Here is a 144,179-nt window from a genome sequence, read left to right as displayed (position 1 = left end):
CCCCAGTGCAGACCCCCATCAGTATAGACACCTCCCTCAGTGCAGACCCCCCAATCAGTATAGACACTGATCTTACTGCAGACTCCCCAATCAGTATAGATACCCCCCCTCAGTGCAGACCCCCCCAATCAGTATAGACACCCCCTCAGTGCAGACCCCCCCATCAGTATAGACACCCCCTTAGTGCAGACCCCCATCAGTAGAGACCACCCCAATCAGTGCAGACCCCCCATCAGTATAGACCCCCCCTCTCCCCTCCCATAGCACGCCTCTGCACATGTTCATCTACATATAGTAAAGTGTACAGACCTCAGAACAGCGCAGACAGATACACACATCGGTGTGTGTCTCTCGGCCTCCTGTGTGGATGTAAACAGAGAAGGTTGCTTCAGTTCCATTCCGCTGAGGGACACAGCCGTGAGACTCGAGAGGCGCAGATCAGTGTAGGGCACCCCTCTGGCGGGTGTCACCTGGGAGGGCCACACCCCCCACCCCCACCTAGCGACGCCACTGCTCACCCCCGTCCCGCTGACCAGGAGCACGGCGATCTCCCATTCTGAGCCCTGCTATAGCCGCCTCATGGGTCCGGGGCTTAGAAATCCCCCCGGCATTCACGCATCTTCTTCCACGCTGACAGGCCGGGCTAGACCCCCCTCAGTGCAGACCTACCATTGTTATAGAGCTCCCTCAGTGCAGACCCCCCATCAGTATAGACCCCCCATCAGTATAGATACCCCCCTCAGTGCAGACCCCCCATCAGTATAGACCCCCCATCAGTATAGACACCCCCCCTCAGTGCAGACCCCCATCAGTATAGACCCCCCATAGTGCAGACCCCCATCAGTATAGACACCCCCTCAGTGCAGACCCCCATCAGTATAGACACCCCCCTCAGTGCAGATCCCCCAACCAGTATAGACACCCCCCTCAGTGCAGACCCCCAATCAGTATAGACATCCCCTCAGAGCAAACCCCCCAATCAGTGCAGACCCCCCTCAGTGCAGACCCCCCCATCAATAGAGACCCCCCATGAGTATAGGCCCCCTCAGTGCAGACCCGCCAATCAGTATAGACCCCCCTCAGTGCAGACCCCCCATCAGTATAGACACCCCCCTCAGTGCAGACCCCCTCAGTATAGACACCCCTCCATCAGTATAGACACCCCCCTCAGTATAGGGACCCCCCTCAGTATAGACACACCCCTCCACCAGTATAGACCTGCGCTCAGTGCAGACGCCCTCAATCTGTATAGAACCCCCTCTCCCCTCCCATAGCGCCCCCCCTGCACATGCCCATCTACATATAGTAAAGTGTACAGACCTCAGAACAGTGCGAACGAATAAAAACAGCGGTGTATGTCTCCCGGGTCCTCCTCCTGTGTGGATGTAAACAGAGAGGGGTGGCGGCTTCAGTCCACTTTCCACTGAGGGACACAGCCGTGAGACCCAAGAGGCACAGATCAGTGTAGGGCAGCGGGCGGTGTTAGCAGTGCCGCTACCCACGGGTGTCACCCCTCTGGTGGGTGTCACCCGTTGCAGGCCACACCCCCTGCCCCTCCCAGTGAAACCACTGCTCACCCCCTGTCCCGCTGACCAGTAGCAGAGCGATCTCCCATTCTGGGCCCTGCTATAGCCGTGTCACGGGTCGTGCCACCCATGTGATGGCCAGAACAATTAGAATGCTCCGAAATGTCCCTCCTGATGGGGTACGTTTTGGAGATTCAGCTGTGCGGATTTCTAAGGCCCAGACCCCTGACGCGGCTATACCGGGGCTCAGAATGGGAGATTACCGTCATCCAGGTCAGTGGGGCTGGGGGGAAGGTGAGGAGGGGGTCATGTGTAAATTCACCTTACAGATTCTTCTGTAAAGGTGAAATTACTCTTTAACCACTTGCTGACCAGCCGCCGTCATTATACTGGTCATTAAGGGGCAAAAGCGGTTAAGTAAGCTTTGACCAAAAAAACCTTGAAGCTGACTGGTTTCTATGCAGAGCTGCACCAGATTTTACATTCCCCAGCTTTGGTAAATCAACCCCAATGTGTACAGTGTTGCAGCATGCATATGCAGCACACCCCACATAGAAGCTGCAGAGTTAGGATTCCCCACTGCTACACAGCCAGGCACACAGCATTTTCTTAATGCATTCCGACACAGAAAACAGTCCTTGTATCACGTACCTGGTAGGTGGAGCCTGGAATGCAGAGAATGGCATCTCGTATGCCTCCGACTTAAGAACCCCTGAAAGTGTGAACAGGGACTCGAAAGTACAGAGGGGCACAAGTGCCAGACTGGAACACTGAATTAGAAGGCAGGATCCTGTAGTCAGCAGGGAGGTGCACTGTAGTCCTGTAGCAGGTTGCAGACAGCAGGGAGGTGCACTGTAGTACTGTAGCAGGGTTCAGGTAACAGGGAGGTGCACTGTAGTCCCGTAGCCGGATGAAGACAGCAGGGAGGTGCACTGTAGTCCTGTAGCAGGTTGCAGACAGCAGGGAGGTGCACTGTAATACTGTAGCAGGATGCGGATAGCAAGGAGGTGCACTGTAGTCCTGTAGCAGGTTGCAGACAGCAGGGAGGTGCACTGTAGTACTGTAGCAGGATGCGGATAGCAGGGAGGTGCACTGTAGTCCTGTAGCAGGTTGCAGACAGCAGGGAGGTGCACTGTAGTCCTGTAGCAGGTTGCAGACAGCAGGGAGGTGCAGACAAGCCGGATCAAGGTACTGGCGGGCAGATCAGGTACAGAAGGGCAAACCAAGAGAATAGTCAGAGTCCAAGCCAAGATCAGGGCGGGCAGCAAGCAGGTAAGTCAGGAACAAGCCAAGTACTGGATACAGGAAAACTGGTAACAAGGTAGCAGGGGTCTCAGGAAACTCTGTAGACCGGACAGCAAGGCAGCATTGGAACAGTCTTCTTTAAATAGCCTATCTTTGGCGCCAAGTGGCGCTATTGCGCATGCCCGTTAGTGCTATTAGCGCTATTGCACATGCGCGTACGTTTGTTAGCGCCATTAGCACTATTGGCGGACGGCGCTTCTATGCACAGGCATTCGTTTAACCCTCAATCTGCTGGGATAACTTCAAGAGGACTTTTCCTGACACCTTGGCTTGTTTTTGATGTTTCATTATGGGGTTAATAACTTGGATGGGGTAAGTAATTATGGGATGCCCAACTCGAACAATGTCCAGAACTATGAGCAAAGGGGATAATTTCCTCCCTAATTACACAAAATACACTTCTTCCTTCCTCCTGCACAAACTTGGTTCACATGTACAGCTCCTGCTGATCCCTCCAGGGGAACTAACAGTCTTTAGTGTTAATTCAGCAACTGCCCATTACAGGCTGGGAACATCCTGTCCCTTTGTGGATAAAAAAGTACAATATGGAGTGAACAGCATCTCCTTCTGACTTCCTGTAGACCCTGAGCCCAGTTCTACTGCTGCAGAAGATACCAGCCCACCTGGCTGCTTGTTTCCCCAGTCCCCTTGACTGGCACACACTTCCATGGAGACTCCCCAGGGCAAGGATGAAGACTTAAGCATACTGCTGTCAGAAAGCACTGCTACACATGACTTTCTCTTCCCCTTGTGTTTTCCCTGCACTGTGCTGATATTACTCACTCTCTCTGCTTGCTCTTTCCCGCTGCCTTTTCTGACATGCCAGCTGATCCAGGCCAGCTATCCTGAGCTCCAGCCTAAGGTAAAACCCCTGGCTGGCAGGGGTCCCTCAAGGGCCACCGACAGCCTCTCCTCAGCACTCCATCTCCATCTTCCACCCAACTCTCCTGCTGGCATGGCCCATGAATATTTATGGAAATTTTATAGTGTCCCGCCAGCCCACTCCTAGGGATTGGCTGAGGTCCCATAAATATTCATAGCAGCCCCTCCTAGTCTCCGCCCACTAGTTGTAGAACATTCTCCAATGTCCCAGAAACAGAGGGAAGCACCAAAGTGCTGCCAGGATTCATCGAGCCATGGCTTCTAATAACCCTGACCCAATTAGTTGACTCAGGTTTAACCCTAGAGCCAGGGTATGCTTTTACCTGCACTACACTACTAATAGCACACACTAGAGGGTGCTACACATATTTTTATCTATAAGAAGATAAAAGATAAACTATATACACAGGAACCTATTTGTTATTTTTTTCAGTTTTTTATAGTACCTGACTTGTTCACATTTCTTTAACAGCTTGCCGACTGCATCACTTAGTAGTACGGCGGCGAGCGGCTCTTCTGTGCCAAATCACATACCTAGTACGTGATCTGGCACTTCCAGGTAGGGTCGCTCGTGTGCGCACTGCCGACAACCGGTGCTGGGATTAGACACAGCACAAGCTGATCAGCGGTGCTGGCCAATGGATCTCCATCAGCGAGGAGAGAGACAGGACAGGGCTCTGCCTATGTAAACAAGGCAGAGCTCTATTCTGTCACTAGGGAAGTGATAGATTTTGATTTCCTGCAAAGCAGGGAATAAAATCCACCACATCCCTTAGTAAAACCACATCATAGTACACACAAAAACACATGTTAGGCACATGGTTAACCCTTTGATCACCCTAGATGTTTAAACCCTTCCCAGCCAGTGTCATTAGTACAGTGACAGTGCATATTTTTAATACTAATCGCTGAATTAGTATCACTGGCTCCCACAAAGTGTCAGCTAGTGTCAGAATGTCCGCCGCAATATCGCAGTCCCGCTATAAGTCACTGATCGCCACCATTACAAGTATAAAAAAATAAATAATAAATAAACATTTCAGTACAGTGCCTTGAAAAAAGTATTCATACCCCTTGAAATCTTCCACATGGATGGAAGGAAAATGATAAATGGTTTTCAATTTGTTTTACAAATAAATATTTGAAAAGTGTGGCGTGCATTTGTATTCAGACCACTTTACTCTGATACCCCTAACTAAAATCGAGTGGAACCAATTGCCTTCAGAAGTCACATAATTAGTAAATGGAGTCCACTAGTGTGTAATTTAATCTAAGTATAAATACAGCTGTTCTGTGAACCCCTCTGAAATTTGTTAGAGAACCTTAGTGAAAAAACAGCATCATGAAGGCCAAGGAACACACCAGACAGGTCAGGGATAACATTGTGGAGAAGTTTAAAGCAGGGTTAGGTTATAAAAAAACAAAGAACTTTGAACATCTCACGGAGCACTGTTCAATCCATCATCCGAAAAGGGAAAGAGTATGGCACAGCTGCAAACCTACCAAGACTTGGCCATCCACTTAAACTGACAGGCCGGGCAAGGAGAGCATTAATCAAAGAAGCAGCCAAGAGGCCCATGGTAACTCTGGAGGAGCTGCAGAGATCCACAGTTCAGGTGGGAGAATCTGTCCACATGACAACTATTAGTCGTGCACTTCACAAATCTGGCCTTTATGGAAGAGTGACAAGAAGAAAGCCAAAAGGCAAAACGCTACATGTGGCGGTAAACTAACACTGTGCATCACCCTGAACATGCAATTCCCACTGTGAAACATGGTGGTGGCGACATCATGTTGTGGAGGTGCTTTTCTTCAGCAGGGACAGGGAAGCTGGTCAGAGTTGATGGGAAGATGGTTGGAGCCAAATACAGGGCAATCTTAGAATAAAACCTGTTAGAGTCTGCAAAAGACTTGAGACTGGGGCCGAGGTTCACCTTCCAGCAGGACAACGACCCTAAACATACAGCCAGAGCTACAATGGAATGGTTTAGATCAAAGCATATTTATGTGTTAGAATGGCCCAGTCATAATCCAGACCTAAATCCAACTGAGAATCTGTGGCAAGACTTAAAAATTGCTGTTCACAGACGCTCTCCATCCAATCTGACAGAGCTGGAGCTTCTTCGCAAAGAATAATGGGCAAAATTTTCACTCTCTAGATCTGCAAAGCTGGTAGAGACATCCCCAAAAAGACTTGCAGCTGTAATTGCAGGGAAAGATGCTTCTACAAAGTATTGAGGGGGGCTGAATACAAATGCACGCCACACTTTTCACATATTTATTTGTAAAATATTTAGAAAGCCATTTATCATTTTCCTTCCATTTCAAACTGATGTGCCACTTTGTGTTGGTATATCACATAAAATCTCAATAAAATCAATTTATGTCTTTTGGTTGTAATGCCCTGTACACACGGTCGGACATTGATCGGACATTCCGACAACAAAATCCATGGATTTTTTCAGACGGATGTTGGCTCAAACTTGTTTTGCATACACACGGTCACAGAAAGTTGTCGGAAAATCCGATCGTTCTGAACGCGGTGACGTAAAACACATACGCCGGGACTATAAACGGGGCAGTAGCCAATAGTTTTCGTCTCTTAATTTATTCTGAGCATGCATGGCACTTTGTGCGTCGGATTTGTGTACACACGATCGGAATTTCCGACAACGGATTTTGTTGTCGGAAAATTTTATAGCAAGCTCTCAAACTTTGTGTGTCGGAAATTCCGATGGAAAATGTGTGATGAAGCCCACACACGGTCGGAATTTCCGACAACAAGGTCCTATCACACATTTTCCGTTGGAAAATCCGACCGTGTGTACAGGGCATAACATGATAAAATGTGGAAAATTTCAAGGGGTATAAATACTTTTTCAAGGCACTGTATATATCCCATAGTTTGTAGATGCTATAACTTTTGCGTAAACCAATCAATATACACCTATTGGAATTTTTTTACCAAAAGTATGTAGCAGAATACATATTAGCCTAAATTTATGAAGAAATGTAATTGCTTTATCTTTTTAATGGATATGTTTTATAGTAGAAAGTAAAAAATATTTTTTATTTTTTCAAAATTGTCGGTATTTGTTTGTTTATAGCGCAAAAAATAAAAAATGCAGTGGTGATCAATTACCACCAAGAAAGCTCTATCTGTGCTACAGTCTTGCATGACCAGTTAAAGTAATACTGTGTTGTATTATTGGTTATTATTAGTAGTTCCAATGCTTTAAAACATATATGGAGCATAGTTTTAAACTTCAAATATTATATTCACTAATAATTAGCTGACCTACGAATGTGTATATTTATAGTTTAACTAAAAGGCAAAACTTTTTTTATCATGGAAAGTGAAAGTAAAGGAATAATCCCTTATTTTGGGTTGTCCCCGGAAAAGTAATAGAGGGGAAATCTTCCAATGGGGACACTAGTTCTGGTGACCTGGCGGTCCCTAAGGGAATTCCTTTAATTTACAGGGATTTTCTCTCATTTCCTGTTTGGCTAGAGGACAGGAAGTGAAGGGAAACCTCCTCAATGACACTGACAGGGCTTATAACCCTCCCTTGCTCTATTCAAAATGAGAAGAACAGTTTTGCTTATAATTCTACTTTAAGTTTTTTTGTAGTACAGTTTTAGCCGCACCTGTATCTGTATCTGTTCAAACCATTTGTTACAGCCATATTTTGCAGAATTTTGAAAATATTTAACAGTGGTACTGAGTTATCTGATGTAAATATTACAGAATGTCAGATTTGCTGCACATTTTCTGAACTTTTGCCCTTTTGACGTTTATCAGAAATGACAATCCCAAGTGACGTTTCAAATTTTTAGAGGTGTACTAATTAGAAGAACTGGCTATCTGGTACTGAGTTATGAACACTTATTATATCCCATAAATTCAGTGAAAATGTTGCTAGTCTGCTCATTGTGTGTGAGGTTCAGCAATTAACTGACATGTTTGCAGATAAAATCAGAATGGAGGTGTCTGACGGCAGAGGTCATTTTAGGTTTTCATCTCTTTAAAAGAGAAGTAAAGGTTTTTTTTCACAATCATACTTACCTCGGTGGATGCAGCTGTCCCCCGGCACCTCTGCACTGAGACCCAAATGATCGAACACCGCCGACTGCTCGGTTTTCAGAGCTTCATGAGCAGAGAGCTGCAGACTGTCAGTCACAGCTCTCTGCACTTCTCCCTCCTTGCTCACTGGTGCGCTGAGCTGTGGAGGGGTGGGAGCGGCCGTCTCAGGCTCTCAGCAGCTCGCTGAGAGGCTGAGACGGGTGTCAGTCCAGGCACCTGGCAGATGCGAATTACGTGGTTGTGATGACGCATTGCCTGGATTGACATCGGTGACGTCAGCAGAGAGCAGACATCAGCCCACTCTGTGCTGAAAATTGGTCTCTGGAGTGCAAAACGAATTTCACTCCTGTGATCCATAGGAGAAGTCCAGCCAAACAAGCTTTGGCTGGACTTCTCCTTTAAGGTAAGACACCTTCATCTAAATAAAACTAGCACTTAGGCTGGGTTCACACTTATGCAAATTGGATGTGGGTTTCCCCACACCCAATTTGCATGACATGAGATTGTGCCTGGCTCGCAATGGAGCCAGTTCACACAGCTCTGGGCGGCTGCAGTCCGCATTTGAAAAGGGTCGTGTGCGTCTTTGGTCCCGAATCAGGTGCGAATTCAGGCAAAAATTTGGACCTGATTCGGACCTTAAATGGTGTACAGGGACACACCGGACCCTCTGCATATGGCATATGATACCCACTGGCACGTTATAAATGTAAACTTTGTTCTGTCTCAAGGAGCAGATAGCTAAATCTGCTTATCCCAATAACTGTAGATACCATATTTCTTTGATCTCAGTTTTATTAGAACAAGCCAGTTGAAACTACAAAATTACAGAAATAGACCTCAATAAATATAATATTGCATACAATACAGCATACATTGCATAAACAACGATATACGGTATAAGATGGGATAGTAAAAAACTTACTTTTTAAGTTCTATAAGGGGTGATGGCGATAGATAGAGAAATACATGTGTTGTTTCCTGAATGTCTTTTCACAGAATGGTGGCTGTTTCACTTCCTGTGAAGATTCTACCCAGAATTCCCTGCTTGCTGACAACTTCCTTAATTACACATACATTAAAAGAAATAAGCAAAACTGCAGCAATACCAAAAAGGAACGCTAGATGGAGCCTGCACACCACATATGATTGTCTTAAGTAAATTACGCATTTTGCGCGTAAATTTAACAACACGGGTACAAATAACCAGTATAAAACATCTGGTGGACGGAACACTCCTCACCTGACATGAAGTGATGTCACTAACAGAGTCCTCCGTAGAAAGCAACAGAATAAGTTTGGTCACTGGTCTCAAGAATACTTTGTCACATTCTGTTGAAAGATCTTGACCTCGACCTTATGGACACAATTATCCTTGCTTGGCAGTACTTTGGTGATCAAACCTAAAGGCCACATATTCCTTAGTGTCTGGCAATCTTTCATCAGCACAACATCACCAGGTTTAAGATTAGGCTTTTCAGTGTGCCACTTTCTCCTTACTTGTAGAGTAGATATATATTGTTCTCTCCCCTGGTTCCAGAAGGTATTGGCAAGGGTTTGTACTTGTCTCCATTGACGTTTACAAAGGTCCTTCTCACAAAACTCTCCAGCTAGAGCACCGCCAAGACCAGTCTTTTGCGTGAGCAACATAGCAGGTGTGAGGACCACTGTATCTCCAGAGTCGTTTGAAATTGATGTCAAAGGTCTGGCGTTAATGATAGCTGTAACCTCTGCCATAAATGTCACCAAACATTTGTGAGTAAGCCTTGCAGTTCCTACTTGTAGGAAGATAGAGTCAACGATTCTGCGGGCTATCATCCTCTCCCAAACACCTCCCATGTGAGAAGAGTGAGGTGGGTTGAAGATCCACTTGCAGTTTTGCTTTTCCAGCCTGGGTATGGTGTGTTTGAGAAGTGGTGCAAGTTTTGCTTTCCTCATTACAAACCCTATGTGGCATTGTCCTTTAGTGTCTATGGTTTTCAGGTAAGCTACAGCAGCAATTGCTTTAACAGAAGCATATGAAAACACACAAAGTCTTTGCATCTGAACGTCAGCAGATGACAGAGGAGCATAAGGTCGTGGATTTTTAAGGTTGGATAGAGCTGTTAGTGAGTCCTTCCACTCTAGCCATAGGTTCTTCTTGTCGATGGGGAGAGGGTGGTCCCAATCTAGCGACTCACAGGTTAAGTCTCTAAGTAATGCTTTACCCTGGATGGTGACAGGTGTTGCAAAGCCTAAGGGATCATACAGGCTGTTTATGGTAGACAGGACACCTCTACGGGTTAAATGGTTTTTCTTCTGTGTTTACTTGGAAAGTAAACGTGTGAGATCCTAAGTCCCAAAGCAAACCAAGACTGCGTTGCATGGGAAGTGAGTCTGTGCCTAGATCTAAGTCCTTTAACTCGTTAGAATGATCTTTGACAGAAAAGGCTTCTAAAACTTCTCTACTGTTGGAATCTTGTGGAGTTTTAAGTTGGAACACGCAAGCATAGCTTGAGTTCTTTTGAGACTGATTGCAGCTTCATTTGTGGGTAGTAGGGATGAGCCGAACACCCCCCTGTTCGGTTCGCACCAGAACATGCGAACAGGAAAAAAGTTCGCTCGAACAAGCGAACACCGTTAAAGTCTATGGGACACGAACATGAATAATCAAAAGTGCTAATTTTAAAGGCTTATATGCAAGTTATTGTCATAAAAACTGTTTGGGGACCCGGGTCCTGCCCCAGGGGACATGGATCAATGCAAAAAAAAGTTTTAAAAACGGCCATTTTTTCAGGAGCAGTGATTTTAATAATGCTTAAAGTCAAACAATAAAAGTGTAATATCCCTTTAAATTTCGTACCTGGGGGGTGTCTATAGTATGCCTGTAAAGGGGCGCATGAGTTCGACTCGAACTCGAAGCTCATCCCTAGTGGGTTGTGATTTCAAGCAATCGTCTACATAGAAATCCTTGTCCACAAACTGTCTGACATCTGACCCATACGCTGACTCTCCCTCTTTAGCAGAGTGTCTGAGGCCATATATAGCAACTGCAGGGGAAGGACTGTTGCCAAATATGTGCACCCTCATGCGGTATTCTGTAATGTCTCCAGAGGGGTTGTTGTCCCTGAACCAGAGAAACCTCAGAAAGTTTCGGTGTTCTTCTTTAACAAGAAAGCAAGAGAACATTTGCTGTATGTCTGCCATGAATGCAACTGAATTTTTGCGAAAGCGAAGAAGTACTCCTAACAGTCTGTTGTTAAGATCAGGGCCAGAGAGGAGGACATAATTTAGAGAGACACCCTCATGTCTGGCGCTGGAATCAAACACCACTCTAATCTGCCCTGGCTTCTTAAGGTGATAGACCCCAAATATGTGTTAATACCAACATTCCTCTGAGTCTTTGAGGTTTGGAGCTATCTCAGCATGACCATTCTGGAATATTTTCTCTATGAAGGAAAAGAAATGTTCTTTCATCCCTGGTTTCCTTTGAAGATTGTGTCGTAGCCTCCCTGGCGGTTTTCCCGAGTGTGGCTCGGGGTTAAAATTCAGTACCATTAGCGGTAACCCCGAGCCACACTCGGGATCGCATTGCAGGATCCTGGTGTGGCTTTACTTACCTTGTCCCCGGGATTCTGCGATGTCCCCCGCAGTGTCCGAGGGCTCCGTCCTCCTCCGAAGCCTCTCCGTGCCAGGCTCCGTTCCCTGCGAGCGGCGCGACGCACGGGGGCGGAGCCTGGCGGCAAATTCAAAAAACTGTCAAAATCATAACACATACAGTACTGTAATCTTACAGATTACAGTACTGTATGAAATGATTTCACATCCCTTTTGTCCCCAGTGCTTTGGCCCATGCCCTGCATGCAGTTTTACATGATATACACTGTTCTTTCTGCCTGGAAACTGGAGATTGTCCATAGCAACCAAAAAGTGTCCCTTTACGTCAAAAGTGGCTTTAGACCAGCTAGAAAACAGCGATAATAAATTAGAACACTTGCAGAATTGAGCGATAGTGAATTGTGGGGAAATTTATTTTATTACTATTTTTTTTAATTTTTTTAAATTATTTATTTTTATTTATTATATTATAATTTATGTTTTTGTGTTTCAAACTTTATCATACCCGGGATATCTACTAGACTCTGGTTTGGACAGATTTAAGTGTGTTATTGTTAAGATTTACAGACCTACAATATAAATGCCAAATTTCCATGCAAAATAATGGTACCGCTTTCAGCACCTAAAATCCGAAATAATCATACCGCCAGGGAGGTTAAGGAAGTGAGACGTTTATATGCTAGTTCTCTGTTGTTAGGCAAACGTCGTCTTTGTGGTCTAAAGGGAAGAGGAGCAACCCATCTATTAGTCCCGTCTTTCTCCATACTCTTTTCCATAACTTCTAGGAAGAGCCTATCCTCAATAGACATTGCTACCTGGTTATCTTCCTTTGTTCTCTGGAACACTGTGCTTCCTAAGTCGCTTTGGTCATTGTCATAGGTATTGCTGTCACAGAGGGGACTTAGGAAGGGAAGAGGTACAGGGTTGTTGTGTGGTAGCTCCTTTATGAGGATGTGATTTTGACAGGGTTGGAAAAGAGTAGGACGACCATACTAGTGAGCAGGTTATTAACAGATGCAGGTTTGTGTGCACCTCCCAGGCAAACATCACCTATAATGACCCACCCGAGATCCAGTTTTTGGGCATATGGGGCATTTTTAGGACCATTGATCAGTTTTCTTACTTTGTGGACTTGCAAGATATCCCTCCCTAGGAGTAAGATTATCTGAGCCTGATCATCTAGTCTGGTATGAGATGTGCTATGTGATTCAAGTGAGTCTGGTGCGCTGCTGCGTCTGGCGTGGGAATCTCTGATCTGTTGTCTGGCATCTGGTTGCACTCTATTATGGTCGGTAAGGGTAGGCTTGTGTTACCATCCATAGATTCAATTTGTAGGCCGTCAGCTCTTCTTCCCGCCATTTCCACTGTACCTGCACAAGTCCTAAGGGAGTAAGGGCTGCTGGGGCCTTTAAGGTTTAGAATGTCAAAAAACCGTAGATCTAGCTAGTGACTTGTTACTCTGATCATCCAAGCTGACGTAGAGCTTGACTGCTTTGTCTCTGTGTCCTTTTTGGGTAAACTCTCACAAGACAGATTTTAGAGCAGGACCTGCCACCTGTACTTCCTTTGCAAACTTCAGTACACTGTGAAGTGATTGCTATGGCGTCTGTACTAGAGTACAGACTCTAGAGTTTGGTCTCCCCGCCTTGCTCCTTGTCCCTATGAACAGGTGGAAAAGTTCTTGGAGTAGGCCTTGGGTGTAGATCTGTGTTGTGCTCTGTGCTGTCACATTCTGTACATGTGACACTGACCTTACAGTCCTTGGTGAAATGTGTGGACGAAGAGCAGCACTTGTAACAGATGTTGTTCTCTTTGAGGAAAGCTTTGCGATCCTGGATGGTCTTTGTCCTGAAGGCTCTGCATTTCAGAAGAGGATGCGGCTATCTTATGTAGAGAGCAGAACTTAGTAGGGTCGCTGTCTTGATCCTCTGGGTGAGACACTGCAAATCTGTGGGAAGAAATGTTAGTTTTGTGCACTGCTACTGGAGCTCTGAGTTGTTTAGGGCCAGAAGAAGTGGTATAAGACACTGGAAAAATGAAGCTGGGGTCATCTTTCATTCCTGCGTGTCTGTCTATAAAGTCCATAAACTCACTAAAGGGTGGAAAAGGCACATTGTGTTTTCGTTTGTAGTTACAGCCATGAGTAATCCATCTTTCATGTAACTAAGGAAGTTTTTGTGCTAAGGAGTTAATACCTCTAGCAGAGTCAAGATAAGAAAGGCCAGGTAAGTCTCCTTCTGCTTTAGCAACTTGTAACTCCATACACAGGTCACTGAATTCTCTGAGTCTTTGGTAACCTCTGCTAGGTATTTTTGAGAAGTCTTCTATCCTTTTAAACAGTGTACTCTCTATAGCCTCTGGTGAGCCATAACATCTATCCAGTCTGTTCCAGATGTTTGTAAGACCTATCTCAGGGTGGTTTATATTAATGTCTCTGATCCTTTTGGCATGTTGAGCAGAATCATTGCCAAGCCACTTTACAAGGAGTTCTATCTGTTCCCTGCAGGATAGATCTAGACCTTGAATGACACTCTGAAAAGCGGATCGCCATGCCCTGTAGTGGTGAGGTCGATCACTAAATTTGACAAGTCCTTGGGTAACTAACTCTCTTTTGGCCAGGAACTTGGCAAAGTCTACAGTAGCCTGATTGGCATTGGGGTAGGCTGCTGGTGTATTGTGGTGCGGTGTAAAGGCATACCTGGTAAAAGTCTCTTCTTTAGGCGAGCTGGGTTCAAACTTGCTTAAGGTTGGCAGTTCATACCTGCTCGTTGCATACACCTTTGGAGTGAAGACTGGTATTTGATGCTTGTATGAAGGCTGGGTACCTTGTGGAGTAGAAGGTTTGGTTGGAACTGGAAAGTCTGGAATTATTATTTGATGTGACTCACTGATGTTATGTTTGATTTCTTGTTGTGGGATGCTGCTTGGATCCCAGTGCTGGTAAACATAATCTGACGTGCGTTGTGAAGAATCTTGTTGGTCCTCTTCTAGACCCGGTATGCTGTTGCCTAGTCTTGGCTCATCGTAGACGGCTGCTTCTAAAGCTTTTACTTCTGCAATGGCGGCGGCAGTGTCTCTTTCTACTGCCAGCTTCTCCATGTTAGCTTCTAAGATAGCTTGCTGCAATTTCAGAGATGCTTCCTGCTGGGCTAGCTCTTCCTCCAGGCGTATTCTTTCCCTCTCTCTCTCTTGCTCCATGTGTACTCTTTCCTTCTCTCTTGCTCCAAGCGTACTCCTACCTTCTCTCTCTTGTGCTCCTGTCTCACCTTTTCTGCATCAAGAGGGGCCTTTTCTTTTTTCATCTGCAACTCTTGGTTTGCAAATGCAGCCCTGACTTTTGCTGCTTCGGCTTTTGAACGGGCGATAGCTGCTGCATTTGCGACAGATGACTTAGATGAGCTTGCTCCTGAACGTGTTTTGTAAGAAGATGTCCCACTGTGAGACATGGCTGCGGGGAAGAAGCTGTCTTGCTGTATAGAGACCGTTCTAGTGTCGTTGCTGCTTGACAGAGCGCATCTCTGTGTAGCATGGCTACACTTGCTTCGCCTGCTGCAGGCCTGTTTCTTTAAGGCTTCTGACTGTATGGATACTGCGTAGCCCCAGGCTGTACAGACTTCCGAAAACAGCTTATCTTCCCTTCAGAGGTCAGCTTAAAAATTTCACTGTTCTGTCTCAAGGAGCACATAGCTAAACCTTTTTATCCCAATCAGGGGCGGATCCAGAACCTAGTCTCGGGAGGGGCAAAAAGCAAAAATATGTTTTTTTGGGGGCAATTTGTCAGGGAAACGGCTGGTGTTGGCGCTTCAATCAACCCGGCACTATGGTTGATATGGTGTCAGGATGATTGAAGCGCATTATTTCTATTATTACATTGTTATACAAAATAAAATAGTTCAACTCACCATAATGCAGAATCAGTGGGAGCCCTGAGCGTGTCACTTGCCACCGTCGCCTGCCACCAGATGCAGATTGTCACTTGCCACATCACCTGCCACACGTTGAGGATTGTCACTTTCCACGTCACCTGTCACCAGATGTGGATTGTCACTTGCCATGTCGCCTGTCACCAGATGCAGATTGTCACTTGCCATGTTGCCTGTCACCAGATGCGGATTGTCACTTGCCACGTCACCTGTCACCAGATGCAGATTGACACTTGCCATGTTGCCTGTCACCAGATGCGGATTGTCACTTGCCACGTCACCTGTCACCAGATGTGGATTGGCACTTGCCACGTCGCCTGTCACCAGATGTAGATTGTCACTTGCCATGTTGCCTGTCACCAGATGCGGATTGTCACTTGCCACGTCATGGATTGTCACTTGCCACGTCACCTGCCACACATTGAGGATTGTCGCTTGCCACGTCACCTGTCACCAGATGCAGATCATCACATTCCACGTCACCTGCCAGTGGTTACGGATTGTCACTTGCTACGTCACGGATTGTCACTTGCCACGTCACCTAACACATGTTGTGGATTGTCACTTGCTGTGTCACTTTCCTGTGTCCCAGAGTCAGGCAGCAGATTATCAGTCAGGCAGCAGAGAGATGATGTCATCTCTCTGCTTCCCGTAGCTGCCTGCACAGTGAGGGCTGAACTGTACTGCAGGGATTCAGGGCGGGCGCTGGGCAGTGAGAGATGTCATCTCTCTGCTCCCCCACCCAAGGCTCCCTCATTGGCCAGCCGTCTGCTCACCAACGAGCCGCCCAGCTGTTTGCCTGCTCTCCCTCCTACCGAGCCGCCTGACAGCCTGTGGAGCCCCTGCTCTCTAACCTGCAGAGCCACCCGGGAAGCCGCCCGCTCTGTCACCTGTGGAGCCATCCGCAGAGCCGCCCAGGAAGCCGCCCGCTCTCTAACACGGGAAGCCGCCCGCTCTGTCACCTGTGGAGCCATCCGCAGAGCCGCCCGGGAAGCCGCCCACTCTCTAACACGCGGAGCCGCCCAGGAAGCCGCCCGCTCTGTCACCTGTGGAGCCATCCGCAGAGCTGCCCGGGAAGCCGCCCACTCTCTCACCTGCATTCTCGGGGGGAGCAATTGCCACGTTGCCCCCCCCTGGATCCGCCCCTGATCCCAATAACTGTAGATACCATATTTCTTTGATCTCAGTTTTATTAGAACAAGCCAGGGGAAACTATAATATAACAGAAATAGACCTCAATAAGTATAATATTGCATACAATACAGCATACATTGCATAAACACTGATATACAGTACAAGATGGGATAGTAAAAACCGTACTTTTTAAGCTCTCTAAGGGGTGATAGCGATAGATAGAGAAATACATGTGTTGTTTCCTGAATGTCTTCTCACAGAATGGTGGCTGTTTCACTTCCTATGAAGATTCTACCCAGAATTCCCTGCTTGCTGACAACTTCCTTAATTACACATACATTAAAAGAAATAAACAGAACTGCAGCAATGCCAAAAAGGAACGTTAGATGGAGCCTGCACACCACATATGATTGTCTTAAGTAAATTACACATTCTGCATGTAAATTTAACAGCTCAGGTACAAATAACCAGTATAAAACATCTGGTGGACAGAACAAACTTGTCTTTTACAAGATATTTTCAGGTATCAATTTTCAGTAATCTACATTATGACCCCTTTCACGCTGAAGGCGTTTTTCAGGCACTTTAGCACTAAAAATAGCACCTGTAAAGCGCCTGAAAAAAGCCTCAGCTGCAAACCCAGTGTGAAAGCCAGAGTGCTTTCACACTGGGGCGCTGCACTGGCAGGGCGTCACAAAAAGTCCTGCAAGCAGCTTCCTTGCAGAGGTATAGGCAGCGCCACCGTACTGCCGGCAAACCGCTGCTGCAGCAGCGTTTTGTGGGCGGTATTAACCCTTTTTCGGCTGCTAGCGGGGGTTAAGACCGCCCTGCTAGCGGCGGAATAGCATCTCTAAAATGACGTAATAGTGGCACTAAAAATAGAGCCGCTATACCGCCGACGCCCGGGCGCTTTCAGTGTTTATCTAGGAGTTGCAAAAAATATATATATTTGCCAATCTTAACAAACATACATAATTTGATAAGCATTTTCCAGGTTAAGGCCCGGTTCATACTAGTGAAATTTCAGATGTGCCTTGAGTCACACAGAATTGCATGACAAGGGATATCTCATTGTTTTCAGTCGTGTCTGTTTACATCCAACCCAGCACAAAGCGATTTAAGAGAAGGTTTCTGTACTACTTTGATGCAATCCCAATGTGATTTTGGCCCCATAGCATGTACAAACTTTATCAAAGTTGCATCCAAAATGCATCCAAGTAGCACTACATAATGGCACTGAAAGTCAGATCAAAATTGTATCGCAGCAGTGTGAACCTAGCCTAAACCTTCAACAAATAAGATGAATGCTGGTGGCCAATGACAGCAAATGAGCAGCAATCCTGGCTGAAGGAGGTGCCTGGAATTACTGGAGAATCCTGGTTAAAGTGATAGCAAAGACATGTTTTTTTTTTTTTTAAAGTAACAAACATGTTATACTTACCTGCTCTGTGCTGTGGTTTTAGCACAGAGCAGCCTGGATCCTCTTCTTCTTGGGTCCCATGCAGACACTTCACACACGGAACCGGGCTTGGCCCTCCATCTACTGATTGGCTCACTGGCTGTGATTGACAGCAGTGGGAGCCAATTGCTCCTGCTGCTACAAAATACCAATCCAGAGTGCACATTCCCAGAGAGGCAAGGCTCCCGTGGACATAGCTGGATCTAGAGGGGGCTCAGGTAAGTATTGGGGGGCTGGGGGGCTGATTCACACAGAAGGTTTTTACCTTCATGCATAGAATGCATAAGGGTGAAAAACCTGGTGCCTTTACACAGGGCCAGTGCTAGACTATTTTGCACCATGGGCAAGACCAGCTACTTGCGCCCCCCCCCCCTCCAATCCAGCAAAGAGACATCCAAATCCAAGTGTAATAGGTGGGGGAGAGTGTGGCAGTGGCAGGTGGGGGGGGTGACAGGTGGGGGGCAGTGTGACAGGTGGGGGGGCAGTTTGACAGGTGGTGGTGGGAGGCCAGTGTGACAGGTGGGGGGCCAGTGTGACAGGTGGGAGGGCAGTCTGACAGGTGGTGATGGGGGGCCAGTGTGACAGGTGGTGGGGGGGGCCAGTGTGACAGGTGGAGGGGGGCAGTTTGACAGGTGGTGGGGGGGCCAGTGTGACAGGTGGTGGTGGGGGGCCAGTGTGAGAGGTGGAGGGGGGCCAGTGTGACAGGTGCAAGAACTTCACTCACTGTGTTGGCTGTTGGCCGTCAGAGCAGCCAATCATGGAGTCGTATGCTTGTGGATCCACTGCCAATTGATAGCAGGGGTGGGCATTCCGTGTGGTGGTGGGCGTGGCCAATGGCTACCAGTGTGTTGTTCTGTCCCAGGGCTCAAGTGGGCGTCAAGTAGAGGCAGGAGGGCGGCGTACGTATGGCCACCTGTCAAGTGGTCCTGCCCCGGGGTGGGACGGCCTCCCCCATTATTGGGAAGGGATTCCCACAATTACCTCGCTCCTCCCTTTCAGTAAACAGTGAGAAACGGCCCGGGAAGTGAAGGTAGACTGGGGCAGAGCGCAGCGCCCACGAACATGCCACTCTCTGTGTGTGTGAGTGGAGCTAAGGGTGGCCGGCCGTGCCAGTGTGCTGTCACTGTGCGCGCCCTCCGCATGCTGGACTACGGAGAACGAGGCACTGACAAGTTCCCAGCGGAAAGTAGGGAAACCAGCGGTCCTGGCTGCGCCCTAGGCAGTTGCCTAGTCCGCCTAGTGGTAGCACCGGCCCTGCCTTTACAACCACTTTAAAGGCTGTGCCTGGAGTCACTAGAGAATCCTGACTGAATGAGATGCCTGGAAACGCTGGAGAATCTGGACTGAACGAGGTGTCTGGAATCAATGGTTGAAGGGGGCAAGAGTAATCAATGAAGAATCCAGGCTGAAGGAGTTGCCTGGAATTTCAGGAGGATCCTGGCTGAAAGAGGTGCCTAGAATCACTGGATAATCCAGGCTAAAGGAGGTCCCTGGACCACTGGAGGATTGAGGCTGAAGGAGGTGCCTGGAAGCGCTAGTGAACCTGGGCTGCAGGGAGGTGCCACCACTGGAAAAATCTGGGCTGAAGTAGGTGTTTTAAATCACTGGAAATCCGAGCTGAAGGAGGTGCCTAAAATAACTTGAGAATCTGGGCCAAAGGAAATGACTGGAGTCACTGAAGAATTCTGGAAGAAGAAGGTACCTAGAACCACTAGAGAATCCTTGGCTGAAGGAAATTCATGAAATCACTCAACCAGGAGTCAATGGAGAATCCATGCTGAAGGAGGTGTCTGGAATCATTAGAGGAGGTGCTGGGAATCTCTGGAAATTTTTAAATGTGATATCCAATTACTGCATTAGATAACATCACCTAGGGTTGCCACCTCATCCCTTTAAACCCAAACACATATGAATTATACAGGTTCTGAGACTAATTTAGTGAAAATAAGGCACCAAGTGAGTTTAATTATCACCTTAATCAGCCACAGAACCTGTGTAATCAATATGTGTTCGATTTTAAAGGGATGAGGTGGCAACTCTAACATCACCTGCTCAAAAGATGCTTATAAAGATAACAAAATTTGTATCCATTGGAACTATTAGTGTAAGGCCCCTTTCACACTGGGGCGGTAGGGGGTGTCGGCGGTAAAACAGCGCTATTTTTAGCGCTGTTTTACCGCGGTATTCGGCCGCTAGCGATGCAATTTTAACCCCCCGCTGACGGCCGAAAAAGGGTTAAAACCACTCGTATAGCGCAGCTATAGTCGCGGTATTGCCGCGGTATAGCCACGCTGTCCCATTGATTTCAATGGGCAGGAGCGGTTTAGGAGCGGTGAATACACCGCTCCAAAGATGCGGCTGACAGGAGATTTTTTCTTCTCCTGCCAGCGCACTGCTTCAGTGTGAAAGCCCTCGGGCTTTCACACTGAACAAACAGCGGAGGCTGTTTTGGGTCGGTTTGCAGGCGGTATTTTTAGCGCAATAACGCCTGCAAACCGCCCCAGTGTGAAAGGGGCCTAAAGGTGGGTGAAGTAATTTCAGATAAATTGATTTAACAGTAAAATAATTTATGAAGCCATCAATTACATTTTGCCAAAGTGGAAAGAAACAATTTCTCTACTTGACCTGCTTAGGTGAATTTTGCTTTAGAAGAAAAAAAAATGTTTTTCCTATGTGCTTTTCCCTTTAATTGTATGCATTTGAGAGTTATTTGTGTACAGTTGCTTAAATGTATTTAACCTTTTTCCCATGTCTGCCTTTTCTTTCTGTGAAAAAAATGTTAAACAATGAGGCTAATAATTAGCGTGACACTAGAAAAGTTTCAGCATAGTTAGAAGTAGATTCTATAACCCTTGTGACAGAGGGAGGCTCTGCCATTGTAAGAATACAGGAAAATGTGACACAAGATTTGCATTAAAGGGTAATGCGGGTTTCAGAACTATCATTTCTGAGTGGAAAAAGCTGTGTTTTTGTTTTTTTTCAGATCCTGTAGTTCTGGATCAGAACATTTGCTAAACGCCTACAACCTGGCTGACTACACAGGTGTGCAGGGTCATTATATACTCAGGGCAGCTCAGAGCTCCCAGTTTGGCCCCTTTCACATGGGCTGTCCAATTAGGTCCACCTGTTAGTTTTTCAGGTGGACCTGATCAGAGGCTCCATTCAGCCCTATGGAGCGATGGATGTCAGCGGTGACATGTCCACTGACACCCGCTACTATCTGATCCGATCCTGTCCACCAAATGCAGACAGATGGAGACCCTATTTTCCAATCCGTCTGGAGGATCGGATGGGATCAGATAAAAAGGGACAGGCGGTCTATTCATCCGATCTCCCCATAGAGGAGAGCAGGGATCTGACTCAGCATAGTGAGCATAGTGAGCGGAAACGGACCTGTCATCTGCCTGCTCAGCGGGGATCAGCGGATCTATCCCCTGCTGAGCAAAGTGGAGTCCATCGGGTGGACCGCCCATATGTAAGGGCCCTTTGGAGACAGCTCCCAGTTTGGAGAGAGCTTCCAGTTTGGAGATCGCTCCCAGTGTAGGAGGTGAAAGGTCTCATCCAGGGTCAGGGGGCCCCATTCAGAAGCCAAGAGACAGAGGTCTCATCCAGGGGTCCGAGGACCCAGACAGAAGCCAGGAGACAGCAGGTCCCAGTTCCAGGAGTCAGGTCGGCTCCTATTGGAGTGTCAGGAGAACCCCAATCAATAGGCCAGAGATGGGCCATACAACAAGGAACTGTGACTAAAGGCTAGAGAGCCAAGTGTTCCAGGAGAGCTGGACAACACAATCAAAGAGACTGGTAAGAGGAGCAGCAGCGCTGCTAACAAGTGAGCCAGGTGGCTCGGTATTTTCATTTGTGCACATTGTGTGGAAGAAACCCGCTGTGTGGGCAACTGATGTATACATGTGAACTTTTCGTTTATTGAATAAAAGTGGGCTGCCATGCCCTAAAATACAGTTTTGAACTGGCGCAACTCATTCTAAACGTATCTACAACTTGAGTTTAATCACCCCAATCTCACATCCTCAAGCGCCATTTAAAGTCCATTGCATCCTTGAAATCCACCAAAAATATCTTGATTTTGCCTTGCAAAGCATTGCAGATTTTGAAAAAGACCTAAACTCAGTCATTAAAATCTCATATAATGTCATTTCAAAAGTTATTTACAACAAAAGCTGGCACTTTTATTAAAATATCTGCTGATTCTTTCATAGATGTCATTGTTCAGGCACTTATATATTGTACATTCACATCAGTCCCTGCCCCTAAGGAGCTTACAATCTAAGGTCCCTAACTCACATACATACCCATACTAGGGCCAATTTAGACAGAAGCCACTTAACCTACCAGCATGTCTTTGGAGTGTGGGAGGAAACCCACGCAGGCACAGGGAGAACATGCAAACTCCAGGCAGGTAATGTCATGAGTAGTGCTGCTAGGCGGAAGTGCTAACCTCTTAGTCACTGTGCTGCCCATTGTGCCCCTGCATTGACACCCTGTTGCATGGACTTTTGATGGAGACTACAATGTTACCCGGGCATGATCCACTGTTGTCATCATCAGGAACACCCAACCTAAGAAATGCCATGGAGCTAAAGCAGGAGCATATTTAGCAGGAATAGAAAGAAAAATGGCAATTGCTTATGATACACAGTGCTTTGGCAAACTAAATGTCATTCAGTATTGTTTAATATTCTCTGTAATCTATAATAAGAACACATGCAGAGGAATGTTATGTTGCTGTAAATCAGGGGTGTACCTACAGAGGTCCAAGCTCCATGCTCTAGGGGACCTGTGCGCCCCCCTGTACACCTGGATAGAAGGAGCAGAGGGGGTGGCTGCATATAGAGGAACCAAACTCTTAATTTTCCTCCTGCAGTCACTGAATGCCGCTTCTCCTCCTCTCCCTCTGCAAGGCCACCAGTGGCTGCAGGAAGAAAATGAAGAGATCTGTTCCTCTATATGCAGCCATCCCCACCGCTCTTCCAATTCAGCTTCTTTCTGCTGACCCCCTGTGTGCTCTCCTGCACCCCTGATTTTTTTCCTGGCCCCCTGTGCTCTCTCCTGGCCCCCCTCTCCCCTCTCCCACCGACTGCTGAGGGAGATCTGTCAGGATGGAGAGCGGGGAAGGGGCCAGTAAATGTGTCTTTTACCAGCCCCTTCCATGTCCTATTGCATAGAGTCAGTGATCCGTACCAATCTCTGTCTCATAGGTGAAACATCAGAGGTTTGTTTAGACCCCTGATGTCTCACCAAAGCCCCCCAACCGCACTCCTATAAAAATTGTAAAAAAAATAATAAAAAGTAATAAATAAATGGTAAAAAAATATATTAAAAAATAAAATAACGCATAATAAAAAACTGATACCAGTGACTGAACTACCACGGTCACTTAAGTCGCACTTGTGACCAGGCCCCGGCTTATCGCCACCGAGCTCAGAGGGAAAGGCCCCAGCTGGGGGTCCCTTCATGGTTTTATGCACTGTACTTACGACACTGCTGTGAATTACTAATATTATTTAGAAGTATTTAGCAAGCTAGGTGGCCATCCATCTTTATCACAGTTTGCTGTGACCTATTTTGTATACTGTATTTTTTATGTAAAGACTACAATTATTGTAACATTCTCCTCATATGGCATAATTTATTATTATATACAGGATTTATATAGCGCCAACAGTTTATGCAGCGCTTTACAATATAAAAGGGAGACAATACAGTTATAATACAATAAAATAAGAGGATTAAGAGGGCCCTGCTCAGAAGAGCTTACAATCTAATAGGGTGGGGCAGGTGGTACAAAAGGTTGTAACTGTGGGGAATGAGCTGATGGTAGTGGTAAAAGATTAGTTGGAGACGTGATAGGCTTTTCTGAAGAGATGAGTTTTTAGGGATCGCCTGAAGGTAGCAAGAGTAGGGGATAGCCGGACAGGTTGAGGTAGCGAGTTCCAGAGGATGGGAGAGGCTCTGGAGATAATTTATGAATAACTTATGAGTAGGGAATGGTTAAAACTCCATCAGGTACTTTTTTTTAATTGTCTGTGGCCCCCTCGGAAGATTTCTTATCAAATTCTGTCATATCGACACAACCTATGAAAATACAGAGTTATCAGCATTTTATACTGTGAAAAGTGGAAATACACTTTAGGGCTCCTTCACACGGATGTGTCCATGTATGGAGCCCGCACTGCTCAGTGGAGGATGGCTCCATCGATCCCCGCTGAGCAGGCAGATGACAGGTCCGTGACCTGTCAGAGCGCCGCTCTCCCCTATGGGGGATCGGATGATGATGGACCATAGAGTCCGTCGTCACCCGATCCGATCCGCAGACGGATGGAAAAGTAGGTTTTTCCTCCGCCACACTTTTTCGGATCGGAGCGGGTCGGATGTCAGCGGACATGTCACCGCTGACATCCGACGCTCCATAGAGGTCTATGGAGCGTCCATTCAGGTCGGCCTAAAAAACTGACAGGTGGACCTGAACGGATCGTCTGTGTGAAAGAGGCCTTAACCTCCCTGGCGGTATTCCCGAGTTTGGCTCGGGGTGGATTTTTCATACCAAAAGCGGTATCCCCGAGCCAGACTCGGGCTTGCATCGCAGGATCCAGGAAGAGTTTACTTACCTTGTCCCCTGGTTCCTGCGATGTCTCTCCGCTGTGATCGGCGAGCCGCTGTGTCTCGCTCGATTCACGGTGCCGAGCTCCGTTCCCTGCGAGCGTTGCGACGCACGGGGACGGAGTTCGGCGGTAAATTCAAAAGTGAAACACACAGTACAGATACAGTATACTGTAATCTTACAGATTACAGTACTGTATCAAATAATGACACATCCCCTTTGTCCCTAGTGGTCTTCCCAGTGTCCTGCATGCAGTTTTATATATATAAAACTGTTCTTTCTGCCAGGAAACTGGAGATTGTCCATAGCAACCAAAACTGTCTCTTTACATCAAAAGCGGTTTGAGACCAGCTAGAAAAAAGCGATAATAAATTATAATCACTTGCAGAATTGAGCGATAGTGATTTGTGGGGAGATCCGTCATCAAACACTAAAAGTAACAAAAGCTACAATTCTGCAACTGAGCAAATTTCAGTGTTTTTGATTTGATTACATTATTATATAATTTTTATTATTATTATATTATTATTTGTTATAATTATTTATAGTTATTTATTATATTATAATTTTTTATTTCGTTTTTCAAACTTTATCATACCCAGGATGTCTACTAGACTCTTGTTTGGACAGATTTAAATGAACTATTCCTAAGAATTACAGGCCTACAATATAAAACGCCAAATTTCTGTGCAAAATAATGGTACCGCTTTCAGCACCTAAAATCTGAAATAATCATACCGCCAGGGAGGTTAAGAGAAATTGTTGCCCCCTACTGGAATAAGAAGAGACTTTCTGAATGTGCTATTTGAACAGCAGGAGCTTCAATCTGATTCTACCTGTTCACGATCTCTGATTATACTACAGTCAGGCAGTTTTTGGCAAATACCAAAGGCCTCGTACACATAATCAGATTTTTGGACGACCGTTCGTCCCTTTTTTGTTGCATGCTAGTCTCATGTCGAAAGTGAAGAGGTTACTCACCATACGAAAAATCTCGTACGATAGAATACAACTTCAGAAGTGACGTAATGTGTTGAATTGTTTTGTATGTATTCTTTCGTTTCTGAGCATGCGTAGTTTTGCTTTTATGATTTTTTTTGTACGAAAACCGTACTTATTAAATGAAAATCGAGCGTTGAGTTCACATCCGACAAAAATGTTATTGTCTGCACATCCAGCTTTTGTCTGACGAAAAACCGGAATCAGCGATCAAAAGCACCGCACTAACGATCCGAAAATTGTCAGATCGTTCATCGGATGAAATTTTACTTTTCGTATCGTGTGTATGGGCCTTAAGCTACTGGGAATGCTGTGAGTTCTCTAGATAAGTTTTGGTGGATTGCATCAAATTCAACTCCCTTTTTAGCAATAAATCCCTGACAAGGGGGTACCAATCCTTCCACGCTCCATTTAAAACTAAAAGAAAATATTTTGTTTGAAGATACTGTCAATTTTAAGTGGAATTTAAGCATTTAATGGTCACTTAGAGAGGAACACAGCCCAAAGGGTTTATATTTATATTTATATATATATATTATATATTATATTTATTAAAGTTGTAAAAGCAGTGAATTTGGTTATGTAATTTACTTTTCTACTTTCTTGTTACCAATTGTTTTCATTAATAGCAACTTGCTGAAAGTGTTGTCCGTTGCCACCAAGTAAAGTAATGTGAATTTTTCTTCCACCAAAACTATTTTCCCTGCAATTTTTTTCTCTCATTTCTATTTAAGTCTGAAAATTAGTAGTTTGCGTTGTTTGCAAAAGTAGCTTCTGTAATAATCCTTTTCTACACTAGGTGGAGACAAACATCACTGTTCATATCACAGACCCTTTCCAAACATTCATAAATGGTGTTAAGAGATAGCCAAAGTTAGTAATAGTGAGATATAACTTATTTTTATGGATAAAGCATAGATATGTCCAAAATAAAAACAATTATGTAATACTTGGTTTTGTTCGTTTTATTAACAGAGCTACAGACTTGTTTATGTATTTGCAGGTTAATTTGCAAAGTTAGTGCCTACAATAATTTAAGATCTATTCTCTTCATAGCATGCAGAGCACCATGTAGTGCCTGAGAACACTGATATGTGAATTACAGTAATTCTAGAACAGTGTGTTAACAATACTTTGGAAACCAGAGGTCATTGATACCCAGACTAAATTTATCAGTGTCATTATGTGTTGGTTAAAGTGACACAATATTCTTATTCTTTAAAAATAATTCATACAAATCCACTACTTAATCGGTCTGTAATCTATTTTTCTGCTTCCTTGTAACATCCTCTGTGAGCTCCAGAATCTTTACTTTTCCCCCCTCACTTCCGTTTATCTGGATTAAACAGGGCACGTTAGTTGTAGTCTTGTGCACTGTGCACAATACACATTCAATAAGTCCAGAGTTCTTAGTTAGTGTTGCTACCTATCCAGGATTCACCCAGACAGTCCAAGTTTTAAATCATGTGTCCGGGTTTCAGTCCACCTGAAACCCGGACACAATATTCAGACAGGAATGTGGCTCGGAACAAGGCCTGACAGGATTGTGAGTGGGCACTATTTGCGCTACATTATTATTCTTTCTGGAGTGCCCAAAGGTGTCCCAGGTCTGTTACAATCCCTTTGTGTATACTAAAAAAAAAAAGTTACTGTGCGCCTCTAAAGTGTTCGTGTTTGGCTTGAAGAAAAAGTGGCAACTCTATTCTTAGTCCATCTCAGGACCAAGCGAGAGAGGGTCACTATGTCCCTACATACAACGAGACCATGAAGAACAAAAGTAGCCACCTTCTAGTTGACAAAAAAAAGAGATTTGGAGGAGGCTAAGAACAGTAGAAGGTAAACCAAAGTTTAGTTTCACTTTAACTTGGCAATACATGTATGACCAATTTGCATCTCTAAATAATTTTATTTAGAATTTTATTTGGAACACTGTTTTGAAAACATTTCTTGTTGTTTTTTGTTATATGCTGGCAAATGTGCAAGAAAGAGAAAAAAAATATTTATTATTATTATGTATATATATTATTATTAGTATTATTATTATTAATAATAATAATATTGTTTCTGACTGCTACACCGTTAACCACTTGCCGACCGCTGGCCGTCATATGACGTCCTTGACTTTGTGCGGGGATATCTGAATGATGCCTACAGCTACAGGCATCATTCAGATATTGGCATTTTCAGCCGGCGATTCCCTACACCAGTGATGGCGAACCTTGGCACCCCAGATGTTTTGGAACTACATTTCCCATGATGCTAATGCACTCTGCAGTATGGTTGAGCATCATGGGAAATGTAGTTCCAAAACATCTGGGGTGCCAAGGTTCGCCATCACTGCGCCATCACTGCCCTACACCAGCTGGTCAGCCAATTGATCGTTCTTACGGGCGGCGAGAGGGGGCTCCCCCCCCTCCCGCCTCCCTCTGGTGCTTCTACCGAATCCGCCGGCGCCAGATGTTTACCATAGAGATTTCCGGCGGACCAGATGGTCCCTGGAGTCTCTATGATCGTCCGGAGGCCGGGCACGATGTTAGGACGTCACGCCCGGCCTCTGCATTCAAACAATCGGCTGATTGTTTGATTTTTTTTTTATTGCAGCTATCCCAGCCTAGAGGTGAGAGGTGGGGTCTTATTGACCCCATATCTCACTATAAACAGGACCGATTATTCCATATTCCTATTACAAGGGATGTTTACATTTCTTGTAATAGGAATAAAAGGAATAGGAATAAAAGTGATCTTTTTTGTTAAACTAAAAAATTTAAAGTAAAATTAACAATAAAATATATATATTTTTTTAAATGCCCCTGTCCCCGTGTGCTCGCACGCAGAAGCGAATGCATACATAAGTCTCGCCCACATATGAAAACAGTGTTCAAACCACACATGTGAGGTATCACCTCGAACATTAGAGCGAGAGAAATAATTCTAGCTCTAGACCTTTTCTGTAACTCTAAACATGTAACCAGTAAAAAAATGTAAAGCGTCGCCTATGGGGATTTTTAGGTACCGAAGTTTGACGCCATTCCACGAGTGTATGCAATTTTGAAGCGTGCCATGTTAGGTATCTATTTACTCCGCGTAACTTCATCTTTCACAATATGCAAAAAAATTGAGCCAACTATACTGTTTTTTTTTAAAGCATGAAACTGTTTTTTTTTTTCCAAAAATAAAGCAATTGAAAAATTGCTGCGCAAATACTGTGCGAGATAAAAACTTGCCATTGTATTCTCTAGGGTCTCTGTTAAAAAAAAAAAAATATATATATATATATATATATATATATATATATATAATGTTTGGGGGTTCTATGTAATTTTTTGCATAAAATGATGTTTTTTACATATAGGAGAGAAATGTCAGAATTGGCCTGGTTGGCAGGTGCTTAAATAGATCTCCTGCAGATCCCACTGAGTGCTTGTTTTGCAATCCTTCTCATGCCTAGTGATCACAAGATCAGGAACACTTTAATTTTTTCTCAGCCATAAGTGTGATCTGGAGCTGTCAATGACAGGATTAAAAGCCACCAGCCATGCAAATGGAAGGAAGTTTATTAATGTATCTGCAGAATGAGACATCTTGCTGGGGTATGTTAGTACACAATCTGTGAGCTGTAGGGACTTTACTTTGTTACTTGCACTTGTAGTTCTAAATGTTACTGCACATAATACTGCTGGCTTTTCATAATATTTCACATGGGTTGAATTACCATTTGTATTTTTTAATAATGTCTTGCAAAAAATTATTTTATTTTCTACGCAATTTACAGCACAAAATATGTAACCAAACTAAAAAAGTGTTCTTTTCTAATTTGACCAGAAATAAAGGTAAAATAAGCAGTAGTACTGTAGACAAAACATATATGTTATATTTTATATAGTCCCCCATAAACAATAATTCTAAAATGACTTCTTTGGACAAAATATGGCAAAGGCATTTGTAAATTGAAAAGGTACTTTTTAAACTGTGTGCATTTTTTTATGTTTGACAGAAAGAAGTATCAAACAATATGAATAAAACTGAAAAAAAGCTGAAACAATAATGGTTAACAATAGAATAACAAAAACAATAGTTAATTGTTGAAGTGGAGGTAGGAGTAAAATAAAAATGATTATTATTTTTATCTTATTTTTTTACTTGTAAGGTTGTTTTAACTGATGTCATGTGCAGGTCAAAGATCATACTTTTGACCTATATATGGATAGAAAAGTAAAGCAAATGTAATATTTCTTACAATGTATTTCTCAAAGACATTTTCAGACAATCTACAAACGACATTTTACATAGGAGCAGCTGCATTTTTACAGCTGCTCCTGCTATGTGTTCTCTTTCTCTTAGCGATTTTTTTTTTTTTTGCACAGTGCAGTGTACGCTTTAAGCCCACTTTGAGCAAATGCAAGATGCCAAGTCCAAGAATGCGGCTAGGGGCTCATATGATATAACTCCTCAGCTGATGCTCAGGGGTTAAATTATCAGTGGCCAACCAATAGTTGAGGAGTGAATACGCCTGGACTAGAACCCAAGATGGAGCTGTCAGCACCCCAGAGGTAAGCCTGCTGTAATAAGCAAACATTCTATGCATACTTGAAAATAATGGAAAGCACAGCATACTCCTGGCACACAACAATTCTGCTTTAAGGTGCTGATTTATTTTATAATTGTGCTAGGGAATAGTTCTATGGTGCCGATTTTAGCAGGGTCCTATCGCTGCATCACTACTTCGAACACACAGAGAAAGTGTAAATGAAATGTTGTTTTTTCCCCTCAGGAGGGAAGAATAACAACTCCTACGTGGCCAAATTATATTGCCGTAGAATAAAAGATCCTACCTGTTGGGCCAGTTGATCTAGAAGGTGCTAATTATCAGTTTTTATTTACCTGAATCTACTCCTCAACTATCTAATAAAAAGAGAGAGAAATAAATTAGAAATAGATTAGAAACACAGATCATACCACGTAAACCAATGGCGGTACAGAAACCAAACTGTTAACATGACCACAAAAGATGAACATTATTTTCATTTATCATTTTATAAATTAGAATTCCAAACAACACTTTGCAGCAAGAGAAAGAAAGACATTGGTTCTTCAAGATCTTTGATCCTACAGCTGACCTAGTAGTTTATGTGTTCTAAATAACACAAATTAAAGACAACAATATGCATAAATGTGTAAAAAGGTAAAAATATGCTGTTAAAAAAAAAAGTGTTAGCTAATAACTAAGGGTGCATTCACACTGGCACTTTTAACTGGTCCCAGATGTGGTTCAGCCCCTTGGGCCGATTTGTGTAGTGTGATTGCGCTGAACTGCGCCCAGGATTGGTTAAGTGTACCGCACCTAGGACCACTTGGAATAAGAAGTCTTGGGCACGGTTTACTTGTGGTCCGGAATGCTTTGATTCAGTGTGAGTGCAAACCGCGACGGAGCACAGGGGCCTCCATAAAAGTCTATGTAATGGATCAATGTGGGCTGGTTACTATAAGTGTTCCTTATAGTCTGGACAGAGGGCAGGAGCGGGAACTGCCTCGGTTAACCTTTTAAGTGTTGCACTACCCCCACAGGAGTTACTGGTTCCCACTATTCCTGCACAGCCAGGCAACACGCATTTCCAACTTGCATCCAGACACAAGAATCAGTCCATGGGCTTGTTTTTGTTGTTTTAACGTGGAAAACAACATGGACAGGGTATAGAGATTATGGGATGCCAAACTTGATTTGAAGAACACAGATGAGGACAACGTTTTTCCTATGTACAGAGGAAAGATCCTGGACTGCTCTCTTTGATAGAATTACCTAGTCCCTTGAATCATTTGCAAAGTCCCTTACGGACCAGGAGCTCTCAGCATGCATGAGTATCTCCTCTCCTCTTGTAGAACTGCTCCCAGTTACACCGCCTGCAAGACCTACCAGCCCTCCTGGCTGCTTGTCTACCAGCCCACCTGGCTGCTCCGAAGATCTCCCAGGACAAGGGATAAAAAGGTTAAGCACAGTGCTGTCCTTTGAAAGCTTGCTATCTGTGGCAGTCTCTCCCCTTGTGAATTCCTGGGTGTGCTGATGTACTACTCTATCCTCCTTGCCTCCTGCTGCTCTTAGGCAAGAATCCTTCTCAAACCAGATGCTGAAAGGATGCTTCCAAGCCAGCCCGAGCCCCAGCCTGGGGACAGAGCCCCCTTAGACGTAGGGGGTCCATCCTAGGCCACTGATAGCCTCCTCAGCACTCCATCTTCCACCCGACTCCCCTACTGGCTAGGCTCTCCCATATTTAAAAGCTGATCCATCAACCCTGCCAGGACATTTTGCCTGGAGACTGGTGAGACTCCCCTTAGAATGCAGATCAGGATCTCCAAACCTCTAGATCCAGGGGGACGTACAAGAGACCTGCACTGTAGAGCCATCCAGCCTGACCTGCACTAACCCGACCCAATTTCAGATTCACCTAACTTACCCTGAGTCATAAACTTAAATTTACCTACACTAACACTAGTAGCACACTAGAGGGTGCTACAAAAGTTAACCAGCAGGTGTTCAGTTTCTGGGACGCCGGGGGGGGGACATGCAACCAATCACCAGTTTGTTAAGGGGGGACTCTGGGATCTGACATCCATACCACCCGCTCCTTATGGTGCAGACCTGCACTGTAGAGCCATCCAGCCTGACCTGCACTAACCCGACCCAATTTCAGATTCACCTAACTTACCCTGAGTCATAAACTTAAATTTGCCTACACTAACACTAGTAGCACACTAGAGGGTGCTACAAAAGTTAACCAGCAGGTGTTCAGTTTCTGGGACACCGGGGGGGGTCTTGCAACCAATCACTAGTTTGTTAAGGGGGGACTCTGGGATCTGACATCCATACCACCCGCTCCTTATGGTGCAGTGCATGCCCCGCAGTTTATTTTTACTCCCCAGCCACTACTCTATCCCCAGGAGGTCGGTACAGAGACGGGAGACAGTGCAGCTGTGTAGTATAGCAGCCACTCTCAGTCTCGGACCTTCAGCGCTGCACACAGGCACACACAGATGGCTTCATCATCTGGCTCTACAGCCTCTCCCACACGTGGAGCACTAAGTCAATGCACACATCCTCCTGCACCTGCTGTCCTGGGAGTTAGAGGGCAGAGGAGCATAGTCCAGCCATACTTGGGAAGTCCTGGGAGCCTGTGGGAACCAAACCTACACAGTGTGGGATATTTCCTTGTCAAAAGAAGTTTATTGAGTATACAATGTTATAAAGATACATAAAGTAAGTTTACAAGGATCTATAAAGTAAGCTCATTGTTTTACAGTAGGATTTATATAGGTAAATATCATGAAATTTCAAATATTAAACATTGGGTTCACGTAAACCTAAATTAAAGATATATATCATTTCCTTAGTTACTTTTGTAGGTATTTAAATGATTTATACCTACTATACATATTGTTTACAAGTAGAGTGTATATAGGTCAAATAAATTCTGATAATGAGCTTTAATCGTAAGGTGGAGAAAAGGAAAGAGAAAGAAGAAAAAGGGTTGAAAGGTAGAGGTATGGTCCACAAGGTTGTCCCGCTCGTCAGTTTATTATTCTTTTTAGTTCTCTTTGAAGCCTTAGAATGGGTGTCTCTGTAAGTCATTTAATCTGTTACCATGGCAACAGGACAGAGTCATTGAAGTTTGACCGGAACTGTTGTTTTATCCAAGGATGCCAAAGTTTTTCAAATTTTGGAATTTGATTTTGATCGATGGCTACCATCTTAGCATGGGACATTGTATTATTCATTCTGTGAATTGTTTCTGCTAGTACCAATGTAGGAGATTTCCATGCCTTGGCCACTGTTTGTTTTGCAGCCGTTATTAGTTGGATCATAAGTTTGAATTGAGAGAGTGTTAACCATTCCGGTTTTAGATTAAGTAAAGTTAAATATGGATCTGGTTGTATTCTTTTTTAAAATATTTTAGATGCAATCACGAAGACTTCCTTCCAGAAGGTTTGGATTACTGGGCACGTCCACCATATGTGTAAATATGTGCCTATTTCTGGGCATCCTTGAAAACAAAGAGTTGAGGTATTAGGTGAATATTTTGCCACTCTAGCGGGTACAAGGTACCAGTGAGTTAGGACTTTATCATTTGTCTCCAGTGCTAAGATGTTGGGTGAAGATGACTTAGATGTGAGCCATATGTTAGACCAGTCCGTGTCTTCTAAAGTTCGTCCCAGGTCCTCCTCCCACCTCTGAACGTAAGAGGGTCTATTAAGATTTGCTACTCCATATAATTGATTATAAAGTGATGAAATTGTACCTTTAGCAAATGGATCTTTTGTACAGATTGATTCAAAAATGGATAATTGGGATAATGATGTATCCCCCTTTAGGAATGGTGTATAGAAATTTTTGATTTGGAGATATCTAAATATCTCAGAGTTTGGTAGATCATATTTTTCTCTAAGCGATGGGAATGAAAGGAATGATTTAGATGCTATGAAGTCATTTAGTGTCTGAATGCCTGATGTTGTCCAAGCTTTAAAAGAATTTGGGTAGATCCATGCCGGATAAAAGGCCGGATTTCTGATAAAAGAAAGGAGAGGATTGTGTGGAGATTGTAACTGATATTTGGTTTTTAGTTTATCCCAGAGAGATAAGAAGTGTTTAGTTATGGGATTATGAATTTTAAAGCGGTCTTTAGGATCAAGCCATAATACATTTGATATTAATAGAGGGTCATTTTCTGAAGCCTCTATAAATACCCATAATGGGATTTTCTGTTTTGCATGGTATTTGGACAGACTGGCCAAATGTGCTGCTCTGTAGTAGTTAGTAAAATTAGGGTATCCCAGGCCTCCTTTATTTTTGGGAAGATGTAGTGTGTGTATAGGTATACGTGGTTTAGAAGAGCCCCATATAAACGAAGTTGCTCTTTTTTGTACTATTCTCAAAAAATAGGAAGGAATTGGAATAGGGAGGACTCTAAATAGATAAAGCAATTTGGGTAGAATAGTCATTTTGATTGCATTAATCTTCCCTATCCAGGATAAAGGAAGTTGCGACCATTGTTTTATTAGATTTGTGATCTGTCTTAATACAGGAGGATAATTGGTTGAGAATAAGTCAGAATGAGATGCTGTTAAATGAATTCCAAGATATGGGATTGATTTTTCTGCCCATGTGAATGGGAGTGCAGCCCTAGCCGGGATCAATTCCATGTTTGTGAGTAAAATATTAAGCACTAGGCATTTCTTAGGATTAATCATAAGGCCGGATAGGGCTGCAAATCCATCAAGAGCTGGTATTAAGTTAGGACCAGAGACCTGTGGTGATGATAGAAAAAGTAATATATCGTCTGCAAATATACATAATTTGTGTGTAATACCTCCTACTTCAATGCCAGTTATAGTTTGGTTTGTTCTGATGTATTGGGCCATGGGTTCGAGTATAAGGGCAAATAATAAGGGAGATAATGGGCAACCCTGTCGGGTACCTCTTTCAATATTAAAGGCTTCAGATTTGTATCCAGCATATTTTATATAGGCTTTGGGTTTATTATATAATGCTTTGATCCATGTTAAAAAGTGGGGTCCAAAACCCCATTTTTGTAATGAATATTGCATATATTGCCAGGATACTGTGTCAAATGCCCTCTTAATATCGAGAGATAGAAAACATAAAGGGATTTTCCGTTTTTTAGCAATATGTGCCAATAACACTGCCCTGCGTATATTATCGCCTGCCTGTCTATTTGGCATGAAGCCTACTTGATCTCTATGTATTAATTTTCCTATAATGCTATTGAGGCGTTTTGCTATTATTTTTGCTAATAATTTAATATTGAGGTTTAACAGAGAGATAGGCCGATAATTCACACAGGAAGTATCATCAGAAAGGGGTTTTGGGATCATACAAACAATTGCCATAAGTGTTTCTTGCCGAAAAGAATGTCCATCTAGAAGTTTGTTAAAAGTTTCAGTGAGAATGGGAGAGAGTATTTCTGAGAATGTTTTATAGTATAAAGCCGAGTAGCCGTCTGGGCCTGGTCTTTTGTTAAGTTTTAGGTCTTTTATGGCGTTAGCAACTTCATCTATAGTTATAGGCTCATCCAAACTGCTTTTTTGATTCTGAGATAACTCAGGTAAGGTTATTTTTGAGAAGAAGGATTCAGCTTCTGTAGGATTAAATTCATTGTTTGTCTTGTATAAAGTTGCGAGATGTGAGTGAAATTTATGGACTATTTTAACTGGATTACAAGTGTAAACATTTTTTGATAATTTCAAACGTATTGGTTTGAAAGATTTGTTAGTTGAATTTAATGCCCGAGCCAAATATGTACCTGGTTTGTTTGTATTCATGTAGAAATTGTGTTTGGAGCGTTTGAGGGATTTATCAACTGACTCAGTGAGAAATAGATCGTATTCCAATCTAGATTTTTCCAGATGAGATTTTGTACTCTGAGATGGATTATCTTGAAATGATATGTAGGCTGCATTAAAATTGAGTTCTAGTTTTTTTGCTAGATTTTTGCGTTCCCGTTTAAATAGTGCCATTTGTCTTTGTATTGTACCACGCAAGACAGGCTTATGAGCTTCCCACAGTGTTATTGGGGAGATGTCTGTTGTATTATTAATTGATATGTATTCCTTTAAAGCTTGTTCAATGGCCATCTGATGTAGTGGGTGTTTGAGCATTATGTCCGGTAAGTACCACGTTGGGTCATGCGCTTTTGGTATGGCTGAGGCTATAGTAGTGTATACTGCATTATGGTCAGACCACGGAATTGGAATTATATCTGATGCAATAATTTCTGGTATCATTCCTATTGTTAGAAAAATATGATCTATTCTGGTGAAGGTTTGATGAGGGTGCGAGAAATAAGTGAATTTCTTTTTCATTGGGTTACTTTCTCTCCATGAATCTACCAGATTGTATTTGGAAGGAAGTTGAGAAAAAGGTAATCTAGAGGTTATTTTGGATGGTGTAAAAGGTGATTTATCTAGAAATGGGAGGAGGACCTGGTTCGAATCCCCACACATTATCACTGTTCCTATTTTGTGTGTATTAATCACTTGTAATATATGTGAGAGGAATGGTGTAGGCTGTTTGTTAGGAGCGTAGTAGGAAATCACCGTGATTGCTGTATCCATTATATAACCCATGAGTATCAGGTATCTACCTTCTGGGTCTTTAATTTCTGATGATAAGGTGAATGGTGTGGATCGGTGAAATGCAATTAGAGTTCCCCTTTGCTTGGTACAGGCAGAAGCCGTGTAAATTTGTTGATAAAAAGGAGAAATATATTTTGGAGTAGAATCTTTGGTGAAGTGTGTTTCTTGGAGGCATACTATGTGAGCCTTCTTGTTATGGAAAGTACGGAAGGCTTTGGTCCTTTTTTGAGGGACATTTATTCCCTGAACATTCAGGGAAAGTATATTCAGTGGTGCCATGGCAATAGATCAAATAGTTTTGACTTACTTTTTGTTATGCAGAGCTGACTGCGCAGATCAACCTGTGTGGACTGAAGAGATGAATAGATAGAAAAGAAACCAGTGAATTCTGGAGTAAAGAGTAAACAAAAAACATATGAGATTAGATGATACATTGTATAAATTATTTTTTGCAAGTAATCACAATTTACCCGTGAAAGAGAATAAATATCTCTCTCAGGGGAATAAGTGCCTTCGTCACACTCCCACATAATATGGTTGGGAGAATGAGGAGGGCTAATGGGGGTACACGGATCTTCCGCTTACAGGAGAGAAGTGCTATGTCAAAAGACATCAAAATGATGTTTCATTAATTGGAGTGCAGAATATAGTTTTTGTTGAAATTATTTATTCCAGGGTGGTTGTATATGGTTAGTCTTGCCCTAGGCTAAATAATTCAGTTAGAAAGGTACTGTTAATAACTTTGGTATTGATGAAGATAGTTTGAATTATTTTGGGATTTTAACCCTTTTAGAGTAAACAATTACATATTTTATTCATATGTAACTGTTTAGATATGTTAACTCATAAAATTGAGGTTGTATTGCTTCAGATTAGAATAAACAAAAACATAATTCTAGGAACTAGTTAGGTAATAATATATTTGTTTTAAGAAAAGAAAGAAAAGGCTTCCATTACTTCTGGCTTATTGAACATATTTGTCCTAAAAAGTAATAAATCTATTGTTATTACCTGATAATATATAACTGAACAAGAATTTCCTTATTTCACTTATATATTCTAAGGCTATATGAATCAGAAGTAATAAGAAATATAACTGGAATGTAACATGATCCCACACAGTGGATGCAGTTACATTCAGTTATAAATATAGGTTTTTTATAGAGAACCATCTCTTAGTATAATAAATGAAGAGATATCAGGAATTAGGGTGTCAGTCCATTGAATCTTCTTGGTCCATGGATGATGTGGCATAACGGCCTCTTTTGTGAGAATGATGATTCCCATTTTGTTCTGAAATTTTCTGGGTGCTGCCTGAAGGTGAAGATGACGCCATTCTTCTGCGTGTGGTAGTGTTGCTGCTTGTGGGTTCTGTCAGATTTAATTTTAAAAGGGTTTGTTGTAGTTCATCTGCTGATCTGCTTCTGTAAATTGTACCTTGGTAGTTAAATCTGACTGAAAAGGGGAAGCCCCAATGATACATAATGTTGTGGCGTTGGAGTTCCATTAGTTGGGGTTTCATGGATCGTCTTTTAGTAATAGTAAGTTGGGATAGGTCAGCAAAAATTTGATAATTGTGTCCTTGAAAATTAAGTTCCTTTTTTTCTCTTGCAGCAATTAGTATTTGTTCTTTCGTTCTGTAATAATGAAATTTTGTGATTATATCACGTTGGGGTCCATCTTTCTTTTTGGCTGTGAGGGCTCTGTGTACTCTGTCCAGTTCTAAACGTTCAATAGGGATATCTGGCTTTAGTTCTTGTAATAGAGCAGTAATAGTAGATTGCAGGTCTGTCACAGTTTCAGGTATTCCCCTTATGCGCAAGTTTGAACGTCTGGCTCTATTTTCGTAATCTTCGAGCTTAGTTTGAAGTATTAAATTCTCTTCTTTTAATTGTTCCAATTCTGTTATGTTTTCTTGGGTTGTAATTTCAATTTCATCCATTTTTATTTCTAAGGCTGCGGTGCGGTTTCCCAGCTCTCTTATTTCTTTGGTTAGGCTTTTTGTTATTTGGTCTGAGGTTTGTTTTAAAGCCTTATGAAGCATCTTTTCAAATTGTAATAATATTACTGGGGATACTGAGGAGGCTTGTGGAGAAGTTTGTGAGAGGATTTGTTCTGTATCTGACTCAAATGGAGAGTCTTGCTGTGACATTTTCTGTCTGTGAGAGCGCCCTGATGCTGTATCTTGTGAGGTGACTGGAGCTGCTTCAGCTGCAGTGAGTGCCTGTGAGCTCTTTGTGAGGTGATTTTTATTTCTGCCACGGTTTCCTCCCAGTACCATATTTCCTGCCCAAACTTTCACAGTTTGTTCCCTGGGGCAAAAAGGTTCAAATGGATACCTTTTGAGCCTGCAGGCTCCGCTTTGTCCTTCTCTTCTCTCCTCAGCGGTGTGGAGCTCTAACAATGCATGTCTGCTCCGCTAGGCTCCGCCTCCTGCCCCCTGTGTGGGATATTTCACATACCCAGAAGCACACAACCAGCAGCTTACAGTCTTCCACCTCTTCTCCTAAACTCTCCCCGTGGTGACATGCCCAGAGGGAAAAATGTGCCTCCCCACACAGGAGCAGATAGTGGGTCGTCGCGACCAGTGGAGACCCCGGTAGCTCTGCCAACACTGTGCAGATGGCTACGCAGATGGATACTCTCGAAGCTGGTATTGAGGGGCAGAGGACACTACTGTGTGGGGTGCACAGGGGCAGAGGAAACTACTGTGGGAGGGGGGCAGAGTACCTTACTGTGGGACGAGTGACGTGAGGGGGGGCAGAAGACCCTACTATGACACACTGTGGAGTTTATTTACTAAAGGCAAATCCACTTTGCACTACAAGTGCACTGCAAGCGCACTTTAAAGTGCAGTCACTGTAAATCCGAGGGGGACGTGCAAGGAAAAAATAAAAATTGCATTTTTGATTGTATATGATTGGATGATAAAATCAGCAGAGCGTTCCCTGATTTCAGATCTTCCCCTCAGATTTACAGCGACTGTATTTCCAAGTGCACTTGCAGTGCAGAGTGGATTTGCCTTTAGTAAATCAACCCCTATGTGTTCTTCATGCCATCTTTTTATTGGGGGCTTGATTTTTGTTTTTCAAAAAGGGTGCCGCTGTCTCTGGAATCTTTGATTTCCTCCATGTTGTCCAGGTAGATTTCAAACTCTGAAAGGTTGCCTACCTCTGATCTAGTGTGAGTGCAGACCAGTGGAGGAGTGGGGAGAGGGAGACAATCGATCTCAGGCATGGTTCGGTTAAAATGGTCACAATGCAAGTGCACCCTTATGCCCCGTACACACGATCGGACATTCCCAACAACAAAATCCATGGATTTTTTCCGACGGATGTTGGTTCAAACTTGTCTTGCATACACACGGTCACACAAATCTTGTCGGAAATGCCAAAGGTCAAGAACGCGGTGACGTACAACATGTACGACGAGCCGAGAAAAATGAAGTTCAATAGCCAGTGCGGCTCTTCTGCTTGATTCCAAGCATGCGTGGAACTTTGTGCGTCGGAATTGTGTACACACGATCAGAATTTACGACAACGGATTTTGTCATCGGAAAATTTGAGATCCAGATCTCAAATTTTGTGTGACGGAAATTCCGATGGAAAATGTCCGATGGAGCCTACACACAGTCGGAATTTCCGACAACAAGCTCCCATCGAACATTTTCCATCAGAAAATCCGAACGTGTGTACGGGGCATAAGAGTGGGATTCTACTTGTGTATCCTAATCTTTAGGCTGTCAGCTGAATGTTCTTCATGTAAAACTTGCATGATAAAGTGTTTGGTTCCATTAAAATGTTTACTCATCTGTAATGTTTTTACTGAATACCTTACTATACTTACTATGCACGTTATTTTTGTTTGGTCCCAGTATTTTTTTAAACAATGTAATATTTTTTTTCTTTTGTAGTAATTTAAGCCATACACCACAAAGTGGGCAGATATAACACCCTAGAACGTGTGGTGAATCCTGTAAACCCTTCATAAATATGCCCCTAAATGTCCTTGTCAAAGTTTTAACTGTAAAAGCTGTGATCGGATAGAATGGTGGGTGGGCTTACGTTTAAGCTTACTTTCTGGCAACAGAGTACACCCATACTTCCCAACTTTCTGAGATGGTAACCTCATCCCTGTCTGGTGTCTGTCCCTACTCTGTCCACTCACAAAATGCCAAAATGCTAAATCTGGGAGACAGGATCTTAAATAGACGCTGCCTGACCCAAGATGGCTACCAAAGTCACATGGGGTGACAGCATCCAATAGGACAGCTGCCTCCCTGTGACTGAGAAAAACCATAGAGCAACTGAGTTCCTCTCGACTTCCTTTCCCATCTGCATTGCCACTGCAGACGAGCACCACCTGTGGTGGAGAAAATAGACTGCACCTGCCTACAGGCATTTCAAACAAAAAATTCAATAACTTAGTAGTTAGATGTATGCTTTACTGCAGTATAACACTTCTAGAAACTTAATAGTACATTTCTCTTTAGAGGCCTATGCATTAGACCAATAAGAGGGACAAATCAGGTGTAAAGAGAGACAGAGGGATTTGGTTTCAAAACAGGGACAATCCCTCCAAATCAGTGACAGTTGGGAGCTATGAGTAAACCTAAGGGTTGTACCCAAGGGTAAGATTTGCAGGCTGTTACACAAATTGTGACTAACCCCTGCCAACTCCTAGACTTTATGTAGATTTTGCTGCGATTTTGCTGTGATTTGTGGCCAGCAGTCAAAACAGTCCTATCCCAAACGCGATTCTTCTACGTTCAGTAGAGTGAGATTGAACTTCCCCTAAACGTAGCAGCTCCTAAATGATCCTAAAAGCCTATGTGTACATGGACACATAGGGGGTGATTTACGAAAGCCCTGTGCCATCAGAGGTGCACGGCGAGGCGAAATGCACATTTCCATATTTACTAAATGGTGCGTCAGTAACAAAGCGGGAATCCCCCATTTACTATAATGATCTCTGCGCACGGGAGAATGCATTCTGTGCGCCACTATGGACATGGCGCACGGCATCTCCAAATCAATATTGACAAAAGATGGAGGTGCCAATATTATGGGGTGATGTGAGGAAGTTTAATAACAACTGCCCAAGTAATAAATATGGCCAAAATAGAATGAGAAAGTAACTTTTTCAGAGAAAGCCTGCTGTGCCTGCAAGTAAGTTTAGAACTGCGTGAGCTCAATCAAAGCAGTGCACATGCGCAATCGGGTCTTGCGCTCGTTCACATGCCTTTGCTCACTGGGTGGTATTTTTCACGTGAGGGTTCTCATTTTAAGCCTTAACAGACCCAAATGGCCTTGTATGTATTGGGGGGCAGGCTATTTTTTGTTTTGGGTTAAAGTCTTGCAGATTTGTAAGTTTTCTCTAAAGCCCTACATCTTTGAAGCAGCATTTTGGATACATGTTACAGATGCACCACTTTACAGGCAGAGTAAGCCCCCCCACCCCCAAAGTTACTGGCTTTTAAGCAAATTTGCATTTTAAAGGCAATTCTCTTTGTTTTGGGGGTTGTCCAAATTGGTGACATTGATATATGTCCCTCAAGTTGGGACCTGGGCCCCCATACCCATTTTAAGGCCAATAACTAGAATATAAGCCAGCCAAGTGGGGACTAGCAAAATTAACAAGTCAGTTCCCATAGACTGCAATGGTATTTGGTGTATAACTTTTGCCCATGTTAGGCTCTTTGTTTGCCCCCCTGGACCGTTGTGTTTATCCCATCTATAATTTTGTAGCATGCTGGATGATGTTCTTAATTTTGGGCAGGGGGTGGCTTATTTTGTGCTAGCTGCATTTGGGTTGTTCTGGGCATGCTCAGGGACTTTAGTTTTTGCTGTGGCTTTTGGTGTGTGAAATGCATTTGGGTTGTTCTTGGCATGCTCAAGGACTGTTTTTTTGTTGTGGCTTTTGGTGTGTGAAATGCATTGGGGTTGGTCTGGGCATGCTCAGGGACAGGGTTTTTTTGTGCTCTTTGTGTGTGAACAGCACTTGGATGTTTCTGGGCATGCTCAGATAGTGTGTTTTTTCTGTTAGTAATTTAAGGACATCCTTAACAGGTGTACCCACTTTGAAGTTCTGTCTCTACATTGGGTGAACTTGTATTTTGTGTGTTTCATGGACTGTGCATGCGTTTTCAGTTGCCTCATTAGCACACAAACCTAAGTTATATAAAGCTTGCAGATAGCATTCATTGCCCTGAAGTGTGTGTGTGTTTATTTGTCACATAAAAATCAAATCAAGACCACCACATATATTTCCTGCTTGTTTTGTACTGTAAGAAGGGAACTACTTACCTAAAAACAGAACAACAGCAAAACATACATGTACAAACTTGTGAACAGTCCATCTTTGGCTCCTGATAGGGGGGGCCCCTCCTCGGACAACAGGCTCCAAAAGTGGTGGGCAGGAACAGTACACCCAAAGTGTCCATGATTATACAGTCCCTCTATCAAGCACACTGGGTAGCAAGCATAGGCTGCTCCTGCAAGAAAATGTCAGGAAGGAAAAACTACACACATCTCTGCCACTTCCCTGCAGTCTTGTGGCTGTACAGCACAACAGTCCTCCTCACACATAGAAGCGGGGATTCTGCAATCTCCTCCTGCTATCCCCTTCCTCTCTGACAGAGACCGAATGGTTCCTGGTAGGCCGACCCGCCTTTACAACCAGGACTCAATCCCTGTAAATGGCACATCCCAGCTTCCATTCCTCCCAAATGGCCACAAACCGGGCCCAGGCATCACTCTCTGGCACCCGCAAAGGCTTTGGGACATGCAGAAAATCCCAGACAGGGTCATTCTCCCACTCTCCCCGGGAGTTCTCCACCATGTCCATTATCTGGGAGGGGACATATGGGTAGTCCAGTCCCCACTCCAGAGCAACCCTTCTCTGTATTGTGTAATGGTTAGCACTCTGGACTCTGAATACAGCGATCCGAGTTCAAATCTCGATGGGACCTCCAAAATGTAGCGGTGTCCCCGTGGGGTCGCTGCGTTTTTCAGCATCCACACATCATTCTGATTGGTCAGACATCAATTTTAGGCACACTTTCTCCAGTCAATGAACAGTCTCTTGCTTGTTTTTGTTGTTTTTAAAAGGGGATTAAACTTGGATGGGGAAAAGGGATATGGAATGCCCAAATGATGAATCTTTCTTAGTAGAAATAAAGGTAGCTGAATCCAAATTGACAGTCTCTGTTACCTCACATCTCCTCCAGCACACTACTTGAGATCACTTGCTTTCTTCTACTGTCCAATTCTAGATTCCTGTCACCGTTAGCACATGACTAGGCCTCACTCTGAATAAGTCCTAACATTTTCCTAGTAGCCATTTGCAGGCGGGAGTCTGCAGTCCCCTTAGTTGTAGCAACCATTTTAGATGAAAAGAATAGTTGTGCTAACTGATACTTGGTGGACTGCTGCTCCCAGCAAGTCCGGTGCAAAGCCTGCCAACCCTCCTGGCTGCAGTGACTTGACTTCATTAACACCACAGTCTCTTCCTCTGGCTCCACATCTAATCCTGGCATGTCTCTCCCAGAGCTTCTCACTGTGCTTCTCACTCACCGACCCTGGCATGGATCCCTCATGAATAACTTTCCCGGCAGTGCTCCCAACTGTCCTCCCGCTCCTTTTCCAGGACACCTCTCAATGACCATGTAGAGAGAAGCTCCCTCCCAGCTCCTGAGCTCCAGGCCTGAGTTCACCCCCCCCCCCCGAAGGGTGGTTTCCTCAGGCCCACGACAGTCTAACACTCCATCATCTCAGTTCTATCACCGACAACTCCTCCCACCACAGGCTGAACATGGGTATATATAGAAGGCCTGCCCCCTGCCAATCCTAGTTGGGGATTGATCAGGGCTCCCAAATACACCCCATGTCACTCCAACACTCTGCCCTGCCTCTTTTCCAGAACCTTCTCACTAGAAACAAAAGAGGCGTCAGAGAGCTGAAGCACATGTCAGTCACCTGCTGCTACACTAAACCACTCCCCTGCCCCCAGATCAAAAACTAAATTTACCTGAACTGGCAGTACACACAAAAACACTACTCTAGCACCTACCCATCTAAGGTAGATGGTGCTACACCTACACGAAGGAACATGAAGCCTGAGCCTTTATGCACACTGGTTTATTGCAAACATTGTTTCACCTGACAGGAGAAAATCAGCCTTAAAAATGAACCTGCAGTTTTCCAAACCAGTTTAGGTGAGTTTAGCAGCATTTGGTGTTTGGGAAAAAAAAAGTGTAGCTGCTCACTTTAATAAACAGACACTCACCTGTTCCACGGACCAGCGATGCGGGCGCCCGAAGCCCCGCTCCTTTTCCCCTCCTCTCCGCGGTGCCGGAATTGTAACTGTAACATTGTAAGGGCTCTTTCACACGGGGGATCCGTATGTCCGTTTTTCATCCTTCCGTTTTCAGATGAAAAACGGACATACATGTATCCCTATGGAGCGTCGGATGTCAGTGGTGACATGTCCGCTGACATCCGACCCGCTCCGATCCAAAAAGTGTAACGGAGGAAAACCCTACTTTTCCATCCGTTTTCGGATCGGATGACGACGGACTCTACGGTCCGTCATGATCCGATCCCCCATAGGGGAGAGCGGCGCTCTGACAGGTCCGTCGCTGTGTGCAGCGACAGACCTATCATTTTCGGCGGAGCGATCCCTGCTGAGCAAGCGGGTGTTCACGGGGCGGATCATCACTGATCCACCCCATGTGAAAAAGCTCTAACTGTGGGCGCCCGGCTGTGGCTTCCTAATCAGACCTGGCCTGGCTTCCAGTACTTCCTGGAGTAACGGATGATCTCACCATGCCTCAACCTTGCCTCCTGGGATAGTTGGGCACTCTTGCAGGATTTCAAATACCCAGCTATCCTAGGAGGCAGCAGTGAGACATAGCAACGTCACAGGTCTGACGCATTTCCTGCTGAGTCAAAAACGATAGATAAACAGAAGATAAGACATGTATAAACCAATGTTTTTATGTAGCTTGAATAAAATATATTTTTTCTTAGATTTCAATTAGGCATTAAGTGCAATAACCTATAGCAACAAAGTATTAGTGAGAATGTAGCAGTAATTGCAGTGCTTCAATGATTAATTATATTGTTATACCACTGTAGCATCCTCTAGTGTGCTAGATTAGATGTGCATAGGTTTGTTAGAGCAGAAAAATTGGTCTGGCTGAGAGCCAGGCCTGGGTTGAATCTGGGTCAGGGCTGAGTGATTTAGGGAGGCTGGATGACTCATCAAGCAGCATCTCTGGTGACTCCCCCTGCTTTCTGGAACCTTGGAGAAACTTCCAAAAGCAGTGGGTGGAGTCTAGGAGGAGCTGCTTCTAGTATTAATGAGGACCCCAGCCAATCCCCAGCATATGGGCTGGCAGGGGGGCCGGCCAACTCATAAATAAGTACTGAGGAGGCTGTTGGTGGCACTAGAGGGTGCCCCCTAGTCTAGGTAGGGGTGACCTTGGGCCTGGGTCTCAGGTGCTGGAGGGACTATCTACAACACATGGAGGAATCCTATCCTGTAGGAGCAAGGAGAGGACAGCAGGAGTGAGTCAGCACGTCTAGATCTCCTGAGAAGTCAGGCGGGTGGGCAGGTGAGTGTTCAGTCTGGAGAGGACTGAGGAGAGAAATTGTCAGTCTGGGAGGACTGTGGAGATGTTAGCCAGGAGGGCTAGTGAAAGGGGCAGCCAGGCGGGTTGGCAGTGCCTGAAGAGGTGGTGCTGGAATCAGTAGCCACAGGGATGTAAGCTGGACACTGATTTTTGCTACACACTAAAGAGACCTGCCATATGCTGCCACATTATAAGCAGCTCATAGGCAAACAGTATAAATCTGTATGGACCTCGATCGCTGTCTCACCAGGGACAGTCACCTCCACACATCTTCTCCAATTGGAGCAGTAGTGATCTGTATGCTCACAAAACGACACCAGACACTTTTGCGGTAAACTATTAAATGGGAATGATTCCCACGCTGGTTCTATACAGTGTTTGTGAAGTTTCGGAGGTAAAACTGACAAAGCGACAGCTGAGGTTCCAGGGGTAGAAAGAATGATGGACAGAAAGAAGATAAGAGTACGACATTTATAAATCAATGTTTTTATGTAGCTTAAATAAAATAAATATTTTTTGCTTGGACTTCAATTAGGCATTAAGGTGGATGTAAACCCGATTCATGAAATCTGAGCTGGGCACATATATCTGCAGTGTTTTCTTATCTCTCCACAATGCTCTGAGTCCCGTGGCTTTCTCCTGCTCCGTAGCTCTGTTATAAGCCTGATAACATCTGACAAGTTCTCCGACACAGGAGATAAAAGCAGCGTGAAATTTGCATTGTGGGAGGTTGGTATAAATAAATTAGCAGACAGCTTGCCATCTCACAGCAGAGCTCTGCACATTCCTTTCTTCCTTTGCCTATTTGGAGTGGGGGGGTGTGCCTTTCCTCCAATCAGCTGTCTGGCTGTATGCCAATAATCCACTCCCAGTGCTGAACAGGAAGAGAAAAATCTGTAACACAATGTGCACTTTCCAAAGGATATATACAGCTGAAGACAGCAGATATATATGTAGAACGTATGTAGGGCGATATTTTTCATCTCCGTGTACCATCTGAGGCTGTTCACTTCACTGGGTATAGGAGAGGGTTTACATCCACTTTAAGTGTAATAACCTATAGCAACAAATTATTAGTGGTAATATCCCTGAAAACTCATCTCTTCAGAGAAGCCTATCTGGCCCCCACCTAACAACTGTACATTTATTTTCTCAATCAGCACATCACCCACAGTTATTACCCCTTGTATCTCTTGACCTTCCTTCTAAGATTGTAAGCTCTAAGGAGCATGGCCCTCTGATTCCTACTGTATTAAAATGTATTGTATTTGTAATTTCTACCCTCAAGTTGTAAAGTGCTACGTAAACTGTTGGCGCTATATAAATCCTGTATAATAATAATAATAATATCTTTTGACCTAACATTGCGGTACATTGAAAAAGGTCTTGAAGTGTACCCACCCCTTTCTGGCATCTCTTCCACTGACAAAAGTCCTTACATTGTTTCCACAGAATGTAACACATTCTTTGAATTAGAAAGAGATTGGTTCAGAAAGCAAAGTTAATGGGCCAGCATCCTGAAGGAGGTGTTGTATCAACTTTATGACACAAACTGCTTTTTATTTACTGTTGCTTATTTCCTTCTGAACCCACATACCTGCATGAACTTTATGTCATCAATTTACAGAAATATGCCTAGTCACTATGGTTCTGTGCTAGTAACTACCTGTAAATAGCATTATTGCCTTGCAGCTCTAGGCCCTAGGATGAAGTTCCACAGTCCCAACATGGACCCCTTCGGCATGCCTGTATGCTCTCCCTGTGATTGTGTAGGTTTACTCCAGGCACTCATCCTCCCATGATCCTGACATTTAAAAGCTAGTAAGCTTATAGAGGTCTGATCAACCTTCCATTAGGTTCTCTGTACACTGTAAAGCAAAGCTCCCAACAGTCCCTGGTTTCCAGAGACCGTCCCTGATTTGGAACAATGTCCCTCTGTCCCTCTTCCCTCCTCATTTGTCCCTCATTTTGGTCTCATCTATATAGTTGTATATAAAATGCACTATTTATCTTTCAGAAAGTGTTTCCCCAGTGCTAAACCTTCCATCCAATTTCTAAATTGCTGCATTTGTAATTTTCAACAGCCAGTATAAAGGAATAATATTGTTTTAAAAAAAAGCACTTGTGGGTTTAAATAATCATTTTTTGTAAAATTCTCCTTTAACCACTTTAAGACTAGCCACCGCAGTTATACTGTGGCAGGTTGGCTCTAAAGTGTGAATCGCCGTAGGTGTACGTCGCTTCATGCAATAGATACAGTGGGTGCACACACGGCACCGGAGCCGATGCATGTGGCCAGTGGCTGTGATGTCCACCGGCCCCCCGTAATCGCTCCACAGAGAGCCAGAACGGGGATCTGTCAATGTAAACAAACAGATCCCAGTTCTGTCAGGGGAGTAGAGAGAGATTGTCTGTTCCTAGTGATCAGGAACAGCGAGCTCTCTGTACTCCCAGTCAGTCCACTCCCCCCACAGGTAGAAACACCTCCCAGGGAACACATTTAACCCCTTGATCGCCACTAAAGTTACCCTCTTCCCTGCCAGTGTAATTTATACAGTTATCAGTGCATTTTTATAGTGCTGATTGCTGTATAAATGTCACTGGTCCCAAAAAAGTGTCTGATCTGTCCGCCGCAGTCCCGCTAAAAATCGCTGATCACCGCCATTACTAGTAAAAAAAAACAAGAAAATTATAAAAATGCCATAAACCTATCCCCTATTGTGTAGACACTATAACTTTTGTGCAAACCAATCAATATATGCTTATTGCGATTTTTTTTTACAAAGAATATGTATTGGCCTAAACTGATGAAGAAATTTGTTTTTTTTTTGCATTTCTTTTTATATATTTGTTATAGCAAAAAGTAAAAAAAAAATGTTTTCAAAATTGTTGTTTTTTTGTTTATAGCGCAAAAATTAAAAGCTGCAGAGGTGATCAAATACCACCAAAAGAAAGCTCTATTTGTGGGGAAAAAAGGACATAAACTTTGTTTTCGGTACAATGTCGCACGAACGCGGTGCCCTATCGCAAAAAATGGCCTGATCATTAAGGGGGCAAATCCTTCCGGTCCTTAAGTGGTTGAGGGGGTGTGGCAAGGTGTGTGTCCTATGCCTACATACTTTTGCTAATAGGTGTCCCTCGTTCACATCCAAAAGAGTTGGGAGGCATGCTGCAAAAAGCTGCATATTATCATAGCACTATATAAAATATATAAATATATATAAATACTTTGTTGACAGACTTAAAAGAATCTTCAAATACTAACAAAAAGTTTCCTTGGTTTTTATTGTTCTTATCATTTGTCAAATCTTCTCTAATATCTCTCACATAGGTGTGCGCAGCCTATTGCATTAGGGTGTGCACCCCAAATGTATTAAAACATGGACAGTGTTAGTAGAGCAGTGGACTTGTCAGTAGGGCAGAGGTTGGTTTCAGTAGGGCAGTGGATGGTGTCAGTAGGTTTTTATTTAAATTTTTTTATTATTTAAAAAAAACATTTTTTAGGAGCCCTGTTATGGGGCTTTGGGGAATCTGCGTCACACGGGGTGATTAGGGTGTGCCCAGGCACACCCGGCACACCCCCTGCACACGCCTATGATCTCTCATGAGACGCATTATTCCAAAATCTAATTTAAACCCCACTGTGCTCATGTGATAGACTGTTATTGTTTTCAGTGGAACATTAGCTTATCTTTAGAAGTTCTACCTGCATTTGGATTATAAATTTTAAGAAATAGGATCCTTTTTTTTAGCCAACGACCTTACAAGAAGCATTGTAAACAGACACGAAAGTAGATTCAACAATGGGCAGTATTTCATACTCAATATCTCTTAGGACAACCTGTAAAGTTTTGTTCTACCCCGCCAGTCACTGACTGCCAACACAATTTAAAACGTATAGTTTACAGCTGAGGAAAAGCATATAAAACAGACGTATAATTACCAAGTATACAAAAAAATATCACACCACATTTCTAAGTTTGTCATGCCAATTTGTGGTTCTAAAGGCTCAATTTTTTTACCTTCATGCATTTTATGTATGAAGGTAAAAAAAACTCCTCTGTTCAGCAGTCCCCCAAGCCCCCCTAATACTTATCTGAGCCCCATCTTGATCCAGTTATGTGTACGTGAGCTTCGGTTCTCCAGGGACTCTCACTCCTCATTGGCTGAGGCAGCAGCAGCCATTGGCTCCTGCTGCTGTCAATCACAGCCAGTGAGCCAATAAGGAGAGAGAGGGTCGGCTCTGTTTGTGACTGAATGCGCAGAGCAGCAGCTCTGGAGCGAGTCTGCCTCTGTGTGGTGCATTGCAGTGAGACTTATTTAGGAGGGCACCTTAAAGCACAGTATACTAAGTGCCGATGGACCAGCACCGCATCTCACTTTTTACAAAAACGGTACAGGCCCAGTTTTTGTTGCTTTGTTGCTACCCACATAGACGCACTGGGGCGTGTACATTCAAAACGGGTCATGGAGGGGTCCGCTCGCAAGCATGGGGTGAGAAAGTGTTGGAGTAATCGGATTTCATTATGGTCACACAAACATCAGAAGCATTTTTCTCAAAAACAGGGATTTTACAACTTGTAAACATATTTTAACAATTGCCCATTTTTTGACCACATGTTGCCATGATTGCTCATTGTGCACCCATGTATTGTCATGATTGGTGGCCATGAATTGTCATGGTTGCATGTTTGTGGCCTGTAATTTGTTTCCTATAAGCTTTCACAACTACGTGTTTGTTGCCCATACATTTTTATGATTGCCTGTTTATTGCCCATGTATTGCCACAATTGCCAGTGTGGTATACAAATATTTTGCCCACTTACTCCCACAAGTATGTATGTTGTCCACATTTGTTTCTCAGGTGCTGTCATGGTTGCCATTATGTTTTCCATATATTGCCACAACTGCCATGGTGTGGTTATTGTCAGTATTTTTCCACATTTGCCCATTTATTCCCACACTTTAGTGCTATAGCGCAGTCTTTTTCAACCAGGGTCCACAAGCTCCTTGGGGTGCCTTGAAGTTTCCTCAGGGGTGACTTGGCAAAATGTCTAAAAATTGATCAGAAATTGTATACAAGCCAGCAGGTGGATCAAGCCTGCCTTTTAGTTAGGCAGCACCCTGGTCCTAAACAAGGCTGCTAATAAATCAAGTTGTGCTAGGTGGTAACCAGCCTGACTAATTGTTTGATCCACTGATTTCTGTTCTAAGTCTGAGTTTAATTGGTAGTCTCTCTCTGTCAATAGGTGGCACTGTTGCCTTTCGCATTAGGATGATGGATTAAAGTGAATTCAGGTGATGGGTAAATGAGTTATCTCAGACAATCATCAAGAGTTTCTTTTGGCCGCTGTGCATGCTGGGATAGTCTTTTTATTCGGGAGGGGTTCTGGTGATTCAGGTTCTTCGCGCCCGGGGCTGCGGCCTGGGTGGGTGTGTGTCGAGTAACTCCTGGTTGCTAGGCCTGAAGCCTGAGGCCTATCCAAGAGTAATACTGGCTGCTGGGTCTACTTAAGACCTATACAATAGTTCAGGGTTTTGCAAAGGAAGAGCAGCAAAGGTTAAGCCCAAAGCCTGAGGCGGAACACGTGTGTTAGAGGCTCAGTCCGAGGGGAGCCTGATCATTAGCGGAGGTAAAGGAGAAGCAGTTGCCACAAAGGGACGACCACTCTTGTTACCCGAGGCAAGTTTGGAAGGGATGAAGTTCTGAAGGAGTACCAGAGCAGAAGCTTCACTTGCCGGGGACGGTGAAGTAAGTGGGAAAGCTTCAGCGGAGACAGATCCAAGAATACAGCGGGTAGCTTTGAGTAAAGCTTGAAGGAGTACGGTGGGTAGCTATAAGTAGAGCTTAAAGATAAGTACAGCGGTTAGCTGTGGGTGAAGCTCGAGGGATGCAGCAGGTAGTTGAGAATCCGAGAAGTCTTGTGAGAGATGGCAAGCTGAGCTTAATGATCTACAGTGGGATACTGTGAGTTAAGCTGGAAGATCTACAGGGGGATACTGTGGGTTAAGCTGCTTAGTTCTATTTTTGTCTACAGAGTTTGCCTAATTGCTATTGCATTTGCCTAAAAGTGTCCTGAGCCCTCACCCTCTCTCTCACCGTTCCTGTTAAAAGAAATAAAACTCTTTGTTCACTTTTACAAAAAGTGACTGACGCTCAATCTTTTCACCTTGCACCACACCCACTATGCCTAGTATCCTGCACTCTGAGGAGAAATGTCAGTTCTCCCTGGCTCTGGGGGTCACCATCAGGCCCTTGGAAGTCGGAGAGACTGCTACAGTTACACAAAGCCATGAGGGTTTCAATATGCACAATTATGACTTTCTAGACACTGGCATCCTACCAACCAATGAAGTCATCAGTAGATAAGGAGGACATCTGTTGCCTCCACAGCATCCTTGTTTGAACCTCCTCTGCCGCTCTGTGTGTTAGAGGCTCAGTCCGAGGGGAGCCTGATCATTAGCGGAGGTAAAGGAGAAGCAGTTGCCACAAAGGGACGACCACTCCTGTTACCCGAGGCAAGTTTGGAAGGGATGAAGTTCTGAAGGAGTACCAGAGCAGACGCTTCACTTGCCGGGGACGGTGAAGTAAGTGGGAAAGCTTCAGCGGAGACAGATCCAAGAATACAGCGGGTAGCTTTGAGTAAAGCTTGAAGGAGTACGGTGGGTAGCTATAAGTAGAGCTTAAAGATAAGTACAGCGGTTAGCTGTGGGTGAAGCTCGAGGGATGCAGCAGGTAGTTGAGAATCCGAGAAGTCTTGTGAGAGATGGCAAGCTGAGCTTAATGATCTACAGTGGGATACTGTGAGTTAAGCTGGAAGATCTACAGGGGGATACTGTGGGTTAAGCTGCTTAGTTCTATTTTTGTCTACAGAGTTTGCCTAATTGCTATTGCATTTGCCTAAAAGTGTCCTGAGCCCTCACCCTCTCTCTCACCGTTCCTGTTAAAAGAAATAAAACTCTTTGTTCACTTTTACAAAAAGTGACTGACGCTCAATCTTTTCACCTTGCACCACACCCACTATGCCTAGTAACCTGCACTCTGAGGAGAAATGTCAGTTCTCCCTGGCTCTGGGGGTCACCATCAGGCCCTTGGAAGTCGGAGAGACCGCTACAGTTACACAAAGCCATGAGGGTTTCAATATGCACAATTATGACTTTCTAGACACTGGCATCCTACCAACCAATGAAGTCATCAGTAGATAAGGAGGACATCTGTTGCCTCCACAGCATCCTTGTTTGAACCTCCTCTGCCGCTCTGTGTGTTAGAGGCTCAGTCCGAGGGGAGCCTGATCATTAGCGGAGGTAAAGGAGAAGCAGTTGCCACAAAGGGACGACCACTCCTGTTACCCGAGGCAAGTTTGGAAGGGATGAAGTTCTGAAGGAGTACCAGAGCAGACGCTTCACTTGCCGGGGACGGTGAAGTAAGTGGGAAAGCTTCAGCGGAGACAGATCCAAGAATACAGCGGGTAGCTTTGAGTAAAGCTTGAAGGAGTACGGTGGGTAGCTATAAGTAGAGCTTAAAGATAAGTACAGCGGTTAGTTGTGGGTGAAGCTCGAGGGATGCAGCAGGTAGTTGAGAATCCGAGAAGTCTTGTGAGAGATGGCAAGCTGAGCTTAATGATCTACAGTGGGATACTGTGAGTTAAGCTGGAAGATCTACAGGGGGATACTGTGGGTTAAGCTGCTTAGTTCTATTTTTGTCTACAGAGTTTGCCTAATTGCTATTGCATTTGCCTAAAAGTGTCCTGAGCCCTCACCCTCTCTCTCACCGTTCCTGTTAAAAGAAATAAAACTCTTTGTTCACTTTTACAAAAAGTGACTGACGCTCAATCTTTTCACCTTGCACCACACCCACTATGCCTAGTAACCTGCACTCTGAGGAGAAATGTCAGTTCTCCCTGGCTCTGGGGGTCACCATCAGGCCCTTGGAAGTCGGAGAGACCGCTACAGTTACACAAAGCCATGAGGGTTTCAATATGCACAATTATGACTTTCTAGACACTGGCATCCTACCAACCAATGAAGTCATCAGTAGATAAGGAGGACATCTGTTGCCTCCACAGCATCCTTGTTTGAACCTCCTCTGCCGCTCTCTCTCAGCACTGGGGTCATATGAGCTGACTGATAGAGAGAAATTGAGGGAGAAGAGAAACAGCAATACTAGTTAGTACCAGTGTGCAAAAGTGTATTTGCTTTTGAAGAATACACACCTCTAACATTGGTTGTCCTACATGTGGATATTGCGGCCTTATTGTAAAACTATTAGAATGTTTTTTTTTAGATTTTAGAATGGGAGAAAGGGCCTTCAGACTGTCCATAATTTTAAAGGGTGCCTTAGCTGAAAGAGAGGTTGTGAAACACTGCTCTAGCGTCATCTGTGTGAGAGCAGGTAAGCGCTGTCTGCTTTATAGCAGATCGTATTAGTATATAACCCTGCTACACTCAACACAATCATCTCCCTGTAGGATCTTAGACTCACAGCACTAATGTTCCCAGGTTAGCTGACAGGTACACTTTATTTTCACACTGGCGCACAATTGTTATTGCTTGATTGCAAATGTTTATCTGCATATTGACATTTGCAAATTGCAAGGATGTTACTTTTCATGTACATAATTTTATTAATTTCAGACTGTATAAAGGAGAGCTGTGTTTAGTTCTGGAAGTGAACTGATCATAGATGTCCTAAGGATTTTACGTGGTAAAAGCAGTCTGTTATTCCCAGTTACCTCTGGGCCAATGCTGGCAGCAAAGGAGAACTTGTCACTGCTAAGGAAACAAAGCTACATTTATGTCTCTCTCTCTCTCTATGTAAGTGAAGTCAGTCCACTCCCCCATCCAAGTACTACTCTCTGGCCCCTCTTCTAGCACTGTACCTCATTCTGTACAGTATTCATCTACCCAGAGGTCTAAAGGCTAGACAGGAATTTTACAGAAGAATCAGGTAATTTCTCCATTCTTAAATTATAGAAATTATTTAAATTATTACATTGGGCATTTACACCCCTATATGAGGCTCAATGTTGCATAATAAAATTATGCATTGTAGATTGTAATATGTACAATAGAAACTATTATACTTTTCAGGCGAAGGAGCGCAGTACATATATGAAAATGACAATGCACTTTCTCTCCATTTTTAATAAATTAGTAAATATATTGTTTGTGTGAAAACAATATATTTAAAATTCTGCATGATCTTAGAGTTCACATATTTCATAATTTTAATGGGGCAGCATATTTCATCCCACTAAAGAATATATAAACCCTTTTGCAATAATTAACCTTTTTTATGTGCTCCCTTTCTTCTGTTAAATATATCATCAAAAGCATTTTGTTATATCTGTTCAATTAAAAAAAAAACAAAAAAAAAAACACGTTGATCTTGCCAGAAATCTTGTCAGCTGATAAGTTCTCGTGCTTTCTGCTTGTACTTTACTGTTAGCAGTTATATTTTTCTGAGAACTACAGGACCCTGCCCATCTATGCTATGGACAGAAGAACAGGGGGAGGTCCCAGTAATCTTGTCCCATTTCTGCTGTCCTGATACAGTAAGGTGAGTGAGTGTTGTGATAGTACAGGAAGTATGTTACTGGCAGAATCATCAGAAAAAAAAATAAAATAGAAAAAGCCTGAAAAGGTAAAAAATGTGGATGGGGGAATCATTCCTGCTGTACTATTGTATTCTGTCGACGGATAGCTGGCAGCAATGACCATTCAGGAAAAACCCAACAGGCTTGTTTTACACAAGTTGATCTACCGATTGACTTGTGTAAAATCAGCTAGCCCATACATGGATAAAAATTCCCAGCTGAACTGGCCGAATTTCGATCCATGTATGGCAGGCTTAATTCACCCACCATATCTACAGACATCTAAGATGCACTTTATCAAGAATTTGTTCTTGGGTTTAGATATACATTTAAATAAAGACAAATTGCTGTATACATGATTAAATCTACATTTTATGTATTCCTATTATCCCTTCTTGAATAATTTGCAGATTAGAAATAGCAATTCTTCTGCTGCATATCAGTAAAAGACCATTCTTTCAAGAAACAGACAGCAGACTCTTGCTGAGCTCATAATACCTGACTCATTAGTAGTCACCATATTTTCATAGAGTACACCAGTGTATGGCTATGTCATGTAGTACACTAGTGCACAGATTCAGTGGCGGCCTGTGCACTGTAGGCGCTCGGGCGCCGCCCCCCCCCCATCAATGCGTCTGGCCCCTTTCAGGACGCCGGACGCATGGATTCCTATGGCAGGGGTGGGAGCGGGTGGTACTTTTTGAAGCACCTGATTAGAGCCAGAGGCTCTAATAGGCTTCAAAATAGTATAGGCTTGGGGCGCAGAGAGTGCGCCCTGATCCCACCCAATTGTGTGATGATATCAATGATATTTTCACACTAACCTTCCTCCCCACCAATCAGGAGGCAGGGCAGCAGACCTGTTTCCTGATTGGCAAAGTGCCAGGCCACTATATTGGATGCCTGGCACTTAGGAAGAGGAGTGGAGAAGACACGCTGGAGGAGCTGCTTCGGTAAGTCCCCTCTGCCAGAGCCACGCGCGTGGGGGGAGGGTTTGGTGCTGCCAGAGCTGAGTTCATGTGGGGGGGTGTGCTGCCAGAGCCATACAGGGGGTGGCTTCGGTGCTGCCAGGGCCACACTCGCGGGGGGGTGTGCTGCCAGAGTCGCACGCGGGGGGTGGGCACAGGTGGCTGCATATGATGGGCAAAGGTGGCTGCATATGATGGGCACAGGTGGCTGCATATGATGGGCACAGGTGGCTCCATATGATGGGCACAGGTGGCTGCATTTGATGGGCACAGTGGCTGCGTTTGATGGGCACAATGGCTGCAATGATAGGCACAATGTCTGCATATGCTGGGCACAGTGACTGCGCTTGATGGGCACAGTGACTGCATTTGATGGGCACAATGGCTGCATTTGATGGGCACGGTGAGGCTGCAATTGATGGGGGGGGGGGTTGAGTATTTTTCAGTTTTTATGCGTCCCCCCAAAAATTTTGAGCACCAGCTGCCACTGTTAAGGAATACATGCATTTTCTTACCACAGACAACAGTCATGCATGCACTGGAAAAGGGAAGTTGTGGGGTGGTAAAGACAATTCTTAATAAAGTCACTGGTACATGTCTTAGATGTGAAGACACTGAATTTCAGTAGTGCAACAGGGACTTGCCGCAATTTATTGCCTTTAACTGAAGTTCTTTAAGTCAAATGTTTCTTCTCATAAAAAGTGTAAAGCAGCCATTGTATGTACCGAAGAAACTGAACATACAGTATCTCACAAAAGTAAGTACACCCCTCACATTTTTGTAAATATTTTATAATATCTTTTCATGTGACAACCCTGAAGAAATGACACTTTGCTACAATGTAAAGTAGTGAGTATACAGCTTGTATAACAGCGTAAATTTGCTGCCCCCTCAAAATAACTCAAAACACAGCCACTAATGTCTAAACCGCTGGCAACAAGTGAGTACACCCCTAAGTGAAATTGTTCAAATTGGGCCCAATTAGTCATTTTCCATCTCCGGTGTCATGTGACTCGTAGTGTTACAAGGTCTCAGTTGTGAATGGAGAGCAGGTGTGTTAAATTTGGTGTTATCGCTCTCTCTCTCTCACACTGGTCACTGGAAGTTCAACATGGCACCTCATGACAAAGAACTCTCTGAGGATCTTAAAAAAAGAATTGTTGCTCTATATAAAGATGGCCTAGACTATAAGAAGATTGCCAAGACCTTGAAACTTAGCTGAAGCATGGTGACCAAGACCATACAGTGGTTTAACAGGACAGGTTTCACTCAGAACAGGCCTCGCCATGGTCGACCAAAGAAGTTGAGTGCACATGCTCCGTGTCATATCCAGAGGTTGTCTTTGAGAAATAGACGTATAAGTGCTGCCAGCATTGCTGCAGAGGTTAAAGGGGTGGGGGGTTAGCCTGTTAATGCTCAGACTATACGCTGCACACTGCATCAAATCGGTCTGCATGGCTGTCATCCCAGAAGGAAGCCCAAGATGATGCACAAGAAAGCCCGTAAACAGTTTTCTAAGACAAGCAAACTAAGGGCATGGATTACTGGAACCATGTCCTGTGGTCTGATGAGATAAAGTTCAGATTTAGTTCAGATGGTGTCAAGCGTGTGTGGCGGCAACCAGGCGAGGAGTACAAAGAAAAGGGTGTCTTGCCTACAGTCAAGCGTGTCGGTGGGAGTGTCATGGTCTGGGGCTGCATGAGTGCTGCCTGCACTGGGGAGCTACAGTTCATTGAGGGAACCATAAATGCCAACATGTACTGTGACATACTGAAGCAGAGCATGATCCCCTCCCTTCAGAGACTGGGCTGCAGGGCAGTATTCCAACATGATAACGACCCCAAACACACCTCCAAGATGACCACTGCCTTGCTAAACAAACTGAGGGTAAAAGGTGATGAACTGGTCAAGCATGTCTCCAGACCTAAACCCTATTGAGCATCTGTGGGGCATCCGCAAACGGAAAGTGTAACATCTAACATCCCCCAGCTTTGTGATGTCATCATGGAGGAGTGGAAGAGGACACCAGTGGCAACCTGTGAAGCTCTGGTGAACTCCATGCCCAAGAGGGTTAAGGCAGTGCTGGAAAATAATGGTGGCCACACAAAATATTGACACTTTGGGCCAAATTTGGACATTTTCACTTAGGGGTGTACTCACTTTTGTTGCCAGCGGTTTAGACATTAATGGCTGTGTGTTGAGTTATTTGTTCGAGGGGACAGCAGATTTATACTGTTATACAAGCTCACTCACTACTTTACATTGTAGCAAAGTATCATTTCTTCAGTGTTGTCATAAGGAAAGATATAATAAAATATTTACAGAAATGTGAGGGGTGTACTCACTTTTGTGAGATACTGTACCTGTCTTTGTATTTTCTGACATACACATATAAACTTTCCATCTTAAAGGCCCATATTTTGGTTATTGGGCATGATGGTTGGATCCAATGACTAATAGCTAGATGTAGGAAGGGGTAGTAGGCAGGTAAGTCATCAACTAGGAAGGTAATTAATATTATTACTATTATTATAATTCATATTATTACTATTATACAGGATTTATATAATGCCAACAGTTTGTGCAGTGTTTTACAATATAAAGGGAGACAGAACATTAACAATACAATTCAATACAAAGGCATTAGGAGGGCACTGCTCTTAAGAGCTTCAGATGTAATAGGGAGAGGCAAGTGGAACAAAAGGAAATAACTGTGAGGGATGAGCTGATAGGAGAAATAAAAGATTCAGTTGTTAGCTGAATTCAGGAAAGGCTTACCTGAAGAGATTTGTTTGCAGGGATTGCCTAAAAGTGGACAGAGTAGGAGATAGCCAGACAGGCTGAGGTAGAGAGTTCCACAGGATGGGAGATGATCTGGAGAAGTCCTGGAGATGAGCATGGGAGGAGGAGACAAGAGAGCTAGAGAGCAGGAGGTCTTTGGAGGAGTGGAGAGGACGGTTTGGGTGATATATTGAGACAAGATTGGTGATGTAGCTTGGGATAGAGTTGTAAATGGCTTCGTATGTTGATGTTAGTATTTTGAATTCAATTTGCTGGGCAATCAGAAGCTAGTGGAGGGATTAGCAGAGTATGATGGCAGACACTAAAAATGGGTGTATTTTGGAGATACTATGGAGGTGAAGTCTACAAAATTTGGACAGTGATTGGATTTGGAAAGGACAGGTCAGAGTCTAGGATTATACCTAGCACCCAGGTACAAGGGGAGGGAATTTTAGTTGTACTTATGATCTTGATGGAGATGTCAGGGGAGGGGGCATGAGTGGGGATGAATATTATGAGCTCAGTTTTAGAAAGGTTGAATTTGAGGAAGTGGTTTGACATCCACAGTGATATGTCAGTTATTAAGTTAGTAATGCGAGAGGAGACTAAAGGCGTGAGGTGAGAATTAGAGAGATATATTTGGGTGTCATCAGCATAGAGATGGTATTAGAAGCAGTGGGAGTTTATCACATGACCAAAGATGAGGTGTAGATGGAGAGGAGAAGGGCTCCCAGTACAGAACCTTGGGGGGACTCCAGAAAAAGAGGAAGCGGAGAGGAGGAGGCAGAGTTGTAGGCAGCACCGAAGGAATACTGTGATAGATAGGAGAGCAGAGTCTTGAAGGCCAAGGGAGTGAAGTTTTTAAGAGGAGCAGATGATCAACCGTATCAAAGGCAGCAGAAAAGTCTAGTAGTATGAGTATGGGGTAGTGGCCATCAGATTTAACAGTTAGTAAATTGTTAGTGTAGTTTTCATAGAACTGTTTCTGTGGAGTGTTGCAAGCAAAAGCCAAATTGTAAGCAGTAAAGGAGGTTGTTGTCAGTGAGGCAGGACTCAGATGGTTGTAGACTAGGTGTTCGAAAAGTCTAGAGGTGAATGGGAGCAAGGAGATTGGTCTTAAGTTATTCAGGCTGGTGGGGTCCAATGAGGGCATTTTAAAGTTGAGTTCCACCAAAAAGTGGAAGCTCCGCTTATCTGCCTCCTCCCCACTTCCGGTGCCACATTTAGCACCTTTCAGGGGGCAGCAGCGAGATCACTCAGAAGTTCGGCCCCCTCCCCCCCCCCCCCCGGGCCATTCAGAAAGCGCAGTGCACTTCACGCATGCGCAGTAGGGAACCGGCTCTGAAGCTGCAAGGCTTCACTGCTGGTTTACCTTACAGGCAATGGCGGGGCAGCAGCAACCGAGAGCCGATGGAACCATCGACTGGGGTGCCGACATCGCTGGATTCCAGGACAGGTAAGTGTCCCAGTATTAAAAGGCAGCAGCTACAGTATGTGTAGCTGCTGACTTAAAATTTTTGCTAGGAGGGCGGAACTCCGCTTTAAGTATGGGTATGATCAGTGCATGCTTTAGAGGGGAGAGGAATATGCCAATAGAGAGTGTAAGTGAGGGAGCATAGGATAGAGCAAGAGGGTGACCATGGTATTTGCAAGGAAACAGGGTCCAGAGGACAGGTGGTAAGGTGAGCTTCTGAGAAAAGTTTGGGCATCTGTTCCATAGTAACATGTCAAAAGAGGAATTTATTAAATGTGGTTTTGGACAGGGTATGTTAAGTGGGATAGATATCTGTGCAGTTGAGATATCAACAAAAATTGCATCAATCTTGTTTTTGAAGTTAATACTTGCATATCTAAGGTTATTGAGCTCCTGGGGCAATTGAAAACAGATTAACACATGGTTTTATATTACAACGACTGTTTTTTTTTTTTAACTGATTAAAAGGTTTGCTATAAGTATGTGTGTATAATGAATGATACGACTGCTAATAATGTATATGACTGACTATATGCTGAGCTGTTAAATGAGCACTAATATAAATGCTGAGACATATAACATTAGTTTTAACTGGCATAAAAATAATACAGTGTTTTCTTACCCCCACATAAGATGTTATGTCTATATGAGAGGAACATGTAATGTGTTTTATGCAAATATTTGAAATAGGAAAAACATCATATTTATTAGGTGACTCTTGGAATGAAATTGTAGTACTGACATTATACTAATACGTAATTCACTTGCCTTGCCACAGCAGCACACTGCCCATATATCACAGTGTTGCACTGAGAACAAGCTCCATCTGATACAACGTAGGTTGAATAACATTTGGGTTAGGATTGTTCTTAGTGCCACGTCTATACTCAGAAATTTGATGTGCTGTCATTATTCTTTTATTTTATTGTATTTTCCACTCAGTAGCTAGCGCAAGGTGAATACATCCTTATGAAGGAATCAGAAAAAAATGGAGTGAGAACTGTTCTGGCCATAATAGTAGTAGAAAGGGTCATCACATTATAACTGTGAAAGCTTCTATATATCTAGAAATTAGGACATGATAAGGCTTCCAAAAAAAGCCTGTAACTAGTGGAAACCTCTGGAATCTTCCCAAAGTAGTTACCTGCCTAGAGGTCAAGAGTTCAGCAATTGCACACACCAAGGCCAACAGCTTGAAGGGGCTGCAATTTGCAGAGTTCATGACCACATGTAGACTTAAAATGCATAGGTGATGACCTTCTCCTGGCCATCTTGTTCTGACTTCATCTAAGGCTGTGTGTCCACATCTTGTCTCTCATTTGGTTACTTGCTAAAACTTTACAATTCGAGTGATCACAGGGGGAGGGTAGACTGAGGAAATTCTTCCTTCTGCCTGCAGAAGACTGATGACATCTTTACTGCAAATTAAGTAATCTCAGCCTCGGCACAGTTACCTGACTATAGATCAAGAGTTCAGCAATTGCACATGCCAAGGCCAACAGCTTGAAGGGGCTGTAGTTTTCAGGGTTCTTCTTGGCCACATGTAGACTTTGAATGACATTGGCGATGACCTTCTCCTGGCCATCTTGTAGGTACTAGTGTATGGCCCCTAGGCCCTGAGTACGGGTGTCAGTTATTAGCTGGAATGGAAGGGAGAAATCAGCAAAGGTAAGCACATCAGCTGCTTCTTCAAGTACTTAAATGCCTCACATTGTTGCAATCCCCATTCCACTTTCATGGAGTCCCCCCCTTGTGGCCTGCCTCATGTAGGAGCTTTTGAATCAGAGCAGAGTGATGGGCATATTGCTTGATGAAATGCAAAAAAGTTCTGACTTTGGTCACAATCGTTAGGGACCTCCATTTTTTTATTGACTTTACTTGGGATTGGGCTCAATCTCACAATGGTATTTCAGCCCATACTGGTGCTCCTGTGTCCACACTGCATCCATGCATTGAAGATGGTCCTTGAATGTAGGAGAAAACACCACTACATTTTGAAGACAAATACTAGCCAGGATGGAAGTGTTTGATCATCCTTTGGAATGCGAATGGGCACATTGTTCACCCCTAAGAGCCTCCTTTTAAATTGGTGCAACCCCATTTTAACAAGGATATGCCAATACCTGCTGGCAAGATCGAGTGTGGAGAAAAATGTGGCCCGTCCTAGAGCAGATAGGGATTCTTCTACTCCTAAAAGTAGATAGTCCTCCCTCGTGAGCCACCCAGCGGCTTTTAGTCTCTTCAGTCACCCCTTGTTTCATCATCTGTTCTAGCATCTGCTTGGCTATTTGGTAGTGGTGTGGAGGTATGCTTTGCTATATCTCCCATCAGGGAGGATTACTTTGGGTATCTCGTGTTCAGTCCCATTGCTTCAACTGTGGTTATGGTCCCCCTGTGAGAACACATCTGACCACTAATCCAATATCCGCTTACTGCTTCTAACTTTATGGGTATCAGTTCCTCTGTGGTAAGTTGTAGGAGTGGTAGTATTTGCTCTCCTGCTCACTCATTTTTTTTCTTGCCAACCTCTAAATTATGTTTACTTTTGTCACATAGCAAGACCATGAAATTCTCAGATCACTCTGTGCCGCACCTAGGGTGAAAGCACTTACATGGTTAAGGCCAGGTCAATCAACGCAGTTTCAAGAAGCAAATAGAGTGGCGTAGTCTTGGTATTATGGATTCAAACTGGTATCATACCTTGCCAAACCATTGTCAGAGTTCTGTTGACAAATAGAGCCACTTCTTGCCTGGTTTCCTATGGTGGGCCCAAGTGTGCAGGACATACCTTTAGCATCTCAATTCTTAGATCCCAGATGACATTCATGCACAGAATTTCCTGTGACCACCCCCCTCCCAGAGGCATTACCCACAGCAGGACAGTCACCACATCTTCAGTTCTTGAATGGGGAGTCTTTCCAATTTGCTGCCCCACTGAGTAACTCTTGGCAGTGGGACACTCTAGTTTAATGGCTTCCTTTGTGTATGACTGGGCCAATGTCCCTGGAGATGGCTAAACTCTTGACAGCCCCAGCACAGGGATAGTGACCTTGCATGCCTCCACTGCCCCTCGGTGAAGTATTCCTTTCTGTACTTCCACTCTGATAATTCTATCGGCAGCTGATGGCAACTTCCCATGGAACTGTATGTCCTATTGCAAGTGAGTCTAATGCCGCAAACACATGATCGGAATTTCTGTCAGAAAAAACTTGGGTGGTTTTTCCGACAGAATTCCGCTCAAGCTTGCCTTGCATACACACGGTGACACAAAAGTTCTCTGAACTTTCGACTGTCAAGAACGCGGTGACGTACAACACTACGACGAGCCGAGAAAATGAAGTTCAATGTTTCCGAGCATGCGTCAAATTGTTTCGGAGCATGGGTCATTTTGTGCGCGTCCGAATAGCATACAGACGATCGCATTTCTGGATAGAAACTTTTCCCAACCGAAAAATAGAGAACATGCTCTCAATCTTTTGCTGGCTGGAATTCCGCCAGCAAAAGACCAATGGAGCATACACACGATCGCATTTTCCGACAAAAAGCTCTCATCGGAGTTTTGCTGGTGGCATTTCCAATCGTGTGTACGCGGCATAACAGTTTCCTGCCTATGATGGCCATTGGTGTGTCCAAGCCTGTATGTCAATGTTTTAGCCACTCCTAAAAGTTTGTGGAACTTTAAATTGGGTGTACTTCTATGTTTCTCTGACTTTGTTGGACAACAGTCCATCCACAAATTGTTCCTTCAGCCATCCATCTGCATCACCCCAGTCAGACCTTCCTACTCGGCCACTTTCCCTGTGGCATATCTCCGTTTCCATGCCATGTAGTTACAGTGCATATTGTGGAATAGATTCTACTGCTCTATACTTTCTGCTGACGAATTGGGCTCTGGGGTACCCTAGTGTTACCACATGCCTGTACACTGCGTCTACATAGTTAACTATCTTGTCAGTGAAATCCTGGTCTTCAACAGGATTAACCTCCTGGCTTTCCCCTTTGGGGCATTAATGGCCAGTCCTGTCTACTAATTGCATGGTTTACAAAGCAGGGTTTACATACACATACACCCCCCTGTTCCACATCACCATTTTATAAAACCTGGAGACTGTGCACATATACCACCACTGTCTTCCAGGTATCTACGACCTGGCAGAGACTGGCAGTGCATCTGTGCACGGAGGTGGAAGGGATCAAAAAAGGTTGATGCAGTTTAATTCCACTTTAAGGAGGACTATACATTTATACTTTAAGGCACAGGTCACACATCAGAAAAACAAATTCAAATATTTCTGAAACTGAATTAATGTACTTGAATACATTGGGGAATTTTAACAACTTAGAAATCCTATTACATATGTCTTAGTCAGGCCTTCAATGATCTCCTATGCTTTGTGTCATTGTTAAGACTTACAACTGCTTTCCATTTACTAGTCTGCTTATATTGGCCAATAATCCTGTTTTATTCTGCTCTGATCACTCTGTGGTAAACGTATCCAAAAAAAGCTTGTGGCGCCGAGTAGCCTATCCTCTATCAAGCTAGTGGTTTTCCCTGAGCTCATGAGAAAAAAAGAGTCCTGTATTAAAGTATGAAGGCTTGTAACCAAGAGCATGCTTTAATGTTATTTTTAGAGGTTTAAGCAAATGTGAAATTTAAGGGATCATTCTCAGTAGGATCTTGAAATATGTGTCTGTATATTTAGAAGATGAATGTAGAACTTTTTCCAAAGCCACGCATGTACAGGGAAAAGTCTACAGATAGATATCTGTACTACACACCAGCCAGTATAAAGTAGTAAAATATAGAGTAAAACGATTGTGTGACACAATAATATCAAGCTGATTTACTGTGACCATATCAAAACCACCTTAGAATTTGAGGAAAGATGCAGATATATAATCATTTCATATCACTACATTTCCTTAAGGTTCCAATAAATAATTTACTATATCTGCCTAGGTTTGAATAATTTAATGTATTCCATATTTCCCTTTACTTTGGGGGTTTTCTACCTTGTAGACATGCATGTTTGCATTGAGTGAATTTGCATGCATGTCTCATGAAGAGTACCAGTTTATCTCTGAGGAAGACAGTTGCTATCAGCCAGAAAGATCAGACCTGGATGAATGATTACTCTCTCACGAATGCTTGAACAAGGGATGTCTGTCAAGTTTAAAAGGATGTAAAGGCAATATCATTACATAATCTGACAGTGGCTAACATATCAGTACTTAGCCAGACGTGGCTAACCAGGTTGGGTAAACCTTCTCTTAACGGAGAAGTATGGGCAAAGCTTGTTTGGCATACTTCTCCTGTGGGCCACAGGAGTATACTTAGTTCTGCAGTCCTGTGATCCAGATTCAGCTGACAGCAGGCTAAACATCGCTGTCAGCTGACATAACAGAGCCAGTCTAGGCTCTGCAGGGATCCTGACAATCATGTCGGTCTCTGTCAATATGCCTGACCAGTAGCTGACTCAGCCTCTTAGCACTAGGGATGAGCCGAACACCCCCCAGTTCGGTTCGCACCAGAACCTGCGAACGGACCGAAAATTTGCACGAACGTTAGAACCCCATTGACGTCTATGGGACTCGAACGTTCAAAATCAAAAGTGCTCATTTTAAAGGCTAATTTGCATGGTATTGTCCTAAAAAGGGTTTGGGGACCCGGGTCCTGCCCCAGGGGACATGTATCAATGCAAAAAAAACTTTTTAAAACGGCCGTTTTTTCGGGAGCAGTGATTTTAATGATGCTTAAAGTAAAAAAAAAAAAAAAAGTGAAATATTCCTTTAAATATCGTACCTGGGGAGTGTCTATAGTATGCCTGTAAAGTGGCGTTTGTTTCCCGTGCTTTGAACAGTCCCTGCACAAAATGTAATTTTTAAAGGGCAAAAAGTCATTTAAAACTGCTTGCGGCTTTAATGTAATGTCGGGTCCTGGCAATATGGATGAAAATCAGTGAGACAAACGGCATGGGTACCCCACAGTCCATTACCAGGCCCTTTGGGTCTTGTATGGATATTAAGGGGAACCCCACACCCAAATTAAAAAAAGAAACAGCAGTATACAGGCTCTGTACTCTGAACAGCAGTATACAGGCGGTGCAAACAAGACAGGGACTGTAGGTTTGTTGTTAAGTAGAATCTGTTTGTAATTTTGAACTGGTACATTTTTAACGTGTTTAGCTCCAGCCAAAAAATCTATTTTAAGCTTTTTGGAAAACATAGGGAAGGGTTATCACCCCTGTGACATTTGTTTTGCTGTCTGTGCTCCTCTTCAGAAGATTTCACCTCACTTTTTGTCCCAATGACAAATGTTTTTTGAAAATTTGGGTTTTTTTGTGAAACAAGGATTGGTGATAAAGCATCAGTGGAAAGGAGAAATGTTTTTCCCATATTAACTCTTACAGGAGAGAATTTCCCTTCCTAGGGGTAGATTTCATCTCACTTCCTGTTGTCTCCTTCCGTTTGTAAGTTGGATGTTTGAAAGTAGGGGCCTGCCCTATATACTTAGCAGAAATTTGGGCCTTAGGTGTTGTTGTGGCCACAACACTGTAAGCCCTCACAGGGCCCTGCTGTGAAATATTAGATCAAAAATTGTAATTACATGCCCCTGTTGAACAGGGGCAGAAAAATTGGGCCTTTGGTGGTGGTGGTGGTGCTGGTGCCACAACACTGTAAGTCCTCACTCTCTCTTGGTGGGCGCAGAAACGGGCACTGCTGTGAAATATTAGATCAAGAATTGTAATTACATGCCCCTGTTGAACAGGGGCTGAAAAATTGGGCCTTAGGAACTGGTGCTGGTGCCACAACACTGCAACCCCTCACAGATACTCTAGTTGGAACGCAGGAACGAGCCCTGCTGCAAAGTATTGCATGAAAAATTGTAATTACACGCCCCTGTTAAACAGGGGCTGAAAAATTGGGCCTTAGGCACTGGTGGCGGCGCCCAGAGCCAAAAATGTTCTTACAAGCTATCAGCGTGATCATTGAGGAGGAAGAGGATAATTACTCAGGATAGTCACTCAGCATCAGCATAGGCAGTCTTTGAAGGGATCTGAGATTTCAAAAAAAAATTATTCGGTTACATCAGCATCAGGTGCTTGGTAGCTGGTGGTGATCCAAGACTGATTCATTTTTATGAAGGTCAGTCGATCGACCGAGTCGGTGGACAGACGCACCCTGTGATCGGTTACAAAGCCTCCAGCAGTACTGAATGTGCGTTCCGAAAGAACGCTGGATGCAGGACAGGCCAGTAGCTCAATTGCATACTGTGCAAGCTCTGGTCAGTGATCCATCCTCAAGACCCAGTAATCCAGAGGATTTTTGGTGGGAAAAGTGTCCAAGTCAGATCTTGCCCCTAGGTATTCCTGCACCATGTAAAACAGACACTGGCGATGGTTGCTGGAACCGATCATACCTTGGGGCTGCGGTCAGACGGCCACCTTCTCCACCGCTCCTTCTTTGACTGACCGAAGCCTCAGCAACACGTCCAGAAACAGGAGTTTGTAACCTCCCAGTCTCTGGGAACGCGTTGCACAGACCTTTCTGCAAGGCCTCCCGAAGATTTTTCATCCTCTGCTCCCTTTGCGACGGCAAGATAAGGTCCGCAACCTTACCCTTGTAACGTGGATCAAGGAGGGTTGCCAGCCAGTATTGGTCCTTCTCCTTGATACAACGAATACAAGGATCCTTACGCAGGCTTTGCAGGATCAGGGAGGCCATGCAGCGTAGGTTTGCTGAGGCATTCGGTCCGGAGTCCTCTGGGTCACTAAGCACGACATGGTCCGCAGCCACCTCCTCCCAGCCACGTACAAGTCCATGTGTTTCTTGGGACTGATCCCTTAAAGACTGCTGCTGATGCTGAGTGCCAGGCTCCACCTCCATACTGACACAATCCTCCTCCTCCTCCTCGTCCTCTTCCTGTGTGATCGGCAGGCACGCAGGAACACTGTCTGGATAAAGGGGGCCTTGAGAGCTAAGGAAGTCCTCCTCTGTTCTGCCTCAAGTGCCCTGTCCATTATTCCACGCAGCGTGTGCTCCAACAGGTGGACAAGGGGGACAGTGTCACTGATGCATGCACTGTCACTGCTCACCATCCTCGTGGCCTCCTCAAATGGTGACACGACAGTGCATGCATCCCTGATCATGGCCCACTGGCGTGGGGAAAAAAAAAACAAGCTCCCCTGACCCTGTCCTGGTGCCATAGTAGCACAGGTACTCATTGATGGCCCTCTGCTGCGTGTGCAGCCGCTGCAGCATGGTTAACGTTGACTTCCACCTGGTGGGCATGTCACAGATTAGGCGGTTCTTGGGCAGGTTAAACTCCTTTTTGGAGGTCTGCCAGCCGAGCACTGGCATTATATGACCGGCGGAAATTCACACAGACTTTCCTGGCCTGCCTCAGGACATCCTGTAAGCCCGGGTACCTGCCCAAGAACCACTGCACCACCAAGTTAAGGACGTGAGCCAAACAGGGCACATGGCTCATTTGTCCCTGTCGGAGGGCAGAGAGGAGGTTGGTGCCATTGTCACAAACCACCATTCCTGCCTTAAGTTGGCGTGGTGTCAACCACCTCTGAACCTGCCCCTGCAGAGCTGACAGAACCTCTGCCCCAGTGTGGCTCCTGTCCCCCAAGCACACCAGCTCATACACCGCATGGCATCTTTTGGCCTGCATACTTGTGTAGCCCCTTGAATGGCTACGGAGCACCGCTGGTTCCGAGGACAAAGCACAGGAAGAGGCCATGGAGGAAGAAGAAGAGGAGGGGGTGGAGGAGAGAGGTGTGTCACAATCATTAGTAGTGGCATTTTGGAGGTGTGGTGGCGGAACAACCTCCAACACTACTGCACCTTGTCCTGCATCCTTCCCAGCTGCCAGCAGAGTCACCCAATGCGCGGTGAAACTTAGGTAACGCCCCTGTCCATGCCTCCTGGACCATGAGTCAGCGGTAATATGCACCTTACCGCTGACTGCCCTGTCCAGCGAGGCATGGACATTGCCTTCCACATGCCGGTAGAGAGCCGGAATCGCCTTCCGTGAGAAAAAGTGGCGTTTGGGTACCTGCCACTGAGGAACCGCACATTCCACAACTCACGGAAGGCGGCAGAGGAAATTTGCCTGGTACAATCTGACGTCGGTGTACCGAAAGCAGATTGCCCACAAGTACTTGGCTGTGACACACCTAATTCTACACCTTCATTCCTCTCAGTGCAGGTCTCAGAGAGGACTGAAGGTATAGTGGGGTTGGAGATCTCAGCTGATGAGGAGCAAGGAGAGGTCCTCTTTGTTCTTTGGTGTGGGTCTTTTAGATACGCTTGCCAATGAACTGCATGGCAGGTCAACATATGTCTGGTCAAGCATGTGGTGCCCAAGCGGGAGATGTTTTGGCCACGCGAGATACGCTTGAGACATATGTTGCAAATAGCAGCGGTGCAATCTGATGCACTCGTCTCAAAAAAGGCCCACACCAAAGAACTTTTGGAATAACGCGCAGAGACAGCAGTGCCCTGCACATGCGGAGCTTTGGGGTGTGATGCAGTCAGTGTGCTGCCCTTAGGCTGGCCCCTGGAGGGCATCCTGCCTCGTTGGTGATGTGCCTCCTCCTCCTCTCTCCTATCAGGCACCCACGTTGAGTCAGTGACCTCATCATCCCCTCCCTCCTCATCACTGGAGCAAACCTGGCAGTATGCTGCAGCAGGGGGAGCATGACTGCCAGATTGCTGTCCTTCTTGGGCACCCCCTCTGTCCGTGCTCACGTTACTGCCTTCATCTAGCTCAGTATCATCATCAGAGCCTGATAAACGCTGGGCATCCTCCTGGAGCATGTACCCAACACTGTGGTCAAACAGTTCGAGGGACTCCTCAGGAGGACATGGTGGGGCTAGGGAAGGAGTCACTGATGCCATTGAGCCGAGGGAAGAGTCCGCGTTGGCAGCTAGCTTTGCCAGACAAAGTACCCTGAGCATGGGTGAAAGAGGATGAGGAGGATGAGGACGGCTTGGTCATCCACTCGACCAAGTCTTCTGCATGTTGCGACTCAACACAGCCAGCTGCCGAAAAAAAGGCCAAGCGTGTCCCACGGCCATGTGCTGATGAGGATGCACCGTCTCCACGACTAGCACTGTTGCCTCTAGACACAGAGCCTGCTTGCCCTCTTTTATTGGCTTGTGACTGTCTGCCTCTCCTTGTTGGCCTTCCAGACATACTAATGGCCTGTAGCTGCACTAAGCTGGGATATATATATATATATATATATATATATATATATATATATATATATATATACTGATACTGCAGCTAGCAAAATCAACTGCCTGCCTGTAGTATGAGAACACCACCAACCTTCTACGGGTAACTTTAGCTGAACACTGTGCAGAGCTCGCAAAAAAATATCTTGTAGCTTATTTAGCTGCCTGCGGTAGTGATAGGATCAGGAAAACACCACCAACCTTCTACAGGTAGGTTTAGCTGAACAATGTGCAGAGCTCGCACTACACTAACTTGTAGTTTTAGCTGAACACTGTGCAGAGCTCGCAAAAAACAAACTTGTAGCTTATTTAGCTGCCTGCGGTAGTGATAGGATCACGAAAACACCACCAACCTTCTACAGGTAGCTTTAGCTGAACATTGTGCAGAGCTCGCACTACACTAACTTCTAGTTTTAGCTGAACACTGTGAGGAGGACGCACTACACTAACTTGTAGCTTTAGCTGAACACTGTGCAGAGGTCGCACTACACTAACTTGTAGTTTTAGCTGAACACTGTTCAGAGGACGCACTACACTAACTTGTAGCTTTAGCTGAACACTGTGCAGAGCTCGCACTACACTAACTTGTAGTTTTAGCTGAACACTGTTCAGAGGACGCACTACACTAACTTGTAGCTTTAGCTGAACACTGTGCAGAGGTCGCACTATACTAACTTGTAGTTTTAGCTGAACACTGTGAGGAGGACGCACTACACTAACTTGTAGCTTTAGCTGAACACTGTGCAGAGGTCGCACTACACTAACTTGTAGTTTTAGCTGAACACTGTGAGGAGGACGCACTACACTAACTTGTAGCTTTAGCTGAACACTGTGCAGAGGTCGCACTACACTAACTTGTAGTTTTAGCTGAACACTGTGAGGAGGACGCACTACACTAACTTGTAGCTTTAGCTGAACACTGTGAGGAGGACGCACTAAAGTAACTTGTAGCTTTAGCTGAACACTGTTCAGAGGACGCACTACACTAACTTGTAGCTTTAGCTGAACACTGTGCAGAGGTCGCACTACACTAACTTGTAGTTTTAGCTGAACACTTTGAGGAGGACGCACTAGACTAACTTGTAGCTTTAGCTGAACACTGTGCAGAGGTCGCACTACACTAACTTGTAGTTTTAGCTGAACACTGTGAGGAGGACGCACTACACTAACTTGTAGCTTTAGCTGAACACTGTGAGGAGGACGCACTACCCTAACTTGTAGCTTTAGCTGAACACTGTGCAGAGGTCACACTCAACTAAATTGTAGCTTTAGCTGAACACTGTGAGGAGGACGCACTACACTAACTTGTAGTTTTAGCTGAACACTGTGCAGAGGTCACACTAAAATAACTTGTAGCTTTAACTGAACACTGTGAGGAGGACGCACTACACTAACTGTAAATAGTCTAGCTGCCTGACTGTGGTACTAATAGGATCAAAAGAACACCATCAATGTTCTTCAGGTAGCTGTAAATACTGTAACAAGCCTGCCTGTCAGTAGGAAGATAACAGGAACGGATCTAGCTAAACTGAATACAGTGTATATATATATATATATATATATATATATATATATATATATATATATATACACAACACCTGGAATGCATATATATACACAATACACTGTAAGTGCAGCTAACTCACTGACTGTCCTGCCTAATCTATCTAACTTAAATCAAATGACACTGCCTCTCTGCCTATCTCTTTCAACGCCGGAACACACACTACACAGGGCCGCCATGCAGGCGGCCTTATATAGTGTGGGGCGTGTACTAAATCCCCTGAGCCATAATTGGCCAAAGCCTCCTTGGCTTTGGCCAATTACGGCTCTCTGTGATGGCGCTGTAATTGGCCAAGCATGTGGGTCATAGTGTATGCTTGGCCAATCATCAGCCAGCAATGCACTGCGATGGCGCAGTGAATTATGGCCCGTGACGCGCCACACGAATTTGGCGTGAACGGCCCATATCGTTCGCAATTCGGCGAAAAGACGATGTTCGAGTCGAACATGGGTTCGACTCAAACACGAAGCTCATCCCTACTTAGCGCATTATTGAGAGCCTGAGCCAGCCACTCCAGATCCCTCCACAGCCTGATGCTCCTATTGAAGGGGCAGAGCACAGAGTAACTTACAGTCACCGCTCTGTGCTCAGAGCTGACCCAAGAACTGAGCCATTAGTGTTCTTTGATCATTCAGTTCTTGGGCTTAGAGGTGGCAGGGGAAAGCTGCAGCTTGGATCAGGGCTGCAGTCATCTAGCTGAGTATGAGGTTTGTTTTTTTCAGTCCCACAATTCTCTTTTAGGCTGGCCATACACTAGTAGAATTTTGTTAGACATGTTTCATTCTTAGTGGGGTCAAATTGACATTCAATTTCTACTGTAGTTATGAGAACATTCAAAAGAGTAGGATGGAAAATCTTTCTCTAACAACATTTTAACTAAATGTGTTTTCTGGGCAGGGAAAATGGTATATATTGCAATGAAACCCGTTTATTACATCTGAGATTTAACTGAAATAACAGGTCTGGACAAAATTTTAAAGGCTTTCAAGCAAAATTAGTTGGCTAGTGATGTCGAGAAAGAATATTCTGCTGGATTGATTTTTCATAATCTCCCTACCAGGGTTTGAACGGAAATCTAACCATGTATAGCCAACTCTAAAGTAGATCTTAACCTCATGACTGCATTATATGATCACCACCCTGTATTATATTAATAAAGGTTGCATATTTTAAAAGATCTAAAACAACATTTGAGATTATATTAGCATAATGAAGCTTTTGTGTCACTTCCTGTCTAAAGGTGGTCATACACATAAAGATTTACATTCATAGAGTCCCCCATCCCTGCTGCTGACTGTTTATTCTGATAGCCAGCACCCATATGTAGGCAGGTATTCCCCTTTAATGAATAACAAGTCCCCTTGGGCCCCTTGGGGGGGTGTCATCTGTACCAGCCCAGCCCTATCCCTTTAGAATAATAGTGGGAGTGTAGGCAGGTGTAGAGTGACCTACCTGCTTCCTGTAATGGTGTGGCAACAATGCTGCACTGCTCCTTAATTCAGAGCAAAGTTGCCAGGCTATTCCAGCTTTCACTACAGTTGGATGTAAAGATGTTAAAGAGAGCTTGACTATCAGCTTTGTCACTGCTGTAGCTCATCAAGCCTATAGCTTATCAATCCGCAAATGGCCACATCTCATCCTGCCCACTGCTTTCTGGACTGACAGTGCTGCCTCTGTTGCAGAACCCCTACCACTCTGGGCTGCAGTGTCTAGTAGTGGGAGTGTGTGAAATATAAATTAAGGATGGTTAGGCTCAGCCAGGGAAGGTAAAGGAAGTTTTCTGCTTAATTTTTGAGGCTTGTGCATCATATAGTATTTGGATTTGGTACTTGTTTAGACTGTCATTCAGGAGCTTTTACTTGTACTTCAAGGCAAGAGTCAATTTAGTTGGACCTTACTCAAGACTTAGGACACTCTACCAGTTCCCAAGAGACAGAACTATGCAAATCATTAGGTACCAGTACTGTCAAATTAGAACAAGAGATAGACAAATTAGGCATACGAATACATACTGTATAGACAAACTTGCAAACACAGCCCATTTAATGTGTGATAGATTTTACTGTATGCCTCTGGGTAATGAATGTTTAGCTTTATTATGATAGGGATGTACTTTATACCCTTCATCTCCCTCTGATGTACACTAATATTCAGCCTTCCTATACTGATGCTAATTAAATGTTGAGTGTTATCTTTGCTATGCAACAGACTGCAGCTCAGGGTCCCATTAGAGAAAAAGCATTATACATTGAAAATCATAATTATTATAACTGAGAGGCCCATTCAAGAGCTTAAACCGGGACCCCGGAGAAGAAGAGATCATTCATGAGCCAGGTGTCTCACCAATAATAATTATATTCTGTTCAAGTTTTCTTTTCTAACACATTCTCTTTCTCATTACCTTTTGTCTATCAGTTTCACTGCCATTGTACAGAAAAGTGGAACTGAATGCAATTACATTCAATTGATGTGGATACAGTGCAGATACTGACATGAATTGTGAATGTACTGTAGATACAGGTGCAAATGCTGTGAGTAGAGCTTTATTTTAATTCTCCAGCTTATGTGGATATTAAATAGAATGGACATGGCAATATTAAATAGTATGTTTAAGAGGCATAAAATGAGGAGTAAGTGACGAAAAATATTGTTTTATAGTAACGGTATGGGGGTATGGGGTTATTACCTGTAATTTTAGTATTTAGGCTCCATGCACACTGGGCTTAAGAAAAACAACAGTTCCGCTGGCAGAAAAAAAATGCTCATATAGATCGTTTATGTACACAATTTAGGAGACTTTAGTGTTTTTCTGCGAGAAAGTTCCAACCAAAAACGCAAACAAGAAGGTTTTTTTTTTTCCTACCTCTGAACACTGAGCTCAAAATATGCCTCTAATTGTCCCAATGTGCATTGACACATAGGATAACATTGAGCTGCTTCTACAGGCAAAACACAAATCTCCTGTAGAAGCAATGATTTTAGGCCAGTGTGCATGGACCCTAATATGTGGATTTCTGTGTTATTTCAGATGACCTAATTTATTTGCATTTTTCTTCGCATTTACATGCAGACCAAGCTGTCCAGCAAAAGTGACAGTTACACGAGTTGGGACAAATTATTATACAGACGGGGTGCTTATTATAGCCTGCTTTTATATGCTTTTGAACTTTTTTTTCCAACAGATTTTTCCAACTGGGGTTGAACAGAATCATGTGTGTTTTGGCAGGTTTAAACACATACAGTATGTATTTACATTGTGTATTAAGCCCTTTAGCTACAGTTCAACTTTAATGTACACCAAAATATGACCTCATTACACAAGGAAGCTTCCATTGTTGTTCTTGTCCATGGCCAGAATTACAGTTCCTTGGTTTAGACCTGAACATTTGAGAGTCGTTTTTCATAGCTCTCGCTTTCCTTGCTGAATGGATTTGAATGATGGGTTCTTGGCCATTGGAGTTCAAAGAATAATAGCGTCACTGAAAGTGGCACCTGGTAACTAAGTACATTCTATACCCTGCTGAGAAACGTGAAGCGTGCTGCCTCCTATCTAGGCTTCTTGCCAGCACAAACAGTTCAGATGCCACATGACTAACTTTTTTTTTAACTCAATTCAAAGGTCTATTGTTTATTTTTTCTAAAACTACAATGTTTCATTTCATTTTGATCTTTCTGCAACCAGCATTTAATTCTTCACACTCTTTTCCGGAAGAACACATATGCGAAGACAGCGGTATATCCAGGGCCATCTTTAATTTTGATTGGGCCCTGGGCAAACATTTTCTTTGGGCCCCCCCTCCATTCTGAGACATACAAAAAATAGCAGGTAGACTCAAAATCAGTTTACTGCAGCAGATCACGCAGCGATTGCAATTGTTTGCCAGAGGTTACAGCCTATCATTACTGCTCAATGGCTGGTTTCTAGAGGTTACAACACATAATTTCTGCTTGCCGATTGGTTGCTAGAGGTTAATGTACATTATTAGCGCTCACTAATTGGTTGCTAGGGGTTACAGCACATCATTAGCACTTACTGATTGGTTGCTAGAGATTAAAGCAGATCACTACTGTTTGCTGATTGGTTGCTAGAGGTTCATGCACATCATTACCTCTCACTGAGCAGTGGAGCAATCCCAAATAATTGAGCAAGCAAAGGGGCACATTAATACACATACTACAGGAGAGGTTCAGAGACTGCGGACATACTGCAGGAGATTACCAGAGACTGCGGACATACTGCAGGAGACACTCAGAGGCTGCGGACATACTACAGGAGACAATCAGAGACTGTGTACATACTGCAGGAGACAATCAGAGACTGCGGACATACTGCAGGAGACAATCAGAGACTGTGTACATACTGCAGGAGACAATCAGAGACTGTGTACATACTGCAGGAGACAATCAGAGACTGCGGACATACTGCAGGAGACAATCAGAGGCTGCGTACATACTGCAGGAGACAATCAGAGACTGCGGACATACTGCAGGAGACAATCAGAGACTGCGGACATACTGCAGGAGATTACCAGAGACTGCAGACATACTGCAGGAGACAATCAGAGACTGCGGGCATACTGCAGGAGACAATCAGAGACTGCGGGCATACTGCAGGAGACAATCAGAGACTGCGGACATACTGCAGGAGATTACCAGAGACTGCAGACATACTGCAGGAGATTACCGGAGACGGTGGACATACTGCAGGAGACAATCAGAGACTGCGGACATACTGCAGGAGACAATCAGAGACTGCGGACATACTGCAGGAGACAATCAGAGACTGCGGACATACTGCAGGAGACAGAGACTGCGGACATACCGCAGGAGACAATCAGAGACTGCGGACATACTGCAGGAGACAATCAGAAACTGCGGACATACTGCAGGAGACAATCAGAGACTGCGGACATACTGCAGGAGACAATCAGAGACTGCGGACATACTGCAGGAGACAATCAGTGACTGCGGACATACTGCAGGAGACAATCAGAGGCTGCGGACATACTGCAGGAGACAATCAGTGACTGCGGACATACTGCAGGAGATTACCAGAGACTGCGGACATACTGCAGGAGACAATCAGAGACTGCGGACATACTGCAGGAGACAATCAGTGACTGCGGACATACTGCAGGAGACAATCAGAGACTGTGGACATACTGCAGGAGACAATCAGAGACTGCGGACATACTGCAGGAGACAATCAGAGACTGCGGACATACTGCAGGAGACAATCAGAGACTGCGGACATACTGCAGGAGACAATCAGAGACTGCGGACATACTGCAGGAGACAATCAGAGACTGCGGACATACTGCAGGAGACAATCAGAGACTGCGGACATACTGCAGGAGACAATCAGAGACTGCGGACATACTGCAGGAGACAATCAGAGACTGCGGACATACTGCAGGAGACAATCAGAGACTGCGGACATACTGCAGGAGACAATCAGAGACTGCGGACATACTGCAGGAGATTACCAGAGACTGCGGACATACTGCAGGAGACAATCAGAGACTGCGGACATACTGCAGGAGACAATCAGAGACTGCGGACATACCGCAGGAGACAATCAGAGACTGCGGACATACTGCAGGAGACAATCAGAAACTGCGGACATACTGCAGGAGACAATCAGAGACTGCGGACATACTGCAGGAGACAATCAGAGACTGCGGACATACTGCAGGAGACAATCAGTGACTGCGGACATACTGCAGGAGACAATCAGAGGCTGCGGACATACTGCAGGAGACAATCAGTGACTGCGGACATACTGCAGGAGATTACCAGAGACTGCGGACATACTGCAGGAGACAATCAGAGACTGCGGACATACTGCAGGAGACAATCAGTGACTGCGGACATACTGCAGGAGACAATCAGAGACTGCGGACATACTGCAGGAGACAATCAGAGACTGCGGACATACTGCAGGAGACAATCAGAGACTGCGGACATACTGCAGGAGACAATCAGAGACTGCGGACATACTGCAGGAGACAATCAGAGACTGCGGACATACTGCAGGAGACAATCAGAGACTGCGGACATACTGCAGGAGACAATCAGAGACTGCGGACATACTGCAGGAGACAATCAGAGACTGCGGACATACTGCAGGAGACAATCAGAGACTGCGGACATACTGCAGGAGACAATCAGAGACTGCGGACATACTGCAGGAGACAATCAGAGACTGCGGACATACTGCAGGAGACAATCAGAGACTGCGGACATACTGCAGGAGATTACCAGAGACTGCGGACATACTGCAGGAGACAATCAGAGACTGCGGACATACTGCAGGAGATTACCAGAGACTGCGGACATACTGCAGGAGACAATCAGAGACTGCGGACATACTGCAGGAGACAATCAGAAACTGCGGACATACTGCAGGAGACAATCAGAGACTGCGGACATACTGCAGGAGACAATCAGAGACTGCGGACATACTGCAGGAGACAATCAGTGACTGCGGACATACTGCAGGAGACAATCAGAGGCTGCGGACATACTGCAGGAGACAATCAGTGACTGCGGACATACTGCAGGAGATTACCAGAGACTGCGGACATACTGCAGGAGACAATCAGAGACTGCGGACATACTGCAGGAGACAATCAGAGACTGCGGACATACTGCAGGAGACAATCAGTGACTGCGGACATACTGCAGGAGACAATCAGAGACTGCGGACATACTGCAGGAGACAATCAGAGACTGTGTACATACTGCAGGAGATTACCAGAGACTGCGGACATACTGCAGGAGACAATCAGAGACTGCGGACATACTGCAGGAGACAATCAGAGACTGCGGACATACTGCAGGAGACAATCAGAGACTGCGGACATACTGCAGGAGACAATCAGAGACTGCGGACATACTGCAGGAGATTACCAGAGACTGCGGACATACTGCAGGAGACAATCAGAGACTGCGGACATACTGCAGGAGATTACCAGAGACTGCGGACATACTGCAGGAGACAATCAGAGACTGCGGACATACTGCAGGAGACAATCAGAGGCTGCGGACATACTGCAGGAGACACTCAGAGACTGCGGACATACTGCAGGAGACACTCAGAGACTGCGGACATACTGCAGGAGACAATCAGAGACTGCGGACATACTGCAGGAGACAATCAGAGACTGCGGACATACTGCAGGAGACAATCAGAGACTGCGGACATACTGCAGGAGACAATCAGAGACTGCGGACATACTGCAGGAGACAATCAGAGACTGCGGACATACTGCAGGAGACAATCAGTGACTGCGGACATACTGCAGGAGACAATCAGAGGCTGCGGACATACTGCAGGAGATTACCAGAGACTGCGGACATACTGCAGGAGACAATCAGTGACTGCGGACATACTGCAGGAGATTACCAGAGACTGCGGACATACTGCAGGAGACAATCAGAGACTGCGGACATACTGCAGGAGACAATCAGAGACTGTGTACATACTGCAGGAGATTACCAGAGACTGCGGACATACTGCAGGAGACAATCAGAGACTGCGGACATACTGCAGGAGACAATCAGAGACTGCGGACATACTGCAGGAGACAATCAGAGACTGTGTACATACTGCAGGAGACAATCAGAGACTGCGGACAATATACAGGGAATGGTCAGAGAACTTTCAGCAATGCACAGCTTTACAGTTAAATAACACGGCTCAGAGTTTAAACATTCAGGCATTTTATGGGTGTAAGGACATACCTGGCCAGCCAAACTCACTACATACATTCAGGACTGTGGGCGGGGCTTCCACTCTCTGCTCTCACTAAAGCAGCTGGAAGCTCCACTGATGCTTTGTTGGGGGGCCCACGTCACCCGTGAATTGTCACCCCGATGACAGCTTTGCAGAGCGCACAGAGGACACGGGAGGATATATTCCGCGCTAGCCAGCTGAGAGGGGCGGGGCCAGGAGCTCCACTGACGCTCTGACCCCGCCCACGTGCAGCCTGTGTACTGGGAATAGAGCGCCTGTAGCGAGAGCCAGTGATCGGAGTGGGAGTGTCATTGGAGCTCCCGGCCCCACCCCCGGACCTCTGTATTCACCAGCCAGTATAGAGGGGGCGGGGCTGGAAGCTCCACTGACACTCCCACTCCGATCACTGGCCCTCACTACAGAAGCTCTTTTCCGAGTACACAGGCTGCACGTGGGCGGGGTCAGAGCGTCAGTGGAGCTCCCGGCCCCGCCCCTTCTCAGCTGGCTAGCGAGGAATACATCCTCCCGTGTCCTCTGTGCGCTCTGCAAAGCTGTGATCGGGGCCCCAATTCACGGCTAGCGCGGGCCCCCCAACAAAGATTGGGCCCAGGGCAAGTGCCCCGTTTGCCCTGCGCTAAAGACGGCCCTGGGTATATCAATGACTCAGTTTATTGTACCAAATAATGACTAATTTTTCAAGGATTTTAGCTTTTTTAGGTAGGACCATTTACATGGAACACTAATTACAGCAGTAGTACTGCAATTATTAAAGTTTTTGTAAACCAATTTTTTTTTTAAATAACAAACATGTTATACTTACCTGATCTGTGCAATAATTTAGCACAGAGCTGCCCAAATCCTCCTTCAGTCGGGTCCCCCATCGGCACTCCTGGCTCCCCCCCTCACCGAGTGTCCACGATAGCAAGCAACTTGCTATGGGGCACAGGTCTGGACTCGTTCCCGGGCAACACTCTGTGTGTACATTGACACACACAGCATGGCTCGGCCCCCTCCCCTGCTCTCTCTTCACTGGCTGTGATTGACAGAAGCAGGAGCCATTGGCATGGCATATATACAGCATTGCATACTGAATGAAGTGCTGTGGCACTGGTAGTGCAGGGAATGGCAAAGAAAATGGGACACTGAGGAATAGAGAACGTAGGGCATGGCTTACAGAATGAGGTTTTGCGGCACAGGTAACATATAGCATATGGAATGAGAGGGTGCAAAATAGTGAGTGTACAGCATGGCATGTGGAATGCGGCTTAGCGGCACAAGGAATAATACAGAATAAGGGGGTGTGAAAAAAGGAAGGCATAGCATTGCATAAGGAATGAGGGGGCTCAGAAAAGGGAATGAACAGCAACATGTAGGCTATTTTTAAGGTTTAATCACTATTCCACTCTGCTGTACTGCCCCATTTGCATGCTGTGCATTCCCAATGCCACAATACCTTATTGGGTATGCCATGCTGTACATACCCTATGCTACAACACCTTGAACCATGTGCCATGCTGTACATTCCCGATTCCACAATGCATCATTCCCTATAATATGCTCTACATTCCTTATTCTGCATTACCTTATTCTGTATAACCTGCCGTACTTTACTTATTCTGCACCACCTCATCCCATATGCCATGCTGTATGTTTCCTATCCAGCAAAACCTCATTCTGTACACCATGCTGTACATTTCCTATTCCCACTGCTGTATTCTGTTTACCATGCTGTATGTTTTCTTTTCCCATTGCCTCATTCCAAATACAATGCTATATTTTCCCTATTCCAGAATACCTATTCCACACCACTTCATTCTGTATGCCAGACTACACATTCCTTTTTCTACATCTCCTCATTCCATAAGCCATGATATATGCTTCCTTATCTGCTTGCTATGGGCCACGTACACACGATCGCACATTCCGACAACAAAATCCATGTTTTTTTCCGACGAATGTTGGCTCAAACTTGTCTTGCATACACGCGGTCACACAAATGTTGTCGGAAATTCCTAACGTCAAGAACGCGGTGAGGTACAACACATACGATGAGCCGAGAAAAATGAAGTTCAATAGCTTGATTCTGAGCATGCGTGGAATTTTGTGCGTCGGAATTGTGTACACACGATCGGAATTTCCAACAACCAGCTCTCAAATTTTGTTTGTTAGAAATTCCGATGGAAAATGTCCAATGGAGCCTACACATGGTCGGAATTTCCGACAACAAACTCCCATCGAACATTTGTTGTCGGAAATTCCGACCGTGTGTACGCGGCATTATACATGCTCACTCCCGAGCTGGCTCTCTGACACAGAGAGGGCGACTCAAGCCCTGTCTCCCACTTCCGCCTCACTGGCTGTGATTGACAGCAGTGGGAGCCAATGGCTGCTGCTGTTGCATCTCAGCCAATGATGAGGGAGAGACCCGGGAGAGCCTTGGTTCTCGTGCACACCGCTGGATCAAGATCAGGCCTAGGTAATTATGAGGGGGCTGAGAGGGGAGCTGCACACTGAAGGTTTTTAACTTTCATGCATAGAATGCATCAAGGTAAAAAACCTTCAGCCTTTACAACCACATTAACTCAGTACCATCACCATGTCCTTTTGAGTGCTTCATCTTCTTCCATGGCATTTAGGATCTTAGTGTCAATAGTCAATAGTGTTTTTTTTCTGTTGGGGCCTATGGGGACCTGTGATTTCTAGGTATACCCCTGCTAACAATATCTGTTATATAAATGTTGAAAATTTAATAAACATGCATTATTACAATGAAAAAGCTTCAGTCTCCTGCCTCTACTACGGGCATCCCCACTATTACCTGGAAAAGACCAAAGGATGTTGAAAGTCCAGGAATGTGATGTGTCATGTGATCTCTTAGCAGATGCTTATTAGAATCATAAAACACACTTATAAATAATTTCATCCAACTTGTTAGTAGCACATGCTTTATTCCCTCCCATATGCCCCATACTTGTGAACTAGTAATGATTTTTTTTTGTTTTGTTTTTTCGGGAGGTTTTTTGCTATCTGCAGGAAGTTTTCTCCTCCCTTCTTGTCCCAGAAATTAAAACAGGAAGTGAGGCTCAGTCTACTCTAGGGGATGTCTTTTTGCATATTTATTGCAGTAACTGAACAGGAAAGAGGGACGAGGGTTCAGGATATTCCAAAAATGCCAGCAGGTACTGGAGGCCAAATCTCAAGCAAAAATCCTTCAGCGGCCTTACGTAATGCTGGAGGTAGAGAGGGAACAGCCAGTCCAGCTTAGACTTTGTAAGAGCAGTCACAATCCTCTCTGGCATCTATCCTCAAAGCATAAGAACACCTGCAGCTCCAGGCAAAAGGTCCTACTCACAATGCCCAGAGAAAGCTCCCCAACCAGCTTCCCTGCATTGCTCTTCAGTGAAAGGGGTTCTTATCCAGCCAAGCTTCCTAAGATAGTATCTTCCAGCAGCTTTCTTTCATGCCCTCAGCAAAGTACATGCTGAAGCCTAACAGCAACAGATCTTCAGTAGCACAGCAACTGCCTCCCAGGGGCAGAGAGGGAGATTTAACAAGCCCCCCAAGCAATTATCTTTTCACCAGCTGCCTTCTGGGCATCCCCTCCAAGGGATTGGCTGAGGTTAGATAAATATTCATAGCCCAGTAGCTGTGCCTCATTCTCTAATTCTGCAAGATTCTTCCAGAAAGCAGAAGGGAGCAATCATCCACCAGGCTTACGGGTAGACCTGACCAGACTTGAAAAATAAATTGCTGCTCAAGTGAGTACAGCAGAGCCTTAAATAAAATGTATCCAGCCCAGGGCAGAGCCCTACATCCATCTCATAGGCCAGGAAAACTGCCAAGGATGCTTTTGCTCCCAAATGTGGAGCATCTTGTTTATTTATTTATTTTATTATTTATTTAAAGTACTTATATAGCGCCGTCAATTTACGCAGCACTTTACATATACATTGTACATTCTCATCAGTCCCTACCCTCAAGGAGCTTACAATCTAAGGTCCCTAACTAACAATCATACATACTAGGGACAATTTAGAGAGGATCCAATTAACCTACCAGCATGTCTTTGGAGTGTGGGAGGAAACTGGAGTACCCGGAGGAAACCCACACAGGCACAGGGAGAACATGCAAACTCCAGGCAGGTAGTGTCGTGGTTGGGATTCAAACCAGCGACCCTTCTTAGGTGAGAGTGCTACCCACTACACCACTGTGCCGCCCTATGTTTAATAGTGGATGGGTAGAGTGGACAGGGTAAGCATCCCCACTGAAAGTTGTCCACTAACTTCCTGTTCACTTAAAAAAAAAAAAAATCAGCAGCGATTGTCATCATAAATATCATAATCAAATATAATTATGTGGACATCAGATAATCTAATTATGGGATTACAACATTCCCCTGAAGAAAATTTGAAAATTCAGATCTGGGTCTGTACAAGTATGTTACTGCAACAAGGGAGCATATAAAGTGCATAATACAATAATTATTCACATATAGATACACTTTTGTTAAGCAGATACCAAGCAATTCATGTACAGTATCTCACAAAAGTGAGTACACCCCTCATATTTTTGTAACTATTTTATTATATCTTTTCATGTGACAACACTGAAGAAATTACACTTTTCTACAATGTAAAGTAGTGAGTGTACAACTTGTATAACAGTATAAATTTGCTGTCCCCTCAAAGTAACTCAACACACAGCCATTATTGTCTAAACCGCTGGCAACAAAAGTGAGTACACCCCTAAGTGAAAATGCTGTGTAAATATTTTTTGTGGCCACCATTATTTTCCAGCACTGTCTCAACCCTCTTGGGCATGGAGTTCACCAGAGCTTCACAGGTTGCCACTGGAGTCCTCTTCCACTCCTCCATGATGACATCACGGAGCTGGTGGATGTTAGAGACCTTGCGCTCCTCCACCTTCCATTTGAGGATGCGTCACAGATGCCCAATAGGGTGTAGGTCTGGAGACATGCTTGGCTAGTCCATCACCTTTACCCTCAGCTTCTTGAGCAAGGCAGTGGTCATCTTGGAGGTGTGTTTGGGGTCCTTATTATGTTGGAATACAGTCCTGCGACCCAGTCTCTAAAGGGAGGGGATCATTCTCTGCTTCAGTATGTCACAGTACATGTTGGCATTCATGGTTCCCTCAATGAACTGTAGCTCCCCATTGCTGGCAGCACTCATGCAGCCCCAGACCATGACACTCCCACCACCATGCTTGACTGTACTCCTCGCCTGGTTGTCGCCACACACACTTGACACCATCTGAACTAAATAAGTTTATCTTGGTCTAATTAGACCACAGGACACAGGTTCCAGTAATCCATTTCCTTAGTCTGCTTCTCTTCAGCAAAATGTTTGCAGCCTTTCTGGTGCATCATCTTTAGAAGAGGCTTCCTTCTGGGACAACAGCCTTGCAGACCAATTTGATGCAGCGTGTGTGCGGTGTATGGTCTGAGCACTGACAGGCAGACCCCCCACCCCTTCAACCTCTGTAGCAATGCTGGCAGCACTCATACGTCTGTTTCCCAAAAGACAACCTTTGGATATGACGCTAAGCATGTGCACTCAACTTCTTTGGTCAAGACATGGCGAGGCCTGTTCTGAGTGGAACCTGTCCTGTTAAACCGCTGTATGGTCTTGGCCACCGTGCTACAGCTCAGTTTCAAGGTCTTGGCAATCTTCTTATAGCCTAGGCCATCTTTATGTAGAGCAACAATTCTTTTTTCCAGATCCTCAGAGAGTTCTTTGCCATGATGTGCCATGTTGAACTTCCAGTGACCAGTATGAGATAGTGAGAGTGATAACACCAAATTTAACACACCTGCTCCCCATTCACACCTGAGACCTTGTAACACTAACGAGTCACATGACACCGGGGAGGTAAAAATGGCCAACTGGGCCCAATTTGGACATTTTCACTTAGGGGTGTACTCACTTTTGATGCCAGCGATTTAGACATTAATGGCTGTGTGTTGAGTTATTTTGAGGGGACAGCAAATTTACACTGTTATGCAAGCTGTACACTCACTGCTTTACATTGTAGCAAAGTGTAATTTCTTCAGTGTTGTCACATGAAAAGATATGATCAAATATTTTCAAAAATGTGAGGGGTGTACTTACTTTTGTGAGATACTGTATGTGCTTTGCTCTAAATTATATATATATGTAAATACGGTGCAGAATTATATATATATATTCATCAAACATGCATACTAGTGTCCTCTTAATATATACACCAAAGGTAATGATAAATAACAATCTCAATATCAGCAATATCGAGTCTCTATGATGTGATTATTAACCAATAAAAGTCATTTGCTGTACTTCATAAACCACCCAGCATGCTTGAACAAATGTGTGACCTCCACCAGTTGTGCTCTCACCTGGTTTTATCAACCTTACATATTACTGTATGTAGGGTCAAAGCAAGCTTTTGTCCCTCAGTATGGACTGTTAAGTATGTTTCCTGTTTTTAATCCAGATATTCTCCTCTATAGCACCTTTAAGAGAACTCCAAAGAGCATCCTCCTACAGAACATACAGTATGTACACTGTGTTTGAGAAGGCAGGTGTGCATACCTCCCAACTTTTTGAGATGGGAATAAGGGACATCTATCAGCAAAAGTATGCAGACAAAGGACACATCCCCTGCCACGCCCTCTTAAAGGAGAATTGTACAAAAAAAAAACAAGATTGGTTAAACCCACAAGTGCTTTTTTACCACTACTATTACTTTATATTGGCTTTTGGAATTTAGAAATGCAGCAGTTTAGAAATCAGTTGAAAGGTTTAGCACTGGAAAACACTTTTTGATAGATTTTGATGAAAGAATCAAATAGATAGAATAGATAAAAAGTGCATTTTATATACCTCTATATAGATCAGACCAAAATGAGGGACAAATGAGGAGAAATGAGGGACAGAGGGACATTGCTCGAAATCAGGGACAGTGCCTCGAATTCAGGGACAGTTGGGATCTATAGGTGTGGGTGAAGGGGAGCTCCATGGCTGCTTCTGTATGAGTGTGGGTCGGCAGCTGCTGCTGCTCTGTGTCTTTGAGCTCACATCTGGCTCTTTGCTGCCACCCCTGGCAACTTCCTGCATGTGCACTCCTCGTGTGTGCTGCCTGTAATGTATCCTGGACTGTGTTGCCACATGTGGAAACAAGAGCTGGGATTAGAAAGACCACCTTACAAGTAAGGGCTGTTGTACAAGTAAAGGGGGGGTGGTGGCTGTGTACATGTGTACCTGTGTGTACATGTGGGTGTGTGTGTGTGTGTGTGTACGTGTGTGTATGTGTCATATATACACAAGGTGGGGCAAGCGTACAGGTGTGAGGGGGGCCGCGAGCATATAGGTGTAAGGGGGCTGAGAGCGTACAGGTGTGAGGGGGCTGAGAGCGTACAGGTGTGAGGGGGGCTGCGAGCATACAGGTGTGAGGGGATCTGCGAGCACACAGGTCTGAGGGGGTCTGCGAGCATACAGGTGCGAGGGGGGCTGCAAGCGTACAGGTGTGAGGGGGCTGCAAGCATACAGGTGTGACGGGGGCTGCAAGCATACAGGTGTGAGGCGGCTGAGAGGGGGGCTGAGAGCATACAGGTGTGAGGGGGGGTGTGAGCGTACAGGTATGAGGGGGCTGCAGGCATACAGGTGTGAGGGGAGCTGCAAGCATACAGGCATGAGGAGACTGAGAGGGGGGCTGAGAGTGTACAGGTGGGGGGCTGAGAGCGTACAGGTGGGGGGCTGAGAGCGTACAGGTGTGAGGGGAGCTGCAAGCATACAGGTGTAAGGGGGGCTGCAAGCATACAGGTGTGAGGGGGGGCTGTGAGCATACAGGTGTGAGGGGGGGCTGTGAGCATACAGGTGTGAGGGGGGGCTGAAAGCATACAGGTGTGAGGGGGGCTACAAGCATAAAGGTGTGAGGGGGCTGAGAGCGTACAGATGTGAGGGGGGCTGAGAGCGTACAGGTGTGAGGGGGCTGCAAGAATACAAGTTTGTGAGGAGGCTGAGAGGGGGGCTGAAAGCATACAGGTGTGAGGGGAGCTGCTAGCGTACAGGTGTGAGGAGGCTGAGAGGGGGGCTGAGAGCATACAGGTGTGAGGGGGCTGCAAGCGTACAAGTGTGAGGGGGGCTTAGAGCGTACAGGTGTGAGGGGGGCTAAGAGCATACAGGTGTGAGGGGGGCTGCGAGCGTACAGGTGTGAGGGGGGGCTGCGAGCGTACAGGTGTGAGGGGGCTAAGAGGGAGTCTGCAAGCGTACAGGTGTGAGAGGGCTGCAAGCATAAACTTGTGAGGAGGCTGAGAGGGGGGCTAAGAGGGTACAGGTGTGAGGGGGGGTTGAGGCACTGAAGGACTTGGTGGGATGGTTAGTGGGTGGATTTGGTGGGATGGCCATTGGGCAGACCCTGGGGAATGTTGGTGGTCATGCCCAGAGGGGCCAGGCCTAAAGCTGTGTAAGGGGCCCCACAATTTCTGATGGCTGCCCTGCTGATAGGCCAGCTTGCAAGATCTCATCCGCCGTTGCCCTCGCCAGAGCAACAGTCAGGAAAGATGGTCAATTACTGTGAACTCACAAGTCACTTATTCACATATTTCAATTTGCCCTAATTTGTAGCCCATAGTTCCCAGCGCATATATACAGAAAGTGCCTGCATTGTTATCTCTTTATTACAGTGAAATTCATCTGCTATTAAAGTGCAACATTATTAACATTAAAGTGAAAGTGTTATTTACATGATAAAGCAAGATGAAAAAGCATGGATAAAATTTTAGCAACACTTTTTCAGCCTTTTTAGATAGCACAGTGCAGATGAATTTCAGTGTATCTAGTTACACGTCAATCTTTCATGTATCTTTATGTTGCAATATCCAATTTGACCAGGAGGTGGTGTTGAACTCACTTCACACTAGCAACGGTGTTGTGTAAAGCTTGGGTTTATCTATAATCCTTGTTTTCAACTTTCTTCATTACAGGGAACACACATGAATTGTATTACCATTTCTTCTCAGAATTATTTTAAATTAAATTTTTCTTATAATGAATATTTATATCTCGAAAAAAAGGAAACCAAGGTACCAACATAGTACAATAAAAGCAGTTTTGTTTATTACAAGTTAACTCATAAAAACATTTAACCATAAAATACTGTATTTTAAGAGAAAAACTTATAATGGAACAATCTGTCTACATTATTGAAAAGACTTTAATTTCTCAAAATGTACCAAGCAAGAGGTTTCAAATCCAATCTACACTCACTGGTCACGTTATTGGGTACACTGGTTCAATTGCTTGATAACACAAATTGCTAATCAGCCAATCACATGGCCGCAACTCAATGCATTCAGGCATCTAGATGTGGTGAAGACGACTTGCTGAAGTTCAACCCGAGCATCATAATGGGGAAGAAAGAGGCTTTAAGTGAACGTGGCATGGTTGTTGGTGCCAGACGGGCTGGTCTGAGTATTTAAAAAACTGCTGATCTTCTGGGATTTCCAAACATAACCATCTCTAGAGTTTACAGAGAATGGTCTGAAAAACAAAATGTCCAGTGAGCAGCGGTTGTGTGGAGAAAATGCCTTGTTGATGTCAGAGGTCAGAGGAGAATGGGTAGACTGGTTTTAGGTGATAAAAGGCAACAGTAACTCAAATAACCACTCGTTACAATCAAGGTATGCAGAATGCACAACACATCGAACCTTGAAGCAGATGGGCTACAGCAGCAGAAGACCACACTGGGTGCCACTCCTGTCAGCTAAGAACAGGAAACTGAGGCTACAATTCGCACAAGCTCACCAAAATTGGACAATAGAAGATTGGAAAAATGTAGCCTGGTCTAATGAGTCCTAATTTCAGCTGGGACATTCAGATAGTAGGGTCAGAATTTGTTGTAAACAACATGAAAGCATGGATCCTGCCTTGTATCAATGGTTCAGGCTGGTGGTGGTGATGTAATGGTGTGGGGTATATTTTCTTGGCACACTTTGGGCTCCTTTGTACTAAGTGAGCACTGTTTAAATGTCATGGCCTACCTGAGTATTGTTGCTGACCATGTTCATCCCTTTATGACTACAGTATACCCATCTTTTGATGGCTACTTCCAGCAGGATAATGTACCACGTCACAAAGCTCAAATCATCTTAAACTGGTTTCCTGAACATGACAATGAGTTCACTGCACTCCAATGGCCTCCACAGTCACCAGATCTCAATCCAATAGAGCACCTTTGAGATGTGGTGGAACGGGAGATGGATGTGCAGTAGACAATTCTTCAGCAACTACGTGATGCTATCATGTCTATATGGACCCAAATCTCTAAAGGGAATGTTTCCAACACCTTGTTGTGTCTCCATTAAAAACCTCTGTAAACGGAATGTCGCTAAATGCAAGTTACATTGTACCCCTACTCATTCACCAAAAAAAGTGTCAATAAGAAAAAAAATAAATCATTTTTGACAATTTTTTTATTAAAAAAAAAAAATTCTGCCCGCGAGGAAGGCTGAATGCCAAATGCCTGCTCTGCCGGATGACCATTCTTAAATAGGTAAGGGGGCAGGGCCACCTGGTGACATCACCTGGTGGTCCTGCCCCTTGTGATGTCACAAACCCAGCAAATGAAGAGAGGCACTGGAGAAGTCCTGGAGACAAGAATGGGAGGAGCAGACAAGAGAGCTATTGCAGGAGGTCTTGGGAGGAGTGGAGAGGATGGTTTGGGTGATATTTGGAGACAAAATTTTTGGTGCTGTAACTTCGGGCAGAGTTGTAAATGGCTTTGTAAGTTGTTAGTATTTTGAATTTAATTAGATGGGCAGTCGGAAGCCAGTAGATGGATTGGCAGAGAGGGGTGACAGACACTAACCGGTTTTTAAGGTAGATGAGTCTGGCAGCAGCATTTATTATAGGCTGAAGGGCTGATATCTTGCATAGAGGTAGGTTTTAGAGAAGGGAGTTGCAATAGTCAATGAGAGAGATAACAAGGGAGTGAATGAGTAGCTTGATGGTTTCATTAGTTAAAAGGGGGGGGGGGGTTGTAGAGATGTTTCAGAGGTGAAATCTACAGACCTTTGACAGGAGAGCTTTTGAAGGAGAGCTGTGATGGATAGGAAGGAGAACCAGGAAAAAGCAGAGTCTTGAAGATCAAGGGAGTGAAGTTTATTGAGGAGGAGCGGGTGGTCAATTGTATCAAAGGCTGCAGAAAGGTCTAGTAGTAAGGGTATGGAGTAGTGGCCATTGGTTAAACAGTTAGTAAATAATTACTGAGTTGTAGCAGGGCAGTTTCTGTGGAGTGCTACGAAAGGAAAGCCAGACTGTAAGGGATCAAAAAAGTTATTTTCAGTAAGGTAGGAGCTCAGACAGTTGCAGTCTAAGCATTTTAAAAGTTTAGAGGTAAATGGGAGCAAGGAAATACAATATATTACCAAAAGTATTGGGATGCCTGCCTTTACATGCACATGAACTTTAATGGCATCCCAGTCTTAGTCCGTAGGGTTCAATATTGAGTTGACCCACCCTTTGCACCTATAAGAGCGTCTGGATGACTGGATGAGCTTATCTGGATGACTCACTACTTATGTGCCTAGAATTATCCTCTGTCTAGTGAGTGCATTACCTTTAATAAACCTGTCTATCTCCTATTGCTACACTCAGATCAGTGCTGCTCTCCTCTCCTCTCTTCTTGTGTTTTACCTACAGAGTTTCTTCTGCTCTACTGCTGGCAGCCTTGTAAGTGTGTACAAGGACCTCTGTCCCTCTTTCCTGTGGTTACCACAAAGGATACACGGACTTACAATAACTTGGAATACTCCACCCTTCCTCTCCATCTCCTGATTATTGTTGAAAAAGAAACTATACTTTCTACCCCTCATTGGAGGTGCCTTCGCAATAGCCAAATAGCCCCCAGCGCTACATAACCCCCCCCTACTCGTTTCCAACTCTTCTAGGAAGGCTGTCCATAAGGTTAAGGAGTGTGCCTATAGGAATGTTTTACCATACTTCCAGAAGCATATTAGTGAGGTCAGGCATTGATGTGGACGAGAAGGTCTGGCTCGCAGTCTCTGCTCTAATTCGTCCCAAAGGTGTTTTATCGTGTTGAGGTGCAGGCCAGTCAACTTCCTCCACCCAAAACTTGCTCATCTATGTCTTTGTGCACTGGTCCAAAATTATTTGGCGGAGGGGGATCATGGTATGGGATTGTTTTTCAGGAGTTGGACTTGGCCCCTTAGTTTCAGTGAAGGGAACTCTTAAGCCATCAGCATACTAAGACATTTTGGACAATTTCATGCTCCCAACTTTATGGGAACAGTTTGGGGATGGCCCCTTTCTGCTCCAACATGACTGCGCACCAGTGCACAAACAAGGTCCATAAAGACATGGATGAGCGAGTTTGAGGTGGAGGAACTTGACTGGCCTGCACAGAGTCCTGACCTCAACTCGATAGAACACCTTTGGGATGAATTAGAGTGGAGACTGCAAGCCAGGCCTTCTCATCCACATCAGTGCTTGATCTCACAAATACGCTTCGGGAAGAATAGTCAAACATTCCCATAGACACACTCCTAAACCTTGTGGACAGCCTTCCCAGAAGAGCTGAAGCTGTTATAGCTGAAAAGGGTGGGCCAACTCAATATTGAACCCTATGGACTAAGACTGGGATGCCATTAAAGTTCTAGTGTAGGTCTTAGGTCTTAGGAGAGGGGGAAATTAAAGATATGGGAGAGAGATGAAAGGATAGAAAAATAGGGTGACCATAGTAGTTGCGAGGGAACAGGATCCAGGGGACAATTGGTTGGGTGGCATCTGAGAAAAGTTTGGTAACTTCATGAGTAGTAGTGCCGGGTCCAAAGAGGAAAGTATTGCATGTGTATATAGATATATTAACCACTTACACTGTGTTATATATACTACACTGTCTGCACTGACTGAATATCTAGTCCACACTAAATGCAGGGTATATATATATTTATATATATATATATATATATATATATATATATACTAGACCGTGCGTATATATATATATATATATATATATATATATATATATATATATATATATATATATATATATCATATATATATATCATAATCTCATGAAGACAAAGACCTTAAAACCATTTTCCTGTAAACCATGTGTTTTTAGGTATATATTTCATAAAGCAAAACTAAACCAGTCAGTAATTGAAATTGAACATCAAATTAATAGTTATTTAGAGAGTAGCTCAACTTTTGTGGGGAAAAGATAGCAAATAAAAAAATATATATTTCTTTTCAATCTGCACTAAGATACAAGTCAGATTTTGAGCATCCTCTACAACAAAAATGTCAGGGAAATCACGACTAAAGGGATGCAGACCTTGCCACTTTTCGCAATAGAGCCCTGCAGGTGCTGCAGCTGACTGAGAATTATAAAATCACTCCCCTACAGCTTCACTTAGCACATGGACACATACAAGCAGCTATTTCTTCGAAATATCAAAAGGTATGAATCTGCAACATTTTTGTTTCTTTAAATACTTGCAATGTATATAGATTGCCTAGAGGGGAATGTTTTTTTTTCTTAACAAAAGTGGAGTTACTCTTTAAGTCTCATTTACAGTAGAGGTCAAATGACCTAAACAACTAACACCACAATTATGTGGCAGGATGCTCTTAATATATCTACTCATATTTATTATTATGCAGGCCTAAAAGGATGAGATGATAGGGAATTAATGTTTCATTCCACAGTCATAGTAAAAAAGCATGGAGCTTAACAACCACAGAACTCTAAACTAAAAAGGTGATATTGCAATAGTGGCCTAAGAGAGTTTGAGGCCTATTGTATACGGGACGCTCATGCAACCTCTTCTAAACGTTTTTCTTGACAACTTGAAACCGGCATTTAAACGTCAGTTTAGTTGCGTTTGCATGCTGCGTTTAGCGGAGTTTTGCTGCATTTGCATCTAGGAACGTTTATTTAAGATAACATCATTAGACCCTCAAGTAAAATAGAGCAGCTTTAAAAACGCTTTTAGCCGCGTTTAGGCACGTCTGATGTCTGAAACATCGGTATCTGAACCCATTTTTTTGCCTTCAAAGAAAAGCCTCTAAATGCAACTGCCTAAAAACGACATTAAACGACCCTGTGTACACATAAGCTAACATTGGCTGAGTTCAGGGGCAGCTGAAAAAAGCATCCAACTGCCTCTGAACGTCCTTTACCAACAGCAGTGTACATGACGCCTTAGAGGGGTACTGTAGTGTTTTTAATATTTTTTAAATATACAGTGGGGTAAATATTCAGACCCCCTTAAATTTTTCACTCTTTGTTATATTGCAGCCATTTGCTAAAATCATTTAAGTTCATTTTTTTTCCTCCTTAAAGAGGAGTTCCACCCGAGGGCCAGTCAAAAAAAAAAAAAATTAAAGTCAGCAGCTACAAATACTGCAGCTGCTGACTTTTAATTGGACACTTAGCTGTCCCAGGGTCCAGCGATGCGGGGGATCGAAGCCCCGCTTGTCTCCCCCTCCATTCAGCGGCGCCGGCATTGCAACTGTGGGCGCCGGGCTGTGGCTTCACAGCCTGGCACCCACTGCGCATGCGCAAGCGGAGCCGCGCGCCGTGATTGGCCGCTCAGTCAACTGGGACCTGTAATGGGTCCCAGATGATTGACAGGAGGAAGGGAGCAGAGCTGAGCCCTTCCTGTGCCGAGGGGGAAGTGATGTCACCAGCCCAAGAGGCAGACTACGAGGGCCCACCTAGCAACAGGCATTTAGAGGTAAGTAAAAAAAAAAAAAAATATCCAAATGTTTTTTTTTATTTTTTTTTAGGATTTTTTATGTAGTTTTTTTTTTTTGGGGTGGAACCCCACTTTAATGTACACACAGCACCCCATATTGACAGAAAAACACAGAATTGTTGACATTTTTGCAGATTTATTAAAAAAGAAAAACTGAAATATCACATGGTCCTAAGAATTCAGACCCTTTGCTCAGTATTTAGTAGAAGCACCCTTTTGATCTAATACAGCCATGAGTCTTTTTGGGAAAGATGCAACAAGTTTTTCACACCTGGATTTGGGGATCCTCTGCCATTACTCCTTGCAGACCCTCTCCAGTTCTGTCAGGTTGGATGGTAAACGTTGGTGGACAGCCATTTTTAGGTCTCTCCAGAGATGCTCAATTCAAGTCAGGGCTCTGGCTGGGCCATTCAAGAACAGTCACGGAGTTGTTGTGAAGCCACTCCTTCATTATTTTAGCTGTGTGCTTAGGGTCATTGTCTTGTTGGAAGGTAAACCTTCGACCCAGTCTGAGGTCCTGAGCACTCTGGAGAAGGTTTTCGTCCAGGATATCCCTGTACTTGGCCGCATTCATCTTTCCCCGATTGCAACCAGTTGTTCTGTCCCTGCAGCTGAAAAACACCCCCACAGCCTGATGCTGCCACCACCATGCTTCACTGTTGGGACTGTATTGGACAGGTAATGAGCAGTGCCTGGTTTTCTCCACACATACCGCTTAAAATTAAGCCCAAAAGTTCTATCTTGGTCTCATCAGACCAGAGAATCTTATTTCTCACCATCTTGGAGTCCTTCAGGTGTTTTTTTAGCAAACTCCATGCGGGCTTTCATGTGTCTTGCACTGAGGAGAGGCTTCCGTCGGGCCACTCTGCCATAAAGCCCCCACTGGTGGAGGGCTGCAGTGATGGTTGACTTTCTACAACTTTCTCCCATCTCCCGACTGCATCTCTGCAGCTCAGCCACAGTGATCTTTGGGTTCTTCTTTACCTCTCTCACCAAGGCCCTTCTCCCCCGATAGCTCAGTTTGGCCGGACGGCCAGCTCTAGGAAGGGTTCTGGTCGTCCCAAACGTCTTCCATTTAAGGATTATGGAGGCCACTGTGCTCTTAGGAACCTTAAGTGCAGCAGAATTTTTTTGTAACCTTGGCCAGATCTGTGCCTTGCCACAATTCTGTCTCTGAGCTCTTCAGGCAGTTCCTTTGACCTCATGATTCTCATTTGCTCTGACGTGCACCGTGAGCTGTAAGGTCTTATATAGACAGGTGTGTGGCTTTCCTAATCAAGTCCAGTCAGTATAATCAAACACAACTGGACTCAAATGAAGGTGTAGAACCATCTCAAGGTTGATCAGAAGAAATGGACAGCACCTGAGTTAAATATATGAGTGTCACAGCAAAGGGTCTGAATACTTAGGACCATGTGATATTTCAGTTTTTCTTTTTTAATAAATCTGCAAAAATGTCAACAATTCTGTGTTTTTCTGTCAATATGGGGTGCTGTGTGTACATTAATGAGGAAAAAAATTAACTTAAATGATTTTAGCAAATGGCTGCAATATAACAAAGAGTGAAAAATTTAAGGGGGTCTGAATACTTTCCGTCCCCACTGTACATGTGAAAACAATTGCACTCATGTAAATAATATCAGAAAGGGCTGTTGTGCTCAGCACATAGGCTGCACTTCCTGCTTAGCAGTGTCACACAATTTTGTGCTTAATTAAACCATTTATCTCACTCCAAATGGCAGTCAATCTGTTTGAAAGTATTAGAGCGCTATGCCCCGTACACACGATTGGATTGTTGGATGTGAGCTTGTTGGCGGAAAGTCCGACCTAGTGTGTATGCTCAATTGAACATTTGTTGTTGGACTTTCCACCAACAAATGTTGGCTAGCATGCTCCCAAATTTTCCGCCAACAAATGTTTGTTGTTGGATTTTCCGATCGTATGTACACAAGTCCGTCGGACAAAAGTCCAAAGTACAAACACCCATGCTCGGAATCATGCATCACTATTGAACTTCCTTTTTATCGGCTCGCCGTACGTCTTGTACTCACTACGTTCGTAATTGTTGGCCAACATTTGTGTGACCGTGTGTATGCAAGACAAGTTTGAGCCAACAACCTTCAAATAAAAATCCACGGTTTTGTTGTTGGAAAGTCCGATCGTGTGTACAGGGCATTATACTTTCTGCAGTTGCTTATGATGTGAAAAACCCACTTTGGTAGCCAAAAATAAGCGATAAGTAAATCGGTTTCAGGGAGTCAGAACTCACAGTGAATCCAAACAGTTTGTTCAAAGCCAGGGTTCCCTGAGATGAGTTTATTCTCTACACCAGTGGACCCAATTCCCCATTAAGTTTTATAGGAAACTGGTCCTTTGTACCACTTTTTATAAAATTAGGTCAACATTCACTTGCCAATTCGACAGTGGATTGGATATTACAAAATTTACTCATCTCTAGCCAGAGACCACATGATTGTGATTTCTAAAGGCCCATACACACGATCAGACTCTTTGACAACAACGGTCTGACGTACCTGTTTTATCGGATAATCCAACCGTGTGTATGCTCCATCGGACAATTGTTTTCGGTTTTTCAATGGACAAATGTTCGCTGTGCATGCTCTTAAACTTTCTGGCAACAAATGTCCGATGGAGGATAATCCGATCGTGTGTACACAAGTCCATAGGACTAAAGTCCAAAGTACAAACATGCATGCTCAGAACCAATGCTAAAGATCAGACAACAATAGCAGAAGTTGCCCAAAGGGTGGCGGTAAAGAGCTGAAAAACATATTTTTTTTTTATTTTGCAAAGAGGAATTACAGACAGTTATACACCTTAGTAATTCAAAGCAATCCAGGGAAATGTATATAACGTACAGGAGAATGTTTATATTTATAGAACTACATGTGTGACTAAAAGTACAGTGAAAATACAGTAAGGCTGTGTGTAGCATGCTAGAGACACTACTGTACATTGATCTCTTAAGTGTGAGCGCGTAAACAACTGAACAGTTCGGGTACACAAATAAACATCCTATAAAAAACACTACATTATTGGAACTTGAAACCCGGCATCCAACACAGAATGCCACCATTAGCTAACACTGAGGTTGGAACAAAAAGAATGCTGGATAAATTTTAGCATGTAGGCTGAGCAGCCAGACAGGCATATATGGTCAACTATTCTCCATAAAAGCAATCTCTCAGAATGAAAAAAAAAAAGTCCAGCGGAGAAAAGAGGAAAAGAATAGAGTGGGAATAGAAGAAGAGAAGAGAGAGAGAGCAGGGACAACAACAAAAAAAAAAAACAGGTTAGGAAGGAAAAAATGGTATGTTATGCTGTTGAGAGGAGAGCGCATCTCTGGTCAGTAGGCCAGAGTACTATTATAGCAGAAATATAACTAATCAAATGGGTGTTACGAATGTATGATAAGCTGATGAGTAAAGTCCACTCAATAGAACCAGGTTTTATGACATTGTACACCAGTGCAGTTGGCGGAAGCTACAGTCTCTTCCATAGGCTGGATTTCATTTGTTTTGCGGAACCAATGGCTAATCGATGAGGCAGTAGTTTGTTTCCATAACAAAGGGATACAAGCCTTTGAGGCATTCAAGAGATGGATGAGAAGTGATTTCTTATACCGTTTGGTCGAGAGTGGGGCAAGATGTATGAGAAAAGCAGCCGGGTCATTTTGTAGTTTGACGTCGGTCAATTTAAATATAATTTCGCTCACTTGTTTCCAAAAGTCTTGCAGTCCTGGGCAGCTCCATAAAATGTGTAACATGGATCCCTCCTGTTGACCACATCTCCAGCACAGTGGAGAAGATTTTGGGTAGAGTTTATGCAGAAGTTGGGAAACTATGTACCATGTGGACATGATCATGAAATTGGTTGCACATTTATTCTTTTGCCACTAAAAAGGTGTCACCACTGGGCGCCTCACTGAGGTGCAATAGACATTTCCCTAACGGATGTCACTCCCTCAGTAGCTGAAATGCTGCAGAACTTGACCAGAAAAGTAGTAACATGGCAACCTCTCGCTAGTTTAGCTAGCAAAGCTAGCACCATGGAAGAAGGTCAGATGTCTCTTAAAGATCATGTGGCTGGCAAAGTGTCTCCAACAACAGGATTCTTGGTGGGACAAGGAAGTAAGGTGATGTGAGAGAGAGAGTTTGGGAGCAGCTAGTTTTGTTCATAGAAAGAAATAGTTACCTTTTCCCTCAAAATAATATTGATTTGATAATACTGATATATGTGTAGCGCTGACAACGGTTGTTTCTAGCTCTATGTGTATTATTCAGTACAATAGTTATGTTAGTGCCATCTTGTGGACAATTGATAGAGTGCAATAAGTTTACGTCCCAGGATTAAGTAACACGGAAGTGATTCATTGTTTACTTTGGAACTGTAACTCTGACCCACCCACAATGCTCCTGGACAAAGTCAGAACTGAACTGCATTGTGGGGGGATATAAAAGGGGAAGCAGCGGCCATTTTAGGTCTCTTGTGCCTGGGACGCGTGGCCTGCCAGCAGTACTCTGTGGGTGTGTGTGTCCCACAGGGTTGCGGCCTACTTGGCAAAGGAGCAGAGCAGCTATAGTATTCTGCCATCGCATCGTAGTGAGCTGGATAAGAGACGGTATTGTTTCGGAAGACCCGTGGGGAGGTAACCGAGGACTCCCGGTCGTTTGTGACGGAACAGTGTGACAGCGTGGTGGTGCCTCTTTACGGAACTGAGAACTGCTGAACCGGAGACATCCACCTGCCTGGATTCTGTGTGGTGAGAGGGTTGTTACCCAGAAGTTTAATTGAGTATTAAACACACAACTTTAGAACTGTACAGAGTGTTGCTGGGACTGATTGTCCCACGGAACAAGTTAAGTCTGAGAGCATTAAATCCAGATAGACTTCAGCGTTCAAGAGCGGATGTTAGATGTTTTGTTTCTTCATATAAAGACACATAGTCACTCATTTGGATTACAATTGTTTTAGTGTGTTATACTACACTACATAGCACACAGGAGGAACCCCCTATACGATTACAATTATAAAAGCTAGTGAAGACTGAAGACGTCTCGACTGCCTTTTTTATTGCAGGGCCCTGCATTGTAGTATAGTGACTTTAAGGTCTAGATTAAGGGGAGCTCCCAGGTATAGGTTCATACCAATATATATATTTCTGTGATTGTCATTGATTGTCATATCATTCCTTATACTATCACACTACGTTGGTGTGATAGTATATTTATTGAAATAACTCTTTATATAAATATATTACTTATTCAAAGAAAGAAGTTATTTTTGGTCATTATTGAAGTTTGTGTGCAGTGTTGTCATTTCTCCTACAGGTGGAGTTACCAGTACCCAGGGAGAGGTAATCCTAATTGTAAGTGTATATTGTGGGTTAAAGTTAATGCTCATATTATTTCAACACTGCACTACAGTTGTGTCAAGGGGAGTGAACAATTTAAGAAGGGTGTAGAGCAAAGAGGACAGGCCCGCTTAAACCAGCAGCTCCACCGTGAGTATTGCTACATGTGGGGGCTCATCCGGGATAACTGTCACTCTGAAGCCAAGCACCCTCTTAATAACCCTATAATGGATCCCCTCACTGTGGCACAGTGGTGTGAGGCAGAAGGCATCCGCTCAGAAGCGAACTCTGGGGAGATATCTGGGAGAAGGAACACATTACCACGTGGTGAAAACACTATCCCCAGGACAAAGAGCCAAGGTGGTCGCAGTAAGACCTGATCCTGAGACATGCCGCACCTATGCCTTATTAGAATGGAGAAAGGGAGTTGCAGAAAACTTCAAGGGTGAAAGCGTTGAACTCGCTGACAAGACAAAATTTCTTGGGGGAGGATCCTGCCACCTTCTCTCGGATCCTGCCACCTTCTCTCGGATGAGTTTAACAAGAGTCAGGGGTCCATCACAGTCAGCACCGGCTGCAATTGAGCCCAAACCCATCACAGAGAAGGAGAAGATACTTTTGAAGAGTGGTTGGAACAGACCACGCAGGTGCCCGGATGAGTGGGACATCCCTGAAACACAGAAGAAGCAGCGGATCACTGAAAATCTCAAGGGGCCTGCTTCCAAGGCCATTCGAAATTTAAAGCTCAGCAAACAGAACTGTGTAGCCCAAGACTATTTAGATATCCTGCAAGATGTGTTTGGACATACTGAAAAGGTTTCCGACCTAATTTACCAATTAGAACACACCTATCAGGAAACTGGAGAGAAGTTATCAGAATATATGAGACGGCTGGACAAGGTCATCCACCAGATATTACTGAAGAAGGGAATAGACCCTTGTAAGGTGGATGAGATTCGAGCCAAACAAGTCCTGAGAGGTGCACAGCCTTTGGATCCCATCACCCTCCAGTTAAGAACCCTCCAAGATGGAGGCATATTGAAGTACCCAGATCTAATTTGGATTGTAAGGGAGGAAGAAGCTATCCTAGAAAGGAAGAAGGAGAACATTCAAGAACCAAAGCACACTGTTGGAGTCCGAACAGTTAATGTGATGGAGGATAATCCCCAGATTGAGCTTCTTAAGACTCAGGTGAGTCAGTTGATGGAAATGATGGCTTTGCTGACCACGAGACCCCCAAATCTGCCCAGTGAAGGAGCATAAAAATTGAAGAGAGTACCAGACTCCACCATCAGAAGCCGATCTGGACGTTGTTTCAACTGTGGAGGGGTTGGACACTTTGGGAACGTGTGCCCAAGTCCAAGAGCAGCACTGCAACGTCAAAAGCCGGTGGAAAACTTCAAAGGGCCCCAGTGAAGGAGTCAGCTGGGCGCCCTGTAACTGATGTCAACTCTAACAAAACACAAGTTCCCAAAGTTTTGAGAGAAGGAGGAAGAATGAAGCTGAGGAAGCGTCCATGGAAACGAGGAGCCAGGATTCGCTCTAGTAGGCAGGAGAAGCCGAAACCTCAGGGTGAATTTCCCCGCAACTTAGTGGGACCCTCCCCGATCATCCCAATCCAGGTAGAGGGAATCTACACCAAGGCACTGTTGGATATTGAAGCCCAAGTGACCTTACTATACAAAGATTTCTACATGAAGCATCTTAAACATCTGCTCCTGCAAAAGTTGGAGGAATTGGAGATATGGGGTTTAGGTACCCAGAACTTCCCTTATGAAGGGTATATCCCTATCAAACTCACCTTTGATCCAAGTGTGGCTGGAAAGGTGGAGACTTTCGACACCCTGGCAGTTGTGTGTCCCCGGCCCCCTGGGGCCCACAAAAGTTCCCTCATCATCGGAACAAACACTGATCTGGTCAGAAGACTCCTGATACCCCTTGTACAGAAAGAAAGAGACCCGGCCATGAAGGTACATCCCATGCTAACCCAAGTGTACAAGGACATGGTATATGAGCAGAAGGCCTCAGCAGAAGGAGTGGGAAAAGTTTGGCGTTTAGACCGAGGTGAACAACTACTACAACCAGGTGAAGTGGTGTGCATGAGGGCCTCTGTTAAGTTGAGCTGGAGACAACCTGGTCCTTTCATTGTCTTAGAAACGGACACCCAGGAAGAGAATGTGGGCCTGGAGATACTTCCAAAAGTGTTATCAACTAAGGCACTTAAGAGGAGCAGAGGGAGAGTCTCAGTCAGTGTTCGGAACACGACAGCCTTGCCTGTGAAAGTACCAGCAAGAATGCTGCTTGGGCAGGCGAACCAAGCAACCCCAGTTTCCCCAAGAGATGTAAAGAGAAGCCCCGAAAAGGAGATTCCCATAGAGAATTTCTACCCAAAAAACACCTCTCTTATGCCTGCTTGGATGGAGAGGGCCAAAGCCCAGCTCATGAGATGGAAGGAAATTTTCTCAAAGAGCGAGTTTGACGTGGGGTATGCAAAAAGTGCAGAGCACAAGATCCGGCTGGAAGAAGACAAACCCTTCCGGGAAAAGGTAAGGAGAATCCCATTGGGGGACCTAGAAGACCTCCGAGAACAGCTGGCTGAGCTAAAAAGGACTGGGATTATCAAAGAGTCCAGGAGTCCATATGCCTCTCCGATAGTGGTGTTGAGGAAGAAAAATGGGTCACTCCGGCTGTGTATCGACTACAGGACTCTGAACCGACGGACCATCCCAGATCAATACACTACCCCCCCCCCCCCGTATAGAAGATGCCCTACAGAGCTTGTCAGGGGTGAAGTGGTTTAGTGTCTTAGATCTGAAGAGTGGCTATTACCAGATCCCCATGAGTCCTGAGGATAAGGAGAAGACTGCTTTCATCACCCCCGTGGGGTTCTATGAATTCAACCGGATGCCACAAGGTCTGTCTGGGGCCCCAGCAACTTTCCAGCGGCTCATGGAGAAGACAGTAGGCTACATGAATTGAGGTCTTAGTGTACTTAGACGATATCATTGTGTTTGGCCAAACTATTGAAGAGCATGAAGAACGACTGGAAAAAGTTCTAAAGAGGTTACATGAAGAGGGTTTGAAACTTTCAATGGAGAAGTGTCAATTCTACCAGTCTTCAGTGAACTATCTGGGGCACATTGTGTCTGAAGAAGGGATAGCAACTGATCCTGAGAAATTGGAAGCTGTTACCTCTTGGCCAAGGCCCACGAATGTAACTGAGCTCAGGTCCTTCCTAGGATTCTGCTCCTACTACCAGGGGTTTGTGGAGGGGTTCGCAAAAATAGCCCACCCACTTACAGAGCTACTAAAGAATCAGTAAGAGGTTGATGAGGATTCGGAGAAACCTGGGAGACAAAAAGAAGGGCCCTGGAAGAAAAAGGAATCTATTCTGGATCTGTGGACTCAGGAATGTGAGGAGACATTCAGTCTATTGAAGAAGAGTCTTACAACTGCTCCAGTGTTAGCTTATGCGGATCCTACCAAGCCCTATGAACTGCACGTGGATGCCAGCCGAGATGGGCTGGGCGGAGTGCTCTATCAGGATCACAATGGACAATTAAGGCCTGTTGCTTATGTGAGCCGAAGCTTGTCTCCTGCTGAGAAGAACTACCCAACTCATAAACTTGAGTTTCTGGCCTTGAAGTGGGTTGTGGTAGACAAGTTGAGGGATTATCTTTATGGTGCCGAATTTGTAGTGAAAACAGATAACAACCCACTCACATACTTATTCACCACCCCAAAATTGGACGCCACAGGCCATAGGTGGTTGGCTGCTCTCTCAACATTCTCCTTCAGCCTTAAATACAGACCGGGAGCGGGCAACAGAGATGCAGATGCGCTGTCAAGAAGACCCCACAGTTCCCTGAGCTCCCAAGAGGATTGGACTCAACTTGCCCCAGATGGGGTAAGAGCCCTTTGTGAAGGAGCCGTTAAGCAGGAGAAAGGTGGAGCCAGAGCTGAAGAGATTGGAGTGACTACAACAGGAGTACCCAGGTATTACTGCAATATCTCCCAGATTGCTGCAGAGGGTTAACCTAAATTATCAAGGAAAGATCTTAGGAAAGATCAACAAGAGGATCCACTCTGCAGCCTGGTGTTGGAAGCTCTGGAGGGTAAACACCCTGACCTACTTTTGAAAAGCGCCCAAAAAGTAGCTCTACTGTTACACAAAGAGTGGGATCGGTTGCAGTTGTTGCAAGGGGTGGTGTACCGAAGGGGCCCCTCTGAAGATCCGGAGGAGAAGTGGCAATTGTTGCTGCCAGAGAAGCACAGAGAGACAGTGTTAATCGCTCTACATGATTTTCATGGACATTTGGGGTCAGAAAGAACTCTTCAATTGATAAGAGATAGATTCTACTGGCCTTACATGAACAAAGAAGTAGAGAGTTACTGTCACTCCTGCCATAGGTGTATCCAGAGAAAGACGCTGCCACAACGGGCAGCCCCAATGGGACATTTATCAAGCCAAGGCCCCATGGATCTAGTTTGCATAGACTTCCTGTGTTTAGAATCTGACTTGAGTGGGCAAGGAAATATTCTGGTAGTCACAGATCATTTTACCAGATATGCTCAAGCTTTCTCCACAAAAGATCAGAAGGCAATCACAGTAGCAAAGACATTAGTGGAGAAATTCTTCGTCCATTACGGCTTACCACAGAGGATCCACTAAGACCAGGGGAGGGACTTTGAGAGTACACTCATCAGGAGGTTGCTGGATCTACTGGGGATAAAAAAAATCCAGAACTACACTCTATCATCCGCAAGGAGACCCTCAGCCGGAGAGGTTTAATAGAACTCTTCTTAATATGTTGGGGACATTAACCTCCGAGCAAAAGCCCAACTGGAGTAAGCATATTGCCGCTTTAGTACATGCATACAACAGCACCAAGAGTGACCTCACAGGATATTCACCTTATCGGCTGATTTTTGGGTGTGAGGCTAGGTTACCAGTGGACCTGGCTTTTGGAACTTCTCTGGATCACACATCAGAAGCTTCCTATCGAGGATATGCAAATAGGTTGAGAAAGAGTCTGAAGGTTGCTTATGAGAAGGCCTGGACTATGTCGGAAAACCGGGAGAACAGGAATAAGAGAAACTTTGACCTTAAAGTAAGGGTCCAAGATCTTCAACCAGGTGACCGAGTCTTACTAAGGAATTTGGGTGTTCCTGGCAAACACAAGTTGGCAAATGGATGGAGATCACAACCATACGTTGTGTGTAAACAGCTCCCAGGGCTCCCAGTATTTGAAATCAGGCCAGAAGGAAGTGATGGACCAACTAAAACTTGGCATCGGAATCACCTTTTGCCTCTTACTGATGCAGTCAGGATAATCCCCGAGGAGGAATTATCATCCACATCAGAAGTTGCACCACGGCTTGTAACTAGGTCCCAGTCTGGAACTTCGGCAACTGGAGACAGTGAGGAGGGAGAGATGGACATTAGCTGGTTGTGGTCATCTAATATACCTGAAACTGAAGCGAGTGTTTCATCACCCACAGCCGAGGAGAGTAGTAAGGCTCTCAGGCCAGAAGCTCCAGAGTTTGTGCCATTGTCTGGAAGAGCTGAAGAGTGTTTATCTCCCACTGAAATAGAAGAAAGTGGTGTTCAGCCAGAAATAGGGGACACACCAAAACAACAAAGGGAAAAGAGGAACATTCGCCCACCCAAGATACTAACATACGATACATTGGGTGAGTGTTCAGAAACAACCAAGATTACCAGTAAAAGGAACATTGATGCGCCTAGTTCCTCCTCAGTCAGTCTGGATAATGAGAACCCTGTTTCACCCCTTGGTACACCTGTATCCGATACTAAAGTGACAGTTGTGGGTACACAGTGTAGCTTTCCAACACCTGAGAATTAGTGGGAGGCTCCCGTCAGTCCTGTGTTCTCGTTTAGAGGCTAAGATGTGTAGTAGAAACAAGGTTTTACATATCTTTGGGGACCAAAGATTTAGAGCAGGGGGAGTATGTAGTGCTGACAACTGTTGTTTCTAGCTCTATGTGTATTATTCAGTACAATAGTTGTGTTAGTGCCATCTTGTGGACAACTGATAGAGTGCAATAAGTTTACTCCCAGGATTAAGTAACACGGAAGTGATTCATTGTTTACTTTGGAACTGTAACTCTGACCCACCCACAATGCTCCTGGACAAAGTCAGAACTGAACTGCATTGTGGGGGGATATAAAAGGGGAAGCAGCGGCCATTTTAGGTCTCTTGTGCCTGGGATGCGTGGCCTGCCAGCAGTACTCTGTGGGTGTGTGTGTCCCACAGGGTTGCGGCCTACTTGGTGAAGGAGCAGAGCAGCTATAGTGTCCTGCCATCGCATCGTAGTGAGCTGGACAAGAGACGGTATTGTTTCGGAAGACCCGTGGGGAGGTAACCAAGCACTCCCGGTCGTTTGTGACGGAACAGTATGACGGCGTGGTGGTGCCTCTTTACGGAACTGAGAACTGCTGAACCGGAGACATCCACCTGCCTGGATCCCGTGTGGTGAGAGGGTTGTTACCCAGAAGTTTAATTGAGTATTACACACACAACTTTAGAACTGTACAGAGTGTTGCTGGGACTGATTGTCCCACGGAACAAGTTAAGTCTGAGAGCATTACATCCAGATAGACTTCAGCGTTCAAGAGCAGATGTTAGATGTTTTGTTTCTTCATATAAAGACACCTAGTCACTCATTTGGATTACAATTGTTTTAGTGTGTTATACTACACTACATAGCACACAGGAGGAACCCCCTATACGGATTACAATTATAAAAGCTAGCGAAGACGTCTGGACTGCCTTTTTCATTGCAGGGCCCTGCATTGTAGTATAGTGACTTTAAGGTCTAGATTAAGGGGAGCTCCCAGGTATAGGTTCATACCAATATACATATTTCTGTGATTGTCATTGATTGTCATATCATTCCTTATACTATCGCACTACGTTGGTGTGATAGTATATTTATTGAAATAACTCTTTATATAAATATATTACTTATTCAAAGAAAGAAGTTATTTTTGGTCATTATTGAAGTTTGTGTGCAGTGTTGTCATTGCTCCTACAGGTGGAGTTACCAGTACCCAGGGAGAGGTAATCCTAATTGTAAGTGTATATTGTGGGTTAAAGTTAATGCTCATATTATTTCAACACTGCACTACAGTTGTGTCAAGGGGAGTGAACAATTTAAGAAGGGTGTAGAGCAAAGAGGACAGGCCCGCTTAAACCAGCAGCTCCACCGTGAGTATTGCTACATATGCCTTTCAGACAGGGCAGCCATCAGCCACTGGCCGTCCCAAAGAATCCGCCCACTGGCCGTCCCAAAGAATCCGCCCACTGGCCATCCCACCGAAGTCCTTTAGTGCACCCACTTTTATTTTAACACTTAACATATGAAGATGGAAAGTGTATTCCAATCAACAGTATACCTAGCCACCTCTATATAAGACTCCTGGACACCTAGCAACCTCTATATAAGACCCCACCAATACCTACTGACCTCTAAAAAGACCCACTGACACACTGACCTCTATATAAGACACACTAACACCTACCAACCTCTATATAAGACTCCAGACACATACCAATCTCTATATACATTAAAAATTTCAAATACCTACCAACCTCTATATAAGACCCCCTGACACTTACAAACCTCAGTATAAGACCCCCTGACATCTACTTATTTCTATATAAAACTCCATTATGCCGCATACACAGGATCGGAATTTTGGCCGCGCAAAAGACCAATGAGAGTTTTTCGTCGGAAAATGCAAACGTGTGTAAGCTCCATCGGACTTTTGCTGGCCGAATTCCAGCCAGCAAAGCATTGAGAGCATGTTCTCGATTTTTCGGTCGGGAAAAGTTCCTATCCGAAAATGCGATCGTCTGTGGCAATTTCGATGCGCAAAATTCCTATGCATGCTCGGAAACAATTCAACGCACGCTTAGAAGCATTGAACTTCATTTTCTCGGCTCGTTGTAGTGTTGTACGTCACCGCGTTCTTGACGGTCGTAAGTTCAGCAAACTTTTGCGTGACCGTGTGTATGCAAGGCAAACTTGAGTGGAATCCCGTCGTAAAAGCTGTCATATCTTTTTCCGAAGAGAAGTTCGATCGCGTGTACGCGGCATTATACCTGAATGGTCAGTCCACCCCTGTAGAGCACTAATATCTGTACACTGAGTGCACAGAGATCAGTGTTATATATAGGGAATAGCACTCAGTGTACAGATATTAGTGTCATATATAACAATGATATCTATACAATAAATGCTATTACCTACTGTATATATAACACTGATATGTGTACACTGAGTGCACTCAGTGTACACATATCAGTGTGCACTCAGTGTATAGTGATCAGGGTTGTTAGATAGGGAATAGCACTTGGTGTATGAGCACTGGGCAGGAACACTCAGCATGGCTGGTATAGATTTAAACAGAGTGATACGCTAAGCTGCTGGGTTGACGATCACTGTCACTGACCTGCTGCACACAATGCAGGTTCCCCCGAGTCCACTCTGTGGTGCCTATCCATTATAATGCATGTGCTTCTACTATGGAGGCTCCCAAAGATGTATAGAGTTAGGACTGCGGATAATGATGGGGTACCTTGTCACGGCCTCCGCATGTATTTGCAAATGTGTGCTAACTAAACCCCTGTTTTTTTTTTTTTTTTTTGGGCTGGTGAGTTGAGCTGGGAATTTTCTTTGGTATTGCTTTACATGAGTCCACTCACCCTCTCTCATCCCTGGCCAGCATGTGAGTCCTCTCCCACCACTGCGGCAACTGCCAGCAGGGATGCCATGGTTGTTTGCTTCCTCTGGGTTTAACCCTCCTTATATCTGCATTGTAATCTGTGGGCACCTCCAGGGGCAGATTGAGCCTCTCACGGGGCCCCCTACTGATAAGATCTGAATGGTCAGTCTGCCCCTGGTTGGGACGCCTGAGCCCCCTACATGTGTATGGGCTGTCCCCCCCAATGGCGGCCCTGTTTACAGTATGTAGATGGCATCTGCATTTTAATGTTAGAGCTAGAAATTCAGATACTGTCTGCTAATACCCTTTGGTGGTGAAATTTTAAACTGTACTCATCTGTACAATGAAATTATTTGTGAACTATTTTGATTTGTGGATTATGAGAACTGAGAAAGGCAAGGTACTCTTTGCATTATTACAAAAGGGAGTTTTAGGTAAATAAGGGTTTTTCATTTTTCTTTGAAATTCTCTTTAAATGAAATCCAGCTCTGCCTGTACAGACAACCAACCACACACTTACTTATTCTAAACGATGTGCTTTTTTTTTCTTTCAGGGTGATCATATTTTTCTCTGGTGAAAAATGAAATTGGCTAGAGATGTTGTACTATTATTGACTATTGTCTGGGGAATCACTGCTACTCCAGTCGGGCGTCTCTCATGTTATAAAAAGATTCTCAAAGATCGGAACTGTCATAACATTCCAGAGGGAATGCAGGATCTTTGGCCAATGAATAAAAATCTGCAAGACCACTTTTGGGAAGGCACAGGATGTGATATGGTGTGCTACTGCAATTTTAATGAGCTGCTCTGCTGTCCAAGGTAAGATGTGTTGTATTTTATGTACAGTATTTTATTCTTCTTAAATGTATTTTCTGCATTTACCTTTTGATGTCTGGATGCACAGACTGTTCACTATTGGACATATTACATATAGTACTTAGTCCTATGTTACAAGGAGCTTCCTAACCTGAGCTGTAAGGCCTGACCTGCCCCCTCTCCCCTCCTGCTGCAATCAATCCGACAACAGCTAGAAAGGAGACAGCTGCTTTATAGGTTTGGCTAGTCTTGACTTGGTCTTAGTCTTGGCTTGATAGTCTAGGCTCTGAGCTTTCCCAAGACAAGCAACGGCAAGAGGAATGCAGAGGGTGGTATGTCCCACTTCCCTCTGCATTTGCTGGCTGCTGAAACATTTCCATAGTCACCTGTTCTTCTCCAGTTTTTAAATGGACAATAAATTAGGAGCATGGCATTAATAAACGCATTCCAGTAATGTACTTACAGTACTATGGCTAACATTCACAAACATTAGCGTCCTTTAGAATGTAAGCTCTATGAGCAGGGCCTTCCTGTCCCTTCTGAATTGAACTGTATCGTAATTGTGCTGTCCCCCCTTTACATTGTAAAGCGCTGCGTAAACTGTTGGCGCTATATAAATCGAGTGTCCCAGGAACAACAACTTTTTATACTATCCCTGTATCATTTCTACTGTATGTCAGAAAATGTAGCTTTACTCACATGTTGCCTTGACCTAGAAAAAAATATTTAGGTTATTTCAACGTGACATAATTGGTCACACAAAGCCTGGAGGAGTAAAATATTCCTCACCACAATTCAACAGTAATGACCTTGGTTATTATATACAACGATGCAATGTAAAATTTTATATAGTGTTCAAATAGGTTCCATATTGCAGTTTAAAACATTCCCGTTCTGTCAAAATAGCTTAGTTTAAATAATGTCTTTCTACTGCTTGTAGAAAGCAATACACTGAAATACCTGTTGAAGAAATGATAATTTCTGTTTGTGGGTGTGAAAACATAAAAAATAAAGCCAGCTGAAAATGTTAAAAATATTGATCATTATACTGCAACCAGCATATGCAAGTTCCATACCCTGATAAAAGTAATTTCAGTAGCAGCTGACAACAGTCATATAATATTAATCATATCCTTACAGTCCTACATTTGTTAACCTAATTTCCATTTTATACCCAACATTAAAATAGCTTTCAGACTTGCATAGATAGTCTAAACTGTGCTATTGCATATGAAAGAAAGAACTGGGCAAGACACTTACACTTTGGGGCTTATTTATTAAAGGCAAATAGACTGTGTACTTTGCAAGTGCAGGTGCACTAATTTTCCCCAGAGTTTAGTGAGGGGAATCTTCACTTTACAAAGACTACCCAGTCAGGTGCAAGGAAAAAAAAAAAACCCAAAAACTTTTTCTTGCACGTGATTGGATGATGGAAATAAGCTGATATATATAGATATATCTATATAGAATATATCTATATATATAGATATATACATCTCTCTCTCTCTATATAGATAGATAGATAGATAGATAGATAGATAGATAGATAGATAGATAGATAGATAGATAGATAGATAGATAGATAGATGTTCTGGTTGTACATTGTGGTATATCATTTATCTTTATTACATTCAAGATCTAAACCAAAGCTTAAACACCAAATTGTAAAAAAATTATGTATTGCCAAAAAAACGAAAATAAAAATTCTACAACTGAATAGATGGTTATATTCCTTTTTTTATCCATCCTTCAAAGATAGCAGTTGGAATCTGAATGGTCAGATAAACTAACAGAGCACTATCTGCATTGAAAAAAAAATGCAGCAGTAACTTTCTATGCACCCCTGTCCCCAAACACCTACCTGTGGGGGCCTCTCCACTGCAGGATCAATCCGTGCCATTACCCAAAGTTTTGGGTTGTAGAGGATGATACTACGGGCAGCTGGAGTGAAAAGCCTCGTACACACGATCAGACTTTCCGACGGGAAATGTTCGATCTCAGGCTGTTGGCGGAAAATCCAACTGTTTGTATGCTCCATCGGACAATTGTTGTCGGATTTTCCGCAGACAAATGTTGGATAGCAGGTTTTCGAATTTTCCGTGAACAAATGTGTGTTGTCGGATTTTGTGTACACAAGTCCGTCGGACAAAAGTACAAAGTACAAACACGCATGCTCAGAAGCAAGGATGAGCCAGAAGCGGTCGGTCTTGTAAACTAACGTTCGTAAAGGAGAATTAACATTTGTGACGTGCAGGGCTTTTTTTCAGCAGGAACGAAGTTCTGGCACCTCCAGCACTGAATGTATGTAAAAGCATGGGGTGTGCTGGAGGGTCTATGGATGTTGGCTGCTGGGGGATCTATTGTCACTGGTGGGGATCTGGTTTTGTGTGAGGGTCAATTGTTGCTGATGGGGAATCTTTTGTTGCTGGGGGGTCTTATGTTGCTGGAAGGGATCTACTGTTTTGGGAGAGGTCTATTTTTACTGGTTGCTGGAGGATCTATTGATGCTGGCTGCTGGAAGATTTGTTGTTGCTGCTGGGGAGGGGGGTCTAATGTTGCTTGGGTGGATATTTTGTTACTGGGTGTGATATTTTGTTGTGGGTAGTTCACTATTGCTGCAGGGAATCTATTGTTGGTGTGGAGTCCATTGTTGCTGGGGGAGTCTATTGTTGTCTGGGGATCTATTGCTGGGATTCTATTGTTGCTGACTGCAGGGGATCTATTTTACTGCTTTTCTTTTTATCATCATGTTCCATACAAATGATTTAGCACCACAAAACGATACTTGGTTCTGTATTCTCTAAAAGGGGCAGTACTGGGGTGGAATCAAGGGACGGTGGTCAGAGGTGGGTAGGGGCAGAGACAAGGGGTGACTCATATGGGGGGGGAGTTCCTGCACCTATTCTCCGAGAAAAAAAGCCCTGGTGACGTGGCAAATTGAAATGAAAGTCTCGAAATGCAGCGCACTTTCTCTTCTTCTTTAACCACTTCAGCCCCGGAAGGTTTTACCCCCTTCCTGACCAGAGCACTTTTTACAATTCGGCACTGCGTCGCTTTAACTGCTAATTGCGCGGTCATGCAATGCTGTACCCAAACGAAATTTGCGTCCTTTTCTTCCCACAAATAGAGCTTTCTTTTGATGGTATTTGATCACCTCTGCCGTTTTTATTTTTTGCGCTATACACGGAAAAAGACCGAAAATTTTGAAAAAAAATGATATTTTCTACTTTTTGTTCTAAAAAAAATCCAATAAACTCAATTTTAGTCATACATTTAGGCCAAAATGTATTCGGCCACATGTCTTTGGTAGAAAAAATGTCAATAAGTGTATATTTATTGGTTTGCGCAAAAGTTATAGCGCCTACAAACTAGGGTACATTTTCTGGAATTTACACAGCCTTTAATTTATGACTGCCTATGTCGTTTCTTGAGGTGCTAAAATGGCAGGGCAGTACAAAACCCCCACAAATGACCCCATTTTGGAAAGTAGACATCCCAAGGAATTTGCTGAGAGGCATGTTGAGCCCATTGAATATTCATTTTTTTTGTCCCAAGTGATTGAATAATGACAAAAAAAAAAAAAATTACAAAAAGTTGTCACTAAATGATATATTGCTCACACAGGCCATGGGCATATGTGGAATTGCACCCCAAAATACATTTAGCTGCTTCTCCTGAGTATGGGGATACCACATGTGTGGGACTTTTTAGGAGCCTAGTCACGTACGGGGCCCCGAAAACCAATCACTGCCTTCAGGATTTCTAAGGGCGTATATTTTTGATTTTACTCCTCACTACCTATCACAGTTTTGAAGGCCATAAAATGCCCAGATGGCATAAAACCCCCCCAAATGACCCCATTTTGGAAAGTAGACACCCCAAGCTATTTGCTTTGAGGCATGTTGAGTCCATGGAGTGTTTTATATTTTGACACAAGTTGCGGGAAGGTGACAATTTTTTTATTTTTTTTTTTGCACAAAGTTGTCACTAAATGATATATTGCTCACACAGGCCATGGGCATATGTGGAATTGCACCCCAAAATACATTTAGCTGCTTCTCCTGAGTACGGGGATACCACATGTGTGGGACTTTTTGAGAGCCTAGCCGCGTACGGGGCCCCGAAAACCAATCACTGCCTTCAGGATTTCTAAGGGCGTACATTTTTGATTTTACTCCTCACTACCTATCACAGTTTCGGAGGCCATGGAATGCCCAGGTGGCACAAACCCCCCCCAAATGACCCCATTTTGGAAAGTAGACACCCCAAGCTATTTGCTGAGAGGCATGGTGAGTATTTTGCAGCTCTCATTTGTTTTTGAAAATAAAGAAAGACGAGAAAAAAAAATTTTTTTTTTCTTTTTTCAATTTTCAAAACTTTGTGACAAAAAGTGAGGTCTGCAAAATACTCACTATACCTCTCATCAAATAGCTTGGGGTGTCTACTTTCCAAAATGGGGTCATTTGGGGGGGGTTTTTGCCACCTGGGCATTCCATGGCCTCCGAAACTGTGATAGGCAGTGAAGAGTGAAATCAAAAATTTACGGCCTTAGAAAGCCTGAAGGCGGTGCTTGGTTTTCGGGGTCCCATACGCGGCTAGGCTCCCAAAAAGTCCCACACATGTGGTATCCCAGTACTCAGGAGAAGCAACAGAATGTATTTTGGGGTGTAATTTCACATATTCCCATGGCATGTTTGAGCAATATATCATTTAGTGACAACTTTGTGCAAAAAAAAATAAAAAAAATAAAAAATTGTCTCTTTCCCGCAACTTGTGTCACAATATAAAATATTCCATGGACTCGACATGCCTCTCAGCAAATAGCTTGGGGTGTCTACTTTCCAAAATGGGGTCATTTGGGGGGTTTTGAACTGTCCTGGCATTTTATGCACAACATCTAGAAGCTTATGTCACACATCACCCACTCTTCTAACCACTTGAAGACAAAGCCCTTTCTGACACTTTTTGATTACATAAAAAAATAATTTTTTTTTGCAAGAAAATTACTTTGAACCCCCAAACATTATATATTTTTTTAAAGCAAATGCCCTACAGATTAAAATGGTGGGTGTTTCATTTTTTTTTTCACACAGTATTTGCGCAGCGATTTTTCAAACGCATTTTTTGGGGAAAAAACACACTTTTTAAAATTTTAATGCACTAAAACACACTATATTGCCCAAATGTTTGATGAAATAAAAAAGATGATCTTAGGCCGAGTACATGGATACCAAACATGACATGCTTTAAAATTGCGCACAAACGTGCAGTGGTGACAAACTAAATACATTTTTAAAAGCCTTTAAAAGCCTTTACAGGTTACCACTTTAGATTTACAGAGGAGGTCTACTGCTAAAATTACTGCCCTCGATCTGACATTCGTGGTGATACCTCACATGCATGGTGCAATTGCTGTTTACATTTGACGCCAGACCGACGCTTGCGTTCGCCTTAGCGCGAGAGCAGGGGGGGACAGGGGTGCTTTTTTTTTTTTTTTTTTTTCTTTATTATTATTATTTTTTTATCTTATTTTTAAACTGTTCCTTTCATTTTTTTTTTTTTTTAATCATTTTTATTGTTATCTCAGGGAATGTAAATATCCCCTATCATAGCAATAGGTAGTGACAGGTACTCTTTTTTGCAAAAATTGGGGTCTATTAGACCCTAGATCTCTCCTCTGCCCTCAAAGCATCTGACCACACCAAGATCGGTGTGATAAAATGCTTTCCCAATTTCCCAATGGCGCTGTTTACATCCGGCGAAATCTAAGTCATAAAATGCTCGTAGCTTCTGGTTTCTTAGGCCATAGAGATGTTTGGAGCCACTCTGGTCTCTGATCAGCTCTATGGTCAGCTGGCTGAATCACCGACTGCATTCTTAGGTTCCCTGTTGAGACAGGAGAGCCAGAGAAAAACACGGAAGACGTTGGGGGGGGGGGGCATTCCCTCCCACTGCTTGTAAAAGCAGTCTAGAGGCTAATTAGCTGCTAGGATTGCTTTTACATGAAAGCCGATCGCTGGCTGAAAAGAATGATACCAAGATGATACCTAAACCTGCAGGCATCATTCTGGTATAACCACTCAAAGTCGTGAATGGCGTACCTGAAGACAAAAAAATGGTTAACAATAAAGCACAGTAAACGGTAAGGTATAAAAAATTGCATACCTGAAAAACAAACATGATAAAACATAATAACAATAAAACATTGCAGAATAGAATACAGTAAAAAAGAGCAGAACAAGAGAGAGAGAATAGAGAGAGAGAGAACAATAAAACGACAACTATTTTTTTTTTATTTTATATTTTTGTGTTTTTTTTTTTTACACTTTTTTTTGTAACTAACTTTTGTAACTGTAACCGGTTCCAGGTTCGGGTCTCTCAAAATGCGATGGCATCTTGGGAGACCCTGTGAAAGTGTGCCTAGTCTGTGCAATGCTGTACCCTACGCTAATACTCATCTAGTGAATGGTAGCGTTCAAAACATTCACCAATGCAAAGACCAGGATTGTCAGGACAGGAGGGACAATAATAGCGGGTGTCACGCCTATATCCGCGCTTGCTGCAGACACGACATCTTTTTTGGGGGGGTTCGTTGGGTAGGGGTACTCGGGAGGACATAAAGAAAATGCCTCTCATGCAGCCGACTGCATTTGGTTGGGGATGTGAATGGGGGAAGTACGGGCGCTGCAGAAGCGGTGGGTTCCCAATTAGGATTGGCGAATGCAGCAGGAAGGGCACTATGGGCACGACGGGCCTGTGTTTGTCTTTTTGGTGGCAGCGGGACACTACTTGTGCTTGCCACCTCACCAGCTTGAACTGCACTTATGGGACTCGTCACGTCACCAAGTGTTACTGCAGTGCTGGTTTGACTACGACCGGGGTGTACTAGGCCGCTGGTGCTTGCCAGTTCACCAAAACGCTACAAAAAAAACTGTTAGCGATCGCAGGGATCAGGCCTGACTCTGCGAACGCTGCAGTTATGCATTTAGTGTTTTGTAAGTGACAGTGATCGATCGATACTGCACTTGGGTGGGCTGGGCCGGGCGGAGGGGCAAAACGCAGGTGCTAGCAGGTATCTGGGCTGATCCCGCTAACACTGCGTGTTTGGGAACCCTAAACTGCTGGGGACGCTAGTATAGATCTGATCGGATCAGATATTGATCCGTTCAGAAGGGAGGTGTACGCTGCGTGCGTGGGTGTTAGCGGTACTGGCGCTAACCTGACGCTGCCTGGGGCTGGTGCTTGCCAGTTCACCAAAACGCTACCAAGAAAACTGTTAGCGATCGCAGGGATCAGGCCTGACTCTGTGAACGCTGCAGTTATGCGTTTAGTGTTTTGTAAGTGACAGTGATCGATCGATACTGCACTTGGGTGGGCTGGGCCGGGCAGAGGGGAAAAACGCAGGTGCTAGCGGGTATCTGGGCTGATCCCGCTAACACTGCGTTTTTGGGAACCCTAAACTGCTGGGGACACTAGTATAGATCTGATCGGATCAGATATTGATCCGTACAGATACTATACCACTAAGGGAGGCGTATGCTGCGTGCGTGGGTGTTAGCGGTACTGGCGCTAATCTGACGCTGCCTGGGGCGACGCATATCACCGCCGGGCGATCAGGGGGCTAAACCTTTATTCGGTAATAAACGGCGGGTGCCCTGACACTATAAAAAATAAACGAACTAACCAGCGTCACCCGTAACGGTTATACGGTGATCAGTGGTGAAAGGGTTAACTAGGGGGCAATCAAGGGGTTAAAACATTTATTAGATAGTATATGGGGGTCCCTGTCGCTATAAAACGCTGACGGCGAACCTAAATATTTACCTCCCTAACTAGCGTCACCAGCGACACTAATACAGCGATCAGAAAAATGATCGCTTAGTGACACTGGTGACAGGGGGTGATCAAGGGGTTAAAACTTTATTAGGGGGGGTTAGGGGGGTATCCTTGACCTAAAGGGGGCCTAACACTCACTGCCCTAACACTGTAACTGTCACAAACTGACACCATGCAGTAATCAGAAAAAAAAAAATACTGCTTGCTGTCAGTTTGTGACGGGGGGGGGGGTGATTGGGGGGGGATCGGGGGTGTAAAGTATGCCTGGCATGTTCTACTGTGTGTGTGTGTTGTGCACTTACATGTCTTCTCTCCTCGGCGCTGGAACGGAAACTGCCGAGCCGAGGAGAGATGACATCACATCCTCTGCCTGTGTGAAACTACACACAGGCAGGGGAGGATTCTGATTGGCTGGGAGCGATCGCGAGGGGGGGGCCACGATCGTATGGTCTCCCCCTCGCCTCCCGACGCTCCCAGTCAAATGCCGACCGCCGCTGGCACCGGGGGGGGGTCCAATCGGACCCCCCGCCCGCGGGAGGCAGATCACGTTCAGGTACGTGATTCTGCCTGCCCGTGCCATTCTGCCGCCGTATATGTGCGTTAGGCGGTCGGCAAGTGGTTAATGGGATAATAATGAAGTTGCTTTGCTGGTGATACTGATGGAGTTATTGCAAACAAATTTTCAAAGGCTTTTTTTTTCTAGTGATATCAAGAATATCAAGAATAATATTATTATTCTTTTTTTTTTATTTGGGCAAGTTACCACAACACCTTTATCCTGTAGTTTTAAGATCAAAAATACAACTATGTTGGTGTCCCTTGTCAATTTTACATTGTATTTTTTTAAATGTAACTGCCTACTCCCAAACTGTCATTTGAAGTAAAACACACAGCCAAGTATTATTCTCCACAATTTTTTTTTATTGTGCATTAAAAAAAGAAAATAAATAAAATTAGACATGCTATCTGCCAATAGAACTTAACCAAAAAGTGCATTCTATGCATCCAAAAATATAGAAAATATACCAAATCAAATCATTATTCAACCAAGAAAATAATGTCAAAGCAATAACTCCAAGGCCAATAATAAATAACATGTTATCTCCTCCGATTCCGCAACATGGCTGGTTGACAAACAGCCGTTCAGAAACAAAATGAAAAGTGTGAACTGAAAAGTGCGAATTGAAAAGTGCGAATAAACACTCACCAAACTTCTACTGAACTTCCTTTTTATCGGCTCGTAGTACATCACGAACGTCACTACGTTCGTATTTGTTGGCCAACAATTGTGTGGCTGTGTGTATGCAAGACAAGTTTGGGCCAACGCCCTTCGGCCAAAATTCCACGGTTTTGTTGGCGAACAATCCGATCGTGTGTACGAGGCTGAAGACTTTCGCTGAAGTCAAATTGCTGGGAGGAGAAGAGAGCAGGGGAGTGGCACGGATGTCTTCTTAGCAGCCTGCTTGTTAAAGCAAACACCCACAAAAGGAGCCAGTATTTTGGGGACTAGCTGGCAAGAAGGAAAGGGGTGTTTAATTACACTTTAATAAGAAAGAATTAACTGAAATGTACTAGAGAAAGAAAAGTACACCCCCCCCCCATTCCTGCTGCACTTACTTCTCTGGGTGATGAGAGGACAGTACCCACGCATCCAGTGCAACAGTCTGGGGATTTGAAATCCCTGCTCTCTTCCTTCTCTTCTGAGATGGATCAGAACGATGCTGACCGATCCAAATCAAGGCTAGGCCTAAATATACTAGGGACAAAGGCTAGCACTTCAAGAATTAAGATACTGCATACAGAAATATAACATTGGGGGCAAGAGAATTTTAAAGTGGACCCCCACCAACCCAAAAATCCTTTGCAGTTTTGAATGCTTATCTAGAAACATGTTAAAATTTAGTGTAAAATAAATTATTTTTTATTAAGTAACATTTAATTTTTTTGCACTACTTAGTTGTTTGAGGCACTGGTGACTTAGCAGGGTTTCACAGGTGCCCCCCTGTGAAGGCCCTACAAATTCTGAACCCTCTGCACACTGCTATACACCCTTTCCAACAAAATATACAATGAAAAATAGGGCTTTTTAGTTCACCCATATTGCAATACATGTTTAAGCTGACCAACTGCGTCAAAGTAATCCCTCTTAAGGCCAGTCCTACATTGCTCTGCCATTGCAAATGCTATGGTGGACACAATGCCAACATGGGGCATACAGACACAACATGGGAGAGAGCCACTAGGTTCAGGTTTGGTCACAGACCTGCGTTGCAACAGAAACAAGATATACCTGTGCTGAAATCCCATTAGCTTGTACATATATTTAAACTATCAGGTGCTAATGGGGTGTGATCACATGTTAACACTACAAGGTGGCCCTTTCACCAGTGCCTTCTTGGACAATCTTGCACATGTGCCATAGGAGCTGTGGAGTGGTTTTTGATTGTTCAATGATAAACTGCTCTACAGCTTGTACGGGCCATGAGCAAATTCAGATGTGCTTTAGCACATGCGTTGCACAAGTTGTGGAGAAATTTGTTTAGTACGCCATCCCACGGCACGTTAATATGTGTGGCTGACTATGCCTGCCTTTTTCCACATTCATGCTACATTCATAGAAGTGGTACTCATAGAAGTAGAAGTGGTACTTTTCCCACAATGAAAATCGCTCTATGAATGGAGGACAAGCAGGTAGATGAATAGTCTACCTCCTCCAATCGCGGAATGCTTTTCATTGTGGGAACAGAAATGCTTTTCATTGTGGCAGGCCAGGAAAGCATCACGTGACGTCAGAAGGGGCGGGGTCACCCAGTTACGTCACTGGGTGGCCTCACCCTTGCCTATAGAACAGCTGTCACAGCCAAGAGACAGCAGTCGACGGGGCGCCTCCCATCGAGGCGGAGCTTTTTTTTTCTATTTTTTGGTTCGGGTGCCGTGATTGAAGATAGATGGACATCGCGGGACACTTTTTTTTTTTTTTTTAATAAAGGAATTGTCAAACACTGTCTCCTGTCCTTTTTTCTTTTTTGACACTTTTTTGGTGAATGGATAGGGGTACAATGTACCCCATACCCATAAACATAGGGGGGGCGGGGGCTTCCAGATTCCAATAATCCCCCTACCTGCAGGCCCCCACAACCACCGGGCAAGGGTTGTGGGGATGAGGCCCTTGTCCCCATCAACATGAGGACAAGGTGCTTTGGGGGGGACCCCAAAGAACCCTCCCCATGTTGAGGGCAAGTGGCCTGGTATGGTTCAGGAGGGGGGCACTCGCTCGTCCCCCCTTTCCTGGCCTGCCATGGCTGCTTGCTCAGATAAGGGTCTGGTATGGATTTTGGGGGGGACCCCCACACCATTTTTTTTTTTTGGCGCGGGGTTCCCCTTAAAATCTATACCAGACCTGAAGGTCCTGGTGTGGATTGTGGGGGGGACCCCCACGTCATTTTTTTTTGCATTTTGGAACGGGGTTCCCCTTAAAATCCATACCAGACTTGAAGGGCCTGGTATGGATTTGGGGGGGCACCCCATTTTTAAAAAAAATGTTGCCGCGGATTTCCCCTTAACCACTTCAATACACTGTTATATATACTATAATGCCTGCACTGACTTAATATAGAGTATAGATCTACACTAAATGCAAAGTATATATTTATATACTAGACTGTATATATATATATATATATATATATATATATATATATATATATATATATATATATATTTATTAACTACACTGCCACTAACTAATTAACCTGCCTGCTTAATCTAGCTCAATCTTTCTCCGTCCACAGTCACAACAGCAAATCTCGAGTCCACAGGATTTGCCTCGAACCCGTGGTAGCAGCAAACCCGAACTTCATCCCTATTGCCCGACTCAAAAATTGCTGTAAATAAACGAAAGCAGTGCGTGAACACACAAATTCATGCATAAACTGCCCATGATGATTGGGAAGTTAGTGCTCCAATTCCTGATTGTCACAACATCCCTTATGAGTAGTGACAGGCAAATCTGCCCAAGTTCAATTTGTCAAATGTTCAGCGAATCTTCTTCAAAGTTTGGTGAACCCGAACTTAGAGGCAAATCACAAAAAAGTCTAAAACGTCTAAAAGTCACTTTTGCGCAAACCTATCAATATATGCTTATTGCGATTTTTTTTTACCAAAAATATGTAGCAGAATACATATTGGCCTAAACTGATGCAGAAATTTGTTTTTTTACATTTTTTTGGGACATTTACTATATAGCATAAAAAATTTTGTTTTTTTTCTCCCAAAATTGTCAGTCTTTTTTTGTTTATAGCGCAAAAAAAAAAAAAAAAATGCAGAGGTGAACAAATACCACCAAAAGAAAGCTCTATTTGGGGGTAAAAAAAAGGACATCAACTTTGTTTGGGTACAACGTCACACGACCACACAATTGTCAGTTAAATCGACGCAGTGCCGTATCGCAAAAAATGACCTGGTCGTTAAGGTCGTATATCCTTCCTGGGCTGAAGTGGTTAAAAAAAGTTTGTAAAAAGCTGCAAAAAAGCTTAAAAAAATGCCTGAAAAACGCCAGTAAATCTATACGCTGGTGTGCATGGTGCCTACGGCATTCTCCAAAAGTTTTATTAATAGGATTTTAACGTTGCCCTTGAAGATGTATGAAAAGACCTTGTTCCTGCTATAGGGTATTTTAGACTTTTTTGTGATTTGCCTCTAAGTTTGGGTGCACCAAACTTTGAAGAAGATTCGCTGAACCTTTGACAAATCGAACTAGGGCAGATTTGTCCATACTACTCATAAGGGATGTTGTGACATTCAGGTATTGGAGCACTAACTTCCGATCATCATGTGCAGTTTATGCATGAATTTGTGTGTTCACGCACTGCTTTTGTTTATTTACAGCAATTTTTCAGTCGGGCAATAGGGATGAAGTTCGGGTTTGCTGCTACCATGGGTTCGAGGCAAATTCTGTGGACTTGAGATTTTCTATTCTGGCAAATGTATGTGTGCATTTGCCTAGAAGAATTTTTTCTAAAACCATAATGCACTGAATGCCTTTGACCTATAACTTTTAAACTTAGAAGGGCCAATAGGGGGTTTTAGTTAAGGCTGGCCATTACTATTAAAGAGGGGGCACAGGGCAGCCATAGTGTCAGCAAATCAGAAGCTGATGCAAGGAAAGCATAGGAAAAGCTGACAAACTGCATCTGATTGCTACTTTTGGAAGTTCAATCCCTTTGCTCCTCTTCTGTTGTTGTTATTAGGGATAAGCTCAATGTTCAAGTCGAACGTAAGTTTGCCCGTTCACCGAACAGAGAATATTATGGAGTGCTCGCGGGAAATGGGTGTCTTTCGCCAATCATGTGTCAGGGGGACTAAGTCCACGACCCACACTACATAAGACTGCTTACATAGTGGCCATGTATAGTGTGTGACTGTGGACAGAGATAGATTGAGCTAGATTAGGCAGGCAGGTTAGTTAGTTAGTGGCAGTGTATTTAATATATACAGTCGAATATATATATATATATATATATATATATATATATATATATATATATATATATATATATATATATATATACCCTGCATTTAGTGTGGACTAGATATTCAGTGTAGACTCTATATTGTAAAAGTGTAAAAAAAAAAAATGGCGTGGGGTCCCCCCCAAAATACATACCAGGCCCTTCAGGATCAGGAGTGCGTTGCGGTCAGAATGCAGTGATCAGGAGTACGTTGCGGACAGAATGCAGGGATTGGGGGGGTGATGTTAAGGGTGGTAGAGGATACTGCTATGGGGGTGACCCTGCCCATAACCATGTGCTCTGCCCCTTTCACATCACCGCACATGCACAGTGGTGTCTTCTGCCCCCCCCCCCCCTTTCCCCCTATAGCAGTAACCCCCCTTCCCTCCTCTCCCATAGCACAGTGTCCTACCTGTTTCCACAGTGGAGACCGGGAGGCAGCACAGTTCTGCACAGAGGGGTTTGAGCTGGCAGAGTGACTTTTCGTATTAGCAAGCTGGTGATTGGTTGCTTAGGACCACCCTGTGTGCTAGGAACCAATCACCAACGGTTTAACATAAAAAGATAGTTATGCCAGCTCCTCCTCAAGCCCTCCATCCTGAGCTGTGCTTCCTCCCGGTCTCCGCTGTTCATTGATCACAGCTGCGGAGGAGGCTGGAGGTGGAGAGAGAGAGAAACTGGGACATAGATGATGCAGCGCAGCCGCGGAGGAGGCTGGAAGGAGAGACAAGGACCAGCACATAGAAGGCAGGGGTCGGCGGCGTAGGAACCTGTTTGTGGTCCACCTGTGACCTGCCGGCAGTCGACAGGTGGACTACGCTGAACGGTTTGCAGACCCCTGATCTAGGGTGATCAAAGTGTTAAATGTGTGCCTAGTCAGTGTTTTTGTGTACTGTGTGTGGTGCTTTTACTAGGGGATGTGATGGATTTTATTCCCTGCTTTGCAGAGAAATAAAATCCATGACATCCCTGCTGTCAGGACAGAGCTCTGCCTTGTTTACTGTACATAGGTAAAGCTCTGTCCAGCCTCTCTTCCCGATGATTGGCAGGCGCCAGCGGACAACCATTCCCTGGCCCCCACGCTGATCAGCTTCTGCTGTGACTAATCACAGCAGAAGGGGCGCGCGGGCCCCATAGGTGGAAGTATATATACGTGATCCTGCACAGAACGGCCGTCCTGTAGCAGTAAGTCTGCTATGGGGCAGTCAGGAAGTAGTTAACGAGCATGAACTGGTCAAAATGTACAAGAGAAAAAGTGTACAGGTAGGTTTCTTACTACATGAATTAAGAGACCTCAGATGACACAGCAGTGTATAAGTTTCTAGCAGCAGGACAATTTTATAAGCAAGGCTAGACTAACTTTACTATAGACAAAAAGCACAGCTTCTGGCTTTACTACAAGAATGAAGATACTGCAGAGGATACAGCAAGATTGCACAGCAGCAGTACAGTTCTAACTAGGAACAGTAAGCATACCTGGTGTATGTATAACTTATTTTATCTGTGGGGACAGGGAGTGCAGCGCACCGGGTTTACCCATTCAACTCCACACTAATCCAATGCAACCGTTTGCATTAAAGACAATTGCAGCAGCGCCAATTACTTGAATGCTACAAATTCTGGATGGACCCTCTGCACACTGCTACACCCTTCAAAGCAAACTATGCAATGAAAAAACAGGGATATTTAGTTCACATACAGTGCCTTGAAAAAGTATTCATACCCCTTGAAATTTTCCACATTTAGTCATGTTACAACCAAAAACATAAGTGTATTTTTATTGGGATTTTATACACGCAAGTGGCACATAATTGTGAAGTGGAAGGAAAATGATAAATGGTTTTCAACATTTTTTTTACAAATAAATATGTGAAAAGTCTGGCGTGCATTAGTATTCAGCCCCCTCGAGTAAATACTTTGTAGAAGCACCTTTCCCTGCAATTACCACTGCAAGCCTTTTTGGGTATGTCTCTACCAGCTTTGCACATCTGCAGAGTGACATTTTTACCCATTCTTATTTGCAAAATTAGCTCAAGCTCTGTCAGATTGGATGGAGAGCATCTGTAAACAGCAATTTTCAAGTCTTGCCACAGATTCTCAATTGGATTTAGATCTGGACTTTGACTGGGCCATTCTAACACATGCATATGCTTTGATCTAAACCATTCCATTGTACCTCTGGGTGTATGTTTAGGGTCAATGTCCTGCTGGAAGGTGAACCTCTGCCCCACTTGCCACTCTTCCATAAAGGCCAGATTTGTGGAGTGCACGACTAATAGTTGTCCTGTAGACAGATTCTCCCACCTGAGCTGTGGATCTCTGCAGCTCCTCCAGAGTTACCATGGGCCTCTTCTCTGATTAATGCTTTTCTTGCTTGTCCTCTCAGTTTAGGTGGATGGCCATGTCTTGGTAGCTTTGCAGTTGTGCCATACCCTTTCCATTTTCGGATGATGGATTGAACAGTACTCCATGAGATGTTCAAAGCTTGGTATATTTTTTTATAACCTAACCCTGCTTTAAACTTCACAACTTTATCTCTGACCTGTCTGGTGTGTTCCTTGGCCTTCATGAGCCTGTTTGTTCACTAAGGTTCTTTAACAAACCTCTGAGGGCTTTACAGAACAGCTGAGATTAAATTGCACACAGGTAGAGTCTATGAATTAGGTGACTTCTGAAGGCAATTGGTTCCACTAGATTTTAGTTAGGGGTATCAGAGTAAAGGGGGCTGAATACAAATGCACGCCACACTTTTCACATATTTATTTGAAAAAAAATGTGAAAACCATTTATCAATTTCCTTCCACTTCACAATTATGTGCCACTTTGTGTTGGTCTATCACATAAAATCTCAATAAAGTACATATATGTTTTTGGTTGTAACATGAAAAAATGTGGAAAATTTCAAGGGGTTTGAATACTTTTTCAAGGCACTGTATATTGCAATACACGTTTAAGCTGACCAACTGTGTCAAATGAATCCCTCTTCTGGCCAGTTCTACACTAACTTGCCACTGCAAATGCTAAGGTGGACACCATGCCAACATGGGGCATTATAACTTTAATGGGTCGCGTTCAGGGGGCACTACGCACCACACGCCGGTAAAATTAGAACCTGCAGCTGTGTCCATATATTGCCTAACATAAGCTGCCTGCACACAGCTCCCGGTGGCTCCAGCCACATAAACAAACCACTGATTTACATTGTGCTGGCCTCAGCGCCCATGTAAATGATCCTCAAGACCTCATTCACGCACAAAGTTTTGTTTGATAACCTAATAGAATTTTATCTTTTAGTTTTAGATGGAATTTTGTAAGTTAAGTTGTGCCCTCTAATAATGATTTTAGTGTATTTCTTGTGAAAATATTGTTTTGATATTTTCTGGGGTGGAGAGGGACTCTATCAGGTAGGCTGTATAGGGCCTCGTGATTTCTAACAGTATCCCTGGTTCTGCTTTAAAGCAAACCTGTGCTACAGACAGGGGCATAAAATGGGATCTGCACTATTATATACTAGTATATACCATTTTACATTTGTTCGGTCCCTCTGTTTCATCTACAGTACCAGAGAAATCTCCACAGTTAACCATCATGTCTCGGCTGTGGGATATATTATTGCCTCCATCCAGCATCCAACAGGATGCAGCTAGATGATATAATGTAATGGTAATTTGTGGACACAGCAGAGGGATTGATAACAAAGCCATGTGGAAGTGTGTACAGATCCATTTTTATGCTCCTTAAAAATGTTCTTATGGCATTTTCAGCCAATGCGTTATAAAGAGCACCGTTTGAAATCCTACTTACCTATGGGTCAAATTAGTGATAAAGTTCAAAATGAATATAGTTTAATGCGTCTAACTCTAAGACAATGGCGTATTGGTGATGATCAAAGAACAGCCTAGCAGTAAAATGTCACTTTAAAATTTAGAATGTTAGCAACTATGGGCATACACAGGGTATATACAGAGGAGAAAAAATACCGGCGTGGGCTATACTGTAGGAAATGCAGCACAGCCTGCAGACACAGAGCTGGTAAAAAGACTTAGTAGGGGCTCTGTTTTTCCCATGTATTGGCAGTTACAGCCAGGCTATTTGGATGTGAGAGCACAACTGAAGTGCTATTATACTCTCACAATGATGCTTCTGTTCCTTCCCCCTGAAGCATCAGCTTGTGAACATGTTCAGAGAGAAGCCAGCTTGTATTAATGTGTCGTCTACTGTGTCTTCAAGGTGCCAGATTGCTGTTCTCAAAAACTCCAACAACTTCCAATTCCATTAATAAATGGCATCAGAGCAATACTATTTACTGTTCCAGAACGTGAACGTAAACTCTGTTTCTTGTTTTACAGAGAGATTTTCTTTGGGCCGAAGATTTCCTTTGTGATTCCTTGTACCACCCACTGATAAACAAAGCAAACATTATACGGGAGGAAGAGAATGCTTGGTACAGAAAATGTGAAGTTTTCCAATAAAATACCTTCACCTCTTTGTTACTGTGTGTTGCCCCCAGCGGAATGATCTGTTTGTCTCCTTCTGTGTTCTTTTTTTTCACCACACTATAATGATTATGAGGACAGGCCACAAAAAGTTATTCTGTTTACCAATGTGATGATTAAGGCTAAATCTATGTGCACTTTCACATTTTTGGAACAGAGCTGCTAAAATTAAAAAGCTTTTTTATTCCTAACGGTGTCAAGACTGGATTATGCTATTTGCAGTTACGATATAAATGCAATGCATACAGAAACCAACAGTGGAATATTTTGCTTCCTTCCAGACCCATTCTGACACAAATTCTTAGGTTAAAGAGCTTGAAAAAAAATCCCCTAAGCTAAAGTGGATTGGTGATCCCAATGCAGCTTTGAAGGCATTCATAATTATACTCCAAGCATGGCAATAAATGTTATGTGGCCTACTGAAAAGTTCTAAAAGGTAATCATACCTAAGAGGAAAAATATGTATTAAAAGAAATGCAGAGACTCAAAATGCTGACTTGATACATTAAATGATAGTAAATGATAGTAGCCTAGCTGTCTCTTACATCAGGAAAAAGTACTGCTTTGTTCCAGGTCAGTGTTAGTCAAGTACTAGAAGATAGCATTTTCAAGAGAAGGGCAATGAGTCCCTGCTCTTCCTCATTTACTTATGTGTGTACATTTTAGCTTGAGCTATTGAGCTCTATAAAAAGCTATTGACAGCAAAATGTAAGGAGAAACTGGAAGGTGTAACAAGAAGCTCCACTTGCTTAAGATTTATCACATAGTGACAGAAGTTGGGCAGCGCACTCCATTCGGTGCAATTCAATCTTTGTAATCAGCACATATCGTTATACTGCATTACTATACTATACTTTTTATGATTTGTCTTGAATATAAAAACTAAGCTATTTCACCAAAAGGATCCCTTTTATATGTGTCTAAGGTGTATGTAAACCCAGAAACAAAAAATGTAATATACTGCAGATTACCAGTCCTTATGCCCTGTACACACGGTCGGACTTTGTTTGGACATTCCGACAACAAAATCCTAGGATTTTTTCCGACGGATGTTGGCTCAAACTTGTCTTGCATACACATGGTCACACAAAGTTGTCAGAAAATCCGATCGTTATAAACGCGGTGACGTAAAACACGTACGTCGGGACTATAAACGGGGCAGTGGCCAATAGCTTTCATCTCTTTATTTATTCTGAGCATGCGTGGCACTTTGTCCGTCGGATTTGTGTACACACGATCGGAATTTCCGACCACGGATTTTGTTGTCGGAAAATTTTTTTATCCTGCTCTCAAACTTTGTGTGTCGGAAAATCCGATGGAAAATATGTGATGGAGCCTACACACGGTCGGAATTTCCGACAACAAGGTTCTATCACACATTTTCCGTCGGAAAATCTGACTGTGTGTACGGGGCATTAGAGTTGGTTGCTCTACTTTGCTCTCCCCTAAAGAGGCAAGGAAGATGCCTTAAGATCACTGCAGAAAAATACTGGAATCACTGGGCAGGGGAATATATTTTCTAAAGAGAGGGTGGGGGTGAGGGATGATGGAGTGACAGCTCTGGTGCTTACTTATCGATCACTCCCAGTGGTAGCACTTGGGGAAGAGAATCCTTAAAGTGATTGTAAAGTCTTGTTTTTTCTATAAAAAATAACAAACATGTCATACTTACCTGCTCTGTGCAGTAGACTTGTACAGAGCAGCCTGGATTCTCCTCTTCTCGGGTTCCTCTTCGGTGCTCCTGGCTCCTCCCTCCTATTGAATGCCCCCGCAGTAAGCAGCTTGCTATGGGGGCACCAAAGCCGAGTCACAGCTCCGTGTGTCTATTCAGACATGGAGCCGTGGCCTGGCCCCGCCCCTCTCTCTCTCTCTCCTAATTGGCTGAGACGCAGCAGCAGCACCACTGGCTCCCGCTGCTGTCAATCAAAGTCCATTAGCCAATCAGGGGGGAGAGTGTTGTGTGGCTGAGACACTCGTGGACAGAGATGGGGCTCAGGTAAGTATTAGTGGGGCAGAGGAGGGCTGCTACACACAGAAGGCTTTTTATCTTCATTAATGAAGATAAAAAACCTTCTGCCTTTACAACCACTTTAAGTTCTGTTTAAGCTTGAAGCCTCTCCTCTCCTTCCTTTATTCACTCCAGGCAGTTAGTTAAACAGAATGGCAAGTGAGCAATGGGAATGTGTTTTAAAGCCCTTTTACTGCAAGTTAGGAATATATCAATACAGTGCCTTGAAAAAGTATTCATACCCCTTGAAATGTTCCACATTTTTCATGTTATAACCAAAAACTTAAATGTATTTTATTGGGATTTAATGTGATAGACCAACACAAAGTGGCACATAATTGCGAAGTGGAAGGAAAATAATAAATGGTTTTCAAAATTTTTTACAAATAAATATCTGAAATATCTGTGGCGTGCATTTGTATTCAGCCCCCTTTACTCAGATACCCCAAACTAAAATCTAGTGAAGCCAATTGCCTTCAGAAGATACCCAATTAGTAAATAGAATCCATCTGTGTGTAATTTAATCTCAGTACATACAGCTGTTCTGTGAAGCCCTCAAAGGTTTGTTAGAGAACCTTAGTGAACAAACAGCATCATGAAGGCCAATGAACGCAGAAGGTCAGTGATAACGTTGTGGAGAAGTTTAAAACAGGGATAGATTATAAAAAATATATATGAATACTTTTACAAGGCACTGTAGTTTTACATTCATAGTCTTGACACCTTAGCCCCTTCGCTGCTGTCAGTGTAACTATTACTCCATTTACAACGCTGATATGTAAACATGCTCCTGGCTGCTATAGCAGCTGGGAGTTTATATACTGTACATTTTCACTCCTGGTTGCTGACTATGTAGTAGAAATGATTCGGTCAGCTTTACTCATAAGTTCTGTGCCTATCTGGGTGCCCATAATCATCATGGTGGATATGAGGATGGAGACCAGTGAAAGATTAGCAAACATCCATTTACCAATCCTTAGCAGATTGTTCACTGTCCTCCTCTGGGAAGTATGGACCAGGAAGTGCCTAGTTCTGAGCACTTCTGGGTTCAGAACTGTCAACCTCTGGCAGAGTGCAGAGGTGACATTAGGGGTGATGTATCCTTAACCGCTTGCTGACTGGCTTACGCCGATATACGTCGGCAGAATAGCACCACTGGGCGAACCGCCGTACCCGTACGGCAGCTCCTTTAAGAACCGCAGCAGGCGCGCACATGCGCCTGATGCACAGCGGGGGACCCGCTGCGTTTGGCACCCGCTGCGCATGGCTGGTGGGCATGATCGCCGCCGGCCACGCGCGATCGCGGGCACAAGAGCCAGAACGGGGATTTGTGTGTGTAAACACACAAATCCCCGTTCTGACAGGGGAGGAGAGACCGGTCATCTTACTAGGTAAGAACAACGATCTGGCTCCTCCTCTAGTCAGTCCTATTCCCTTACAGTTACAAACACACCTAGGAAACACATTTAACCCCTTGATCACCCCCTAGTGTTAACCCCTTCCCTGCCAGTGACATTTACACAGTAATCAGTGCATTTTTATAGCACTGATTGCTGTATAAACATCAATGGTCCAAAAAAGTGTCAAAAGTGTCTGATTTGTCCGCTGCAATGTCGCAGTCCCAATAAAAAAAAAAAAAATCGCTGATCGCCGCCATTACTAGTAAAAAAAAAAAAAAAAAACACACACACAATAAAAATGGCATAAATCTATTCCCTATTTTGTAGACGCTATAACTTTCGCGCAAACCAATCAATATACGCTTATTGCGGATTTTTTTTTACCAAAAATATGTAGAAGAATACATATTGGCCTAAACTGATGAAGAAATTTGTTTAAAAAAAATTTTTTTTTGATATTTATTATAGCAAAAAGTAAAAAATAGTCTTTTTTTGTTTATAACGCAAAAAATAAAGAGAGAGAGATGATCAAATACCACCAAAAGAATGAAAAAGCTCTATTTGTGGGGAAAAAAAAGAATGTCAATTTTATTTGGGTACAACGCCGCATGACCGCACACTTGTCAGTTAAAACTACGCGGTGCCTTATCACAAAAAATGGCCCGGTCAGGAAGGGGGTAAATCCTTCTGGGGCTGAAGTGGTTAAAGAGAACCTATTATCTGCACATTGTTATCATAAAGGGTATTATTACTGCCTCCTTTCTCCCTTGTGATAACAATAAATAAAATGTAAAAAACATTTGTTTACCAAAAAAAATGTTTTAAATACCCCAACACATACACACACACACACACACACATGGTAAATGTTGAGACTTGACATTTGTGGGTATCTATTTACTTGGCACAGCCTCATCTTTTATATTTTACCAAAAATTGGGTACTATACTCTGTTTGTGTGCACCACATTAATTTGAGTATAGTTTTTACTGAGAAAATTCAAGTTAGACTTACCAGTAACTTGTTTTCCAATAGTCTTTCAGGACAGCATGGCTCCTCCTCCAACAGGAAACACCTCATCATCCAAAGCTTTAACAGGAGGCCTCCACGCAGCTTCCTTCAGTTGTTTGTAAAGAACCTCCAGCCCAGGCTGAAACATATAAATGGCAGTTATATCATAGTATACAGCAGTAACAGAAAAAGGGTGGGTTATTGTTGTCCTGAAAGACTATTGGAAAACAAGTTACCGGTAAGTCTAACTTGAATTTTCCCAAAACTTCTTTCAGGACAGCACCCAAGAGGATAATCGAGACTTACCCTTTTTAGGGTGAGACAACAGCCTGTAAGACTTTCCTTCCGAAAGCCTTGTCCCCAGCCGTCAGGAGGTCTAACCTATAATGAAGGGCAAAGGTCGCCAGACTCATCCATGTAGCTGCTTTACAGATCTGTTTGGGTCTAACCTATAATGAAGGGCAAAGGTCTTCAAACTCGTCCATGTAGCTGCTTTACAGATCTGTTCGGGGGTGGCCCCAGCTTTTTATTTCCCACAAAAATTTTTATTGAACAATTTTTTAACAAATAATACATAGGACATCTTTTAGAGATATCTACGAAGCAAGACAGGGTTTAAACAAAAAATAATATACACCAGTACACTAATAATAACAGAACCCTTGATCATATATCCTATATGAAATTCCTTTTAAGTGCCTGACATATACAGTCATATATTCTGCTAGAGGACGTGACTACATATCCATTACTGGGATTGTTATCTCTCTTATCTGTAGCCTCGTCAGAGTAACCCAGGAGACTGATTCTACCCGATTACCTAAATTTAGGATCAGATTATTCCATATGCTATATGGATAACGGAGAAGTGGGCAGACCTCCAAGTCCGCCCCCCTCCCCATACCCCCCATCTGTTGACGTGATTAGGAAGGGGAGAGAAAAGAAAGGACAAAGAAGAGAGAAAGAAAGAGAAAGACAAAAAAAAAAGAAGAGGGGATGAATATGAGGGCCTGTTAGGAGAGGGGGTGGAAAACCACCGGCTACCCTCTCCACTCGCCACCGAACGCACCACCCGAGACCTCCAATCCAGAACGCTTTCGGAATATAGTAAAAGGTGTATCAAGAGTAAAGGGTTGTGACTTAAGTGTTGTCCTGTATCAGTTCCTGGTATTGCTGAGAAGTTTGAAAATCAAACCAGTTAGCCCAGGTAGCTGTAAAGCTGGAAACTCTGTCTTGAGTGATGTGTATCAGCTCCTCCATCGTTGCTATATGGTTAATGCGTGATGCCCATTCTTTCTTGAAGGGGGAGATTTTGACCGCCAATGAACCGGCAGGCAAAGTCTGGCAGCATTAATCATATGCATGGCCAATGACTTGTTATGTCTTTTGGGTGATATTTTGGAAAGGTGAAGGAGGTACTGTGCCGGTGAGAACTCCAACGGAAGAGAGGAAATCACAGTCGTATTATCGTGCACCTTTCGCCAGTAGGGCCGGATCCTCGAGCATTTCCACCATATATGGAGAAAAGTGCCCAGCTCTTGCTCACATCTCCATCAGCAATCTGACACTGTCGGCATAAATTTGTGAAGTAGATCCGGAGTCTTATACCATCTCATTTTAATTTTATAGCCATTTTCCTGTGTGTGAACATTCAAGGAGCCTTTATGAATGTACAGGTGGACACGATCCCAGCTGGCAGGGGCGTTGCTAGGTCTACAAAAGATCTGGGGCTAGAGCCCATAGCAGCGTAGTAAAGAAAGTCATACACATGTATATACAGCAATATACGTGTGTGTGTGTTTGTATCCCCAGAGAGCCCCCCACTTTCATTAAGGTCCCCAGAGAACCCCCCTTACAGCAGGGTCCCCAGAGAACCCCCCTTGCATCAGGGTCCCCACAGAGCCCCCCACTTACATCAGGGTTCCCAGAGAGCCTTCCCCTTAAAATCAGGGTCCCCACAGAGCCTTCCCCTTAAAATCAGGGTCCCCACAGAGCCTTCCCCTTAAAATCGGGGTCCCCAGAGAGCCTTCCCCTTAAAATCGGGGTCCCCAGAGAGCCTTCCCCTTAAAATCGGGGTCCCCAGAGAGCCTTCCCCTTAAAATCGGGGTCCCCAGAGAGCCTTCCCCTTAAAATCGGGGTCCCCAGAGAGCCTTCCCCTTAAAATCGGGGTCCCCAGAGAGCCTTCCCCTTAACATCAGGGTCCCCAGAGAGCCCCCCCACCCCTTGGAGACCCCTTCAGAGACTCGGGGCTATGGGCTCCAGATTCGGGGCTATAGCCCCAAAAGCCACCCCCTAGCGACGCCACTGCCAGCTGGTATCCTCAATCGTCATGCCCAGCTTAGTTTCCCAGAACACATGCTCTGAGTGCAACAAAGCATATGGTTCCTTGAACATGGAAGCGTAGAGCACTGAGATTACATGGCTCTGGGGAGACGAGCTAGAACAGAGCGACTCGAAGATAGTGGGGGGCTTTGTGAAGCATCCTCTGTTCGCTGCATTGTCCAAGTATTGTTTTAGTTGTATGTAGGCCCAGAAGGGGAAAGATTTAGTATTGGACAAAGCGGCAAGTTGCCCCAGCTTTTTCTGCTCAACTCACTGCCAAAGCTCTCGTAGAATGAGCTTGAACATCAACTGGACTCTCCTGGCCTGAAAGTGAATAGGCCTCTGTGATAGCCACTCAACCATCTGGCAATGGTTCCTCTGATAGCTTATTTTCCTTTCATACTACCAACTTATGAAACAAATAATGCGTCTGAATGCCTAAAGTCCTTAGTGGCTTCCAGGTAACTTAAGACTGCTCTCACATCCAAGGTATGGAATTCTATTTCCTTCTTTTCCGATGGATTCGAGAAAAACGTAGGAAGTATCATCTCCTGAGCTCGATTTTGGACTGAAGCGACCTTCGTTAAAAAAATTAGGTCTTATGAACTATTCTGTCTGAAAAAAAATAGAAAAAAACGGCCCCCTGACTGACAAGGCTTGAAGCTCACCAATTCTGCGAGCTGTCGTTATAGCAACTAAAAAAAAAACTGTTTTCAATGTAATCAGTATCAGGGAGGCTAAATTAAAAGGGTTCAAATTGTTCCCTGGTCAGGGCTTGTAGAAAAACCGATAAGTCCTACTTTGGACAGCTTCTGATCACTACCAGTCGGGACTGGGTGAGGGCCTTGAAGAATCTGATCACTAGGGGTTCTGATGAGATAGACATTTCCAAAAATACCCCCAGCGTGGAAACCTGAACTTTGAGGGTACTGACTGCTAAGCCCTTATCCGGTCCTTCTTGCAGGAATTCCAGAATAGAAGAAATATCTTTTAAAGATCTGCTGGATGCAGTGCACCAGAAGTTCCAGACTTTGGAATAAATTGCTCTGGTAACACTCTTTCATCTAGATAGGAGGGTAGCAACCAACCTTTCCGAAAATCCCTTCTTCCTTAAGAGCTGCTCTTCAGAAGCCAAGCTGTGAGCATTAGCTTTGCTACTTCCTGGTGAAGTAAGGGACCTTGTATCAGCAGGTCTTGTCTCAACGGAAGGTGCCAATACGGTTCGAGTTGCATCTGGAGAAGGGATAAAAACCAAGCTCTCTTGGGCCAAAAGGGAGTGATGAGGATTACTGTCGTATCCTCCTTCTGGATTTTCCTTATGACCCGAGGGATAAGCTGAAAAGGGGGAAGGCGTAACAGAGGTGAAATTTCCAGCTGTGCACCAGAGCATCTAACCCCAGGGATGGTTCTGTTCAGGGAGAAGAGAGACACCTGTGCATTTTCCTGAGTCACAAAGAGATCCACTTTTGGCTGCCCCCATTTCTTCATGATCATATGGAAGATTTCCGGGTTCAATCTCCACTCTGCTTCGTACACCTGGTTTCTGCTGAGGAAGTCTGCTACCCTGTTTAGAGTCCCTTTTAGATAGACTGCAGACAAGGATACAATATGGAGCTCTGCCCATCTTAGAACACTTCCTTCTAGGCACTGAAGAGCTCTGCTTCTGGTGCCGCCGTGGCGTTGTCCGACAGGACCTGTATATGAAGTCCCCGCACTTCTCTGGCAGACTTCAGAAAAGCCATTTCTATTGCTTTTATTTCCCTCCAATTCGAGGATCTTATTGCTTCTCTTATGGGCCATGAGCCCATAGAACGCTCATGTGAGCCCCCCAACCCCAGGAGCTGGCATCTGTTAACCTTTACTTGGACTGAGAAGGACCATAACAGACCTGTTGAAAACCTTGTCTGGTTCTTCCACCAACAAAGACTCCTTTTCACCGAGGAGAGGACCCTAGCGAATCTTGCTGGTGATCAAAAGCCCCATACACATGATAGGACTTTGTACAAACTTTCCCTTGGATTTTTGTACAAAGGGCGTTGGCTAGAAGTTTGTCTTGCATACAGACGACAGGACTTTTCCAGCCAACTTTCACCAAATCACGTGGTTTTTCAGCTCTTTACCACCACCCTTTGGTCAACTTCTGTATTGTCGTCTGATATTGTGTCAATCTCGCCACTTTTATTGGCGAGATTGACACCTTGTGAGCCGGGTTCACACTGGTGCGGGGATCCAACTTAGATCCCCGCCAATGCCAGGCACTGTGTTTGCTATGAATCTTGAGCGGGAACTCCACGCCAAATTTTAAATAAAAAACCGGCATGGGTTCGCCTCCATGGGCATACCAGGCCCTTAGGTCTGGTATGGATTTTAAGGGGAACTCCCTACGCCAAAAAAACGGCGTGGGGGTCCCCCCCAAATCCATACCAGACCCCTATCCGAGCATGCAGCGCAGCCGGTCAGGAAAGGGGGTGGGGACGAGCGAGCGCCCCCCCCTCCTGAGCCGTACCAGGCCGCATGCCCTCAACATGGGGGGTGGGTCCCTTGGGGGAGGGGGGCCCTGTGGGCCCCCCACCCCAAAGCACCTTGTCCCCATGTTGATGAGGACAAGGGCCTCTTCCCGACAACCCTGGCCGTTGGTTGTCGGGGTCTGCGGGCGAGGGGCTTATCAGAATCTCTCTGCGCTCTCTGGTTCTTCTCCGGTGCCTTCTTCTTTCTGCCGGGCTCCTCTGCTATCTTCTGCTCTTTTGCCGCTCTTTTGCTAGCAGAGGAGCCTGGACATCTGGTTCGTCTTCTTCCCTCTTCTCTTCCAGAGATGTTGACACGACGCTCTGTCCGGCTGTAATGCTGTCTGTGCGCTCTGCTATGACTTATATAGGCGGTGACTCCGCCCCTATGACATCACAGTCCCGGGGCATGCTGGGACTGTGAGGTCATAAGGGGGCGTGGTCATAGGATGACATGACCACGCCCCCTTATGACCTGACGGTCCCAGCATGCCCCGGGACTGTGATATCATGGGGGGGTGGAGTCACCGCCTATATAAGTCATAGCAGAGCGCACAGACAACATTACAGCCGGACAGAGCGTCATGTCAACATAACTGGAAGAGAAGAGGGAAGAAGACGATCCAGATGCCCGAGCTCCTCTGCTAGCAAAAGAGCAGAAGATAGCAGAGGAGCCCGGCAGAAAGAAGAAGGAACTGGAGAAAAACCAGAGAGCGCGGAGACGACACCGGAGAGAGGGAGAAGATGCCGGAGAGACCCCCGAAGTCGGAAGAAGACCCCGGAGCTGCTTAATAAATTAATTTTAAAACCTGTGTAGTGTGTTTTTTTTAAATGACACTTTTTCCCCCCGGTGAATGGGTAGGGGTATGCTGTACCCCATACTCATTCACATAGGGTGGGGGGGCCGGGATCTGGGGGACCCCTTATTAAAGGGGGCTCCCGGATTCCGATAAGCCCCCCGCCCGCAGACCCTGACAACCAACGGCCAGGGTTGTCGGGAAGAGGCCCTTGTCCTCATCAACATGGGGACAAGGTGCTTTGGGGTGGGGGGGCGCAGGGCGCCCCCCTCCCCCAAGGCACCCCCCCATGTTGAGGGCATGCGGCCTGGTATGGCTCAGGAGGGGGGGGCGCTCACTCGTCCCCACCCCCTTTCCTGACCGGCCAGGCTGCATGCTCAGATAGGGGTCTGGTATGGATTTGGGGGGACCCCTACGCCGTTTTTTTCAGCGTAGGGGGTTCCCCTTAAAATCCATACCAGACCTAAGGGCCTGGCATGCCCCCAGAGGGGAATTCCCTCTCGCGCTCACCGCAGTAGGAAAATGTGTTTTTCCTATTGCAGTCAGCGCGAAATGTACAGTACCCTGTCGCCGAGAACCAGCACGATGGCTTTGCGCTGGAAACATTCTCGCGGCCACGTACTGTAGTTTGTACAAAAGTCCGATGTTTTTGTGTACACACGATTGGACTTTGCTCCATCAGAGTTTTGTTGCCAGAAAGTTTGTCCGTTCGCACAGCCAACAAAAGTCTGATGGAAACAGAAAAAGTTTGTCCGATGGAGCTTACACACGGTCGGATGTTGTCCAAAACAGCTCATTTGCATGTTTGTTGTCAAAAAGTCCGATTGTGTGTACAGGCCTAAAGACTTTTAACAAGAAACCTTGCAGGGGTCTGAAGTGAAGTCTTACCCACTGAATTGCAGGTATGGAAGAGGTCAGGGTTCCCAATGATGATCTTCCTTATGCTCAGGAGCTGACTGGACTGCAACAATGACACTACTTCCACCAGCTTTTTTTCCTTTTCTTCTGGAAGAAAGATCTTTTGCTCCACTGAGTTGATCCGGTACCCCAAGAATAACACCTCCTGCGAGGGAATCAGATTCGATTTCTGGAGGTTTAAGCTCTATCCTATGGACTCTAGGAGGGCACGAGCTCTGACCAAGTTTTGCTGAAGCTTTTGTCTGGTTTGAACGAAAAACAATAGGTCGCCCAGATAAGAAATCACTGAGATTCCTTCTAGACGCAAATGCTTCGGCCATTACCTTCGTGAACACTCTTGGGACTGATGACAGGCCAAATGGGAGTGCTCTGAACTGCAGGTCTACTACCTTCTTCCCTACTTTCAATGCCAATTGAAATTCACATACACATTAAAATCCAATTGACCTGGCGGCAATAGGTATGTGGAGGTAGGCATCCTGTAAGTCTATTGATGCCATATAGCACCCTTGGTTTAGGAGGTTTTTGACTGAGAAAATGAAGTCCATCTGAAATCTTCTGTACTCTACCGATCGAATTAGCATCTTGAAATTTAGGATGAGGCTGAACTTTCCTGACGGTTTCTGAATGAGGAATACGTGCGAGTAGAACCCCTGAAAGAACTCCCTTGTAGGAACTGGAACAATGACTCTGAGATCTCAGTTCATGGATTAGGGACTTCATGGCGAGAGCCTTGGCTGCATCTCTTGGGGCGTTTGTCACCAAAAATAATTTTGGAGGTTCTTCCATGAATTCGGTCAACATATCCCTGGGAGAGCATGTTTAGAATAAATTGGTTTGGTGCAATGCCTTTCCACTGAGGAAGAAACTCCTGGAGTCTTTCTCCAACCGGGAGGAAGGAGTCACTGCGACTTTCTGGAAATCGCAGGAGGATTGAAGAGCACTCCACTCTACCTTTGGGCTTTTAGAAAGACCATGGCTTCCCTTTTCCCTGCGTTTTACCTTCCTGCTGTCTTTTCTGAGGCCGAAAAAAACGCTTACGGGTTTACACCTGCTTGACTGAAAACTATTTCTTTTTGACGGCCGTTCGGTCAAGAATGGATTCTAGTTCTGAACCAAACAGCAAATCCTCTGCAAAGGGAATGCTACACAGCCTGTTTTTTGATGCTGCGTCCCTGGGCCAGCTTTTTAGTCATAAGGCCCCCCTAGCAGAGAGTTTGTCAATGCTGTGGACCTAGCCGACACGCGTATGGACTCTGCTGAGGCATCGGCAATATTTGACACTGCTGCAGATAAGGTTGTAAAGGAGTCCAAAATCTCTGTTTTAGGGAATTTGCAGTAACATGGGCCTTCATCTGGGTAATCCAGTGCTCTAAATTCCTAGCAACACATGTTGTTGCCATTGCCGGCTTCAGATTGTTCATAACCGATTGCCAGGCTCTTTTAAGAAGTAGGTCCATCCTCTTATCCATGGGCTCCTTTAGCATGCCCATATCTTCGAAAGCTAGGTCAGTTCACTTTGAGACCTGCGAGAAAGCAGAATTCAGTTTTGGAACCTTGTTCCAGATAGAGTCAGAATTTTCCTCAAACAGGAATCTTCTCTTGTGGGCCCGAGAAAAAAATGGCTTCTTCTCTGTTTCCAGCCATTCCTTTTTAATCATGTCTGTGATTATTGAATGGACCTGAAAAGTACGGCCTTTGGAGTCTCCAAGACCAGGGTACATGCGGTTGTGCAGGGAGAGCTCCTTCTCCTCCTTTATCCCCAAGGTAATGTGGATTACTTTCAAGAGTCCTCCTACCTCTTCTAGTGACATCTTGTACTTAGAGGTGGCATCTGCTTAATTTTTCTCCCACGAAAGACCCATGCTGAAATGCTACTGCACAGCACAAGTAAAACAACACCCAGGTGCACTAGGAAAGAACCTCTCACCTCCCTGTGCCCAAGCAAGCTACCACCACCACCACTTTGTGGAGTCCCCTACGCTAGGCAGAAATGCTAACCCACTAGGCCACTGCGCTACACATTTAGAAATTCACCAGGGAGAGCACAGAAAGGGGAGAGGGAGCCAATGGGACCATCCAACAAGGGGCAAGTGGGAGGATCACTCTCCTAAAAAGAAAAGGCAGGTGAGAATCTTTTGTCTCCCAGGAAGGCCCTGAGAGATCATGGCTCCCACCAGAGGTGTTCCTTTGGCTGGAGGAAACATAAAAAACTGAAGAAAGCTGCATGGAGGCCTCCTGTTAAAGCTTTGGATGATGAGGTGTTCCCTGTTGGAGGAGGAGCCATGATCTCTCGAGTGCTGTCCTGAAAGATGTTTTGGGAAATAGGATTTCTAACTTACCTGTAAAATGCCTTTTTTGGAGTACATCATAGCATAAAAGAGAGTTAATTATTGTACTATTGGGTTATGCTCCACCTCTAGGTGACTGCACATGAGCAAATAGCAAACCTCGACCGAGTCTTGCGTAGCCTCTCCCACTCCCAGCAGTGCTTCAGGTTTGGTTAACAAGCAATAGTGGAGGGAAACCAAAGGGTAGGGACCTGTGTCCTGTGGGGTATAAACAACTAATTGACATAATCAATTATATTAGATTATAAAAATAACTGTCAACTATTTTCATAATTGATTAGTTAGTCAGTAAATTAGTAGGCTTGCATACAGAATGTATTGATTGTTTATATATCAGGAAATACAGTGCAGCACACGTACAGCTCAGTACACCACCCATACATGTCAGTAAGTGCCTGAGAGTTTGTGAATGTGTGAGGAGCAATGCCTCATGGGACATGAAGTCCTAGGCAGGAGAAGGAAGTGATTTAAAGTGATACTGAAGGCAGAAGTTTTTTTGCTGACTTTCCAGTGCCCTTTTTACCTGGACCAGGATCGTCACCAGCAAGTCTGGTAGCTGCTGCTGATGATCGAACACCACTTGAGGATAAAAAAACGCAAGGTCTGCAAATGCAAACATGCCCACTGGACCGCAGGTATGGAGGCTATCAGCAGCCCCAGGGCAGACATGGGTGTCCTTATGGACATGGAACCATTCCCCTGAAGTAACCCAACTGCTGTGTCCACCTTTAATATCTTTCCCTGTGGTAAAATTACCTTCTGTTGTGTAGAGTCAAAACACATAACCTAGAATGCTCGCCATTTGGGCTGGGACTAGATTTGACTTCTGCAGGTTCAAGAGCCAACCCAGGCTTTCCCACTATTCCTGGGCTAGATTAATATCTAGTGCCAGCTGCCTCTCAAAGCTGACAAAAAGGAGCAGGTCATCCAAGTAGGCCACCGCCACTAATCCCTTGGAGGTGTAAAAATGCGAAAACCTCCACCATCACATTGGTGAATGTTCTGGGTGACGAGGAGAGGCCAAAGGGAAGTGCCTGGAACTGTTAATGCGTTATGCCCTCTATTGCCTTTAATGAAATCCTGAAGTGCTTTTTGAGAAAATGGAGACCATCCTGAACTTTTTGTATCATATGGAAACATTTAATGGCTTCAGGTTTAAAATCACCCTGAACTTCCCTGAGGGCGTCTTCACTACATAGATATGGGAGTAAAACCCCTTGCCTGTCTCTTCTGGGGGAACTGGAATCACCACAGGCCTTGGACTTCTCCGCACACTTTGGGAGGAGTGACAAAAAGTCACAAGATGAATGGACTGGAGGTCATGGCTTCCCACTGTGGAAGGACTCCAACCGCTCCCCCTACTGCAGGGCTTTCTGGGATTGGTCAGAAGGACAAAAAAATGCTCCTCCTTTCCCCTTCTGGCCACCCCAGGGTTTCTTTTGACTACTGCCCCTACTGACCTAAAATTGCTTCTGTCAAGCACATGTGCAGAGCCTTTATTTGTGGAACTAAGGTAGCGCGAGTGGGGTGGGCAAAAATGGTGTTACCAAAGTCAGGAGGTGGAATTGGACTCCCAGACCTCCAGAGGTACTACTGGGCAGCCCACTTAGCCCGGGTAGTGGATTGGAGGCTCCATTCAAAATATAAGAATTAGGTTTTACTGGAAAAACTAATTTCGGGTACTGAACTTCACCACATCCCCTGGGTTTCAAAGAAACACATACCGACTAGTGTCCATTCACACCCTCTCATCGGAGCAACCCTGCAGGCCTTTGATAGGGCGTGTAAAGTACACTCTCTTTAAACCAAGTGTTGTGCGATCACCCTTATTAGGGGGAACCCAGACTTCCCTCCTGGCATGGAAGGGGCCTTTTTATCAGCAGAATGGCCTTTTGCAGAAATGCAGGCTAAACACTTCTTTTCTAGAGGAAGGTTTCTTAGACAAGGTGAACTGGCAGCATTATCTAACACAAAAACCTTCCCCTTCTGGGCATATATTCAACTGAAACATTTCCTGGACAGCCCTACGAATAGGGAAAGCTTTGCGAAAACCCCCACTGTCCTGGAATCGCTATGCTCTAGCTCCTCTCCCCAGAGTCATTTCATTTAAGGGCTCTATGCCACAATGTTTGGGGAACCTTATGCCTCCCTGAGATCGGATCATGCTTACTGGGAAAGTGAGCTGGACATAGCGATTGATGAAACCTCTTGGGATCGAGTACATTTATACATCCACAAGGGCTCTCTGAAAGTTCACACCCAGGAAAACGGCTATAAGATCAAACCAAGGTCGTACAGAGCGCCTGGACTAATTAATAAATTCATTCCGGCAGTCTCAGACCAATGCTGGAGGTGTGAACAGGGTCTTGGCACATTCCTTCATATTTGGTGGACTTGCCCAATGATTCAGCCATATTGGCATAAAGTGCATGAAGTGGGCAACCGAGATATCCTCACTTTCTTTGGAATTCTCGCCAGCGCAATACCTCCTTCACATCTCTAAACTCTCACATAAAAAAAACTATAGGTCATTAGCTATGCATATGATCAGTGCAGCTAGGCTGTGTCTCCCAGTACATTGGAGGTCCAAGTCACCCCCATCCATGAGGGAATGGGTAACTCGGGTCA

General features: G+C 44.3%; 1 protein-coding gene across 1 annotated transcript; it reads left to right on the top strand.

The window, feature by feature from the left end:
* Positions 1-55,104: 55,104 nt before the first annotated feature.
* Positions 55,105-128,431, top strand: SCRG1 (stimulator of chondrogenesis 1). Its single transcript, XM_073612033.1, has 3 exons — positions 55,105-55,248; positions 110,136-110,401; positions 128,094-128,431. The coding sequence occupies exons 2-3, from the start codon at positions 110,163-110,165 to the stop codon at positions 128,146-128,148; spliced, it is 294 nt and encodes a 97-aa protein (XP_073468134.1). The 5' UTR covers positions 55,105-55,248; positions 110,136-110,162; the 3' UTR covers positions 128,149-128,431.
* Positions 128,432-144,179: the final 15,748 nt, after the last annotated feature.

The sequence above is a fragment of the Aquarana catesbeiana genome, linkage group LG01 (assembly GCF_042186555.1).
Source record: "Aquarana catesbeiana isolate 2022-GZ linkage group LG01, ASM4218655v1, whole genome shotgun sequence".
Lineage (NCBI taxonomy): Eukaryota > Metazoa > Chordata > Amphibia > Anura > Ranidae > Aquarana > Aquarana catesbeiana.
Note: the sequence above shows the minus strand (reverse complement) of the source record. Positions and strands in the feature narration are given on the sequence as shown.

Excerpts from the sequence above, each read along its gene's own strand:
- SCRG1 (XM_073612033.1), top strand. The coding sequence starts at position 110,163 with ATGAAATTGGCTAGAGATGTTGTACTATTATTGACTATTGTCTGGGGA. Across the intron at positions 110,402-128,093 it reads GAGCTGCTCTGCTGTCCAAG|AGAGATTTTCTTTGGGCCGA; the intron begins GTAAGATGTGTT and ends CTTGTTTTACAG.